This window comes from Pezoporus wallicus, unplaced genomic scaffold (assembly GCF_028554395.1).
Source record: "Pezoporus wallicus isolate ANWC-B61680 ecotype Strahan unplaced genomic scaffold, APGP_CSIRO_Pwel_v1 scaffold_6446, whole genome shotgun sequence".
Taxonomy (NCBI): Eukaryota; Metazoa; Chordata; class Aves; order Psittaciformes; family Psittacidae; genus Pezoporus; species Pezoporus wallicus.
In genome coordinates this window covers 421,953-566,131 of record NW_026636264.1, presented here as the reverse complement: position 1 = coordinate 566,131, position 144,179 = coordinate 421,953, and the positions used below count along the sequence as shown (strand labels likewise).

Sequence of the window (144,179 nt, the reverse complement as noted above, 5' to 3'; positions counted from 1 at the left end):
TCCAGTGCTGCTCCATCTCTCTTGCTTCTGCGAGAGCAGGAACAGAGCACCTCCAGGATGGGTCCAGGTACAACCACTCTCCAGGCAGGACATCAGATGAGATGTCTGGAGGAGCAGGAGGGTGATTGACAGTCTCCCCTGGCTTTTTCTCAAGGCAGAATAACGGAACAGGAGCCATAACTGTATTTTGCAAAAAAAAAAAAAAAAAAATTGGGATTCTAGGCAGGATCCTTCAGACTTCCAAAGGACACTCCCGTGTCCTTTGCAGAGCGTGCTGTTAATCTGTTCAGTTCACCAGATTGCTCTTCAAATGGCTGCCATCGTCCCACAGGAATCTTAGTAGGTCACAAGAAATTTCAGCTTCATCATGTTGGGAACAAATTGGGAAACGAAAGGTCTGGGCCTGCCTTCCCTTTATGGCCAGGAGGACAATGTTGTGAGCAGTTGTTCTCTAGAACTAAAAGCCATCATCACCAAGGCAGCTCCATTTCTAGTATCTGAGCAGTCTACCAGCAACTTTCTCACAAGGTAGGATAACTCTATTCCTCTAGTAAGCACCTGCCTAGGTCAGAGCTCCTTTATGTTAGACACTTCACAAAAGCACAATTGCGTTTAAAAAGAGCTGGTGGTTCCTCTAAGCAAGACAAAGTGACGGAAGTAAAAAGCTCCACATCACAAATGGTATTTCCAGACTTCCTTAGAGGTATTCCAGAACTACTGTAGCCAGTGGTCTGGCTTCCCTTAGCTCCTTGGGGGGCTCCTGGGGCAGATAGCAAGTCCTGCCCCTCCCAGGTTATCTCAGGAACCAGTGATGAAGTGGTCTCAAGTGGTTTGAGTGAATTTCCTTCCTTTCTGGAAGGAAAACCTAGCAACTGTCCCCTCATTAGGCAGTAGAGTCGTATGCAGAAGGACACAGAACATCAGGATTTATTAGTCCCATGGCTCACACAATTCCTTGATTTAGGTGACTAGAAAAATCTTCTTGGCACTCCATGAACTGGCTGGATCCGGTTACAAATCTTTAGCTCATACTGACTTCACATTTGTATTCCATGACCAGCTGAGAAAATCCACATTTCAGCATAATATATCAATTATGATGCCAGTGAATAACAGCTTGGATCAGGTGGTGGGTAACATAATCTTCTGCTTTCTGCCTGTATTTATTTTTGTATTTCTGGGGTCCCTTCTGAAAAAAATAAAGTAGAAAGCAAACCAAACCACTGCAGACTTCATCGTGTTAAGCGCTGTACAAATATCCAATGAAGTGTTGCTCCCTGTGCTAAGGTGTTTGCGGGCAGTGTACATGAGAAATGACAATGCATGGGTGTGTCCAAGGGGGTCACTGAAGAGCCAGGAGGACATGAGCTATGGTTAGGGCTGTTGGGCAGCTGAAGCTGTGCCATGTTTCTCTCAGAAACATGTTGCTTTCCAAGGCACATGGCCAAGATGGAATTTACTGCTCCAGCCCCAGAGAGGACTGGCCCAGAGCTGCAGTGAGGGGTGGCAGAGCCTGCTTTGGTCAGGTAATGCTTTGTCATTTTGCATGCAGAAAGTTGAATCATTTTGATGGAGGAAATCAGGGTAACTGACCCTTTGGTACAGGCAGAGCACCAGCACCATCTCCCTCTGGGAAAGAGGGAGGAGGAGGATGTCCTCAGCAATCACATAGATAAAAGGAAAGTAAAATTCAACATCCATTGCCTTTTGACATTGAACTTCTTATCACATGCAGATTAATTTCCAGTGATGCTTTGAGCCCAAAGAAGTTAATTTGCTTTTCATGAAAATATCTTTAACTCCCAGAGGAAAGTCTTTTCCATCAAAAAACAGGCAAGGGTGACAAATTTCTGCACAGAAATAAAAGGGAATGAGAAGTCAATACCTCCTCACCAAGCTGTAGTGTTCAAATCGAATTCTCCTTCCCAGCTGTGCCCTTGGCCCAGTTAAGGAATGACGGGAGCTGTCAATAGTCTGTCAGCTGGACTGGTGCTCTGGTGACCCTGGCCTTCATCTCATCCCCATGAGGAAACAGCCAGCTCTGCACTTTCTTGAGAGCCATGGGGTGCACAGAGGCTTAAATCCATATACACTGCATCTGCCATTGCCACCCTGGTCCAGATTCTCCTTCGTTGTCATGGTCACACTTCATGACCAGACTTCAGGGCTATTGCTCAGGAAGAACAAAGTGTACCTCCTTCCAGAGTGAAAAAGCTGCTTTGAAAAGGTGTAAAATTTGACAACTGTTTGATTACCTGAAGCTCCCCCTAAAATAAGGAGGAGGATACTGGGAGGAATATTTGGGCTGTTCTCAATAGCCATGGAAAGCTCCATGGAGCTGATCAGAAGAATCTCTTCCAAAGCTCACTCATGATCCAAACCAAACCAAGAGTGAGACACATCCTTTGCAACTGCCAAGCATCCAACCTAGCTAAGCTACTGTCTACTTTAAGAGGAGTAAAATTGTCCTCAAGAGCCAGGGACTGCCTTGATTATAAAGGCAGAGCAGGCACCTTGCTCACGGGTGATCTGAAGACACCATGCAGTGCCTGCGCAAGGCCACTGGAGTCCTTCCAGATGAGCTGAGCTCTGCAGGATAGTTCTCCTTGTCTCCATTCTCCTCATTTCTCATGAGAGAGAGAAAATGAAGCTGTTTGAGGTTTTCACAGGCCCAAACTGTGGCTACGATCTGGACATCATCTTGGTCCCTATCTCCCGTGGACACTGCCAGCTTTTCTTAATGCTGTGTCTTTGGAGAGAGTTATAAAGGTACAAATTGCTCTATGTCCTCAGATAAACACCAAGAGGTGCTGTTTGCTACCTATAATGGTCATGTAGCCCAGTAAATAGGAGCAGGTTGCAGGCTTTTGTAGTAACTGAACATCGGCCATGTCTGGAGGAGCCATAATCTTCCTGGAGTTGATAATTGTTTCTTTAGCTGTAACAGCAGTTTTCTAACAACCAAGTGACCATCACTACCATTGCCTGAGTTTTAGCTTCGTTTTGTGCAAATGTGTGTAACATCAAGTGCTGCCTGACGTGTGATATATTGCCATTGCTAACAGGCAGGAGTACCAAGTTGTTACTCCATGCTGAGTGAACTCCCTATGACCCCATTTTGCCATACAGCTATTTTACTGGTGGTTGTTTCCATTGCAAATGCAACAAGAATTGGTCCCTAAAAGGGAGTTCAGGCCAGTGACAGAAATGTTCTTAATTTAAATGTGCTTGTAAACAAAGACAACTAAGAAGAGTTGTGTTTGGAGTCCATTAATCAGCAGCATTAATCTATAAGATGGCAATAGGTAAGTAGTGTCCAAGTTTTCTCAGCATTTCAGCCTCAGAGCACTATAGTTTTGCTTTGGTTAAGAAAAAGCTCTTTTCCTAAGGTTGCTTTCTTTTAATAAGGCTTCTGCTACTGCACAAAACTGGGTGATCTAATTATGCATGCCTTTTGTTTGAAAGTTTGTGTAACTAGCAAGTCAGAGCTTCTTTTCAAACTGTTTGAATGGTATCTCTTCTAAAGGTCAAGGGAGGAAACTTGAGATAATAGAGCAAAAACCAAATCAGAATCAGTTGCTTTCAAGCTCATCCAGGGGTTACAGTAGCTTTGAGCCTGATTTGGGAACCAAGGAATTTCTCAGTAGCCTGAAACTGATGAAGTAAAAGAGGCAAAGATACAGGAGGGAGCTTATGAATAGAAACAATAGGCGCTGCAGTGGCTGCTGATAATATATTTGCAGAATTGGGACTTTATTCTTCCTGGTGCTCAAATCTGTTTTTTGCTGGAGAAGCTATTCTGTGTGTTTATCAGCTTAAGGTTACAGCTTTGCTGATGGACTGGGCTAGCTGCGACAAGGGTAACATACCATAAAGCACATGTAGCCTCTTTCTTTATCTAGCATAGGGGTAAACAAGTGAGTGCTTTTAAATTGCGGACGTAGTGTTCAAACTAAGAGCTGGGAGGGAATTTCACAGCCATTAGCCAGACAGAAAATGAAGCAATAAAACTTACCCAGGCACTCAGAGCTGTTAATTCCCTGAGTGACATGTTATCCAAGGGAATTTATACATATTTACCAGAGAGGTGTCAGTCAGGATATTTATTGTGTCTTTTAAAACCAAGCATTTCAAAACATGATTATTCCTCTCTATCAGCTGTACAGAGAACCAGGGCACAGTTGGATGGTGTTGCAGGAGATCATCATCGGTGCAGCAGCGTTATACTCCCTTTCTGCCTCCTCTCCACTGTCCTGTCCTCACCAAGGACGGTTGTCCCCATCCTTCTTTTCTGTAGGCTCCAGCACTCCCCTGTGCCCTTCCAGAGCCCATTAACCCCACTGGGTCAGCAGGAAAACATTCCCTGTTTATTTTGCCTGTGAAGACTGACTGTAGAGCCTAGAAAACAGGGAGAGCTGAGGCCTGGATGTCTGACCCACTTCATACTGTCATTTTCAGCCAAAGTGACCTAGAGATTTCACCCTGAGGTGTTAGCCAAACCTGACCCATGTTTATTCAGCTGCGTTAATTCTCCTTAGTGCAGCTTTCTAGCCACAGCCCATTGATATTACTTCGGCTGCTTCACACTATCAGAGGAAAACAAAACCTTCAGAGGCTCTGCTGTGCTGATTGTGACATTTGCTGGAGGGAGAAGGATGGAAATAAGGCAATATTTAAATACGCATCTGAGCTGCAACTATACAGCAAACAATATGAGCTTCACAAATATTTTCTGTGATCAATTACAGGAAAATGTATTACATTATCTTGTCTAGAGACCAGAGGAAAGATGGTCTGTAGGTATTTAAGGTGCTCCTAATTTCCAGTCTGTCTCTTAAATACTCTCCTCAGCATTTGCCTTTTTACCTCTGACTCCAGTACTAAGGCCTATAAACCAATGGAAAGCTGGTTTATAGGCCTTAGATCTCTGCTTCTGAACAGCAGATGATAGTGGGATACCTTGATAGTGGGACTGTGCCTTCAACCCTTTCTTCTTAGAGTGGAGACATGTCCTTGGTAAGATAATCTAAGCAAGCAGACACACTGTGTTGCAGGGCTGAGATTAAAACTGTATTTATGATTTGCTGGCAATTTAGTTTGCAGTCTTCTAACAGAAACCTGACCATATCTCTTGGTGGGTAAATGGAGCTTTGTCTTACCAGCAGTGTCAGTGTTTACTCTTGAGATGGGCTCAGATGAGATTGAGCTGAGGTGCTGATGTGTAGGTATCACAAACACTTAACAAAGAGATGTGAGGGAGCCTTCACCCTGAGATGCAATCAGGTACCTAAGGACTCACAAACTATCTGAAAAAGGCTATTCTTAGCGCTGTTATCTTTTAATGCCAAGTTCTGTTTCAAACCTGTCCTCAGCAAGTGGAAGCAACACCTCTCCTGGCCTTTCTAGGGATAAATAGCTGAAATGTCTCCCACTGTTAATAGCAAACCTGAAGTATCACTCTATCTAATCACATCACGCCATGCTCTTAGTCATGCTCCCACAGGTCAGCAGCCCTGTGAAGCAAGATCTTCTGAAAACTCTCCCCTAAAGATGCAATCTGCATTCACATGGGAGATGGAAGTCACGACTTGCTGGTTACTAGAAGGAGACTGCATGTAGCCAGTCATGCAAAGATGAAAGTAAAGACAGTAATTATTCTGCAACTGGTCTTTAATGTATTGCTCATACAGGTTCTGTGATGCTTTCCAGGGTTCCTTGCTGCTGCGGTGCTCTTTGCTAACTGAGGAAATCTGAGTAAAAGCTAGAATATAAGGGCTGCCAGAACAGACCTTGCTGTCCAAAGATGCCTCATACCTACCCATCTATGTGTGCCACAAATCCCTGAATATGACAGACATCATTTCCTAAAGAAACCAAAGCAAAAGTTCTATTTCAGGATATGGTAGAAGTACAGTAAAGCATATTGTCCTTATGAAAATAATTTGTCAATTTAATAGTAAAAAGTAAAAACAAAATCACACAGAGACCATTTCTCACTTCTATTACATTGCAGTGAGATAGAGCTTGGGTAACCCTTCTACTAGATTTGCTTCTGACCGATTAGACAAAAATTACCAACAGAGGCCACAGAATTCTTTAGCAGGAAATCAGAAAGCAAATCAAGCATTTTCTGCTAGTAGATTTTTTAAAGTGCTCTCACAAAGCACACTCTTGCACCAGTTTCTCCCTTTTGTGCAGCTGAACTTCTCAGCATGGCAGAACAAGATGGCATTTTGGGAAAAAAATTAGCCAAAGAATTGCTCTGAAAAGATGACCTTTTCTCAACCAATCTTTGCATTTTTATTTAAAACTACATATGATGATCTATCCACCAAAGTGTTTGGAGAATTTTATAATACTGGTTAACTGTGAACTATCCTCTAATTATACTACCTCTATATATGTAACATGATTGGGGTCACACTAGCTTTGTAAAACCTTACCAAAATTGTTTCTTGAAAAATAAACCCAAATTCATAAATGCCAGATCAACTTGTCTGCCTTGTCTAAGTTCATTTCACTTAAAAAACTTATCAGATCACTAGCCTTTATTGACCTGCTATTCAATTAAATACAGCTAATGACTGGTACAAAAAAGGTAGCTCATTTGTCCTCCTGTTTCTGATTTACCAACTGAAGCAAAGTTTACTGGAGCCTGTTCCTTTTGGTATATATTTCCTTTTGATATGTATTACCAGAGTTGGAGAAACTTCTATCTGCTGAACAGAAGCCACATTTAAGAGCATGACCAATTAGCTACCATGAAGCAGGCGAGTGATCTAACCTGCACAGTTCCCTCTTTCTCACCATACTAAGGTGAGAAGGAAGACATAGAAAATAAGGCAGTGGAGTTTGGGCAGTGGAGTACTAAGTGGGTTTATCAACCCAGAGGGTAAAATCATATTTTAGGGTAAAACAGAGACTTTTCAATAAAGACGCAGTGTATTTCCACAGCACAAGAAAATTTTGAGGCACTGAATATTATTTCTCTAGAGGAAAGGTGTATCCTGGTTGGGGAAAATAAGCATACTGGAACACAGAAGAGGAACATCTTAACCAATTAAATATAACACTGCAGAGGACATATTGGGTACTGATACAATCCCAAAGTACAGGAATAATCTGGATGCCAAGTACAGTGTCACGAATCCAAAGCGATTAATCCCCTGTGGTCTGTGAGTAACAGCTCTGCAACAGAGCTGAGCAAACCCCTTCCTCAGGAGGCTTGGTGACACTAAGTAATGTTTCTGGAAGGAATCATTGATGGGGAACTGCAACAAGACCAATATCACAAATCAAAATAAACTAAAAAAAAAAAACCAAACAAACCAACCCTTTGGATTTCACAAATTTCATTCCTATGTGGATTTGACCAGTATCAGAAGCAGACCTCAGCCTTTAGCTGAAAGACACAGCAAATCTGTTTGCTTTGAATCCTGCCTGTGTGATCCTGCCTGTGCAGTGATTCTCTGTGCAAACCCCTATCCCTCCTCAGAGGTAAGGGATGATGCATATCTTGCCTGGGAAAGTGGTAAAGTGTAAATTCTCTATCAGAGAAATGGCCTATTGTTGGGCTAGGGTATACTTACCCAGTCCATTCAGTGCTGACACAGATCATATGCTTTTAGCTGAGCCTCAGGCTGCATTCATTTAATCCAAGTCAGCCTCAGTTTTATCAGGAAAAAGATCGTAAGTCTGGAGTGGAAAAGTACATTTTGAAACAGTAAGTTGCAGTCTGTTTTGCTTGCTAAAGCTATTTATAGTGTTACTTGAAAGATGGAATACAACAGGTTTGAGCCACTGCTGAGCAGCTGAATTATAAAATTACTAATCTACCGGCTAATTGCATTGAGGGTTTATTATGTCGAACTGCATTAGACGTGTGGGGTTTATTTGTTGCCTGATACAAACAGGAATGATTTTTCCTGGCACTACCCACTCATACCTTGTACTTCCTGCCACTAGGGACTTAAACAAGTAGCTGCAGTAATAAAATTTTAAATATTCTTACTGCAATCTCCTGCTTGAGGGGCTAATGCTGCTAAACACAAGCAGCTTTGTGAAGCGTTCTGTGTAATGAAGGATGAGCTACAAGAACTGAATTGAAGGAACAATACCATTATCACAGATTGCAAACTTCTTCAGAGTGATGTTTGGCAGTAAATTACAGGCTGTCTGCCACTTCCTTTCTGCAGCTGTGAGACATTTACTATCGGAACATGCAACCTTAAATTAGAAGGCAGAGACATAGTTAATGCAAGGAGAATGCATGCACATTGTAAGGACATGTACACTGTGCGTAGAGGATTGCTCTCCTGTCCCCAGCAACTCTCATTTCCTCACTCAAATTCCTCTTTAATTGACTTCTTCCATGAAGGATTTCGGTGCTCAACTGTCAATGAAAACTTCTTTGTACATATTCATAATTACATGTTTTTTTCAAAAGCAACCTAAAAATCTATAGAGCAGTCAGATTTGGCATCCCCTTCTCCAGGGATGCCACATCTCTCAGAGACTTGCTCTTCTATTTCATTTACCAATATCCTCCCCAGCTTCTCTGTAGCCTGTTGTTTTTTTCCCCTCCCTGACTTTCAGAGCCACTGAATTCCCACTGGAGTTTCTGCTATTGAGTGGAACTTGCAGGCAGCAGCTTTGGAAATTTAGTGGATTATCTCAGTGGTTATAGAAGGAAATGCTGGCATTTCATCTCTTGAATTCATCCATTTCAGTGGAGATCTGGAAATATTTGAGCAAAATGTTGGAAGTGCTGAAAGTAACCAAAGGAAAAGGAACTCCGAGTAATCAGTAGTAGAGGAAGAAGTATCCCGAGGAGTGTGCAACAGTTTCAGCAAGGCTGTACTTCCACCTAGATGCTGAAATCCCTTTGAAACTGCAGGTCACTGGCCTCATTTCTTGGTGACGCTGCACCTGCTTTAAATTGCTCTCCTCAGGCAAAATGACCATAAACAGACCATAGTTAAGAGCTAACTGCCTTTGTGGGCAACAAGCTGGTATAATGGATCCCACATGTCCAGTATCAGCTGGGGCTTACTTCTGCTCTGTGATGCTTGGCTGAAGACTGTTGTAACACAGTGCTAGAGCCCCTTCACCACAATGCCAAAACAAAGATGCTGGGGATCATCCCCCTTTTTTCAGGTCCTCATTCTGTCACACTCAGAAAAGCAGGAGCACGTAAAAACCACACAGCATAGAGCTGCTGGGAGTCGGTGGGAATTATCTGCATGCACTGCAGAGTCATGTGGAAAAGTAAGGTTTCTCATAGGAAATAGAAATGCTTTATACTGGGGTGGCTATGTAGGGCCTCAGTGAAGCTGCTACTCCAGCTCAGTGGCTCTAATGGATGCTCTGTGGCTACTGAGTGTCTCTTTCCCACTCTTACTCACACTGCTCTGGGAGAATGGTGAGAATGTTAGTGCCTTCAGGTGTCTGGTGTGTGTAACTGTTAACAGAGAGAGAAACAGAAATTGCTTCAGTCCCCAAGGCATAGGGGATTTATTGAGTGTGTTAAGCTCAAAACCTTGTCATGGACAAAAAGGAAACATACTTCAGATGTAGAGCTAAGAATCTGCTGTTTGCATAACTGAAATCTAAATTATCTAATCAAAGAATTCTTATTAATACAGATCTAGTTAATATAGGAAAAGTAATAAAAATGCAAAGAATACTACTATAGAAAAAGTTTCAATAATAACAATACAGCTAAAATTGTTATATCCAGTCCTACTGTCTAGTCTTTTTCCCAGTGTTTTGCAACTCCTTCCACTGCCATTCTTGGTGCTCAGATTGACAACTTCAGGCTGGGGGGCTGAGGGTAGCATCAGCATCCCCGAGCCCCTTGTGAATTCAACGGTTTCTTCCCTCTCTCTGTAGAAGCCAATAAGGATCATTTCTGTAAGATTGCTAGTTTGGTTCACACCTTGATTTGCCACTCTGCATTGCAACCAAATCTACATATATGGTATCTTTTACTTAAATACTTCTTCATTGCTCTGTTTGCTACCCCTGAAACATGCTTTGTTCCACTCCCAGATATTAATTTATTTAGGTTCTTCATTTCACTTATAGCCTTGGCCTCTGCCATGTCAGCCTCTGCCCTGTCTCTTATCATCCCATGCCTGTACACCGTGTCCTGTGTCCTCATGTTCAAGGCCTCTGCTATCATGCCCAGCCTGCCTTCCTCTACACCACCTCATTGCGTTAGGCATGAAGGCTTCATTCTGCATGGAAGAGCTATTTGTTGCTACTGTCAATGTAAATATTATGGTTATAGCATGCAAAAATAAGCAAACAAATCATGCATAGGCTCCTGATCATTAGAAAAAAATACAGATAGACCTAACCAGGCTTAAGACAGATAAATAGACGTTCAGACAAAAAATGCCTAAAAAACCTCAGCCCTGATACCTTCCAAACTCAGCACCATGCATAGCAGCCTGTTATGAGCAGTGGCAGTGCTGTAGTTACAGGGCTATGGGTGCTGGTACTTGAAATGTTTAAGCCTCTCAGGGAAAATTAGAGCTTGTGGCTCATTCTTCATCCTCGGCTTCATTGCGCTTTGTGAAAATCAGGCAAGTTTTTAGCTCAACAGCACGTGGACATTCACTTTCTGTCACGATCTGCTGCCTCCAGCCTTACTGGAAAGGTCATTTTTCCCTTGGTAACATCAGGCTCACTTCCCTGGCTGTTCCTCTTTCCACCCAGCTCGGCTCCACAACACTGGCTCACCTGTGTCTCCTTGCTGATGTCAGCCTCTGCTCCCTGTGGTGGCCTCAGACTCCCAGAATGTGTGCTGTGATGACTGAAGATATTTCCTTGTGAACTGCACCCACAGCCATCTCAACCCCAGGCTCTTTGGAGGGGCAATCAAGGAAAAGAGCTCAGATCACATGTGGAGCTCCTATGAAAAGTCAAAAATGAAAATAAAAATGGGTGTTGAGCTACTTTAGCATCATCACTCTCACACCGTGTTGACCTCTCCCCAGCAAACGCTGACCATCAGGACCAGTTAGGTGCACACACAGCTGTATCCCACACAGATCTATCTAATAACAGCCAGCTAATGATAATATATTAATAAAGAATATTCTCATAGTTAGCCACTAAAGAAGCTGGGAAATCTTTTTAGGATAAAAGTGTGTTATTAGCAATAAACTGCAAAGAGGAAGAATGTCCTGGGTTCAGCAGTAGCAGTCATTTTTCTCCTTCTTGGTAGCTGGTGAAGTGCTGTGTTTTGACTTTCGGCTTGGGAACAGAGCTGATAACAAGGATGTTTTGGTTTGACCAAGGACTTTGTGAGCCTCATGCTCTGCCAGGGAGGAGGGGAAGCCAGGAGGAAGCCTCTGCCAGGGAGGAGGGGAAGCCACGAGGAAGCAGAGACAGGACACCTGACCCAAACTGACCAAAGAGGTATTCCATACCAGAGCACGTCATGCCCAGGATGTAACTGGGAGTTACCTGGAAGGGCTGAGACTGCATGGTTGGAGGAGGTATCGGCTGGTGCTTGGTCCGGCTGGGGGGGGGGGGAGGGAGTTATCGGTTGGCTGGTGGTGAGATGTTGTATTCTCTTCCCTTGTTATTCCCTTTATCATTGTTATTATTGGTGGTAGCAGTAGTGATTTGTGTTATACCTTAGTTACTAAACTGTTCTTATCTCAACCCGTGGGAGTTGCATTCGTTTCGATTCTCCTTCCCTCTGGGAGCAGGGGGAGGGCAAGGCGGGGGGGGGGGGGGGGGGAGTGAGTGAAGGAGCTCTGCATGGTTTTAAACCACAACAGTTCTTTTTGGCGCCCAACGTGGGGCAAGAGGACTTGAGATAACAACAGATCTGACTGGATTAATAGTAATTCGTCACAATGCTGATTTATTGGCTCTCAGAGTTGTTCCTCTTGATCTCACAGTTTCAGAATGTTGTAACTTACTTGCAGCAGGTATTTGCTGTGATAGTGTTTATCAAGTGTGGGGCTTGGGCTAAGGTTCTTGTCTCACTGTACTTCATGGCAATGGCTTGTAATACGGGGGGGCTCCAGCAGCAGGGCGGGACGGACGTGGCCGTGGACTTGTACCTGGCCGTCCGGCTGCTCTTCACCGTCCTGGCCCTCGCCCTACTCTCCATCTTCGTGAGGCTGCGGGGAGCCGAGGGGGAGCGGCCCCGGGAGCCGGCGGCTGCTGAAGAGGCCCGGGAGAGCGGCCCCGGGGACCAAGCGGCGGCGGGAGCGGGGCCGGAGGCCACGAGGGGACGGCTGCGGGTGGAGGAGGTCGGGGAGGTCGAGGAGCGGAAGGAGGCGGCTGAGGAGCAGCGGGAGACGGCGGCGGAGGAGCCGAGCCCCGCGGAGGAGCCGAGCCCCGCGGAGGAGCCCAGCCCTGCGACGGCCGAGAGCATTCCCCGGAAGCCGCCCGCCGAGCCCCAGGAGGATGCAGGAGACCACGCAGCATTTCCCAGCAAAGCAGAGGAGGAAGAGCTGGACTCAGGAAAAGAGAAGCTGGCGGTGGGAGAGCCGGCAAGCACAGCAGCTACACCAGCCCCAGTGACAAGTACAGCAGCATCGTTAGAGAGTTCTGAAGGTTTTGAATGGCCTTTGGGTACCCTTTGGACCTGCCTGCTGATTGTGATGGGGATCAGCATATTGGCACACATACAGACTGTGTTTTACCCACAACCATTTTGTCTGATCTCAAAAGTTAAGCAGAATCAGGTTTGGGTCTTGTCTGGGGTTAGACGACAGTGCAGGGGGACCAAGAGATTTTCCCCAAGCCTGGACAGTCATGAGTGGCAGGGCATGTGGGACAGTATGGGCAAGTATCTAGTCCACTGGGCTCCTCCAGTGCTTTGGAAGCATCTGAGATGGAAGGCAGCTGTATGGAGTCCCCAGCAACAAGCTGCAGAAACTGCTGAAGGGGACAGTGAATTATTTTAAGCCTGGTGGGCCCATGGCACTTCAGGCCATCAGAGCAGAGATGCAACATAGAGATGGACTCATGATCGAGGGGTGGACTTAGCAATGGACACTATTGCCCAGGTTATTCACAAGTGTGAACACTGCACACAGTCTCTCCTGCTCTGAAAGACTGTTACAAGAGATGGAGCCTGACATCATGGACCAGATGGACGCAGCAGCTTTATAGGGACTGGTCCATGCACTAAGATAAGAGTGATGGTATATTGAAAATATGGGATCTGAGCATGACGTGAATGGTATGGAATAAGGGGTGGATAATGTCCTGGGTTCAGCAGCAGCTGTCATTTTTCTCCTCCTTGGTAGCTGGTGAAGTGCTGTGTTTTGACTTTCGGCTCAGGAACAGAGCTGATAACAATGATGTTTTGGTTTGGCCAAGGACTTTGTGAGCCTCATGCTCTGCCAGGGAGGAGGGGAAGCCGGGAGGAAGCAGAGACAGGACACCTGACCCAAACTGACCAAAGGGGTATTCCATACCACAGCACGTCATGCCCAGGATGTAACTGGGAGTCACCTGGAAGGGATGGTGGACTGCAGGGTTGGAGGAGGTATCGGTTGGTGCTTGGTCGGGCTGGGGGGGGGGGAGAATTATCGGTCAGCTGGTGCTGAGGTGATGTATTCTCTTCTCTTGTTATTTCCTTTATCATTATTATCATTGGTGGTAGCAGTAGTGATTTGTGTTATACCTTAGTTACTAAACTGTTCTTATCTCAACCCATGGGAGTTGCATTCTTTTCGATTCTCCTTCCCTCTGGGAGTAGGGGGAAGGCAAGAAGGATTGGGGGGGGGGGGGAAGTGAGTGAAGTAGCTCTGCCTGGTTTTAAACCACGACAGAAGGTAGCAGACTGATCATTCAAGTGCTGAAGGTACAGAAAAGACAATGAAAAAAAAAGAAAAGGTTTTTTAACTAACAGAAAAAGTAGTTAAGGGACACAAATGAGGAAAGGTTATTATCTTCTCATCCACTGATTTGCATTTCTGAAGCAGCTAGCTCAAAAACATCTCAGAGCATGGATGCAGGAGTAAGGGCAGCACCACAGGAGATCTTGAAGTGGAGACACAAGTGCCCAGGAGGTCTAGACACCAGAAGAACAGTTAATAAAGAATAAAGGATAGTCTCAGGGAGCTCAGGTCAGACTGGCTCTTCCGCAACATGCACAGAAATGGCACAAAAGGAGGTTAGAAAAATTCTAAGCTAAATACAGTGTTTAAAAATTCATGGGATCTTCAGCACTGGCTGAGGACAGACATTATATAGGTGAAAAAAGGCTTCTTGGAAACTCCTGGAACTTGTGCTATTGCTCAGAGTATGATCTTTTATTGAAGTTACTTGTGGAAACCTGTCTCAGTAAAACTCAACCCTCAGAGGCTGAAACACAAATATTGCCTCTTCTCAGCTGGTCATGTAATTCTTGGTGACAGAAAAGCTTGAGCCTTGTGAGAGCTGTGCTGGCAAAGCAGAAATTGCCAAAGCCTGTGGGATCACTCCAGGTTTCAGGAGTTGGCAGTCAGCTGTGCTGTCCTTGAGGGATGAACTTTCTAACACTTCATGCTGGGAATGTTGGAAATATTTCTGGGCACAGCTGGATAAGTGCAGTTTGTGCTTCTGCCCATGGCGATCTGTGGCACAGCAGGGTGGGAAGGGAAGCTCTATTCAGCCCTTTGTGAAGGATGCTGGCAGGGAGAGGGGACTTGGACAGTGCGGAGGGAGGCACTCAGCTGAAGACAAAAATAAGTATTGAAAGGGAAGGCAATTATGAAGCTAAACTGGTAGGAGTGATCTGGGCCTGTGTTGTGCTGTCCTGGAAAACTTTCAAAGCCTCTTTAAGCAATTGGCATGAAGCTTTCTGCTGGCTGTAGAAATGCCTTTTGAGAATCATCTCCCAGTTGTAGTTTTACAATTTCTGGTTTTAATAGGAATATTATACCCATTGAAAGTGCAGGTTTGCTTGACAGCCTGAAAGAACGGAGCTCAGACCAGGCAACATCAGTAGGTGCCTCAGCATTATTCCTGACTTGCATGTGTCAACACTGCCTCAAAGAGAAGTGCGTTGGGGTGAAGAAGCAGGTCTGTTCATAAGGCTGTTCCTATCCTTTGCCTTGCTGCTGATCAGGTATGAAATGCATCTGTGTTTTCATTGTAGCTCTGATCCTGATATATACTCAGTAGCAGTTACCACTTGCCAATATGTGAATTTCACACTGACACGGTAAGGTTAGGTGAATATTGTTCTTGGCCAGGTTGAAGGCAGCAGCCATGACCACAAGGCAGGAGGCCTTCTCACTATCACTAGAGTGTATGTACACCACATAAGTTTCTGCTCCATCAAAGTGAATGGGAGCTCAGCACGTAAATGAGAGCTTCTCTCAATGAGATGCATTTCAGTGTATAGTTCGGCACTTCCAAAAACTGGCATTCTAGCCATGGAAGACTACAGGCTTCATCCTCTATTTCTTTCTTGATGCTCTGATCCACTTTTAATTTGGAAAGTTGTCTTCATAAGTCACCACTGGAACTATCTACATGTTGGAGCTAAGGAACTGTGTCATGCCCCAGCATGCTCCAGGTTGACACTGAGGCATGAGCACAGGGCTTCCCCACACTGCAGCGGTCCAGGGTGTCAGCCTGACTCCTGAGACAGCTGAAAGTACATCAGAGTAGGCCTCACGATGCTCTGCTCAACATCAGTGATCTTTTCAGGTAGCAGGTTCCTTCTGTATTCAACAGAGAAGGAGTAGGACAGTAAGTTAGACCATCCCCTGGCTCAGTCCCCGAAGGTGCTCGTGTTCTTCCATTCTCAATAGCAGGACTCTAATCAGACACAATAACTAATGGAGTTGCCTAAAATTGTGGTATGAGCATCCCTTGGTGCTCCCAGATGTGCTCTTGATCCAAGCCCAGCTTGAATAATCCAGACCTCTATATCCCATTAGGAGTCCTTTAAGCTCTTCAACCTCCTCTTTTGAAGGCAATGTAGCTTTCATACTGCAAACATGAGTGTGTAATTCAGTGCATATGTTTTGGGAGTGGGGAGTCTATGAGAATGCCAGGCAAATCAATAAAGGTTTAGCACATCATTATTCATTGTTGCAATGCCATGAGGCATTTAGGTATGCCCTTTAGTAGGGAGGAAAAAAAAAAAGAGGAAAAGCTGTTATATATCTGTAGTAAAATTTGATTCAAGAGGAGGAGTTTGCATCTGAATGGCATGAAGTCTATTAAAATTTTGGTCTTCTTTAGACTAATAGGATTATGCCATTTCCAAACTGATTGTTTCCAAGCAACGATGCAGATCCTAGTATGTGTTTGCTTATCTCTTTAGTTTGCTGCTAAGCCAGAGAAGCTTCCAAAGATAGCTGCAAAACTGATGGTATCAGATGTTGCACATCATTTCAAGATGTTGTTCTGAAAAGATGGTCCATTTATCCTCTTTGGAAGCTGATTTAAGCAGTGCAGCAGGGCTTACATAGGGAAACCAGCAAGTGATTTTTATTATTCTTATTTTTTAATAACGGAAATGACCCGCACTGCCACCAGCATGACATCCTCCAATATGTTATTTTCAGTTGGACACCAACATTTTACTGTGGTCAGGGGGAATTGCTCTGTCCGAGGAACAGATCCTAAGTGGTAGATATGAATAGCAGCACAGGTATCCAGAAACTATGGTTCATTGAGGTTTTTCAAGTGTCCTCAAGTGTGGCTGTTTAAAGGGCCAAATCTTCCCTGTTTTACTAACTGAAAGCTCCCTTCATGTATTATAAAGGAACACACAGTGATATATTCCTGTATACTAAATAATAAATAGCCAGTTGCACATGACATTTCTATTTTATATTCAGAACTGTCCAAATTATGCGGAGATTTTAAAAGGTGCATTAAGAGGAGATTAGAGTATTTTCTCTCTTTCCTGTCTGCTTTTGGATTTGATGACATCATGGGATAAACATGATTTAGGAGTCAATGTGTACTGTTTTAGCATTCAAAAAGGCTGCCAAAAGAGCTCTGCTGCTAAACATCATTAGTGTATTTTCTTTAGCGTAAGAAAACTGTTCATGTATGAATAATTTAGTATGAAGAAAGGGCTTTATAGAGTTCTCTGATGGCTACATAAAGAATATAGTGCAGCTCTGTGTACATCTGAATTTCCACAGAAGGCAACTGATTGCCCCAGAAGAGAAATACATCAGCTAAGCAACAAAGCACAAATTTTAGGAGTGGAAGTGAAAAATACTATTATTGGTAGAAATTTTAGAAGGAATTTATTGTGGCAGAATATAATTACCCAACTGGATGGAGTGCTGTGATTTATGTTTGTGACAAAGTAAAATACTTTGAGATGATTAATAACCAGCTCAATCCTTTATACTCATAACAACACTTCCAGCACAATAGCACTGTTATGATCTGTCACTCTGGCTATTGGGTTATTGGATATATAAGATCCTCTGCATTGGGCAAGCATGAAGTCTTGGGGCTCGTGAGCAGGCAGATGCAGCTCCCTCACTATTTGCATTGCAGTATTACCAGAGATTTAATAATGGCTCAGAGCCTTGGCGGGCTAGATGCTGATCACTACTTGAAATGAAAGATGGCTTTCCCTTTCAGAGTTCACAATTTAATTATGTGATGGGAATCAATAGACAGAGCAAAGAGGCAGGGCTGCATCACAGCCGTTGTTGCACTTCATATAATAAACACCAGGCAGAGTCCATCATCTGTCTGTGTCTCTTACAAGACCACTATTTGATGGAAAATTAAAATATCTTTTGTACAAGTTGAAGACAGATAATTTCTTCTCATTTGTATTTCAGCAGCAGCCAAAGACCTTCTAAGATTGTACTGTTCAGAGTCTGACTGCCCAACTAGTTGCAGACAAGATAAGTAAAATATATGAGAGATGCTCCTGAGAACATCAGGTAGAATGTGACAGTATCCACCTTAGTTTGGCTCTCTGGCTTTTTGAGGGAAGTAGGGCATTGAGGAAAGACAGTGAGGCTTGAACATTTTCTGCTTCTTGGCTGTTTTGGGGGTGCACAATGGCTAAACAGAAAAACAAAGTGAGCGAGATGATGCACATAAGTGGGGATAAGGTGGAGGAGGAGGCAGAGATTGATATAAGGGGAGGGAGGCTGGGAAGACTTCGCAGGTGTTTGCAAGAAGCCTATGAGCAGAGATGGAGAGTATCCCCAAGGAAATCAGCAGTGTAATGACACCGAGGGTCCAATTGTCTTTGAAGACTGTTTCTTGCACTTGTTTAAGCCAACTTGTCTGCCTTGGCCCTGAGGTTGGCACTTCCCATGCTGAACAATGGGATTTGACATTTACAAGCAAAATTACACAGTTTCGGAAAGAAGCAATGTCATGTTTGGGATTTCCACCAGGCCAGAGAAAGAAACCACGATTTGTCAGATAAAGGAAACACATGGCAGAAGATGCAGGAAAAAAAAATCCAGTAAAACTTTTTTTTTTCTTTATAAAATCACAAATTTTACCTTTCTTGCACTGAAAAGAGAATCCAATAATATTGAAAAAGGCACCTGGATTTACAACTGTGTCACTAAGAAAAATTTGACTGATGTTCTCCCCATCAGGAAGACTGTAGTTTTAAGTAACTGAGTGGTTAGAATGGTCCAGAACCAGTATTATTTTGTGCATAACTTAGTCGACTGAGTGCACACTGCTCTATTTCTCTTATTTTTGTTCTCCTCTTGTCTTTGGTCTCCTCCCTCCTCCTCCTCTGCAGAAGTGCCAAGATTCAAGATATGCAGCATTAATTAAAAAAAAAAACAAAAACAAAAACAACAGAAAGAGATCTCACAGCCAATTCCACATTGACCTTTCCAAAGGGCATGACGAGTTATGGAAAACAAGCCGAGCCCAGATTTTGAAACGCATGCAGTGCATAACGACGCGTCTCGCCAAGCCTGCTGCCCCTCCCGGCAGGCTGCCCCGCGGGATGGGAGCGAGCGGCCGGGACCGGGGTCCCGCAGAGAGGGGAGCGGAGGTGCGGCAGCCTGCCCCCGGGCTGTTTCCGTGTCCTCCCCCGGCTATACCCTCCCCGGCGGCGGGGGTGGGGCGCGCCCTGTCCATGGTGCTGAGCGGCGGCAGCGCCCCTCACCCCGCTCCGACGCTGGGCCCCGTCGTGAGCAGCGGAAGCATTTCTCTTCAGGTTTCGTGGCTTTTACCTTGAATTACTGCTGTATACGCGGTGCAACAGATGTTTGCCAGCCTGGATTTTCCTCTTTTAGCCACCCTAAGAAGGCAGGGAGATTAATTAAAGGCCGAGTCCCCATAGGTGAATGGCTGTACGCATGTTCAGGGTGTCTCTCTCACTTTTCGCATCTTCATCAGTTGCTTGCACAGGAGAGAGGATTATATCAACACTAAAACCGGTGTCTGATTTGATTTGTTTATGTGCTTACTTTTAATTTTTAGGATAACTGCAAAAATAATGAGAAACAGCAGGGAATGGGAAACTGATCGAGGTTGAGCGTTTCATGCATTCAGCTTGCGATGACCTCTGGGGAAAGTGGGTATTTAATTTTTACTGATGTTGTAAAGGCACAGACAAACTCCTGACCTTCTGATCCAGGGTGACCACTCTGAGCATTCCACTGAGAATTAATTACAATTGCCTGGAGCAGCTCCAAGCAGCATTTATTAGAGTACTATGATTGTGGTAAGAGCTATCACTGCGCTTGGGAGAAGTCATTCCATGTGCCTGCTGTGATATCTAAGAGAAGCTCAGACTTGCTAGCTTATTGTTTTGTTTTGATTTTCATTAACAAGACGGAAATAGGAAAAGCAGCGTTAGAACTCTGGGGCAAGCATTTCCCATCATTCTGCTCTCTACAAAGATACTTTTGTATTAGATTAAGGCACAATCGATAGAACTAGGCAGAACAAAAACCAAATGTCTCCCCAAGAGACAGGACATAGTACAATTCCCTGACTGTATGAAGCACAGTACAAGAGCTTTTTCTAGTAGCCTCCTAGAAATGTCAAGTGGAAGTGAACAGAAAGCTCCACACAAGAACTCCATGAAAGAAAGTATTTAAAATTCAAGGTGTGTTATGATGGCATTGTACTTCAGCATCCACAACAAAACTGGAGCTATTAGTCACAGGGGAGTTTGCATTCTTCTTCCCCAGGGATCAATCTAAAAATGGAATTTCAGTTATGGGTGCAAAGTTTAGTCAGAAATATTTCACATAAGATACGGTGATTTTGTCAGATGCTCTGCCAAAAGGACTGGAATTGAGTGAGAAGGTTTAAATAAATATTGTAAACCCATCTAAATTTGTTTTGGAGAAGGATTTAATTGGGAATGATGATGAAAAAGCCAGAAATGTGGATTAACCTAAAATGGAAAGGGCAGCCAAGCTACAGCAGATGGCTTTTTCTTGTTCTTTAAGTGCCTTATAATGAGGAAAATATGCTGTGTAATGACAGTTGTTTATAAACTGACTTTTATTCTTTTTCTTTTCTTTTTTTTCTTTTTTTTTTTTTTTTTTCCTTTGGAGGGGGTGTCGTTTCTGATGAGGTATTGGTTGAAAAAGGAGAATCAGAAAGACATAGCTGCAGACAGGCTGTATTGAACTGTTTTTGTTCCGGCGTTCCAGCGCTCAGTTTGATGTATGGTAGGAAAGACAGCCATCTCCCATTCCAGCTAAAACTGAGTGAGTAAATAGCATCTATTTCTCCCTTCTGCCTTGCCTCTCTGAGCATCCACATTGCATAAGGGAACTGCCACTTTCTTTCTCCTGCAGAGCCTCCCAACCACCCTTGCTGTGGGTTGACTATGATTTCTTTATTATGCTAGGGTTTTGTTCTGTCTTGCTGTGGTGGATTTTATTTCCGTCCTGTATCAGTTAAAAATTCCTCCTCTAATGCTGTTATACAAACAACAGATTTTCTGACAACTGAAAAGCTGCTGTTACTTCAAATCTCCCCCTCATTCCAGTTTTTGATTCCTTTCTACCCAAAATGCAGTTGAGAGGGGAGAGAGTGAAGGAAAACAGAGGAGACAGCTTATTCCATATGACATATGCTTGACTTCCCAGCAAGGCTTAATTACCACTGGGAGTGTGTACTCCTGTTCCTTTTGACACATGAGCATTCAGAGTGCAGTGCAATGCTTCTTGCCTATTCCAGTTTGCATGCACATGGATAAGATTTGCTTGTGCATTAGGGCACTTGTATATGAATTGTACATGAATGGAGAGTGAAGGCATCTTCCCTTAAGACTGTAGGCATTTATGCAGCTTTCAGGCAAACTTCAGACCCACAGAAAATGATACTTTTCATGCTCTTTTCATATAAGGTTTCATCCTGCAAAGAAATGAGTGTACTGACCCAGAAAGTAGGGGTGGAACTTTGAAACCCCCATGTAGCTCAACCAAAAAGGTCCTACAATAAATCAAGGGTGAGGCAGCTTTGCAGTCAGCAGGACTGAATTCATGACCGATATCTGAAGAGACTCATACTTCATGCTTTGTGGGTACCCAAGCGTAATTTCAGACAACAGGAAGCTGAGGATATAAAGCGTAAGATGAAACCTAACGTGGTGATTGCTCTTCGACTTTGCATAATGAAATGTGTTGCAGAACGGCTCCAAGAGCAAGGCCATGGATCCTTAGAGGCCTTGTGCGAGCAAAGCAAGGTGCAGGCCTCACAGGTAACCGGAAACCGGACGTGGGAGGAGAATGCGAAGGAAGCTGTGTAGAACTAACCAATACTGTTGTGACTAGTAGACGTGGCTAAACTCCACACAGATATAAGTGAAGTGTGCCATAAATAAAGTAGAAGCTTGCTTATCACCCATACTGGGTTGCCATGTCTTGCTTCTCCTCGCTGCTAACAAAAATGTGCATTGTGTTTTGAGGAAGAGCATCATTTCCCTTGCTTTCGAATGTAAAATCTAGCTAAATCATATTAGCTTCATCCGAAAAGAAGAATAAAAGCTAGAGAGTTCTCATGCTGAAACTATGTTGCTAAGGACAATTAAAGATTATACTTCTTGAAAGAAATCCAATAAACACAGCACTTCCAAACTTCATTACAAAGAAAGACTGTTGTTTTCAAGATTAAAAACGACGTTGACCCTCAGTCATGTGAGCAAACATTTAAGTATGAATTACTTACTGATGCTCAAAATCTAAGTACCTTATATGTGTGAAAATCCAAATCTGGCCTGACTGGTGTCCAAAATGCCTGTCTTTCACCGAGAATTCTAAAACGTCATTTTGTGTCTCTAGTGCAACTATAAGTGTTCTATACTCAAAATCAATGGATAAGTAATCAACTTTAATAAAAGCATGATTTTTAAGGAAATGTTTAACTTCATCTCCCTTCAAAATGTTGGTATAGATAGAGTTTTTTTACATTGCTGTGTGACATGTCTGAATGCCATTCTTTTTAGGAGCTGGGGAAGATTGGAAAGCGGTAATCAGAGTATAGTTATCAAAGGTTCACTGTTACAACAGAAAACTGCTGGCTGAAATTCTCCAGAGATGTGTCCTGAGTTTGGTAATGTTTTGCATTCAGTGACCTGGTACACAGAAGTAGAAAGTATGTTTAGCACATTTGCAGATGTCATAAACCTGATGGAGTATCAATCTAAAGAATCCTGACAAATGGGGCAGCTGGTCCAAAAAATCAGGATGAACTTCAAAAAGGAGAATGCAAGGTCTGCACTTAATCTGGAAAAATCAAGCACATTAACACAGGATGGGAAACAGCTGACTAGGCAGAAGTTTTGCTGAAAAAGATTTTGAGGTTACAGTGACTCACAAGTGGAATATGTATCAACAATGTCATACTATTACAGTAAAAGCAAACATGCGGCTTTGCTATTGAGTACTGCGTGTCTAGCTCTGTGCAGTGAACTTCAGCAAATGTGGAGGCAATCCAAAAGAAAGAAAGGAAAATGACCAGAGAATTAACAAACATGTCCTGTGAGGCAAGAATGAAAAAGCTAGGGGTTTATTTTGTTGAATGAATGACTGGAGAGACGTGAGCAGCTTTCAGTTAATCACAGGTTGTCATCTGTTCTCCACATCCACTGTGGATAGCATGAAAATGTGCTAAAATTACATTATGGAAGAGTTACATTAGATATTAGTAAAAACTCTCTGGCAATAAGCACTGTGCAAGAATGCAGGAGGAAATTGTAGAATTCTCTGCTTTAGATTAAACACCTAAAATAATCAACCATAGGTCAGTCCATAACCATATCTCTCTCATTTAATCAGCCTTGGCACAGGAGGGTGCATTAAGATTTTTTATTTCACTTTGGCCCCATTTTCTCTGTCTCTATTACTACTCTCCTTATTTAATTTTAGTGCGAACTTTTCTATTTGCAGTTAATTTACATATATATTTGAAAGGTGGTCTCAATAAAAATCTGTTTCACTTAATCCAAACTATATGAGGTTCATGCATTTAATTTTCTTCTTTTCCTACCTTTACCTCAGTCATTTACTTCTCAGCTTCTTCCACTCTGGGACACTAAATGCCAAGCCCACTGGGTAAGCCTAACTTGTGATCCAGCTGTGTCTAGCAGTTGAGGTCAAGGAGCTGGAGAGGGGAAAACATGCTTCTTGGAAGCAAGAAACAAGGAAAGATGTTCTCACTGGCCTTGTGTCACTCTCCTACCATACAACAGGATATAATAGTGCACTTGTCATAGGACTTCTAAGAAAGTGGTTAAAACCACATGATGGTCAGATATCTCATCTTCATGCTCTGGTTGTGTCTAACTGTCCCCCCTGACTTAAAGTCAAATATGATAGTGGAATACGGCACTGATGCGCTCGCTCTTCTATGTGCTTCTATGGACAAGAAGAGAGATTTCTCTCTTGCTGAAAGCCAGTGGGAAGTGGATGATTTCAGTCTGTGCTGGTAAACTTTGCCCATGCTACCACAAGAGAGAGAGACAAATCAGATGGAGCAAGTCTGCCATTAACTGCTGGACATCAGTCTAGGAGCAATCAAACAGTTACCATGAATCTTTCAATATCCATATCTGTTTATGGGCTCAGTAGAATGAGAAAGCAGCCTGGGACAGAACTCAGCTACATAAATCCTCTGACACTAAGCAGCGTGTTGCTATCCCTTGCCTTTTTATTTTTATCCAGGAGACCCTATTTTTACCTAGTAAAAGCGTCCCGTTCCCCCCCCCCCCCCCCCCATTGTACCTTTGTTACGATTGGTGGTCATAATACAACAAGGCATAGAAGTTTAGGAAAGGACTGCTGGGTCTGTAAAAATCCTACAGCTGTAACAAATTGAGCCAGGAGAAAGAAAATTTAGCTCATCCTTAGCTGATGGGAAAGCATTTGACATAGCACAGGTTGAAACACTTCACAAAGCCCATCTGCAGAAAGCCAGCTACCTTTGTGAGCTCTCCTTTTCTTCTTTTGGATTAGATACTTACCCTATGGTTCTTGTTTATACCTTCATCCCATTAGTCCTAGCAATGCCCTGCATCGTACAGCTGCTAAATCAAGTCTATTACTAGCTACAGCTTTCTGTAGATCATTTTTTAATCTCTCCAGGAACTCCAAATCATGTCTTCCATGTGTTTATTTTCATAAACTGACAATGCTGTAAAACCATTAATACATTATGTCCACTCCTGCTACAGATCACCAGTCCCTCTTTCATAGGATATCCTGCTACCCTACCGAAGTGTCAGAGCCAGCAAAGAAAAATGAGTGCTTTGCATAGCAAATAGTTTTTATAACTTACAGTTAATGGGCCTAACTATTAATTGGCAGAATTACAACTCTTGTTTAGTTGATGAAAGTAGCTGTCTTGAAAAGTTATTAGGCTTCCTTTTGTTCTTGTCTCCCTGCATTTTTTTCTCAAGATTGATTACACAGTGCCTCTTTGAACTTATATTGAATGTTTCCTTTGAGGATCTACTTACATCTTGGTTTCATATACTTTGCCAGTCTTTTCAGTATTCCAGCAATATAGGGATATGAAAAGGAAAACAAATTAAAACCAAAAAAAGAAGCAAAGTATTTAACAGTCTCACGAAAGTATTTCTGAAAAATATTAATAGTATGGAAATACCCATAATATTGAAAATATGAATAGTATTAGAAATACATACACAGCCTTATCAAGGCTAAGTAGTCTTGTGTTAATGGAAAATACACTCCATTAACAGAGATGTAGTAATTCATAAAGCATCTTATGTTGTGCATTGCCTGTATCCGATAGCTATCCTAAATCAATTACCTCAGCCAAGACATGGTTCCCCTTTCTCTGGAGTGCTGCTGTGGCTGGAGGGAAAGCGATTTATTTCAAAAGCTGATTCAGCAAGAAACTCTTCATAGGCCTGTCAATGTCCCACTAATAATCAGAGATGCTGTAATGATTATAAGTGGCGTTGTAAATCATGGGCGTAACATTACTTATTTTAACATTATTCAGCAATTTTGTGTCTCCTGAAAGACAAAAGGATCTCTGTATCATGAAATACACTCTGCAGCAGGAAGCAACAAGCAGTGTAACAGACTTTAAAAATAGCTTCTTCTTATGCTATACTTTTTGTGCTGTGAAATTAAATATTCAAGAAAAGGAGATCCTTTGAAATCTGATCTAAGTCAGTGATATTATAAGCAGATATTAAGAAAAGTCACACTCAATTCCACTTGGAACTCCATCTTGGATTCAGCATCCAATAACCCCTCCCTTTTCATTACACTCTGAAACCTCATGCTGCCTACAAGTGAAACTAATACAAGAAAGATCAATCCTGGACATGTCTTGGTGTGTCAGTCCAACCTGTACCTACTGCCCTCAAACAACTTTCCTGTAGCTTTTCTGAAAAATAATTCTGGTTCAGACAAAAACTGATTTGATTATTCCTTGCAGATAATTCAACCACCTTCTTATTGTCTCTTAATGAAAACTCAGTATGGATTAAACTCAAATTGTTTGGCAAATTTGCCTTACTTGCAAATTCGAAAGCAAGATCAAAACACCAGTAATAAAGATCTGCCTGAGTTCCTTTTTTTTACAAGATGTAGATATTTTTAAAAATAGCATAAAAATGCCAGAAATAAAGAGGAGAAGAAAAAGAGCTCTGAGAACAAATCCACGAACCTGGAAAGCAGCTGGAACAAAATAAATGTTAATTAATACCTTGTATCACTCAGACTGACTTGTACTGATGGAGAAAAAAAAATAAAATTACTGGTAGTGATAGGTCTGTATGAAATTAATATTTTTCAATCTTCAAGATCCCATTTTCAGCATGAAAAAAGTATCACTGAGTAAGCATGAATGCAGCTGCATTTTAACAACGTCAGGTCGTTTTTCCTCCATTTTATCTTACAGTCTCTCAGGAGTTTCCTCTTTCTTACTGCATGCATGTTTTAGGGAAAATACTCTCCTTTTGAATACAGAATGCCTTTTTCTCAAGATACTATTTTCCTCTTACGAATTTTGTCTCAGTGTGCCTTATGCGGAGTAAAAAGGCTGCTGCGTCCTTCTTTTGGGGTTATGTTGTTTAGTGACTTCCCTGTTTTCTTTGCGAGCTATCATAAAACTGTCACCATCTGCACTTCAAAGCTGGCTTGCTGCTTTTTGCTGTGTAACCCAGAGTGAATCCAGCAGTGGCTCTCAGCTGCTGCTTCTTAGCATGAACAATATTGGTAACTTAAATACGATTTTGTTTTCTTATATTAGTAGCAATACTGCATATTACTTGTTGTGGAAAGGAGGAGTCCACGTCTTTGCTGTAAGGCAAAGTGTGGATGACTGGAGGCAGTGGTACAATTGAGTTTGAGTTCAGTAAACTTTCGATTGCCAAAGACGATAGACTCAAGACAGCATTCTGTAACCTGTACTTTCAGTGTGACTATTGAAGCGCCCTGAGCCATTAAAGTTCCTTTGCCGATTGTTCTACCCCGCCTGCCCCCCCTCAACCTCATTCTTGTGATAAAGTCCGACTTATTTTTTCTAAAGGCTTTGCATCGAGCAACAAAAGGTCCCGCTATAGGGATAACCACAAAGGATGAAGTCTCAGGCAGTGCGGGAAAGGGGACATTGTTCGGGCTGGGACAGCAGCTGCGGCCCTCACAATGCACACTCTGCGCAAAGGCTCCGCCGCCGTCCCAGAACCAAGCCCTCAGACCCCGCCGGCATTAGGTTGTGTAAATATACATCTTTATAGGCAGGAATGACCAGCAGCTGGATTCGGTAGGAAGTGGGTCGCAAAGGCAGGCAAAGGGCAGGGGTGGCGGCGGTGGTGGAGGAAGACGCGTGTGGTAGCACGACATGGGGGCAGAGGCGCGGCGCAGGCCTCTCGCGGGCAGAAAAAGGGTCGTGGAGGCGAGGGGTGAGCGCGCGGGCCGCATCGCAAGGCGGGGATCTGCCAGACGGCCGTCGTGGCTGAAATACGAATCATGGGCTCCCCGGGGCCCGCCGCTGGGCCACAACAGCCCGCACTTCGCCTCTGCGTGCGACGGGGGAGCGCGGCCCTGAGGTAAAAGGGGCCCCTCCGCGCTGCCGACCAAGGGGGCCCGGCTGCTGAGCAGCTTTTGGGAGAGCGCAGTGAGGCCAGCCCCGCGGAGCGGCAAGAGGCGGCTGCCCCTGAGAGGCACGTAGATCTTGGGGACGGAGACAGCCCCAAGCCGGCCAGGCACCGGGAGCCGCTAAGGCAACCCCCGCATTCCACGGCTTAGAGCGCTCCCTCCGCCAGAGAGGAGGGAGGCGGAAGCCCGGGACAGCCGGTCAGCGGGAAGAAACTACCCCCCCGCCGCCGGCCGCTCGCGAACCGCAGGTAGGGGCCACTGATTGACTGCTGTCCCCGCCCCCCTCTTCACACCCGCCCCGCCCCTCTTGGCACGGAGGAGAAGGGAGATGAGGGGCGGGGCTAAATGCCGAAGGGGCGGGGCGGCGGTGATGGGCGCGGAGGCTTAGCCCGCGAAGGGGCTCCGTGGCGGCTGCAGCGGGCGGGCAGCGGTGGTGGTGCGGGATGGGACGGAGCGCGGCGTCAGGTGGGTGTGTGGGCCGCGGTGGAGGGGTGGCGGTCCCCGGGGGGTCCGCTTTCCGCCGGGAGGGGCGCTGCGGGGGAGCAGCCGCTCATTAACGGTGTGTCGCTGAGGGGATAATCCCGCCATGGGAGCCCCCTCAGCGCGGCTGTGCCTTTCTCCTCACAGCCGCGGTGAGGGTAGCGGCGGGGCTGCTCCCTGTCCTGCAGCCCGGGCTGAGCTGCCCGTCCTGGGCCCTCTCGCCTAAGCCGGGGGGGAAGCTTTGTTCCTAGCCCTCCTGCCGGCTTCGGCCCCTCGCCAGTCCCCGGAGCAGCGGGGTGCCTTCCCCTTCCCCCGCTCGGTCTCGGGTCGGGGTTGCAGAGCCCCCCATGTTTTGGGTCTGAAACCAGGCTCTCGAACTTGAGGGTCGCGGGTGCCGTGTGCCCCGACTGGGCTACGGGGAAAGCGGTGCTCATCCCCGGGACCCTCAGGTTCGGGGGACCTGTTCCCCACTCGTGTTTCTCGCCCTCCATGAGTGGCTCCTCAGCAGCACCGCGGCGTGACACCGGCATGTCTTCTGGTATCCAGCGGTCTCCAAGTACTCAATAATAATAGTCTTTGGCTTTGAACGATGTAGGGAGCCCTTAACCGCTGGGGAACTTTTAAAGCTTTTTTTTTTTCCTCTCGTTTGTGGATTAATTTTTCTTTTGCCATTTATTTCTTAAGTGAATTTGTTGCTGTGGAGAAGCTTGGAGTCTGAGTGAGTGCAGGCATGTGAAGACAGGGATTTATTGCTACTGCTGAATGTCTAATGCCAGCTGAAAAGCGGCTAAGAAATGCTGTATTTATTGAATACCTTTTCTTCCTGTTTCTGATACACTTCAGTAACCACTGCAGATAACTAACGCAAGAAGGGCTGGTAGTTTTAGGCTGAACAACAATCTGTGAAGTGGGGCCAATGCTTGAGTGATGGGATTATTGGATGCAGTTGTGAGATTCCTTGATAGAAAATACTTCAAAGCACAAATGGTTCAGTTTCTGTGCTGTTAGTGCAGGAATAGGAAAAAGCTGTCTAGCTGCGGTTCTTTGTGCATCTTTTGTAAACTCCTGGGAATGAGGGGAAAGTGTTCCTATTAGAAAAAGATGGGGGCAAATTATGAAAGCAGACAGGAACTTCAAGAGGCTTCAGATCTGAGGATGAAGAGGAGGTGGTTGTTTTGCTTTGCCTATCATGCAAGACTGGCCTTTTTCCTTTGCCTTTTTAAAGCTTTACATAGGGTATCAGAAAGTATTAATGTTTAGAGGAGGAAGGCTGTTGTTTTAACTTTGCCTGATAAGTGTTTTCCATAGTAGCTAGTAGCGTGCGTGCTTAAAGAAGGGAATAAAGTAATGGAATAAGGCTGCAGTTCTTACTCTCCATCACGCTGTACATCACAGTGATCTGTGGCTCAGATGCTGAATTGTGTGGTCTACCATCTGGAGGTTGACATGATATGGAATAATTATGTAGACTAATACTCAAGTTGGAAATCTATTAAAGTTAAAAGCTACAATGCTTGCAAACTTAAAGATTCACGATTAAACCCTGTATTTGAGCTGTAGAGCTGAGCTTTCTGAAGTGTTATGTTCAAGTTACAGCTTACTTTTGTCTTTAAGTTCTCACTAGAAGAAAATATGCTAAGATGGAAGGACAGTTATCTGCCTACACAAAAATAAACACCCTAAGCTGTTCTTACTCAGTGAGAATGCGCTTTCAGTAAGTCCTGTAAGAAGGATGGTTTATCTCTTCGGTTGCCACCAGGACCAGACCATGCTCCCCTTGAGCCATGGGGAAGCTTGATTTACTGCCAGCTGAATTTTGGGTACAAGTTGTGCAAAAGCAAGCTTTTCTTGTTGCCTGCTGGAAGATTAGTTTTGTGTTTGTATTGTTTGTGGCACTGTTAATGTAGTTATTAGCTGGTGGACACAGGGGTTTTGTTGCACATGAAAGAATATATAATTGAACCAGTTCTCTTTCTTCTCCTTTTCTGTGGCTATTTTTTTTCAAATAAAGAAACAACGCATTTTTTAATCAGATGCTATTGTGTATAATCAAGACTATTGTTTCAGTTACTGAAATTGTATGGTCTTTACTAATCCTCCTATTTTCTGTGGAAGTAATAAAAGATGACTTTACATGTCAGAAATAGAATTGTGCTTTAACAAGGGATTTTCATAGCAGGAGTAAGTTATTGAAGCTTCATGTTTGTTTTATATGGTATAACACATAAGGCATTTCATAGTTACTTGCAGCATAAACCTGCTTTCTTTTTCAGTATGTGCCTTGTCTGTGCAACATGTCTCAAAGGATTATGATTTTGGGAATAGCAGTATAAACTTCTTGCAGACCAGCTGCTCTTCGGAGTGACTACTTCAGTTCAGGTTTATTTACTTTATCCTTCAGTGAGAAGTTTCATGCCATATATTTTTCTGAAACAAACAGAGCAGTGCCTGCAGACAATATTCCTGTATGGAGGAAAGAGAAGAAAAGCCATCGTGTGACAGATTATAGGAATATTATTTTGAAGTTTCTTATATACAGCGATCAGCAGGGTGAGATTTCTGAAAACCAAACTAGAGCAGGTACTTTGGTGAAGAATCCCAGAAGAGCTGATGGTAGCCGAGTGTTTCAGTCACTCTGTCAGTGTCATCTGGACAGTGAATTAGCTCTTATGCCTTTGCAAGTCTTTCCGTTTTGATTAAACTTCCTGCATGGACAGTTACATTTTGGTGTACTCTTTGTTCTTTTGAGCCCTCCCATAGCACTGTCTTCCAGAGCTTTCTTAACTGCTTTCAGTGAAGAAGGAGCAAGAAGTGTTGCAGTCTGTTCTTGCAGGCCTGTCTTTAGTTGGTGTGTACTTGACAGTCCTGTGACTGAGCTTGAATCTGATACAGGTTGTATAGTATATAGCACTTCTTGACCTTTTCAATTCAGAGATGTATTAATTTCTTCCTGATTCATGTGTGGGTCCAATTAAAATTTTTGAACGTGTGGTATTACTTCAACTTCTTTTTATTTTATTCATTGCATAGGATACTGAGCTACAGGATCTTTATCAGGTGAATTGCACTACCAGCATGAGTTACTAACCACGCTCTGTGTGTCCAGTGTGTTATGGTAGTAAGTTTTGTTAATTACCTCAGTAGCAGAAAGGTACTAACTTACAGTACAGGTGAGGAGAAGTTGTTTCTGTCAGGTGCATTTTAGTTTTCTAATCTTAAAGCCATTCAGAATATGAAGATCATTAATAGGATCAGATTACAAATACATGTCTCCAGTATTGTACACAACTGTACGTTGACTTCAGCAGCTTCCTGTACAAGGAGTACTACAGATCATAGATTGTATCTGCTTAGTCTCCTAAAAGCACAAATAGAGGCAGAGGGTGAGTATTAAGTTCTCCATGTGAAAGATTCACATACAGAATACTTGTAATATAAGAAAATCAGTGACTCGACTAAGAGTTAAATTGAGGCATCTTGAGCCTTAGCTCTGTAGCAGAACTGCTATAGCACTTATATTCTCTGCTGAGAATTTAGCCTGCCTTTAGAGGTAATAATGAAAATAACCTGAAGCTACACCCAACCTACTTGTTCAACTTTAACCTGCGAGTGGTTTACTTCACACTTGCTGTTATTTAGAACTAACTGTTCAGAAGCCAGCCTGTTAGAAAAGCTGTTGAAGTATGGCACTGGGGTGTTTTTTTTTTAACTGGAAAAGCACAGTTGTATCTCATCCCTGTTTTAAAAACTCTGAAGTATTTTTAGCTGCTGGTAGATGTCATTTCTCTCTCCTCTGCCAAAAGGGAAGCAAAACATTTGGGAAGAAATTAAGAAATTTGTGTGTCGAAACAGCTGGAGATCAAAATGGAAGTGTTTGCCCTGATTTAGGCTGCAGATTAAGAGTTTATCTTGTTTCATTCCTGTATCTTTGGCAGGTGAAATAGCTGGAGAAATTTTTTTTGAAGGCTTCTTAGTAGTGTTAGTATGGTAAACATTTGTTGGATTTCCCTGTTTTGTTTTCTTTTTTTTTTAACCCCAAATTTGTTTGTTTTAGGGATTTATAAGTGTTCTGTATCTCTACACATTATGAATTAGTTTTTCTTTCACATATACTGAAATATTCTGCCCTTAAACTAATTGTGTTTCCTGTGTCTAGAATTGATCACTGTATGTGTTTGGGTTTTTTTTTGGTGAACCTTTCAATTTAGCAGAATTTTTGTTACTCTTTTTCAAGATTGTTGGAGCTTCCTCCTGTTGGTTACAGATATCTCTATTCTTAGAGATTTGGTAGCCAGATGCAGTGATAGGAGACAATATGTATCTCTAAGTGTAGACCATCTTATGCCAAATTTATGTACTTTATTTTTGGATATTCACGATACTTGTGCCATTTGCATGCCTTGTCCCTGAGTTAATAATCTTTTGCATTTTAAAATACATATTTTAGAAGCAGGAAAACTGTTTTACTCAGGGTGAACTTGATTGGTGTTTGTGGTTGTTTGTAATGCTGATGTCAAGCTAAAACAAAAACAAGAGAAAGATATTTCCCCATCATCTGTATACTATGAAGCAGATTATACTTTGTGTAGGCTTTCTTCTTATCATTCATAACTGCAAACCTCCTTGTAACAGGACTTTGATAGTAAGTATTGGAAAGAACTGACACAGACTATAGACTATAGAGTGCTAAGTTAGAGAGTTGGCTAAACTAAATGTCTTGGACGTGGCTGGCATGCAGATATTTTTGCTGTAGTTTTTGTATTAATCTTGCATTCTGTAGATATTCAGGTTTCATAATAGTCTTCAGAATATGATGCAACCTTTAAAATGTTGGTAAGTAACACAGATAAAGTATGCATAGATATCAAGGGTAATCTGAATCTGTTTGGAGTTCATATTTTACAGTCGCCATAATTGATATAAATAGAAGTAGCCTATGTTCAGGCAGTCATAACTTCCATTAATCTTGCAAACCAGAATTTTAGGTTGACTTAAATGTATTCTTTTTCAGGACACAAAAAAATGAGATTTGAAAATGTTGTGCGCAGAATTACAGCCTGGCTTGTTTTCTTTCTTGTTCTATAAATCAGACCTCTATTTTACTGTTTCTTTGGCACAAGCTTTTCATTGCACATCTCTGCTGTGGAAATCTGCCCAGTATGAAACTATAGACTAATTTCTTGTGGTAAAACTCTATCAAGCATTGTTCATTTACACAGCAGTACACACAGATAAATTTATATTGACAAAAAATATTTATCACCATTAAGTTCAAGTAAGACAGACTTTTTGGAGCCTTACCCAGTGGTTATCATAGAATCATAGATTGGTTTGTGTTGGAAGGGACCTTGAAGTTCATCCAGTTCCAAGCCCCCACCATGGGCAGGGACACCTTCCACTAGACCAGGTTGTTCCAGGGTCCTTTCAGCCTGGCTTTGAGCACTGCCAAGGATGGGACAGCCACAGCTTCTCTGGGCAACCTGTGGCAGTGTCTCATCACCATCACAGTGAAGAACTTCTTTCTAATAACTAATCTAAATCTCCCCTCTGTCAGTTTAAAACCATTCCCCCTTGCCTTGTCACTCTGTGCCCTTGTAAAAAGTACTTCAGATTTCTGGTAGCCCCTTTAGGCACTGGAAGCTTCTTTAAGGTCTCCCCAGAGCCGCCTTTTCTCCAGGCTGAACAAGTCGAGTCTCTAAGCCTGTCTCCTTAGGAGAGGTACTCCAGCCCCCTGATCATTTTTGTGGCCCTCTTCTGGATTGGCTCAATCAGGTATGTGTCCCTCTTTTGTTGTTGCTGCCAGAGCTGAGCACAGGTACTCCAGGTGGGGTCTCACAAGGGTAGAGTAGAGGGGAGAATCACCTCTCTCTTGTACTGGTGTCAAAAGCATAAGGTTTGTCATTATGCGTTAGTGTGGTTTTGGGATGGATTGGTTTTTTTGGTATCTGGATATGCACTTGCTTTAGAGTTCTATGTATGTGATGATTCTCAAGTCCTCTGTCAGCCTTGTGTTGGTTGGTGATGAAACTTCAAAACTGGGAGGGAAATTTAAATTATAAATAGTGAAAATGCTGTTTAATGCATGATCTAAATGAAATGGATACATAAAGAAATCTTCAACTTTGTAGCAAGTGCTGCTGGCAATTACAACTTGACATTTTGCATGAGCCTGTTATGATAATTTTCATTAGATAAAGGATATTGCGATACTTCACTGTCATTCAGCTTTTCTTTGAGGTTTTCTTGAAATTGGCTTCTTCAGTCTTTGCAAGGTAATGTCATGCTTTCAGCGCATGTAACTTTTATGTATATTGAAGCTGTTTGCTGAACAGTAAAGTATTAAAACTGGGTGCTGTTGGGGCTCAGGCTGTGCTAGTAGGATATAGAGGCTCCTGCATCTTTTTGAGTTGAAGTGCTCTGTTTGGATGGCCATGCTCAAAGGCTGCTGTGTGTGTTTTCCTGTTGGGTTACCTGAGTGGAACTTCTAAGTTTTATGGGCTTGTCTTTTAATACTGATCACTTACTGTCTCAGCATTAATGTGTTACAGATTCCTCATTCAGGAAACACTTGTGTTGTCTTGTTGGGAATTGGGATGATGGTGTATTTTTCTTGGGATGCTGTAATTTGCTACTTCTGCCCATATTTGTCTATGCTTTTTAGTGTCATCTAGCTTGCTGGGTCATTAGTTGGATTGTAGCATGCAGTAATAGTCTGGATTACTGTGCTTCGTGATTTACAAAGTTTATTTAATATTCTTAACCTATTGCTAGATTGTGAAGGCAGAGAGAATTCATGGAATGAAATATACCAGCAGTTTTGGGTTCTGCAATATAAGGGTAAAAAAATACTAGAGAGTGTTCAAAGGAGGGCAACAAAGATGGTGAAAGGACTAGAGGGCATGATTTATGAGGAGTGGCTGTGGATGCTAGGTTTGGTCATTTTGTAGCAGAGGGTACTGAGGGGTGACTCATTGCTTTCTACAACTTCTTCCTGAGGGGGAGCAAAAAGAGACTTTTTTTTTTTTTTTGCTGATCTTGTCTCTCTGGCGTCCTGTGACGCAAGGGATTGACTTAAAGCTGCATCAAGGAAATTCATATTGGATAATAGGAAAGCATTCTTTGCCAAGAGTGGTGGTCAAGCACTGAAACAAGCTCTGCAGGGAAGTGGTTGAGGCCCCAAGCAAGTCAGGGTTGAAGAAGTGTTTGGACAACACTTGGGTATCTGGTTTAACTTTTAGGCTGCCATGTATGTAGTTAGGAGTTGGACTTGATCCTCCTGGGTCCCTGCCAACTCAGGATATTGTATTATTCTATGATAACATGAATGGCATAATGTATTAGTGGTTTAGAGGCCTTAAAGGACTAGAATTTCACGGACTGTTTAGAAGATAACATGTGCAAAAATACTTCCTTTTATTGTTGATATATTCATAGAAACTAAAGGTGAACAAAGCACCTCATCAGTGAAGACTGAAAAGCATGTATAATCTCAAGAAAGTGTTTTGTTCAAGTCTGGTTGCCAGGGCAGAGAGAACATAATATTAATGCTTTGTGTAAAGGACAGTGAATGTAAATTGGGAATTACTGGAGCTCTGCTGGTTTTTGTAGGTATATAAAATATGACTACTGGGACTTTTTTCCATGGACTGGTTAACCAGTTTTGTCACTTGCTGCAGAGTGAGAAACTGTTGACAGGGTGGTTAGTAGGGACTGGGGTTCAAACTGAATCAGTGAGTGCAGTTTGTTCCAGTACTTATGACTATAATGGCCATCAGAGGTCAAGTATTCCCTTATTTGAGGGTTTATTGTATGCAGTCATAGCTGATGTAGGCAGTTGTTGCCTACTCCTCCAGCAGCTTTTTCTTGGGGCCCAGCATGCTGTTCTTGTTGTAATTACTTCCTTTAAAGGTTAGAAAGGGCTAAGTTGTCTCTTTCTGTTTTGATGTCCTGCAAGGTCAGGGCAGTGGTGTTTGGGTCACTCTTGTGTGCCTGAGTGGAGAGGCCAGTTAGGGCAAATGAACATATATAACCATTGGATCCATAACTCATTTCATTAAAAGGGTTGGTAAAGGTGTAAACAGATTCACGTCTGCATTCCAACGTTAACTATTCTATGATTCCCGTGACTCGGCCAATTAAATGGCATTAAGGCATGTATTTCCTCATAACTAGTGACTGTAGTTCTTCAGCTGATGGATCCCAAGTTTCTTGTACATCTTCATAGTGACAGCCACTTTTCTTGTTGCAAGTAGTAGTTAGCTTGAGTATGTAATAGGTGGTGGGCATAATGTATCACAACATGTTAACAGTATTTTAGCAAATGTTGGAATTGATTTCTTGATGTTTGTTTTGAAATCCCATAGTGGAAAAGGTCAGTATTCTATGATGCTAAGGAAAACCATTGATCTGCTGTGGACTTGGTTTTGCCTTAACAAAGCAACAGGCTGCTTTGGAGACCAGTGTGCCACAATACAAGGCCTGGGAAGCTTGTTTTACTTTGAAACTTCAAACAGCCTTTGGAAACACTTCTTTGAGAAGTTTTTCTGCCTCATTACATGTGAATGAAGAAATTAAGTTTGAACTTCTGGATTAGAGGGCAGGCTTTAGTGAAAATGTGGTTTTTGAGTTCTACAGCAGTTAGAGCTTGCTGCTGAATTTTCTATAGTATGTTAAAATTCTCTGGAACTTGTATCAGCACAGGTTTCTGGTAGAGTTATTTCCTGGCAAAGTACTGTTTTTCTTTTTAAAGCTTGGCTGCTGCTTTGAATGCTTAAACAGCTGCAAACATGGAGGAGATAATGCATCATTTCAAATGAAGCCTACGTTTGAATTTGAAGGTGCTTTCATACATGTATTACTGGGTTATTTTGCACAGCCTGAATATTGAAGTTCCTTATAACCTCTGCATGCCACCTCAGGAGCTGCAGTTAACTCTCATATTTACAAGCTATTTGGTTACAGCTTCAGGTTATCAAACTGTGTAGTAGAAAAAGGCTATATGCCAGGCTATACTAGAGAAACCGATGTGCAAAGCACGTGCTTTATATCCACCCTTCTTTTTGTGGGAAGAACCAGGAAGTTGTATTTGGAGAGCTTAATTTTTTTTTTTTTTTTCCAAGATAGAGGGGATCCTGTGTCCTTCAGCTCCGTTGGCTTACTTCTCTTGAAGCCCTCTGTTTTTCAAATCCTACAGGTGTTGCACGTCTTCATTGTAGCAATCACTTTGTAGCAAGTAAACAGTTGTAGGTTGTGCATGGCAAGTGTTGGAATACTGAATGTTGAAACGATGTGGTTCAAATGCCTTCAAGAGGAGTGTCTGAGAATGCAGGAGGTATGGTCTTCTGGCCCTCAAATGAAATGTAGTTATAACATTTGCCTCTGTCATCAAACACTGCTCATACCCTTGTAGACCATCTTGAAATTTCAAGCATCCTTTGATTCAGGGTTGGTAATTCTATGCAAGCACATAGATAAGATTAGGAACAACACTTAGTCATAGCTCAAGCTAATAATGCTGTGAAGACATTCATGTTTAGTTGCTGAATTTCTGTGCTGGATTTGCATTGCTAATGACAGGAAAAACTTCCATGTTGCTGATCAACATAATAAGCTGTTGGGTTTTTAACCTTAAGGATTTTTATTAGCCTGAAATAGCTGCATCTGAAATACTAATTTGAGGTCATTAGGATTCTGACCTTACTTTCCTAAAATACTTGCTATTGTTCTGCAGAAGGTACATACTTTGCAATAATGTTGTCCTGGTTGCCATACTAGCAATTCAGAAGGCATCTAAGTTTGCATGGACCTGCAGCTTGTTGTCATGTAGATTACGTTCTGCTTGGTCACTTGCCTGACTGAAGTGTTGTCTGCCTAGATGGCTTGATGTTGGAGCAGGTTTAGCAGCCTTCAGGAACTTCTGTACCTTGGAGAGTGATGGCAAGGTTCTGTTCAATAGGGTTTATAACTTATTTGGAAAAAGTGTGAGGAAGCAGCAAGTAAAAATCCGTGATTAGAGAAAATTCCAATTTCCGTTGTCTTAGATGCTTGAAGTCAATGAAATATTTTTGTTACTTAGCAAACTGGTCCAGTTACTATTTCTGTGAGTTATTAATTAATGAAGTACAAGTCAAATATTCAAGCAGATCGAGCCTTTGTCTTAAAAATTGTGGCTTTCTGAAATGTACAGAAATAAGTCTTATGCAGTACATAATCCAATTGGCATGTTTCTGTTACATCTTCTGTCTCTTAATCTGAAACTATTGAGGCAGCAGTGAAGTAACAATATTTGTTGGGCAGGTAGTGTTATTGCTTCCTGTGACAACAGCAGCTAAAACCCCAAGTCCATCTCCTTGCCCTGTCCTATGTTTTAAGATGAAGCCGTTGATGTTCTGTGTGCTACTTCTCCATTTGAATTTTTGTTCCTCTTTCTCCTGCTGCAAACTTTCCTGTGCATTTCTTCTGAAGTCTTATTCTACTTCCCTTTCAAAATCTCTTTTATAACCTAGTGTTCCCCCTAAGAAAGAAATGCATTGTGATAAACTTCTGCTTTGTGTCATTTCTGGTAAAACTCACAGATGCCTTTTTTGTTGAAGATGTAGGAAAAAAAAAACAACAAACAAACCTCAACAAACCACAACAAAAACTCCCCATTGCCATGTTCATCTCCAAAGAAATTTAAAATGGAGGGAAGTAGATGCAAGACATGAAATGTAAATCCTTGCCAAACGTAAACCCTTCTTCCCTCAACTGAGTGAACTGCCTACTATCAGATTTCTTTAAGCCACAGAATGTTATTTTTGGCAGGAACATCAGAAAGAGTATTCTTTCTTTTAAACAGTTGTTGTTTGGAAAACAAGCATATGTCTGGCATCATCATGGATCTCTAAAAGAGGAAAAAGTGATTTTATTTTCAAAACATGTAGTGAAACTGTATTTTCAGCAGAAGCAAATATTAAATGCTTTTGGAAGCTTAAGTTTAATATTGTGTCCTTACAGTTGGTTGTCAAGGTTGAAACAAGAAGCATAGCTAGCCCTTAAGCTGCTAAATGCTTATCATAGCTTGGCAAGAGTTTTCCTCTGCCAAGTTGCTGGGCTCCAGAGAAGTACACAGGCATCCTGTAGTAATTTTTTGGAAGTTTTTCAAAGCTAAACTTTAATTTTGAGGTTCAGATATAAATAAATAAGGCTTCATTTTATGCTTATGGTAACTGTAAGACCCATGGCTATAAATCTGTGGTCAGAGTATCCTTACTCTTGTTCATCTTGGTAGAATTATGGCTGTCAATGCCTTTGAATATGAAACATTATAATACATTGAAGTAAGTTTTGTGAACCTAAGTGGTGACAGCCTAAACAGTGAACAGCTTTGATTTATTGGTCAAAGATAACTTTCTTTATGCCTCATTACTGAGCAATAAATACAGCATAGAACAGTCCCAGTTACCCAGAGAAGTTGGTCGAGGTTCATTCAATTACAGGGATAGGGTAAGAATGGAGAAGAATAATGTGCTTTAGCACTGAGTGGGAAACATGAAGGAGATTTAACTGTGAGGTTAGGGAGTAGGAGTGTTGAATCTAGAGAGGTAAAACCAGTGAATGCAATTAAGGGTTATTGAAAGTTGTTACATTCTCTTTAAGATGACCAACCTGATATTTTAGAACTAAAAATATATGGAGGAAACTGGAACAAAAGCTTGTCTGAAATAGAAAGCTTGAAGGACAAGTGCTCTTTTGTCAGAAGTGTATTTTTGAGTCTTTTAAATCCACTTTGAAGACAATACTAAAATAGAAGTAACTGTAGGAAAGCTAAGGCTGTAGAAATAATTAAATTCCACTGTGGATTAGTTAATTTGCATGATATTAGCAGTGTTCTTTAAAATATGCCTTCCATGCTTATTTTTTTTCTCATTTCTGCAGGTGTGTAATGAAGTGTTGAGCCTCTCTTCTGGTTCAAAGCATGCAGGATTTGCTGATTGAAATCAAATTCTTACTGGGTGTTAAAAAACCCCAAACTTGGCTAAAATGGGAAGTTTGAGCATTGTTTTTTTGTAGGCTTGAAAGAACTCTTAGTGATTCTGAGTAGAAAAGAACGTGACCCATAGAACAGCTGGCTCATAAGAATGCAGAAACTGCAGATACCCTGTCCTTCCCTTCCTCTTCAAACACAGAATGTTTTACAGGAGCACATACTGATACTCTAAAGGCTTTGGAGAAAGTGAAGTTCTCTTCCTTATTAATGAGTAGTCTCTGCCCAGATAGGTTTTTGGTAGCCAAGAAGAGTCTTTGCAAGTCACTCAATGGATCTAATGATACTTTTCACCTATTATTTAGTTTTAGTACCTTTTGTTCCAAACACACAGATACATTACTTTAAAGCTGGTTGTGCTTGGGGATGAAAATATTGTTGATAGTATAATATCACTTCCGGACATTAAATCGGTGTTCTCCTGTTATGCACAAAGAGTTGGCAAAGACTGTGAATTGTAAAGGTTATGAAAGCTGAAAACATGCCTCTTGCATGTTCTCATGCGCTTTTGTTTGAATTCTGGCTAATCCCTCTTATTTTGCTTATTTCTTCAGAAGTGCAGCTGGTACAAGATTTAATATTGAGCTTATTTTCTCATAAGTCTGTTTCCTATTTAATAAGTATTTCTCTACTACATTCATGTTTATCAGCAGTATTGTAACTTTACAAGAACTTGAAGTTTAGTTTAGGCATAGTTAGTTGTATTTTAGTTTACCAGGCTTGGTTTAACCACATTCCGAAATCGTTTTAGGGGGAAAGGAAGGTTGTGTTAGGGAGGAGAGGTCTTTTATTTGTTGGAGTAGGTATTGTGTGTCCCATTGTTGGTGCGGTACCACTCTCTTATATTCTGGGTTTATATTTCCCAAGAACAAATCCTAACTCTCCTTTGGGCAAGTTAATTTTTCAGAGAGCAGGAAGGTGATAGTGGTAGAGAAGAGTTCTGCTGATACCTGACATCCCATTGACCTGTAGTCCAAAATTTTATGCGGTCTTGTGGTACTCTTTGCTATTAATCAGATGATGTCCATGTGAAGGAGTACGTAAGGGTACCTAAACGGGCCTACAAGAAATCTTCTCACAAGTACAAGGGGGAATGGCTTTAAATTGTCAGAGAGTAGATTTAGATTAGACATTAGGAAGAAATTCTTTACTGTGAGGCTGGTGAGACACTGGCACAGGTTGCCCACAGCAGCTGTAGCTGCTCCATCTCTGGCAGTGTTCAAGGCCAGATTGGAGGGAGCTTGGAGCAACCTGCTCTAGTGGAAGATGTCCCTGCCGGTGGCAGGGGAGTTGGAACTGGATGAGCTTTAAAAGCCCTTCCAACACAAACCATTCTATGATTACTAGTTGTTCATTACTTGAACAAAAGCCGAAAAGGAGTTACTGAGCTGAAGTGATCAGATGCTGGGAGTCCAATGGAGAAGGGGTTTTGAGATTAAAATTACACTTAGTTGTATAATCAAGTGATGTGCTTTTTTTTGTGTGTTTTTTGTTTTTTGTTTCTGGTTTGTTTTTTTTTTTTTCCTCCTCCTCACAACCCCAATGATCTATTTGCCTGAAAAATGCAGCAGAGCACTACCAGTGAAGGTAGATGCTAGTGTGTGGCTGGATCTTTTTTATTCTACTTTTCTTTGATTTGCTTTATGTTTAGAGGAGAACACGGCTATCTTTGTAGGAGTAAGGTCTTTTAGCGTAAGGTGTCCCTGCTGGCAGGGGGGTTGGAACTAGATGATCTTAAGGTCCTTTCCAACCCTAACGATTCTATGATTCTATTCTATGAGTAAGATTCTATGTAGAAAGCTGTCTTGATCCAAATTATAAAATCTTAAACTTCAGTCTTTCAGTGGGCTGTGTGAGGGCGAAGATCCCACTGTAGATGCTGGTAATTATTACTGTGACTTTTGGTTAGGAAATGCCCTTTCCCTGTGAGTACCTGCTTGGTCCTGATAGCTTGTAATTTATTTTAATCACTGGAATATGGGCTTGTCTTAATAATACCTGAAGTTGTCCACTTTAAACTTGCAAGATTCCCTTTTAAAGTGGTAGTTCTGGTGGAGAACACTGTTCACTACATGTTAATCTGGTAATAATCTTCTCCAAACCCAGAGCCTTTCTCAAGGTCAGGGCATCTCTGTGCTGTTGCCATGCTTGAAAAAAAAAAGGTAGGTGGAAGGGTTTGCTCCCTTTGGATTTCTTCTGTGTATGTCAGCAGCATGGCTAAATCATGCTTTCTGAATGTCTTTACTTAAAGAAAAACAAACAAACAAAAAAAGACATCAAGGACATCTAAATGCCAATTTTACATTTTAGTTGATGTGAATGTCCCAAATGTGTAAATGTAAGAAAGTAAAAATTTATGAGCATCTGAAATTCTGAGCTTGGATCTTCCCTGTGTGTCAAAAGAAGAGAGAAAACCATTAATGAAACCTGGTTTAGAATGTTTCATTTTTTTCTAAAGTAGAGCTGCGTGGCAAGAGTAAAATTGGTGAGACAGGAGGCATGTTGCAGTAGTTTATGGAAATGCCAGTGTATGCTGCTAGTTAATAGAAAATCCTCCTATTTCTGCAGCCAGTAGGACCTGGAAAGTGTTGGGGGCCATAACCTCTTAATAAAAGTGATTCCCATGGTAATCTGCAGCAAGAGTTGCTAAAAGAAGAAAGCCAGTATGCATCTGTGCTGAAAAAGAAAATACAGTATGTGGGATCAGGTGATACTTCTAGAGTGGTTCCTCATAAAGGAGGCTTTGGAAAAAAACCCAAACCCAACAACAAAACCGCCTTAACCCCTAGCCAAACAAGGTTCTGCCCTCTTGGATGATCTGTTTCACTTCGTTGTACTTGATGCAGGATTTGCCAGGAATTTTTTCTAACCTGTAACATGAGGGGTCAGTTCAGAGGGTTGTGGTGCTTATACCACCTCACCACATGTTGGTCATAGAGGTCACCTATGAAGAGCTACGTGAGCGCTTCAAACCAAAGCTGCTTGTGGTAGAAGAGTAAAGATGAGGCACCAAGTTCAGTCTGGTGTGTCTTTACTTGCTCTTTCCACACATTTGCAATGCATGTGCTTGTGTTCTTTGATCTTGACATGCTGAATGTCATCAGTATTTCTCAGATTTTTAATTAAACCACCCTTTCTGGTAATAGTCCATTCCTCTGTTGCTCATTTGCCAGCACCAAGCAGCTGTCAAATGAAGAGGGAAAGAGGAAGCAGTGTGTCACAGCTGTACGGCTCTTGCTCTGTCCTCTGGGATGTGGAGCTGGAGCCCTGAAGTGTTACGTGGTTTCTGCTTTCCTATATGGAGGTGGGAAGAGATGGATTTGAAGCTGTGCCAGATCCCCTGCTGTCCCTTATCTCTTTTTTTCCATACCAGAGGAGAGTGGTCAGTAATAACCAAAATACCTAGTTGCTTCCATTCTTGAATGTAAGCCACACATTGCTCTGGAGCTGTCAGCTGCTGCCTGGGCATGCATGGTATTGCCCTGGCACATGGCATGCTTTCTTTCCTGTAGTATGTTCTGTGCCTCCTGTCTACATAGTGCTAAAGAGAATAGCTTTTGCTCTGCAAATGAAAATAATAAAATCTGCTTTTATATAGTCAAGATATTTTGCATCTTACATCATGTAAATCTGTATTTAATTCTTGAGAATAATTTACATTATTTGTAGTTTTCAGAATCTGCAGTAGAGGAAGGCAAAGGGAGCAGAACTTGAAAATGTAGTTGAAATGGATATTTTAGGGTTGTTGGGAGACTGAAGGGTCACAGGTAAGAAGGAAAGAGAATAGGAGGGCATACCAGTAATCCCATTATTATGAACTGTTAAGAGGGTTTTGGGATGTTTATCAATACAGTATTGGATGTATTAAAAAATTTAGGGTTTCTTAGAGTTAGCCATCAGATAAGATCTTTTTCATTGTTTCAAAATCTCTTAATGGAAATTACTTTTGTAAGATGCTGCATTTGTGGCAGCTGACTGCTTCCCTCCCCAGTAGAAAATATTAAACATGGCTGTGAAAATGATTATGAAGTAATCTGAAGATTAGGATTTATTGAATTTATGAGAATATATAGTGGGAGCAGGCAAATCTGATCTTTTGAGTTAGTATTAACTACTTGGTGTTGAGTGTAATGGTAAAGTAGTAGATAACCTGGACCAGTTACGTGATTAGGGTAATGAAGTTCCTACTTTTCCTTACCCATATTAAACACTGTTAAGTGGAATTAGTTTTAACATTTCCTTTTATGAAAACAGGTTTTAATTAAAAACATAAAAAAAATCATGGTAACAGCAGGCATGATGGCTTTAAGCCACTTCAACTTTCTTTCTGAAAGAAATGGTGGACTTCATTTTCACATACTTCTGGACGTCTGTTTTGTTTGATCTGCCTAAACGCCTAAGCTCTTCTATATTGAATGAGATTTGAGCTTGCAGATCCATGCAAAACTGATTTAGTTTAAGTGGCTTAAAAGTAAAAATGTTAATAACAAAAAAGACCTAAAAGAAATAAACAAAACTGCCTGTCTCATCTGGCCCTTTAAAAATAGGAGGAAGAGGGTGAAAAAAAACACAAACCTTCAGAAATGGGGATAAACTTGAACCATGTAGTTAATACTGGTCTATGCTAATCTCTTTCAAGAATAGCTACAGTTGGGGTGTAAAATGTGATCATTAAATGTATATTTCACCTGTTAAATGCTTTCATTTTTCTCCCTACCTTCTCACCCTCCTTACTTCTTTATATAGTAATGTCCTTAATTGAACCCTGTAGGTCAATGGTAAGGAGTCACTAACCTTTTAATTCCATTGAGTTTTAATTTTATAAATGGTGGCTCTTTAATGATTAATCTGCATGATACCTACATTTGTCTAAAAAAACAATACAAATGCTTTTTAAGACTTTCGTATTGCAGAAACCCCCATACTTTTGACAAATATCTTCCAGTCTGGGTCCTACTGAACCTGTATAAATGTTTTTGTGTATATAGAGAGCTATGTATCTATTGATACATCTTTAGACATAAAAGGCTTTATAAAAAGTGAGAGCTAAACTGCAGTAGTTATACAGTCTACAGATATATATATGTATATATAAAAATATACATGCATACCTAAGTATGTACGTGTGAGAGAACGAGAGAAGAATAGAGTATTTCAGTTGGATGGGACCTACGATGATCATCCAGTCCAACTGCCTGAACGCTTTGGGGCTGACCAAAAGTTAAAGCATGTTATTAAGGGCATTGTTGAAATGCCTCTTAAACACGGACAGGCTGGAAGTCTGTTCCAGTGTTCGGCCACCTAATGGACCTTCCTAATGTCAAGTCTAAATGTCCCCTGGAGCTCAGGTCTATACTACAAAGCATCCTTCTGTCTGCTAGAGTGAAGGATGTGCCACCTGTTCTCTAAACTCTGAGTCCAAGTGCTCTTCTGTTTTTTCCCATTTCTCTTTCACTTAAAAGCTGTAGAGGAATTAGCCATAGAGTGATGTGAGTGGTTACTTTCTGCTAGATCCAGATGTAAAAATGTCTTGCCCCTGCATGCAGTATTCTAGGGAGAGCAGCTGCTTTCTTGATCCAGCCTGTGACCAACTACATAATTCTGATTCCATGGAATTGAAGCCGGCTGTCGGCTGTGACATTGCCAAGTCACTAAGTGTGACCTTGCTGCTGCTTTCTTCCCTGTTGCACTTTTTTACAGATGTGATTTTTTTTTTTTTTTTCCTTTTTAAAAAGTACCTAATTTCTCTTTAATTTGCTATTTTCTTAGGTATTCTGAAGCCTATTAAATTTCATTTATCAATCTTAGTACTTTGCTGTCTCATCTTCTGGGTATATATGTGAACATATGATATTTTTGACTAACTTTCCAGTGGAGTTGTGGCCTTGTTGTTTCATGCTACCCTTATTCTGCCACTTCTCTCTAATACTGTGAAACAGTAGGGTACAAACTACATGACCCTCTACTACTTCTGAAGAAGTTTGAGCTAAGGAAAATCTGAAGTGTCGCTGAGGACAAGGTGAAGTCCACTATTTGCCTTGAATGCTGTTAGCTATCTGACAATATTGTTGTATTGCTGCTGTCACCATATTCACTTTTCTTAACAAAGCCTTTAACTTGAAAGGCTGTACCTCTGCCTTTTCCATCATCTAGCCTTGGGCTAATCCCACAGGCCCTCTTTCTGTGTGGGGGGATATACTTATACACACCGTATATATAGATGTTCATGCTTTGTGTCAGTGCCTGCTGAACACAAGAAGTGAGGGTGAATGCTCCAGAAAATAGAATTTAAGGGACTTTTTTAAGAAGCATGTTATTAAATTTTATTAACTGATAAACTATGGTATATGATCCCCTCCCCGAGCTAGGTAGGCAACAGCTGAAACTGCAGAGGCTCTGTTGGCTGGGGAAGGCCCATTTTTAGTATTGTTACTCAAGTGGATCTCCACTTCCTTGCAAAGCCAGCAGCATTCCTTTATGTAGAGCATTAGGGAGACATCTCTTGGCACTGGGAGTGGAGCTAGGAGGGAGCTTTTGGCCTTTCTGTAAAGATATATACACCAAACTGCTGGAGAAGTGTGGGGCTGTACTGGGAGAATGAGCAGGCTGGTGGTACAGGTGACTTGTACTGTGAGATGAGGATTGTTACCTGTGAAGAGTAGAGATGGTAAATGCTGTCAGTAAATGTTTTCAAGTGTTTGAAAACATTGTAATATTGACATCTCAGCTGAATTTTTTTCTTTCTCAGAGATACTAGACTTAATTCTTTGCAGTGATGGAAGTCTTTTTGGATTGAAGGCTAAAGTGTGAAAGAGTTCCTGTCTGCAGTTGGTACTAGTCATTTGTGGTATGCCCTTACCTTTACAATTGGCTTCACTTGTAGTAAAGAACTGGTGCTAACCATTATGGAAGAGAGTGTTGTCCTGGACAAGCCTTTTATACCTGAGGTACAAAGAGGTGAGATATGTGAGGGTTGGTCAATGCTAGCATGCTTCTTATCAGCCAAGTATGTCTGACAAACCAGTGCTGTTACTGGCTGGCTGATAGGCTTGACAGGCTGTCTTTTGTAGATTGGTAAACACATCAAGTGTTTAACTTCATATAAATTCCACAGGATGTTGAGGATTTTGCCAGCCTATTGTTTGGGTAAATCTGTTCAATAAGTGAAAGACAGCTATACTTAGGCAAGCAGTGAATATTTCTCCAGTAATCCAGTGAGTGAAAATGAGTGAAAGAGATACCCAACCTGTTGTGCAGTATCTGGTATTTTTACTTGGTTATCTTCCTGTGCTTTAAAGAAATACTCCAAGAGCTTCAACTTGTTTGGAAGGAATCGAACAGAGGATACAGTGGGTGCTGGGACCAAGCCTGACCATCAAAGCAGTTCTCGGAAAGATTGAGAGTAGAAGATTGTCCCTTGAGGGCTTGGCAGAGGCAGATTGCTCTCCACACTCCCAAGGACAGCATGTGTCCTAACCAAGTCTGCTTTTTTTGCATGTCTGGAGGCTCAGCGTTTGGGCTAGACAACAGCAATTGAATCTTAAATTAAAGACCACTTGGAAAACATGTGCTGCTCTGTCTTCCTTTATGTTGCTCCTGTTATGTGCCCAAGTTTCCGACTGTAATCTGCATCAAGCCTGGTTTAAAGACCTGAAACTTCCTAGTTCTCTTCATCAATTTCATGAAAGCTGCTTGGGGTGGGCCACCAAGAGGCCCCTTTGTTCAGGTAATTGATTGTATGGCTCTTTTACAGGAGCAATACCCTTCCACACTGTAGAAATACTTAAGACCAAGGGGGACCTAACCAGTAACTGGTGTGTGGTTCTGCTCTTTGAACACTCCAGAAACTGCCTGGGTTTTCCAGATGTCTGTTGCAGTTACAGGACTTTCCAAGACTGTAGTTTCATGCGTCTAAGATTGTATATACAGAGGAAGTTGACAAGGCAGGTCAGTAATGAAGATTTAAACCACTTCCTTTTTTGTGTGTATGCATTGATAAAACAGTTACTTAGTAATTCAAACTACAGTAGTAAGCTTTGGATCTTCATATATGAAACAACGGTTGAAAAATCCCCCCCCCCCCCTTCTCCAGAAAGCAGACTTTTTAAAATAAAATAAAACCTTTTTCACCATTTTGATGACCTACCATTTGGATACTTTTAATCCTCAATCAGTATAAAAGTTATCTTGCATGAAATCCTTCTTTTTGTCCCCTGTGGATTCCTGAAGTAATCCTCTGTGTGCCATATAGTTTGTTCTTCAAATTGCTTGCATACTAGCTCCTCAGTTATAGGAGTCCTGTTTAGAAAGCTTTAAAACATCAGTTTTAAACAAAATTCAGCTGGATGTATTTTACTAACCAGAAGTCAGTGTTACACATTCTGCATGTCTCAAATCTTACCCTGTTGAAACTATTTGGTATTTTCTGTAATTCGGTCAGTGAATGAGTCAAATGGGGTGCTGGGCAGAGTCGTCAGTGATGTACTTGGTGATGAGTAAGAATCTTTTCATAATGGCTTTTGCTAGGATTTCGTCTTGAAGATTTTATGGGAAAGAAAGAATCCATTGAAAAGGGAGTGTGTATAATCACTTATGCTATTAGGTAGATATTGCTGGACTGTTAATGTACTCAAATATATGTTCTTTTTGGTGTCTGTTGCATGCATTGAAAATAATTGTTTTTCATCATAACTATGTATATTAAATGTAGAGCTTGTAGTGAGAGAGTCCAGCCCTTCTTCTCTGGCTTCTTCTCTGGGTCTTTTTTAATTTTTTACTTAGAAATCAGAAGAACCTCATTTAAAAAAAAAACAAACAAGCTGCTTCACATTGGCCATGTTTTAATGTCTTTATTTCACCATGTAAGGCTTTATAGTAACCCCTGGAATATATGTCAGGAGAGTTGATATCATTTCATTGTAAAAGCTGTTCGTAAGTTTCATTCTTACGGTTCATGTAGTAGTTCTTGGCTTCCTGCCTGTCCCTGTATAGGTGTGTCATACTGGTGATGTGAGTGGAGACTTGTTTCAGTACAGGATGGATTCAGTGATTCCGTTTGTGTAGTGCAGCACTGCAGGTGTTGGGCTGATGTAAATGATGGAAGCAGTGAACTGCAGTGCATGGAGAGGAATGAGTAGCTAATGTGGAAAACTGAGAACCTCATAAGGTGCCTTTGTGTAACTATATCCTCATCCACCTCGATAGTAATAGAGGGTTTGAGTTGTATATGGAGTTCCAGTCACTTGGTAGTATGAGTATGCTAGTGCTGTATGACATTTGTAGTGTTTTTAAATCTAGTGTGAGTTGCTCTAAAGCAGGTTTACTGTTGAACCACAGGTATACTTGAATAAATCACTGTTGGTTCAAATCACTTAGGTTTGTAGGATCGGCTAGGTTGGACAAGACCTTTAAGAGCATCAAGTCCTCCCTTTACCAAAGGACTGCCAAGTCCACCAATAAACCATGTCACTTAGGTTCATAGGATCCTGTCTGGCATAATTTTAAGTCAGGTTAGTGAAGCTGCATTTGGTTTGAGTACACCAGAGCTGCACACAGTACTCCAAGTAGAGTCTCATGAGAGCAGAGCAGAGGAGCAGGATCACCTCCTTCTACCTGCTGGTCACGCTCCTTTTGATGCAGCCCAGGATATGGTTGGCTTTCTGGGCTGCAAGTGCACACTGAAGCCGGCTCATGTTCATTTTCTCATCAGCCAACACCCCCAAGTCCTTCTCCACAAGGCTGCTCTGAATCTCTTCTCTGCCCAACCTGTAGCTGTGCCTGGGATTGTCCTGACCCAGGTGTGTGTAGGACCTTGAAAAAAAGAGGTTAAAGCTCAAATGTTAAAGCTCAGGTATTTTGAGGGAGGATGAAGGAAAGTTAGAGTGGTGATGGTGAAAAAGAGGTGTTGTCTGTGTTTTGTTTTAGAAAAATCTGTGTGGTGACTTTCGGTGTCTTGCTCTTCTAGATGCTTTGACTTTCCTATAAATCCTGTTTTATAAACATGTCCTTGAAATAGAGAAGTTTTTGTTATTTCTCTTGTAAGTTTTTGTTTAAAATGTCTAATGAAGTTCCATCAAGGAATGTATAGGCGTAGCATTTTAAAATGACTGTAATATTAGTCTCTTATGATCAAATGATCTAGTTTAGAAGTTTTCTTTGTATAGTCCTTCCAGAAAGGGCAGCTGTGTCTCAACCACAAAACTTAATTTATAAAAATTTAGACTAAATGTTCATCTATAATCTCTCACTGCTGGCATCTGTAATATTTTCACAGAAACATCTCAGGGTTTGCAAGATCATCTCATTGCTTTTTTTTTTCTGTATGTTTTATTTTAGTGTGTTTACATGTAGTAATACTTGGAGTTTACCATGGATTATCTCAGAGGGACTCAAACCTGATGTTTTATTATGCTTTCCAAAGGCCATTATCTCACATTTTTCCATCACCACAGTCTCTAAGTGGGTTATTGTTACCTTCTCTGCAGTTACTTCCAGTTAAAAAAATAAGGGAATTGATGATAAAATAACATAAGCTATTTTCTTACCTTGAAAAAATGAGCTGTAACGTGAAATAATACTTTAGCTCAAAACTTTAAAAGTATGTCTAGATTCTACTCATGCATATTTTAGTATGGTTTTTTTGACTGGTCACTTGATTCTTTAATGCGTATCTTTTTTGTAGTATTGAAAAGTGAAGTTGAAATTTGTCTTTGTTTGCAGAGGAAGCCACCTGAATGTGCTAGCAAGTTACAGAACAGCTGTCTTCTCAAAGGTGTAAACAGAGGATATTCCCTACTCCCTTTTTTAAATGGTAAGTTGTTCAAGGAGCACTTACTGAACATAACCTTGTCACTTACTTTGCATTTGTGTGCATCTATTGAGTAGCCTTGAAAATAGTGGTAAGTTTTTGAGCTGAAGACCAATGATGGGAATGGTCCAGAAGGTTTTGAGTTAGCATTGAGAAGGAGGTTTATATTTTTGTGGTGATGAAGCTATGCTGTTAGGCCCTGAACCAAATGTCAAAAGCACCACTAGCCTAGGAGAGTAGAATCTGTTATACACTAATCTGATTGTGTAGCAAACAGAAGTAAATTTACTTTATTCGTGGTTGTTCATAGATGCTGGAATTTGTATCTGTTAATTACTTTTACCCATATAATCTGTACTTTGCTGATGTGTCATCTTAGATTTAAACTAAATCTGCTGAGGTTAAATGTTGGACTGTTTGCCTTAAAGTGCACCGGATAATAGAAGACATAAATTTATTGATGTTAAACTAGGTTTGGGGGGAAAAGTCCCCCACCCCCAATCAGTCTCAGCTGTGATACGCACGCCACAGGCATTTAGATGAGGAATATCTGTTGTGTTGGTGGAAGAGTCTGAAAGCAGCTGTGTAGCACTTCCTTTCCTGTGTGACATAAGATGTGGGCCACACTGGGCAGTGCTAATGAAGGACTACTGTTGAAGTGCAGACAATTTTGTTAGAATATGTGAAGCTGATTATTATACCTTTTTTTTTTTTTTAGGGGGCTGTAGCTTGTCTGCAGTGGGAAAGAGAAACCTTTTGAGCAAGGGAAGAAGCTGGAGAGAAGGTTTGTTGGTCTTCCTTCTGAGAAGATGAGGTTAAAAGTAGTATTAGCTACTTACAGGAGAGCCTGCTTTCTTCCTGCATTGCACACCACAGTGCTGCCTTCAGCAGAAAGTGCAGCCAGCCTTGCTTCAAGGTCTCTGAAAAAAGCAAAGTATGCAGCAGTGCTTTAGGATACTGTTAACGTTCCTGATGTCCTGGGGCTGACTCCGGCTATAACCCTATGATCCTTTGGCACACTTTGTTCTTTCAGATGAAATTCACGTCTGCTTATTTTAATTTTGACTTCTGATTATATGCTTGATGATCTTGAAGATACTTAGCAACATGTATGTTCTGAAAGAGATTGCACTTTGTTAGGAAAAACTAAGGGGTTTTAACCTGCTTCTTTATGCAGGTTAAGCACAACTTTCATGTGGAGTTTAATTGAAATGTATCTTGTGTTTAATAGTCTGGTGTTTAAGGTTTGCATGCACAGTAAGGCGTTTTCATTTTAAATCAAGCCATTGATTGATAAATATAACATGTTTAACGTAACTGGGTTATGTTTTGGACTTGACTGCATGGAGTTGAAGGACTTTACATTTTTAAATTGCAGCCTAGCAAAATGGGTTTGATGTTAATACACAAGGAGGAGTAATTTGGTAGAACTGGCATCTGTGCTGTGAGAGCTTTAGCATGTTTTCAAGATAGTGATATGAACGCATTCAGAAATAATCTTCATTATCACTGTCTGAGGCTGTGGGAAATTCAGTGCTACTTCAATACTGCAAATAAATTCATCACTGGCCTCTTCTCTGAACTTTTTCTGGCTGGCATAATAACTTCCGTTCTGAATTACGCAGTTATGCATAGAGATCTGTTTGAAGATGAGGTTTAAATCTTGGTTGCCTGCACTATGATTAACTAAATCAGTTTCTAAATATAACTCATATAGTTAAACTGCTTCTTGTACTGTGTGTAGATTAGTCTCTAATGGCTTGACCTTTTTTCCCATACATGCAGCTAGTAGACCCAGTAAATTACATTGACTATTAAGTGTAGTTAAGAGCAATGTAAGTATTGACAGGTTTGTTATGTAATTTGGTGGGGTGTATGGAGGAAGATCCACATAATTGTAGCTAACTTTAAATGACTCTGAGAATCAGAAAAAGAGAGGAAAGACAGTAGAACATTTATTTGTATGAATTGCAAGAATTTTTGGATCCAAAACACATAGATAATAGATTCCCTTTTTTTATTAAGGGTTGAGAATTTTCCTTGATTCCATCTTACCTTCTTGGAAAAGAAAAAAGGGACTGTCACAATCTACCAGCACCTGAGAGCAACTCCTTTTTTAGATGTGATACTATCTTTAATGAGACTGGTAACTTCTTCCTGAGAAAAAGAAACTAATTCTTTGCACAGCTTCTATCCACCATTCTCTTTCAGAATACTGTATATTTATAATTTAAAAAAATCCTTTCATACTTTATACTTCTAAAAATAATTTAAAATAATTTGATCTTAAATATTTACAGGTGTATTTTTTTCTTTTTGTAAACCACAAAAATCAGTGTATACCATGTTAGCATTCATGAAAACCATTATGAAAAAGATGGATATGAAGCAGACATAAATTTCTTGTGTTGCTAACACAATTTGTAATACGTATGTGGGAGGTCATGTAGTATGGTCCTTTGGACATGACATATGCCTCTGTGAGCCTGAAGAATAAATATGTAAGAAGTGTCTATTTTCTTCAATAAGATTTTCACTGGACTTCTCAGAGTTTTCTGTCACCCCTATGTGATTTGGGGAATGTGGCAGTAGAGGATGAAAGAAAATTTCTTTAGCTCTGATCTCTTTGGTGGCATAGGTGTTTATTCCTGCCGATAAGATGGACTTAAGTCATACGGAATGACTTACGAGGAGCAGCTGAGGATACTAGGTTTAAGCTTGGAGAAGAGGGTACTGAGGGGTAACCTCATAGTTGCTGACAACTTCCTCATGAGGGGAGCAAAAAGGGACGTGGTGATCTTGTCTCTCTGGTGTCCCCAGTGACAGGACACGAAGTATTGACTTAAAGCTGCAATAGGGAAGTTCAGATTGGATAGTAGGAAAATATTCTTTGCCAAGAGTGGTGGTCAAGCACTAGAACAAGCTTTGCAAGCAGGTGGTTGTGGCCCTAAGCCTGTAGGGGTTGAAGAAGTGTTTGGACAACACTCTGAGGTATCTGGTTTAATTTTTAAGCTGCCATGTGTGGCGTCAGGAGTTGGACTTGATCCTCCTGGGTCCCTTCCAACTCAGGGTATTCTATCATTCTATGATAAGACTTAAATGCTCTTTCTATTACAATATTGATGCCATTTCTTGCAGAAAGCAGTTACTAATCTTTCAGGTTTAGTTACCGTGTTTTAGGTAGTTGCTTGTGCTTTAGCTTGCTATTCACCTAGGCAACTAAACATAACCAGTCTTTTGAATGCCTCTGTTCTGTTTCAGTATGAAATGGGAAGTTAGCTTGAATTGTTGGTTACTTTTTTTCCATTGTGCAGATTGACTGTTCTCACCATCACTTGAGTGGCCTCAGCTCTAAGGGCAGCAAGTCCATAAACTATTTTGACTTCTTTCCTCTGGATTTAGTTTCTCCTCACTTCCAGTCTGATTCCAGCCCTGTAAGTAGCCAGGAGCACCAGCTATAATAGGAATGTTGAAACAGGGAATGGGGAAGGGAATCCATTTAATTAAATCAAGGAATGGCTGGCTTACATCTGTCTTTAAAAGCACAACTTTAAGTGGAGTGGATCCTAAGGCAATAACTGAGTTTTGCTTCTGAGAAGGAAGCATAACTCGTCTTGTGGTTGAAGCATTTGTTGCTAAGTGTTGGTATGATCTAGGTCCAGTTTCCAGTCCTTCTATGGGCCTTGTGTGCTGGCCAGCATCATCAGGCAGCTTTGTGCCTCTCAGCTGTGTAACTGAAATGCTGCTTCTTGCCATTCTCAAGTTTGGAGAGTAAATGTAATGTCTAGGTGACATACATGGTAGTAATATGTACTACACAGGTAATATGTAGTAATTATTAATTATTACACAGGTAATATGTAACCTCACTGCAACAGGTTTTCTGAAGCTGCTTTGTAGTTGTAACCTTGCTAGTTTTAGGCAAACTGTTCCTGTCTTGGTGGGGTTTAGTTGCCTGTATTGCAAGGAATTTGGTTATGTGGAGGTGAGATCCTTCCCCAGGTGTTGGATTGCTTTATAGGGAAGGATAGAGTAGGTAAAGCTCTGACTCCTGTGCATAGTGTTCCCTCCTTTCCCATGGAGCCTTCGTTTACAAATATTGGAGTGAGCCATAATTAAAAAACACTGTGTGACAAGTTTTCAGCCTTAAGATGACTGGATTCTTTCAACCAGTATTTACTTCTTTTCTTTCACCTTGTCCTGACAAAATTAAAATACAACAGCTATGTTTCAACCTTTAAGTAATGAATTATTAAAATATGTTAAGACAACAGGCATTTTCAAGTGCATTATACTATGTTTGGTTTGGATCCTGGAGAATATTTATGATACAAATTCCCCAGTTGTGGAGTAGAAGAACTCTTTTCCTTTCCAATGAGTCTAAAACCAAAAGGAGCATATCTGATGGTATTTGTCATCTAATGGCCCATGAGTCCAGGCAAGAGCTAGTTTACAACAAAAAACCCTGTTTCCCTACCAAAAAAAGGAATGTGTCTAAGACAGACGCAAGATCATCAGAGCCAACTATTCGGCTCTGCAGGACTTTGCTCCAGTTGTACCACACAACTTGCTAATGCAGTTCTTAAGCTTAGTTGCTGTTTTCCTAATTCCTTTTGAAGTCCTTGAACATCCCCAGGGGGCCACAAGTAGAAAACCTCCAGTGGATGGTGCTGTTCTCTTTCTCATGGACTCCACATATATTGTTCAGTTCTGCTTTTATTATATTATGTAGTACTCCTGTATTATTTTTCTTCTCAACTCGCCTACAGTTGGCATTGACTAAAAGAGGGAAATGGCTGTAAATCAGTAAGATACTTCCAAATGTTCAGTGTTAAGTTCTGAAATATCATAGACTCTTAAAAAGCTACATTTACATTTTGAGACATATATATACATATGTGTCTTGAAGAAAGACGGAAGGACTTTTCTGCAAAAGGTTTCGCAAAGGATGTTTAAATGCACTGATCTGAAACGCAGGAAGAAAGCAGACTTTGCCAATGGTAATACTAAATAATTTTTAATCTCTGCATCCCCAGTAATCTTACCTATGATCTGATGATTTTAGCTGTGGAAAAAAAAGTCTCTTTGGTGATTGATTATATGTGGTAAGAATGCTGGGTTTTTCCCTTGAAGTTGGTTTCTGGAGCACTTCTACCCTGCTAGCTCCCAAGGAGATCTGTGATACAATGCCAGATTTCATGGAAGATAAGTTTTCAGCATTTAGGTCTTGCAAAAGGGATTTTTAGGTAAGACTTAACTGCTCTATTTGGTCTGATACTCACTGTGGTTTTATAGTAGCTTATTTGTCTTATAATGAGAGTTACTGTATGTGTAATGAGACAATCTCTTCAATGCTGCAAGTAAGGCTTTGCAAGCCAACATTACTGTATCAAAACATGATACTTTTACTAAAGCCTGACATTGATTTTAGGCTTTATATATAACACATACAACACCTCCCTAACCACCCCTCCCCCCCCCCCCAAAAAAAAAAGGAAAAAAACCAAACCAAAACGTGACATAAGGATTATGCACTGAATTACTAAGAAGTTAGTCCTGGGCAGAACATCTGCATTTGGGATGGTAGTTAAAGAAAGGATCTGTCACAAATGAGTCAGAAACATCAAGGGAAGATAATGTTTTGTATTTGTGAAGATGTAGCTGCTTTCAGTCTTGATGTACTTTGTATGTTAATAACAGATACATCAAATCTATTCAGGTTTATTTTTCTACTGAAATTCGATTTCTCCTTGCATTATGTTCTTGCTGAAAATTATAAATGGATATCTGTCCATGTAGCTCAATTTTTAAAGATTTCTTCAGTATTGGTAAGGCCAGCATAAGGAATATGAACCATCTTGATACGTGTTGGACCCAATGTTACTTGCTTGTGATTTGGCCACTGGGACATATGGAGCTCCTGTACTTCTGATTACTGAATGTTCTGCTGTGGTCATCTATTTTACTTTATGAACTATGAAATTACAAATTGCTAATTTCTTGTTCATCAAGCATGAGTGCTTTCTGTGATTAACTTGAGGATGTTAACCATGTGGAAGGGAGGGGAAGATTACCTGGTAGAGAGAAATCTCATCATTATTGCTCAATAGGCAGATAACATGTAGGAAAGATAGAAAAAGCATCCCCACCCTGGGAAAAATCTCTAATCAGAGAGCTCAGCCCTCCTCAGGCACCAGAACAAGATAACCACAACACACAAAACAGCAGGATACCTGGCTGCATTAATCCTGAGCCTTAATAAGGCTGCTTGTGTTTTGTGGTTTTTGTTGGGTGATGTTTTCTTGTCTTGAGTGTTGACTCTTTATCACTCATAGTATCTGTTTTGACTCATGCACTAGTCTTCAGTCACACAGTGCTTTGTGATAATGCTGTAGTATGGTAGCCACCAGAAGATGGACTTCATGGGAACAGATGGCATGCTTGGCTCAGGGTAAAAATAGTTGGGAATTTTTATGTCACTTCACATAGGCTCAGCTGTTGGATCCAAACACAAAATGTTTTGTTCAGTTTTTCCTTAAAATCTACCCAAACTAAATCTGTGTGTGTCCTCCCACCCTCCTGCATAGACAAACTGCCATTTACAGCTTTCTAAGGGGAAGTAAAATGTTGGTAGGAGTGTCATAATCAGGAGAATTGGGGAAATCCTGAGTTTATTGCTTAAATTCTATTGCCTTGGTGGGTGGGAAGCTCCACCTTGAGGAATTTTAGGGATGAGGATTTATTTTGTGTTTCCTGATGCATGCCAGAAAATTTCTGCTGCTGTCTCCAAGAACTTGGTTGTTCAGGTGGACACTGAAGCTGTTCAACTGCATAGTATTTTAAGGATAGCCTGACAAAGCATCACCATTGTGTTTTATTCCCAGTCAGGGAGTTATCTCCTGGCTGGTGAGAACTGGGTGTGCAGGAGGCACATTAGGAGTCAAGGCAGGCAAAGATTAATGCTGAATTGTCCTGGTACAAGGTATTTTTTCTTTCTCTGTTTGACCTGTGTTATTGCTCTCTTCCATCATTGCAGAGTCTCATGTATAATGAATGTGTAAATATCTGTGTGTGTGTATATATCATCTATATACACAAACTGTACTTGTGTATGTATGATTTTTGGAGGATTTTTTGATATGGAAAAGTGTAAGAAAGTACTCCTCTGACATTTTAGGTTCTGGATTAACTGAACTGTGAGAAAACTTAACACTTCCCTTGTGACATTTTAGACCAACTACTGTGGAGAAAAGAGTTGAAGAACAGGGTTTTTTTCTTTCTAAAAAATGCTGTTCTGAAAGGATTTTAATGGTAAATACTGGACAAGGGAAGTAAGTAACACTGTTATTACCACAAAATGGATACTATTGGACATGAAGTGGACCCTTCATCCCTTTTTTGTACTTTTCCGTCAGATTTCAGGTTAATTTGAGTTATGAGAAACAAATGACTAAGTTTGCTACTGGTTTAGTTTAAGTTCATTTGAGGATCTAAACAGCATGTTCTCACTGCAGGCAGGCTCCTGAGGCCTTACCGGGGCCTTTGTCACATGGGCTGTGTCCCAGATGGTTATTTCGAGCACTTTAAATCCGGTAAGGCTCTGTTAAATGGGATCAGGGTAAGTCAGCAAGGCCTAGCTGCAACTTAGGCTTTCTTTAAAATAATCCAGGCATCTGCAGCTGGTAACACCTACGGTTTGTGAAGGAGGAAGGCTGGGACAGATGCACCCTGAATGGTCTCCAGGATCTGTTTGTGCATTATTGTAGTCTAAATATTAAGAAAAGGCTTGTTTATAGTTGCAGACTTCTAATATTTTGTTGCAAGTTGTTCCAGCACCAAATTGTCTAAAGTAGCATAAAATAGCTAGAAAAAAAAGGTACTAAATAGGTGAGAATCACTAGTTTTAGAAGTGCACAGGAAGATGTTTGAAACATGATTTACTCTAAAGCTACATTCATCTTGGCTATGTAATGGAAATACTTCTGGTTGTTAAAAGAATGGCCTGTAGATGTTTTGTCAGCTCTCTAGGCTGCTGAGTTTGGCCATGGAGAGAGAACTGTGTGGCTCTGTCTACACAACCAACTCTGTGCTCATACCTGATTAAGATACAAGCTTGAAGACAACTGGGAACACTTTGACCTTCTAGTAGAGGGCTGTTCCTGGCCTAATTAGCTGGGCATTATAACCAGTGCTCTGCTGCTTTGTGATGTTGTTCCTTTTGACTTCATCCAGTTTGTGCTCCTGACTGAATGTTACTGTTTGGGTCCTAAAGGTTAAAGCAAAATTAGATTTTACAGGATGCCACTTTCCCCATCTGTTTCAGTACTTCTAAATTTTCATATGTGTAATCATTGGTTATTCGGAGTAGAAAGAGCTGAATAATTCAGCAGCCGTATGGTTGGCACATGTCAAGATAATACAAAAGGGAGGGGATGATGGATCTAAGTCTTTTTTTTTTTTTTCCTGTGCTATAGGACAAAGCGCTGCTTCTTCCTTTTTCTTAACTCGGCACCAAGCTCCTTCTCCTTGTTCTGGCTGACTGGTTCTTTTCAAAAGATGATATTTTTAAAGGGTAAATGTTAACTGAGAAGTAGACTGTATACTTTAAGATACTTATCTTCTTATTTCTTTCTTTCAACTCTGCTTAAAAACTACCACTGTTTCTGTATATGCACAATGAAACTATTTTGAGTTGCTGTTCAAAACTGTTCAAATAGGATTTAAACAAGCTGCAACAAATGCATAGTGTGTATCTTTATAGGAAAGACAATAAACCTAAAGAGAAACAAAGGGTAATTTGGTTCTGTTATGTTTGCTTGAACAGGAGAGGGATGATAAATAAATTCTTGGAGTATAATACAGATTTCAAGGAAGGTCATGTGAAACAAGAATTTGTGTTCAGTGCAGCATAAGTACTTCCTTATTGAAACAAGTCCATTCCTAAGACAGCTAAAACTGAACAAATGCTCTTATACCACATGAAAAGATATTTTTGCTTTCTCATGTACACGTGTAACATTTACACTGTACTTGGTGTTAGCCTAGTAGTGTTGGATACAAATAGTAAAATAGAGAGTGGCTGTAAGGTTTCTGTTGTTGTTTTTAATGTATAAACACAGTGGAACAGATGTTCAGAACAGCATGGAATATTCCTCCTTCCCCATCCCGCCATCCCTTTCACACTGAGCCATCTGGAAGGGCCTATGAGCAGTATGAGCAGCCATCACATTAAGAACAAGATTAACGTGTCAGCATCTTTTGTTCATACTTTAAACTAGCCTCTGTTCATTCAGCAGAAAGCAACAATGTGAGTTGTTGTCACTGTGTGCATGGTTACATTATCCGCATGGATATGGGAGGAAGATGAAAATGTGATTTATATAGAACAATTAATACATTTAATGGTGGTCAGTCTGAATTAGGACCCACACAAATCAACAAATCAACTTTTTTCGCCATTCAGCATGCTCTGTCGATGTGACTAGTCACCTTTTACCCTTAAACACAGTTAGGTAATATTGTTCTGTTAAACCAGATTTAAATTTACTTATTTGTGTAAAAGCTTCTGTACACAAGTTTTTCAGTTCATGCTTTTCATGTACTTCTTGTTTTTCTAGAGTGACAAGTATACCACATGTGGATGTCATACAGTTTAATCAGTTGGATTGCTTTAGTACCCTTTAGCCCTATTTCGTTTGAGAGAAAGCGTGACTAGTGTTTTGCCATATTGAACAAAATTTTGGTTAGAGAAAGGACAGAGTATGAGCTGGAAATGAGATAATCTAGTCCTGTGTGAAGGTGTCCTGGATCATCTGTAGATGATCATCTAATCTACTTGAGAATGATCAGAAAAGGGTGGGTGGATCCAGTGCTGGCAGGATGATTGTATTCAGGACAGCAAGTTATTATATTGTACAGTCTGTAAATCTGTGTTAGATTTCAGGTGAGAAATCTGTTCTTAAATATCTCAGGAACATTAAATGCACTAAGGAAGATTAAAATGTGTCAGTCCGGAAGAAATCACATTTTAAAGCTTAACAAATAGCTTCAGTTGACCCACAGTGTTTTCTTCCATTATTTTGTGTTTCTTTCAGTGAAAAGAATTTTAAAGAATGGGAATCTGACATTAGATTCAAGAAGGTTACTTTTGAGAGTGAGATACTTAAAGACTGAAACTATTATGACTGAAGTGCAGTAAGCTAGTAGCCTAATTGAGAAGGTGAGTGAGAAGAAAGTGATACAACCAAAGATCTTGGCTTTCAGAAGAAAGATAAGTATGAGAAAAAGAAGAGAGGTTACAGCTAGCTGAGGGTTATTCACGGGTGTTCTGGGGAAGATTTATCTGGTGATGAAATTCTGTGATGAAATTAAATATTAGTGTGTTAAAAAATACTTCAATTTGACAAGTGTAGTTTGTATATATTTTCCTGTATTTTTCTAAAAATCATAAGGCATCTCTAGGAAATATAAAGATTTAAAAGACAGAGGGGTAAAATAGCTGAACTACTTGACTGGCAAGGTTTTTTGCATATTGGGCAGTGTGACAAAATGCTGTGAATATAAACTGCAAAATCTCTTAAATAGGATGATGAAAAAACTTAATGGAGGGGGGGAAATATATATATGTTCCATAGATATGTTTTAGATAGGCCTGAAAAGAACTGTAGTTGTATCCCTGGAAATGGCGATGAAACAATGCAGTAACCTCAGTTGTGCTACTGATTGGACACTTGCTTCCTTAGCAGAGAACAAGAAATAGCTGTTTTTTTCCTTTGACAGTGGTGAAGTCATTTAGTTGGATGACATGTATATGCTCGTTACTTTGGAGCCAATGAAAATTTATCATGTGTCTCTGCTTCATAATGATAAGTTCTTATTTCCTTAGAAACTGGGAGGGAAAATATTGTGATGAATAGTTACTGTTGGGATTGTAGTTTTAGAATATTTAATTTCTATTGGGAAGAAAAAGATTAAAGCAATAACTTTAAAGTGGTTCCTCAGTCTTGTTCATAGAGGCATGTGTATTAGGTGGTGAACTGTAGACACAAGTACTTCAGTAGAATGAGACATTTAATGCTATTAGAACATGGCACATGCACTGCTTGAACCTCTGTCAAGAGGTATTGCAAAGATGGGGTTGTAGAACAAAGGTCAAAAAAAAGATCATACAGCAGTCTTTAGTGAGAATAAGGTTTCTGACTTGTCTTCATAATTGCTGATAGTATTTTAAAACCTCTTTTATATTACAGTCCATACTTTCATGGAAACAATAGCTACTTAATTTCAGGTTAAATCATTCTCGGGACTTTTCCTTCCTGCATTCATGAATATCGTCTTGCATATGCTTGTTTAGACTTAGTGTGAACTTCTGATGAGAGCTAAATTTAAGGTAACTGCAAATGTTTGATGCTATGGAGATCCATTTTCTTTTTTCTCTCCTAACTTTGTAGAGGAAATTACTGAATTAATATGTTCACCTTTTAAAATTCTGTAAACTTTCTATGTTGAAGGCCCACAGTGTTAGCAGAGGTAACTACCCACTCAAAATTCTTGCTGTGCTTATGCAGCTTTTGAAGATGTGGAGGGTTGGCTGGGGACATGTAGGTCCAGAAAACATATTTAGGTTGTAAATAAAGAAAACCAGCCACCATTCCCTCCCCTGTTGTCCTTTCTCTTGTCATCACTTAATGTCTTGGTTTCCTTCATAATATCATTGGACCATAAAATCTGCCCTGAAGAGCTCTGCATAGACAAAACCACAACCGAATAAAAATAGGAAACAACCTCCAAGTTGGTGAACCTCCAGAAATAGCTCATTGAAAAAGACAATAAAATGAGAGCTCTGTCTAATAAAGAAAGATAATTGCTTTAGGGATTTCAGTGCCAGTTCATTGTTGCTAATACATAAGTTGGTAAGACAGGCAAGGAAAATGGGTTTCCCAGGCAGGTTGTGAATGCTCCATCCCTGGTGGTGTTCAAGGCCAGGTTGGACACAGCCTTGGGTGACATAGTTTGGTGTGAGGTGTCCCTGCCCATGGTAGGGGGATTGGAACTAGTTGATCTTAAGGTCCTTTCCAACCCTAACTATTCTATGATTCTGTGAAATATCAAATAATCCTGGGGCATTGAAGCAGTGTTATGCAATAACTGATGGCTGAATATTTTGTGTACTTTTGCAGTATATAGATCTTTGATTTAGTTTGAATGAAGCCAGTTTAAAAACCCCCAAGCTTTAAAAAGTACACATGAATGACATTAGATGAATCATGAACTTAAAATAATGATTTCCAGGTTATATATGCTAGTTTCAGTTCATGTTTTTAACTTGTCATTACTGATAAAGTAGTAAAATGACATTGACAGATAAGTAAGAAAGGTTCACAGGCATCAGGTCTGTGAATCTTTGTCATTTAGGACAAAGATAAAACAGAAAAGGATATGCATTAAAGGCATGTGTATTCTTTTCCTTCCTTTGAGATAAGGATATCAAGACATTAAGCAATGATGAGAGAAAGGACAACAGGGGATGGGTTGCTCTTTGGTTTTGTTTATTTACAGCCTAAATATATTTTATGGACCTACTTGTCCCCAGCCAACCTTCTACACGTCCAAAAAGAACCAGCCTTTTGAGGCTGTATAATGAATTGGCGTTTGTTTTGTGATATTAGTGAATATATAAATAACTTTAATATTAAAGAACCATGTAGTCTTTTTGTGTGTCTTTTAGTAAAGGATGAGGGTCCTTTGGAGGACAGGGAAATCTGATTGTACTGACTCCCTGGAAAAAAAATGGGGATGGAGAGCATCTCTGAATCAGTGTTTGGGATCTTTCATCTTCCCGCTTTCCCGTCTCTTCCTGTCTAGCACATAACATATATTTTGAAGGTGGGGTGTTTGCAGACTGTCTGTACTTACAATTCTAGAACAGGAAAATGTGTAGTATTGCCTAATTGGGTGCCATTCGGAGATGAAATTTTGAACTGAGTATTAGGACATGAAGTATGGAAAAATGTAACTGTCTGCAGACAGTCAAAATGCCCTAGGCATGGAGAGGGTGTGAGTAGAAAGTAGTGTAACTTGATTGTGGGGCTAGAGGTGAGGAAACTGATAGTGTTTCTCTGGTTTTGAAGAGGTGAATATCAGTTCTGAGTTCAAACACCTACATTTTGATGGGTTGCATAGCAGAGTGTGCCACATATTTGAGCTCATGGTATCATTCTTGTTTCTGTTTGACAATATATACAGTGATTTAGGTGTTTTGTTTCTGCTGAGCTCTCAAGGGGGACACGGGCATGGAGCTCACATATGTAATCATGCAAATTTAGATGCTTAATTTTGGGTGGAATCCCACATGGTGCATTTCTCATGAGAAGCTGCATATTCTGTCTGTCTTGTTTTTAATTCTCCATAGAAATCCATTGGGATTCGTCAATGAAAAGTGATAAAGCTCCCTGAAAATAATGGAGTATGTTCAGGGAGAATTTAGGTTGGATGTATGAAAAGCTCTTTGTCATGGTAAAAATTGTCAGCTTTGTTATATTTTACTGGAGGATATGAGAAGAAGCCTCTTAAGAGTTTCAAGAAAGGATTGAACAATGTCTTTGAGAAAATGTAATGAGGAAATATTCACAACTATAGAGGCATTTGTTTTGTGGTATTAGTGAATATACAGAGAACTTACCCATGAAATTCGGGTTCATAGTTTTAGTGCATTTTGCCCTTTTAGATCTCCCTTTTTTGGGGATGTAAAAGGGCAAAATGCAGGTTTGGGGAACAGCTGGTGCCTTGAGGTTTTGCCAGCTTCTCAAATACTTGAAAACCCAACTTGTCTGTTGTAATAGCCATGCTCTGCTGTTTTTTGGGAAGATCGTACATTGTGTTTGTCTTTTTCATGTTTGTGACTGCACATCTGCTTTCTACTTGACTTTTTTTGTTGCTCTTTCAAACCTGACTTGCCAAGGCAATGTCTAACTTCTTGCATGCAGTTTAACAGCTGTTGTCCAGAGGAGGGTGGTCTGAGCTGACATGGAGAGATACTCTCACAACTTCAGGGGAATTATGGAAAGAAAAGCAGAAATGCATCAGTTATCTGTTTCTGTAACCCTCTTGCCTCTGCGGCAATAACTACTGGAATAAGTGCCTTCTAATTTTAAAACAAAAGGCAGTTACGCAACTTTTTATGATGGGGGAAAAAATGGAAGAAAAAGGGAGATGAGAACACTGGGGGAGCATGCCTAATGTGAATTTTTAATGGTCTAATCCAAGTTAATTCAAACTTCTGATGTCCTGTCCTTTCAGAATGTGTGTGGAAATCGAGTAGGGCTAGCTGTGCTGTTGCTAATTTCTGTAGGGTTTGATCAGTGTCCATTTGTGCGCCGGTCAGAGTTCAGTCCAGCCAGACGTTGTGTCTGATCCATGTCCAAGGAGGCACGCGTGGATTTAGTGAGATGTTAAGTGACGGCATCTTGCCCTCTTAGTGTTCTTCTTTCCCCTTTGACTCCTGCTCCCATTTTGCTGGCCTGATGAAAATGTCTCATACGTGTCACATACAGCCAGTTATATATATGTAGTATAGCATCTTTCTAGATCCTTGTGCCAGATGCAGCTGGCAGGGAGCGGAGCTAGACCTATTTATCCTACAGATGGTTGTGCTGCATGCCTAGCTTTGGTAAAATGTATAAGAAAATAATCAGCTATGATTGGTCCCAATCTTCTGAACCAATACAGTTTTTGAAAATAACTTACTTACCCTATGTTTTCCATTTATTTTGGGGTGGAAGGAAAGTTATTTATCCTCTATGTTATAAAATTTAATATGATTTACCAAATGCCAATATGCTTAATATGTGACAGAATATCACAGTGGATATTTCTTCTAGTAAACAGGGCTGAAGTGTGACTTCAAGTGGAAGATGAATGTGGAAGGCCTTGGAACTGCTTTTGCCAACTCCTTTTTGTACCTGATAACATACTACCCCAAGCCTGTTAAGAGTCTGAAGTGCCTGTAATTCAGAGGCTTGTTACGTCTGTTTAACCTCCTGCTAGGTGAATTTCTTTTTTTCAGAATACATGTTACTTCTCATGAATTTTCTTTAAGAAAGATTAAGTTCATTTAATTGTTGTGTGTAGTGAATAGAAGGGTGGCTGTGCTTTAATGGCAAGAACACATAGTAAAGAGCTTTTTTTACTTACAAATGGGTTAGTAGCTGAATAGGTCTGTTAGTGTTTGATTCAGATAGTTCAAAGTTTTAAATTAGAACAAACTTGAAATTGTAGGCCTATTTTTTGTCTTTTTCTTTTTTTCTTCCTCTGATCAGGAGCAGTTAATGTATTGCTTAATCTGTTGCATATATTTACTCATCAGTGCTCAGTTTACCTTTTGGAATTAAACTTTGTGCTGAAATGAGGCTAATTTAAATAATGCATTCAAAAATGAAAGTTGCTTTTCCCCTGCCCTAAGCACTGTTGTGTTTTAACCTGGTCTTTAAAGAATTGAGATGTCTTGGCCTGTCTCTCCCTTGCTAGCTTTGAAACGCATTGGATCATTTCATAATGAATTGATGAGAAAATGAGAAACTCAAACTGCAGTTCTGTTTTTTCTTCAAATTAGCTTTTATAGGCAAGAAAGAACACGCTGAAGGAAAACTGACTTAAATTAATGTTCCTGCTGAAGTGGTAGGTGTTTTCAAAAGGCAGCAGGCAATTAGCTGGGCAGCGTGCAGCCAGCTTCCGACTAACCCCAGTGCATTGTGTGAGGTGATGGGGAAAAGTTGCGTGCACTGACAAAGGTCATCTTTGCTCTCAAAGCTCCTTTCTGCAGGATAGTGTTTCTGTGCTGTTGTGCCTTTTGTGATGCTTTGAGTTCTCTTTTGGTATTTGTTGTCACCCCATCCTAATTTCTTTTATTTCCCCAAGAAAACCAGTTCTGATAACCTTTGTTTTCTCAGATCAGTGTCTTCCCACATCTGGCATGTTCCCAAAATCTGTTCAATACATGCTTTTACTTTGTTCAGATAGTTTTCCACAGGTGGTGCTGAATAACAGTCTTCTTCCTCACAAGTCAGCTTCTTCCTTATTCTCACCCAGCCTATTTCAGCAGGGCTCTTCTCCTTATTTGTTAGATGAGTTTATCATTTTGACTGAAAACTGTTAGAGCAAGGGTAGGTCAGTGTCTAATGTAGTCAGGGGCTGTATACATGGACAGTCCATCAGTGACCTGATTACCAAGGCAGCAAGCCAGCTTGTTCCAGCCAGTGATCTCTCTTGCCACTCCTGCGGGCACTGCCAGGTTTTTATGAATGCAAATCTGCACTCAAGTCCATTGATTCCAGTACTGAAGCGCAGTCTGTGTATACAGTAAATCTTACACCAAATCTGAGGAGAAAAGTGTTTGTTATCTACATGGCCTGCATCCTCTGCTTATCTGCATTGTTCTTATGTTCTGGTTTGAGTGCATGACTCCAGTGCCTCAGTAGGAATTGTACAGTATCTTACAGCAGGAAGGCTGAAGCAAGAGCTTTAAAAGAAGAAAGGTGAAGTATATTTTGTAGGAAAAAACCCTGAGTGTGTGCTACACAAATTCATAGTTCTTAAGTTCATTTTTGTAAATATAATACATATTTTTCTTTAAATTCTAGGTTGTGAGCCATGCCTTTGGTGAAAAGGAACATTGAACCACGGCATCTCTGCCGAGGAGCTCTGCCAGAGGGAATCACTAGTGAACTGGAATGTGTAACAAATAGCACCCTTGCTGCTATCATACGCCAGCTTAGCAGCTTAAGTAAGTATCTGGAACTTCCTGCAAGTATTTGACTCCTGCTGAAAACCTGAACAAAAGCTTTAAGATGGCTTGTTTTAAATAACAAAATTATGATAGAGGACATTGCCACTTACATAGTACAATATACTGCTAGTATATTGTACTATAGTATATTTCTTTTATGCTCTTCTATTTTATGGCTTTATACAAGAATCTCTAAGATTTATAAGTTTAAAAAAACCCTCAAACACCTCTTTTCCCCACCCCATGACCAACAACAAAAAAGCAAACAACGAAAAGACCATGGCATAGAAAACCAGGAATTTTTCTAATGTGAGAGAAATTGGTACAAGAAATGGGACTGACACTTGAGTTATTTTTGGTTTTCAGTTGTACAGGATGAAATGAGCAAACTCTTCTGCCTCTTGGAATCAAATGACACATTTGATTGAGATTTCAGTTTGTCTTAATGTGCTAGAACTTCTTAAGCCTTTTCTGTATATATGTGTGTGATCACATCATGTAAATTAAATTAAGCACATACATCAAAATGACATTGACTGAACAAACCTATAGGCTACTGTTGAGGCAGACTATGTCAGCTCCATATAGCCTACACAGCGCACTTGGCAGTTGATGCCACAACCAGCAATTCTAGAATGCCTGGAGCGCTTGCAAGAGGAATAATATTTCTTAATGAATGAAAAAGAGATTTCTTCAGAGCCTGTTTAATAATCAGCTGCTGTTGTTTGTGCTGATAATTCTGGTCCTAAAAAAGAAATTATTGCTTCATCAGTTTCCTTCACTTTTTAAACTGAAATGGTTTAAGAATGTAAGAAAGGCTGCATGGAGCTTGGGCTGTGGGTCCCACTAAGTTCAGTCTTCAATTTGTGGTGATAGGAAATAGCCTATGCTTAGAGCACAAAAAACACATCATGTTCCCCATTCCAGCAGACAGTGATGTAGGATTTCTGAGCTGGAGGTCCATCTGAATCATCCTGTGTAATGAGCATTTGTGAACCTATCATCTGTAGAATTACTTAGATGGGTTCAGATTGGTCAAGAAAAAGTGCAATCCTCATGACCCCTGGCAAGAATGTCCCACAACAGCAGTTGATCTGTTTCTTCCTTTTAGTATCTTCTGGTTCTTGAATTATGAAAAATAATGACAGGTGATTTCATCTCATGTATTGCCATCATCATCTGTGATTTTATTAAGTCTTTATCGTGTTCTCTGAGTGATATCCTTTCCAGGTTGGAGTGTCCTCATCTGTTAATACTCTTTTTGAATAGAAACTATTCCGTTTCTGATCATGTTGTTTCTGCTTTGGCTATATAAGTGAGAGTATGTTGGGGGGTTTCTAGCTGGAGTGTTGAGGACTTCGGATCATAATCAAAACGGACTTCTGTTTTGTCATTAGCTCACTAAGAATTTAAGAAGTTTTGGTTGCTCCTAAACATTGAGTTGATATTTTCTGAGAAGTTTCTAAGTGATTCTCTGATCTGTCTTGCACAGTAGCTGCCAATTATGTGTCTAAAGTTAATTTATAGCTAATTTGTATTGTCATTGAGTTTCATTTACAGTTTTATCAGGCAGTTGCTCAATACTTAATCTTCAGAAAATTGAGAAGAACGGCTAATGCCGTAGTTGCGTTCAAGGATGTCTGATAAGACCACATTTTGGTTTTGTACAATGACTGCCAAAGTGTGGATAATTCACTTTTCACTTGTCTGACTTGTGAGGAATGTCTAGCTTTCATTTCTCCACATTTGGTCTTGGGCCTAATCTGCCTGTTACATTGCATATTCAGATCCTCTTAGGCTTGTTGCTAAGGAACTGGGTACTTATGCAATCCATATCCTGAAATTTTCCTTTTTTGGATTTCTCTGGTCATCAGAAGTCTCTGTAGAGAGCCCTGAAGTACTTCACTGGTGTCAAGTTAAAGATCTGTGCAAATAAGTGATGTGTGCTTTGTTTTAACAGATGAATATATGGTATTTAATGAGTGAAGTCTACCACCAGGCTCATCCACAGTCTGAAATGTCATGTTTGCAGAGGGTTTTCTTCTGCAGACACCATTTGTTTTGCCTGTGTTTCAAGCCAACTGGGAGCAAGGAAATGATCATAGAAAAATGCTGTGCTGGAGCTAACATGGTATGTCCTGCTGACAGCATCAGAGCCTGTTGGTGTTCCCACAGCTTGAAGCACAGAGAGCAAGTACAGGTTTGTCTTGCAGTCACACTGGTGTTTAATGTTGTGCTGTTTGTTCAGCGTGGATTATAAAGCTGGCAGGTCTGTGCTGTTGCGTACAGATTTGGCTTGCTTCTGCCTCTGCTCTTTTCAGAAGACATGAACAAGTTCTTATCCAAAGGGAATGTGCTCTCAGTGGTGCTTTTTTCTATTATGTCTTCAGATTCAGATTTGTTTGTAGCCAGCTGGCTTGGAGCACAGGCAGAGTGAGCAGCATTCAGTATGAAACTGTGCACTTTATATAAGGCAAAAGCTTGACTAGGGGATTCACCTCTACTTGGGAGGACATAATCTACTGGGGGGGCGGGGGAGGGGAGGAACAGACCTGGGAGCATTTTCAGCTCATACGTGTGAGTGCCATGATGCTTTACTCAGTAAATACATTCATGGAGTAAAGGTTTTGAAGAAAGCTTCCACAAAATCCTCCCTTCCTTTTGGCAGTGGATTTTGGTCTGATGGCTGCAGGACTCCAGACAGTGTGGGGGAAAAAAAGCTGCTCTCTACAACAGGGATCTGTTGTACTGTGGTTTTCTTCCTGAGTTTGGGAAAGAAATAATAAATTACATCTGATTGTCATCAAAAGCGAAGTATTTAAAAACTCCTTTATTGAACTTTTCTTAATTCGATTTCAGTGTGTACATTAACATACTGTGTTTCAAGTTGTATTACCACTTCTTTCCTTTCTGTGAGTCTTCAATTATTTTGTGTTTTCGTATATATAGCTTTCCCCTTCATTCAGATACCACCTGTCAGGCCGAAATCTTACTTCTGCAGGTATAAACCACCAGTACATGGGTGCAGAGCTACTTTCTTTGTCCCATGTGCAAGTGATAGCAAACATTTTTGCTGCACAATGTAAAACAGAGGAGTTGTGATCTGTGGGGACTTGGGAGACTTTGCTTCACACAAAGCAATGTCCATGAACTGGCCGCCTTTTTTTCTTGGGTGGGTTTCTTGGGTTTTCTTGGGTGGACGGGCCATTGGCTCTGTTTCACTAGTTTGCATGCAGGCTTCAGCTTACTGCATCCAGCTTTGTGTCACTCTGCTCTTTACCCCTGGTAAATCAGACTGAGTTGGGAAGTTAGCTTTTGTGACATTAGGTATGGTGCTGGAGGGAGGTACTATGAGGAGGCAGGTAAGAATCAAGACGCGGTCAGTAGCAACCTACTGCTTTTGCTTATTTAAAAGAAGGGGATGTGGGGGAAGGAGGAAGTGTGATTCTAATGGTAATTAATCCAGCTACAAATGGGTGGGTAGGATCTGTCTTCTGCTCCATGTTGTGATGAAATAGTTATGTTCTGGATGAATTTCAGTTTACAAAACACCAGCTAGTTCTGTGGATGTTTCGGTCCTCACCTAGGACCCTTTGGCGTGGCCCTAGTGTCATCTTTCTTCCAGTGTCCTGTAGAACTGACACCTGAATGCCGTGTGATAACACTGTTCTACCTTTTTTCTTTGGCAACACATCTTCGCGGTGTGAAAAATTGGTACCCTCTTAATGCACTGTAAATCTTTCTATTAACTTGAATGTGTTCTTCCATGTACTTGTGCTGTGGCACAAGGAATGCAAAGGAAAGCTGTACCTTCTAGACTCAACTGTGTGAAAGGAAACTAGCCAAAGTGATCAACACAGTTTGGTTTCTGGTCTTCAGACAAGCCAACACCGTTGTTTGACTTAGCAGTCAAAATGCTCTGCTAGAACAGAAGACTGACAGGAGATACCTTTGGGGTAATGTATTCAACGTGTTAATGCACACTTTTTTATGCAGTATGTGAAAATCAACTAATCCATGTGGTGTCTAGGCTTTGCTAAAGGTGTCATAAACTGTTGTGGCAAGATGATGCTTCATGTAATTACTGTAGAACTTGGGTAGAGGTGTTATTTTAATTATTTGTGAAATGCTGATCTCCAGAAGCATCTCACAGAGCTTGGAAATTTATTTTGTGAGCAGTCTAATATATATGTCATATATATACACACATGTGTATGTATAGACATATATATAGACATATATATAATCTATACAGCCTTATGAAGATGACCTGTGGAAGCGCTAGAAAGCGGCACTTGTATTAATTGACATTAAAACCTATTGAGAGTGGAGATTTGGTGAGGCAGTGTTACGACTGTATTTCCCCTGAACTTTTTCTGTGGTTGGAGGGAGCCTTAGAAGGAAAGACTGCGTAATTCCTTTTAGGGTTTTTTAAATTAGTATTTAGGTTGCCCATATACTGGGGAAACACCTCATGTTTTTAAATGACTGTCTGATAGTACAGTCACTATAGTTGTACAACTCAACTCTTTAAGTTGAAAGGTACATGCTCATATCTACTTGTTTCTGTCTTATTAAAAATCCAATTTAAAAGATGGTAAGATAGGAAACACTAGAGACTTATTACTTTCTTTCTAAAACCTAGTGCATTGTGTTAATCCAAACAGTGTGTCTGATATTGCTTTACCATGTCACTGTTTTTACTGACAGGAGATTGACAACCTGTCTTTTACTTGGTTTAGAGTAGCAAGTGGCTTTGTTGTTTTTTTGAAAGAGAATTCAATACCAGCAGTAGCATGTTCCCACAAATCAACTTTATGACTTATTTTGCTTCCTGAAAGATAACTGACAAGCACCTGTCTGCTTGACTTATCTAGAGGTGATGTGTTTAATCCTAGAATGCAGTAGTCCTCTGTCAGCAGGCTGATTTCAATATGTTAACATGAACTAACATCCATTAAAATGTTGGTGTTTTGAACTCTAAATATTGGTGGCTGTAAAATGTAATACCTGCTTTATTTAGCTGAAGAATTTAAAAGCTTAATTATTCCATAGCTTGTGGTAACCTTTTCATTTGCAGCAACTAAATCAAATGGGGATTATAATTGAATCTCAACCAGCTACTGGGAAGCGCTTAGAGAATGCTTTTAGTGAGAAGGTGGTTGGACACTGGCAGTGATTGCCCAGAGGAGTTGTGGAGCCTCTGTCCTTGGAAGTGCTGAGAACACAGCTGGGCGCAGTCCTGTGCAACCTGCTCTGACCATGCTTTAGGCAGGGAGTTAGATTAGATGATTTTCAACCCTAACTGTTCTGTGGTTTTGAGACTCCTACAGATGAGGAGCAGGTAGGGAGCACAACTTGCCTATCCAATACCTTCCACAGATGTATGAAGCAGAGCTTGGATACACCAAAATATCTAACATTTTGGGTTAGATATTGGCTGATTTTATGTTTAGTGAAGAAATCTATTGCGGTGAAGTCCTCCATTCAAAGCACAGTAATCAAATTAATATATATATATATTTTTTTAATTTGTAATTCACAAACAGTGCTTTCAGATACTGTTTTGGCAGTAGTGTTGGTGTTCTCTTCCCCCCAAGTAAATGATCAAAGAAAGGGGTGGATCCTGTTTACTTCCTACGTGTGGCTATTTTTTACTTTGAATCATGGTCTCCAGATGTTCACAGGATGGGATCTTGGCTGAAATTTTCATTACATCTGTACTTTCATTTGTAGAATATTAAGGTTGGTTATAGGACCTAATTTAAAATGTCCATAATTGCCGTTCTTTTGGAAGTTGCTGTCATTTAGATGGTTAATGCATATGCCATATTGTTCCAACTATTAGACAAGAGTTTTATTTTCCCCTCCATTTCTGCTGTTCAGACTCCTCTTGATATAGGTCATAACAAGATGAATTTAATTCAGAAGTGGTGTTTTAAAATATATTTTCTGTTTAAAAAGCATGGTTAAATGTAGGAGGCAGGATTTTCCTTTTTGCATGGAGAATTAACGGAGTGTGGTTGTCTCCAGGGGGGCTGTGGGCTGTAGAAATCGTGGAAGGGGAGGTCTTAATGGAAGCAGCAGTATCTGGGTAGGAGGGACTGAGACACGTGTGGTGCTGTCAGCTGAATGAGCAGGAGCAATGAATTTGCTTGTAATCTGAAATTTGTAGAAGTTCTGGGGCAGGAGAGGTGTTAAACTGGGGATTCTGAACCAGAGAGGTTTATACTGAGGCAGAAGAAGAGTCATACTACTGATGAGGATGCCTAGTAATCTGGGAGGTGGGACATCTGGGAAGGGATTAGGCAAACACAGGGATCTGTGATCAAGAGGGGGTTAAGTTTATCACGTAGCACTTCTGTCCACCATAGCCCTTTAAGGCCAGGGCCTGAGGCTGCAGTTTTGATCTGGGCTATCTACTCACAGTGATTGAGATAATACAGTGGCTGAAAAGGCTGTAGGCCCTCTTTTTGTGGTATATCAAGTCAGGCTGGCCATGGGTAAATATGGTCAGTGCCCTCTTAGTCTCTTGAATGACTCCAGTGACAGTAACATGTATGCAGTGAGCATTGGTAAAGGTAAGTGGGCTGCCTTGCATGAGGATTTTGGTTTTTATCTGTTCCAGTCTGTCTTAATGCTTGTGCTCATAATTAAATCTTAATCACTATGGATTGAAAGATTTTAGACTTCAAAATTGACTTCAGAAGCTTTCATGGATAGCTGTAACTTTAGGCCTTTATTGTCATCACAGAGGCAGGTTTTAATGATCAGTTGTGTGTCACTTGGCAGTAGTTCAGCTACATAAGGATTAAAATTCGAAAGCTTCCCTGTTTTTATATGGAAGACTAACCAGCACATCCAGAACAGACTTCAGACAGAATTTATGGTATATTTTGAGATTTTTGTACAAGTCTGTGCCCAAAATTTTGCTGAATGACAAACTGTGCTGTCATAATCCTACAGCTACTGTGTTTTATTATAACTTCATGATATTGAAGCCATTTGTCTTGTGTTTTGTAAGCCTTCAGCAAGGGGATTTCCCTGTCTATTTTCTTACACAGGCAAACATGCTGAAGATATATTTGGTGAATTGTTTAATGAAGCCAACAGCTTCTACATCAGAGCAAATTCCCTTCAAGACAGAATTGATCGCCTTGCTGTCAAAGTTACACAGCTGGATTCAACAGTAGAAGAGGGTAGGTAATTGCATGAAGGCATTGAGCCAGAAGTGATGTTGACAAGATCACAGTATTTAATTACACAACGATCTCTGTCTTTTCAAATCCTCAACTGATATTTCTTCTTGCTGTCTCAGTAAGGCAAGCTGAGAAAAATCATGTTAGCAGAGCGGTAAAAAATATTCTGGAGTCATATAACTGTCTTCGTCTTTGACTTAGTGTTATTTCAAGAAGCCCCTGTAGTAATAGAGCCATTAAGATGCCTTTTTTCACAGGGAAAACTTGCAGGTTTTGAGTGTAATAAATCAGAATTGAATAAATCCAGGCTTTACTGGAAATGAGTCAGAATATTGGAAAAAGTTTGTGGTAGTAATTCTATTTCAGGGCAGGGTGGTCACACGCTGTATTAGTAGCATCTGTTCTGCAGTCGTCATATAACATTCTTCACCTAAAAGGGGCACTGTGTGTTTGCTTTAGTTAAGTGAAATTCTGTAGGGGGTTCTAGTCACTAGAAACAGTATTTCCTTTAAAATGCCGTTACATCCTCACTTGCTTACGTGTTTGGTCATTCACTTCATAAACACACAGTAAAAACAAAGGATTTAAGTAACATCATTATACTGTTCAACTACAGTTGAAAAAAACATTTTAAACTAGTTGAGATTGTTTTCAAAAGCATATAAGTAACTTACACTAGAAATGTGTAATTTGTTCAGAAGCACTTATTTGGGTAAGTATAACATGTTTCTCTGCCTGGCTCTAAAAGCCATACCTTACAGGGTCTGTATCAATCTTCATGCCTTTCTGGTTCTGCAGGTCATCAATACATTAATTTTTTGCCCAATACTGTTCAGTTATCATGTGCAATTCTCAGTTTATTCTCAAGACTCTCTGAATTACATAAACGGACAAGAAATATTAGATGAAATGTTAATGGAAGTTAAAAGAAAACAAGCCAGTGCATTTTGTTGGCACTACTCCTACAGCTTACACTGTTGTAAAGTTGGACCAATTCAAGAAATGGTGCCATTGTAGGCAAGGCAGTGAAGTGCTCTATTCAGCTGCAGTCAGAAACGTGTATTTCAGGTTGCCTAAGAATGGAAGATAATGTGGAGAGCTTACTGCAGCTTTCAAGTTGTGATTGGCATTATCTGGATCTTTTTCAGTGTTTGCTGCACGTTAGGAAAACTTAGATTAAGAATGAAAGTCTTGCTAAAAGTGATTAAAAGCTTAATTTAATTAAAGTGACTTGAATCTTTAATTTACAAAGAAAGAACGAAAAGGCTAGTCTTGTTTCCCCTAGAATTGTGTACATGAAAAGACAAAATGGAAGTATGTTACTGGACTGTCTAAAGAAGGTATTTCTATAGAGAGATGAGGAAAGCTAAAGATCAAGTGATGTTCAATTACATGGAAAGATTTTTGGAGTTGAAAGATGGCAAAATATGTAGAACTCACTCTCACAGGAGGTTGTTGGTGCCATAATTGAAATAAACTTAGAAAAGGGTTGAATCGGTATGGATATCATGTGTAATTATAAACCATGTTGTGCCAGAGGAATACCAGATCTTGTGTTCAGGCTTAAAGACAGTCTTGCTGCTATAAGAAGTCTAGGTTAAACCTCAAAAAGGGGAGATAATTGGACATCTGCATGTGACAGGATTCTTGCATCATCTTCCAAGACAGTCCATGGTGCTCTCATTGTTTTAAGTGAGGTTCTGGACCAAGTGGGACTTATATCTGGTTGATTATGGTAATTCTTATATGCCTTTGTGCTTAAAACAGTTATTCCCTGAAGAAAAATCTTTCTGTTTTTTTTCTATATTTATCTGAAAATATTTTAAATAGCTGGTATAAAACAGACTTTGTTTATCCACTTATGTTAGTCATGGACCTCTGATAAATGTATCTTTGTTTCAAACAGTATCATTGCAGGATATCAACATGAAGAAAGCATTCAAGAGCTCAACAATTCAAGATCAGCAGGTAGTTTCAAAGAACAGCATTCCTAACCCAGTGGCTGATATTTATAATCAGAGTGACAAGCCACCACCTCTGAATATTCTTTCACCTTATAGGTATGGAAACATTCATTGTTTGTGTTCTTATTCTTTGTCCTTTATCTCCTAGTTGTATGCAGAGAATAATTCCAGCAGAAGGTAAAAGATATATTGGTTACTGAGATGTTTTTTGGGGGCGTCCCAAAAAACCCCACGTTCATGGAAACAAAAATTGCTATTACCACACGTAAAATCATGAGTTGTACCTGACAAAATCATCTTATTTCAGCATAAGTGTTACATGGCAGTATCTGCTGAGAGATCAAGGACCACTGATTATGTAAAAGATAGAAAAATTTAATAATACACTACACTGCTTTCTTTGGTTTGTTTATCCAGAAAGTTGGATTTGTTGCTTTTGCTTTCCCTCTGTTCTCCCTCTTATCCCAGTGTATACACATATTTGCACACACACAGTCTTTTCCTGGTTACTGGTGAATGAAAGAGCAGCAAGCAGGACTTTGTTTCCTGTTTTCTTTTCCTGTTGCCTTTAAGTCTGTTGTTTTTCATGAAACTATCATAATTTGCGTGTCTGAAAGGTTGTGGGTAACGTTTTTATTGTGTCTTTCAGCTTCTGAGAGCTACTAGATTGTGAGGTATCTGTGTAAAGCAGGCACTCGGTCTGTAGTAAATCATTAGGATTTTTTAGGAATAGCATAGCAGAGCATTTGCAGTGTATTTTACTTCTAAGAGCTTTTACTTGGTACAGTTGCTAGATTTATAGCTGATGAACATGGGTTTTGCCACTGCTACAGACAATGGTGGTGTTTGTTTATGGACAAACAGTTAGCAAGAGTTGTTATCGATCAGCTGTATTGCACAGCTATGTCCTAATATGCATCTGGATGACAGTGTCAGTGACCTTTATTGTTATTCTTGTTTTATTAGGGATATGTTAATGGAATGGACTAAAATGATATTTCTTGCTAAGTCTTTTACATCTGCTGAATCTAATTGTATTTGCCTTGGACAAAGCTTAAATGAACTACAAACTGTAGTCTGGAGGGGGTGTAAGAGTGTCCCCAGTACCCCCTTCAGTAGGTTAGATGTTACTAGCAAGGAGATCTAGCACACAAAAAGTAAGGGGTTTATGGCTATATGACAGACATTTTACAACCTCTGTTGTCTGTACTCTACTCCAGTGGTTGTAACGTTTCTGTGTGCTGAATTTCCATCACTGTTGATCTTGCTGGTAGAAATCGTAACTTGGCTACAATCAAAATCTGCCCAGGAAGAAATTAGGACCCACAGCCAAAAGGGACTCTGAAGGACACCAGTTTAGCAAGCTAGACTGGCATTGCCAACATAAGCTGTTTGGACCACACTAGGTGCCCTGCCATGCTGATTCCCTTTTCACCCGTTGTTTTTTAGGAGTTTAGGATATTAGATGATTTCCAGGCCATGGGGTCAAATTAAGATTTGATAGCATACCTTTTATGGTGGTAGCTTATTCTGGGTGTCTGCAGCTCTTGCTGCTGGCAAGCCTAGGTCAACTCTGTTTTAAATCCTCCTAGAATAGTCCGGTAGGATTCAAGCTCTCAGTTGCCACTCTATTGCTAGTCCTTCCCCTAGTCAGAAGAGTTGCACTGAGAACAGCAACTGTCTGTTGCTTCCTGTCATACAGGCAAAGGTACTCAGACCTACCTTGTGCCTAAATTCAAATTGTAAGACCTGTCCGGATTGCGCCAAATATTCCTTTCCAGTTCTTTTGAGACAGGCAAGTTCCATTCTTATGCACCTCTGTCCCCTCCACATCCTGTCTTGGCATTGATTCTCCTCCAGCACTAGTGAATTTCACTTTTGTGAGCTGGCTGATGCAGGAGCTCCTGCTGAGCTCTGATGAGCATGCTGCCCAAAAGGCTGTGTGTTCCTCTGCTTTCCTCTGAAATTCTTGGCATGAATCACGTCAATTGTAAGCTGTAACTACCAAGAGTGGCATTAAATGCACTTGGCATCCAGTCATGAAAAAAAGATGGAGCGTGGATGACTGCCAAAGGTGAGTTTTGTTGGTTTGAAAATTACTAATTCGTATTTTCTTAGTTTTTCTTGTCCTGTATTTCCAGGGATGATAAGAAAGATGGATTGAAGTTCTATACTGATCCTTCCTATTTTTTTGATCTTTGGAAAGAAAAAATGTTACAAGATACTGAAGATAAGCGAAAAGAAAAGAGGAGACAAAAGGTAAAAGCAGACACCTAATAGCAAATGTATGTATTACAGTTTTGTGTATGGTTGTCCAGGCATAAAAATTGCTAGGTCATACTTAGTTTGTGTGCATGGAAAGACTATTCCTCCTTAGATGTGACTGTAGGTTTAGTTGTTTGTTTGTTTGTTTGTTTGTTTGTTTGTTTTTATAACTTCTCCTGTCTATTTCAGGAAGTTGCAAATTGAATTTTAAGAGTACTGTAGTTATTTTCCAGCATATTTCTTTAAACATTTGCCAGCATCTGCTTATTAGTACTCAGCAAAATGGCCCTGTTGTGCTTTGGAAAAAGATACTGTGATTTGGGGAAGGGGGGGGGGGAGGAAGGAATTGGAGTTATGGTTTCCTTTATTTTCATAGTTCTTTATCTAGCAACATCAACTCCTGTAGCAAAACATGAGCTTATTTTGTTCAGGTTTTTTTTTATTCCTTGATCATACCTTTTCACTTTTCTGTACCTGTTACAAGTAAGTAAGATGAGATGATAATACACCTCAAAATAACTCTGTGGTTCAGCAAGAAGAGAAGATGAATTTTAGGAGCAATGTGCTTTGTTTCCTCCAAGTTTAAGACCAACAAAAAAGGGCGTAGTCATAGAAAAGCCTCGTAAATCCTTCTGGAGTATCTTCAGCAGTTTGATCCAAAATGTGTATTCTGATACAGTAGAGATTTTCTGAATGGCTTTTAGTTTTGAATGAAGAAATCGGTTGCTGCTTCCACAGCCTTTTTGAAGATAATTTTTTTAATCAAATCTGAGGGCTTTAGGATTGTTCAAGATAATTCTAACAAGTGAAGGAGCAAAGTTTGAAGCAATGGTTGCTATTTTATCTGACAGCAAGTGCCCTTTTCGATAGGTTCAGTGAGAGGTAAGGCATCTTAAATAAAAGTCTGGATAAGATGCACAGGATTGCTCAGGAGAAATAGAAGAAAGCTGCTTAGTTTTCAGTACTCATACATGTGTATATACACATACATGTGTATATGTACACATATATATTGGCATACCTATAAATGCATATATATAAGCAGTTATCAGAATATATCATATATATACATGTGTATATACATTATCCAATATGTGAATATATGTGCTAATGTATATTTGTGTATAGACATCATATGTATAATACGTGTGTGTATGTATATATATGCGAATATATATGATACCTGCTTGGAAATCAAATTGTAGAGTGTGGTTGGGAAGTTTTACTATTCTGTTTTTATAAAAGTATATTAATTCCTTGTTCCTGTTGCCAGACAAAACTTTTGACTACAACATTGTTAAACAAAACATGAAGACGTGCTTTAACTAAAATGTTGCGATTTAATGATTATGAAAGCTCTGCAAGAAATAAATCAGGTCATCCTGTTAGGAGTATGAGTCAGAAATGTCTGTTTTGACAGGTATCTCAGTATTGGCATATTAAATAGGGCTGAAAAAGCTAAGTAAATACTTTCAGTAGAAGTTACTGTCTAAAGCACAGTATTGGAAAATAGTCACTTCGTTATTTTGCATAATTTAATAAAACATATAGGAAAGGTTATAATCCTACTATATTCTCAGTATGATAAGTCACTGATCCAATTAAAAGACTTGAAATAAAGCAGTTTTCATTCTCTAGTTTATGTGGGGTTTCTTAGATTTCAGTCAGTATTTCTGTATGAAAAATATACAGGGATAATTGCACCCTTTGGGTTTTTCCTCCCACCTTTTTCCTTTCAAACTTAGATCTTTTCGTTACAGAGGGATAAAAAGAAATTACCAGCTGCTGCTTTTTTTTTATTTTATTCTGTTTTAATACTAAAAAAGAAAAAAAAACCAAAATAAAAGTACTGAGAGTTGGGGTTTTTTATACCATTAGAGAGATTTTTAGAAAACTTTTTTGTATAAAAACTTTCATTTAGACTATATTTTAGGCAACACTTAACACAGTCTGTACTCCACAGAAGCACAACATATGAAAGTTCTTGAGAGGCTGTGCAGGTGAAGTAGAAGTGTCTTGTGTAGCAAATTGCAAACTAAACATCCAAATGCAGACCTACCCAGCTGACCAAATACAGATAGGTGGTCAGTGAAGCCTAAGAGTACTCTTGCACCAGAACATCAGTTTTCCAGTATTATTTTGGTAACTTGCCTTAAATGCTGGAGTTGTTGCAGCAGAAGGTTTATGAGCTTCCTTTTCTTGCCTTCAAATAGTGTACTTATTGTTTGTTTTCAACTGAAGAAATCTGGTACAGGCTTCCTCCAGTTTGGCTCTTTTAGGTGAACATTTTGTCTGAAGAAAACTGCAATTTTATTTAAGTTCAAATCTGTGGTGTAGTCTCGGTTGGTTGCTTTGTCTTTAGTGTCAAACTCTCAGTAGATTAGTGCCTCAGAGTTCAATGAAGTTAGTTTGGACTTTCATATACTCTGGTAATATCCTGAACTGAATGACCACAGTAGACCAGTTGTTAATCACTGGTCAGCCAAAGGAAAGTTGTTCTACTTGGTGTGTTATTGTTCCCCATATTTTCTGAGGAACAATTGCTTATTTAAATAAGTAGAAATCTTTTAAATTTGGAGGACTTGTACCTTAAAAGTATTTCTTGATGACTTGGGATTGATAGGGTTTTGTAAATTTGTGAAGTCAGGAACGTACTCTGGGCTCACGCTTCCAGTTTTTTGCAAGTATTGCAAATAGTTGCTGAAGCTCCTTTCTGTTACTGCTTCTAATTCCTTATTAAGATACTTGAAATATCATTTGCTAACTCTTGATGCAAATATCAAATTTCAAATTAACTTAACCCTGTTTGAAGGCTCTGATATGCTGCTTGTATTTCCTGAAATTGCTTCCTGCCAGCAGCTCAATGATGTACCTGCTTTCTGGCTTTACCTGCAGCATCCGCTTGTCTGCCACAGCTCCTATTACACTCAGTTAAAGGAAGTAACTCTTCTTAATACTGCTTAACCTTCCTAAGAAGTATTTCTAACTGTAGCTAATTTGAAAGTCTTCAGCTTTTGGCATTGCCCTAGGTACTAAAGCTACAGTTGTCAGTTGTTTGTCAAGGTAATGAAAGTGTTACTGAAACAACTTAAAGCTACTCAAATAGACTATGTGTAGTTAGAGGTATATGTAGTTTTGTCAGCTGCTAGTAATTGGCCTGCCCCACTGTTTTGGAAGGGATTAAATGTTTTGGAGATATGATTATGGAATGTTTAGTATAAAATAAATATAAGTAGGGTTTAATTCTGCTTTCAGTTAAAAATGTTCCAGGGTATTTGTTATTATATTAGCACACTTACACATGCTAGTCTGGAACAACCAAAATCTGATCCAAATAAACCAAGCTTTGTGGTTATTTTATGTTGTTTGTTTATACATGGGTATGTATTTACCTTTTTCATTAAAACCATACTAATCTCTTTAAAAACTTTTAAATAGGTGATTATATATAAGCAGTCATGTTAGCACTCTTGATTGTACAGGAATTGTATCAAAATGATTTTCTTCCAAGCAGTATCATACATTGGTCAAAAGATAGCTATTTACTTAATCTAGAGACTGGCAAGAAATACGTAGTTGTGACCCTGGAAGGATGGAGTTACTGTACTGTGAGAAACCTGAAGTTTATTTGCAGTTAACCAAAAGGGTTATTTGTACTTTCATCTCAAATCTAGCATGATCTAGTAACAAAATCTTAATAAATGAAACAGGACAAAAGTCATAAACAAATTTTTCAGCAATCAATTCAAAAACACAGATGTCGAGCCTTTAACAAGCATATACTCAGCCATCGTGATTACCAAAACTTGGTGTATTTAAAATGAAGCATGACTGAATCTGTCTCCCTTCTGCTCCAATTCTTCCTGTATTAGGAAATTTTAGTGTGAAGAACCAGTATTAAAGGGTGAGGTCAAACTTTGCATAACCTGGATAAAAAAGGCTGTAATTCTAAAAAGTTTGGGGAGGAAAACGATTTTTCTCAGAAGTAATTAAGAACCGAGGTGATGATCTTTACTGAACATGAATCACATCAAAAACCTGCTCACTGCAGGGGCCAGAATGAACAAGTGCTGTCAGAGCATTTGGCTGGTGAACTTCAAAAAGACTTTTCTCTGTCGTTCTTAATGCTAGCAGATGTGGATCATCAGGTCCCTCAGATGGACATGACACGAAAAAGCAAGAGATCCAAAACAAGGTCAAGCAAGCAGTTTGATAGATTTTTGTGATACGTGATGCCACATTATTTCAGCATTATTTACTCAGTGCTGTTTGACAGTTGGAGTAAAATGCCTATATTCATCTATTATCCTTATGTAATAGATTCAGCTATTATCCTTACTTTGAAGGTAGAGATACCGCAATAAAATGCTTCTGTATCCGCATCTTGCCAAACTCTTCTCTAAATAGAATTGGATATGACTGTTCTCAGAATATCAATATAATTCTTTGCTGAGAAACTATTTTTCTAGCAGCCAAAAGCCTAATACTGACTTCTTAATAGCTAAAACATGATTAACCTATTTATGAGTTAGTATTCTAAGATGCAGGGTGATTAAAAAAAAATTCAACACCCTCATAAATATTGAGAAAAGAGTAGCTCATAAATACTCTTCTCAGCTTGGGTTGAGCAGACTTTTTTATTTTTCTACTGAAGCACCAATATGGCTTTTCTATTCATACTGACTAGCCAGAAGTAGGGGAGGACAACATTTCAGAGGTGTGAAAGTGTTGAGTCCCACTATTAGGAAATCTTACTGGTAGATAAACGCTGACATTCATTGAGCCTGAAATTATATAGAAAGATAAAAAAAACTAAACAGACTGATCAGGCACAAAGCTATCAGGCTATAATAGATCACTGGCCTGAATGGTACTGACACATTGCAGAGAGGATTTTTGTCATTCATTTTTGAACAAGCTAATGTGAGACAATAAGGAAAAAGTAGAAGGAATTTCGGTAGTCGGATCTAAGAAAGGAGAGGAATTTAAACAAAAATAGTTTCACATAGAGTATGAAATCGGCAAATTTCTAATTTTTCCACACATCCCAAAGGCCTTGGGTGATTGCAGCACTAGCAAATATCCAAAATAACCCTAGCCGTGTTTGACATGTTGTCATAAGATTGGTTTGCAGGAGAAAGAAATTACAAGGGCTTCAAGACAGTCTAAATCAATGGCATATGATGTCAGAAGTTAGACTTGTTGGCTTTTAAAATCAGTCACATTTCTGTATTGGGAAAAAGAGTAGGTCGGTATCACACATGCGCTTCTGTAGCATGTGCATCCTACAGAAGGGCAAAGCAGAAGTCTTACTACTAATGAGGTTCACAGTATAAGGAGATACTCATTTTCAGTGCAGAGAAATTTTGTGAAGACTTGGCTTCATCTGTAAATCTGGTCTTATTTTCATGCACTCTAATTGCATTTTAACCAGCTTTTTTCCTTTCCTTTTTTCTCTCTTTGCATGCTTTATTTCTTTTGTTTGAACATTAGGAGCAAAAACGTATAGATGGCACCACCCGTGAGGTGAAAAAGGTTAGAAAAGCCAGGAACAGACGCCAGGAGTGGAATATGATGGCATATGACAAAGAGCTTAGACCTGACAACAGGTTGTCTCAAAGTGTGTACCATGGAGCATCTTCCGAGGGATCACTGTCCCCAGATACTAGGTCTGTTTACAGCAAAGCTGTTTGTTATACCACAGTTGTATGTTCGGAAATGCTGAGTAGAATTAGGTGTTTTTACAGGCTGGGAGTGGTTAGAATAAACAAAACAAACGCATGTTTTAAAGTTCCTCTCAAAATTATTTTAATGCATAAGTAACATAAATTCTGTAACAAATTTTTTCCTCCTCAGCTTTAGATGAGTATTTTGTCATTGTAATGTTATGCACTGTAGTGAAAGAAGTGTTTGCTACATGCTTTGTATTTGATGAGTAGTTGTAGGGGTTTTCTGTAGTTACAAAAGCATTTAAGTCTGCTTCTACCAGATAATGTCAGTACCTCTTCCTTTGTGTCTGGTTTGTTGTTTGTTATGCTGCGTATAGCTTAAGTATTTTTCTGTGATCTACTCAGTTGAGCATATTTTTGCCTCTAACAATGCTTTAATGGGGGAATAGTTCAGCTCTATCAATGTTACATTTGTCTAAAAAGCAAGCTACAAAGCCAGATGCAACATTATTGCTTGAGATAGTAGAAGTCTCTGCTTAGAGACACGCAGCAAGCAGAATTCATCTTTGTTGACTGAGATTCCCTTTGAGCTCAGTGGGAGTTACTTTCTCCTGGTGTGCATGGAAGTCTGAGGTTTTTCACTAAGCTGGTTTCACTAGAGGATATTCCCACCTATTTCATTTCCTCTGTGTGGAAATATAGGAAATACATATAGGGAAAAATGTGTGGTAATTTAGCGTTCAAATTGTTGAAGAGGTAGGTTGAGGGAGCAGGCACCACAGCAGCAAAAGTGTGGACTGAAACCTTTAGTCCACAGTCCCCTGGAGATCAATTAACAACAACAAAATCTGCTCAGAACTTTGTATATGTAATGTTTGGTCTTTGTGAAGAGCAATCATCTTGTAATTGCAAGAAAAAAGAAGAAAATTGCTGCTGCTGTTTCAATGATATTCTCAGACCCCTCCATCTAAAATCCTTTAATCACCAATTAGGTTTTTTACAGTTTCTAATGCAAAATGTTGTCTCTTGTTAGTCTTAATGAAACATTGCAGGTTGGCAGTGCTTTCCATATAGGCTGATCTGGTAAGATGACATTGATGTTCAGCTGTCAAGTGCAAGATGGAGATTTTTTCATTGGGTTCTGCATTTTCTAGCCTTCACACCCTGCTTCCAGGATTCTTGCATTTAAATGAGCATATTGAAATGATTTCTGTCTATCTCCCTGCCGAGTCAACTTGTATTTGACCATTTTCAGATATCCATAATGTTTGCAATCTGTAGAATGTTTTTAAGCAAAATTGTTGGATGCATAATTGTCTGATATAGATGTCGTGATGTGGCAGATACCTTGTTCCTTTCAAATTTTATGATGTATGGCGAGCGGTAAATTTCAGTGAATTGACTGAATCCTGAAATCTGTTTTATATTCGTGAAGGGTTGATTTTGTAAATGGTAGTGAGGTGGAGAGAATGCTTTCCATTTTTTATCTTTGGGGTACTCTTAGCTGTAGGAATTAAGCTATTGAAGCCCCATACAGATAGAAGTAAGTACCATTTTAGGAGATGTTTTTATGCCGTACAAGATGTTTTTATACGTGCAAGTACTACATGAGCAGTGCTTTATAAATAAGGTTCTGAAGAAGTGTGTGTGCTATATTGTGAGTCTTTTTTTAATGCTAAAGTAAGAAAGCTCATGTTTCTTCTCATTTGCTAATTTGAAGACTTGTGCATAAAACATTGACATCCAAGTGTCCAGACTCTGGTGATTTACAATGTATTTGTTATACTTACTGTGCTTTAGAGAGAGAAACACAAGCTGAACCCAAACAGAAACCAGCAAATTAATGTGAGAAAAGTAAGAACAAGAAAAGAAGAGTGGGAGAGAAGGAAAATGGGCATTGAGTTCATGAGTGACGCAAAGAAAACGGAGCAGGCAGGAAGCATGAAAGAGGACAAAATGCCGAAAGGGTTTGTCATTTTGTTTTACTCAAAGCCCTGGCTTTTTGTTGCTTACCTTGCTTCCAGTCTTACAGATAAGCGCATCAGTTTACTGTGTACACTAAAAGCCAGGCTGCACGATTGCTCATTACTAAAACAACTATTTGCAGTAATGGGATGAAGAGATCGTTTGCTCCCTCTCTTGGGCTTATTTGACAGAACATCCTAGACTTTGTATCTTTATGAACTCTCTGCTCAACTAATATTTACTTTTTTCAGTTTCTCTAAGCCTTTCCAGTAAAATTGTGCAAACAACTTAAAAAGCATTTTCTAACTTTTGAAATTGTTTTTCTTTGCTTTGGTAATATGTATTCTTCTGCATAATTGTGAGTGCTTGCAGTATTGCTTTCCTTTTCTATTGCCATTGTTAACTTCAGGCAGGCCTGGTAAGTATTAGCATGTTAAACCAATGGACTGTCACAATCATTGACAAACACAGTATGCCTCCTTATGGCTGCTAAAGAATTCTAAAATCTGGAGAAAGCTCTAAATTTTTATTGCCTTTTTTAAAGTCTGCATTAGAAGAGAACATGCTGCAGGCAGCAGTATGCTGAATCCATTGTTTCAGTCCTCTTGTACTGACTTGTCAGACTAATTTATTTCCAAGTCGTGTTAAGATAAACATGGGGATTTTTTTGTTGCATTTGTTCTTGTGCTTTCTGTGTTCTTACAAGGGAATGGTGCTTGATAACCAGGGAGTCCTGGTGCAAGAAAAATAGTTCTGATTGCATTCTTTTTAGCCTCTCTTGTGAGCTATTTTAGATAATACTCTGTTACACTCACATAATCTGTTCTTCTGCATCCATTTACTTCAATTTTAGGTCCCATGCATCTGATGTTACAGATTATTCTTATCCTGCTACTCCGAATCATTCCCTCCATCAGCAGATAGCAATGCCTTCATATGGAACGGGAGATGGTCCACAGTACATGGCAGCATCCCAAAGCCATGAGCATGAATACAGACCACCTTCCACCACTGTACGACATGCTACTTTAAACAGACCTCAGCAACCACCTCCACCTCCACCCCAGCCTTCTGATGGCCAGCATAGCTCAGTACCTGTGGTACCAGCAGAATATGGGTAAAATTCCTGTTTTATTCCAGTGGATTCTTGACAAAACTAGAGGGATGCATGTTTTTCATGACCACCATAATATATAATGCATACACACAGCATACATTAGTTTACTTCCCTGAAGAGGACAGGAAAAAAAACAGTGTAATTTCTGTGTAAGAACTTGAGGAATAGTGAAAGCAGAAGTAATGAACTGTGTATTGAATGTGGTGAAATCAATATGCTTATGAAATATTAAGGGTTTCTAACATAACATTGAGAAGTGGTTAATTTTCCTTTAAGCTGGAAAATAATTACAGCATAATCTGAATATTATTCTAAACTTCAGGAAATGTTACATTCAGCAATGCTTTTTCTGCACGTCAGTCTGTGTTGCATCCCTGAAATAGCTTTTTAAAGGAGCTTATGACAGAGGTGGAAGGCATCTTCTCAGACACAGAATCAAGCTCCCTACTGCCACAGACACCTCCATAATTCAGGAGATGAATTTATCTAACTCTTGTGTAGCTGTTTTGTCTGCTACATAGACAAAATATGGAACATTTTGAAGGAAGGCTTGTGCCAGAGTACCGGCTCTCTGATAGCAAGCAAACATCTGCTTTTGAACCACTCTGTGCCTGTGTCTTCTTGTGCTTCAACAGCTTAAACTGAAGAATTGTAACCCCAGGAAAGCTGTAATTATTCCTGCCTGTAGTGCAAGGCTAAGCGAGCCAAGGTTTTTTCAGCCTCACTTGATGCTCCCTGGGATAGCATTTGCTTGCTTCATGATAGTATCATGCTGTAGATGAATCAGTTATGCCATGATTGACTGCTCCAACCTGCATTTTCTCTGTTATTTCCAGTTTATAGCAGAAATACTTGTGCTTAGTCCCCAGGTACATGACCACTGTCAGTGTATCACAGATGTCATACATTGACATGTATCACTAAATGTCACTTCCTTTCAAATCCTGTCTCCTATATCTGGTTTTTTACCTGCTTCATAACTTTTACATTAATCACCATTTTTTCTGCTTAAGAATTCTTTTAATGACATTTTAACAAAGAAATCAGCTCTTCCCTGTTCCTCCTTTTTGAAGTATCAATCAAACGTATCAATTTAATTACATAATATTTAAATTGATGAACTTGACTAAAGCGCACATGAGATGCATGATATACCTTTGGGTAAATCATTCCATTCATACTTTCCATTGTCCTCCATGCCTGTGTCTTTTACTATCTGTTCTAATGCTTAGTTCTATGGAAGTGATATGTATAGTCCACAGTTGCCTTGGTCCCTTCTTCATCATGAGTATTGTACTTAACATTCTCAGAGGGTAGATGTATAAATTAAGTATTTAGCTTTATACTTAATTAGCAGGAGTATCAATATAAAAATCTTACCTTGTGGAGTGCTGAAAGCATATTGCCTTTAACTTTGTTTGCCTTAAATCTCAATACGTTACCAAGATTTGTCAATTTATATGTTTATAATAACTTGCATATTTAACTCACCAGTTTAAATTCCTTTTGATTTTTGTTTTAGCTGAGGTTGGATGAGAGCAGTTTAAGGGGTGATCATTCTGTAAGTCCCAACTTTTAATTCATTAAATGTTTTTGTTTTGTTTTACATAGGATGCTTCCAGCTCAGATGGTGGATTATTACAATCCTACAGGTCCTCCCCCTCCTCCTCCTCCTCCTCCTATGATTCCTTCCGCACAAACTGCATTTGTTAGTCCCCTTCAACTTCCTGTGCCGCCTTCCCATTCTGGACCGGTGACTGGCTCTGCATATGCAGCTACTCATCCTCCTCCTTCTAGTGGGCTTATTGTCACTGCTCCTCCTCCTCCTGGCCCACCTCCTCCCCCTCCAGGCCCTCCTGTTACAGGTTCATCCCTCTCTTCCTCCCCAATGCATGCTCCTCTAGCTATGGAGGCAAAACGTCATGAACCCACACAGGCACCAATAAGTGATGCACGGAGTGACCTCCTTGCTGCCATTCGAATGGGTAAGTGGACACTGACTTCTAGTTCTTTATTTCAGTGAAAGCACTGTTTTCCAGTGAACTGAGTTCATGGCTTCTGTTCCCAGCTGGGCAGAATGTCACTGAGAGACTAGGTAACCTCGGGTACCACACACTAATATTTGTCAGCCCTGACTTTGGATCTCTTCCTAATGCCTAAAGATGTACAGCTTTATCAGATATGTTCTGCGGCTTCTGTGGGCATAATCAAATGAAACCTGCGTTCATTATGTAAAATAGCCATTAGATCTTCATGGATTTTTCAGAAGAACAGAGTTATCCAACACCAGCCCAGTGATTTTTAACCAGTGACTAGTGGCTGCTCCTGATTTGGTTTATAGTATGCAGCTGTAGATATAATGGTATTTCCAGATACAGTTATTCATAACTTCAGATCAAAAGAACCTGTAAAGTCTTGAATATTTAGTTTTAACATAGGAGTTTTAGAAGTCTACAAGTATTCAGTCTCTGAGAATGGATTCCAATCTCCCCTTTTTGTCTCTTTTCCTGGCTCAGGGAGGCTCTAAGTAAATGGCTTCTCTTTTTCCCCTTCTTCCTGACTGTATTGTTAGAATACAAAAGCCTCACCAATAACAATAGGAAATTTAAAATCTCTTGTGGAGAAAACTTTGAGAATAATTGTCTCTACAGGAATTCAGCTGAAAAAGGTGCAGGAGCAACGTGAGCAAGAAGCAAAGCGCGAGCCTGTTGGAAATGATGTGGCAACCATCCTTTCGAGACGCATTGCTGTAGAATACAGTGATTCTGATGACGATTCAGAGTTTGATGAGAACGACTGGTCAGATTGAACTTGGTCCAAGCCACGTAGCGAGTTCATTAAATACTTGGCTTCAGTGATTGCTTTCTTAGCAAGATGTAAAGCAGGACGTTGACATCTATTAAGGCTAGTGATCAAAGTGCTGAAATTGAGTTGGTATTATTGAGTTGGTATTATTCAGAATGCTGTAGCTTAGCAACTCTGGTAATAATGATGTGATTATGCTTATGCAGATCAGAAACTTGTCTTACTTCCAGTATTTACTGCGTAATACTCAAGTGCCACTAAATGTAGCAAATGATGTGCTGCGTGCAAAATACACTGCAGTTGTTGCACTGTTACAGAACCAGCATTTTATTTCCTGATCTTGAAGGAATAAAATCTATTTTTTTGACTTCACATCTTATTCTTTTAATTATGTAAGCAACTGTAGGTACTTGTGAATTGGTCTGGTTGTTAGGCTTTGAGGGCAGTTAACTATATGACTAAATGTTGAGTTCCATAAATATGACTCTTAGCTTTTTTTATTAGTTACTGATTATGCCCACCTTAGTCTATTTTTAATCATACTGGGCTTAGGTTTTTTTGCATACAGAATTTTATATAGTGTTTCTTTTTATCATGAAAAATGTAGCAGATGATGAAATGTATGCTTTGAAGAACAAATCAGCTTGATCCAAAATCAATACTTTGTGAGCAGACTGGCTAAGCTGGTAACAGTGCCAGCTCTAGGTTGCTGGCTGCTTGTTGGGTAGTGCGCTGGGGGGTCTCAGGTAGCAGCTGTATTGCCCTGTTACAAATGGAAGTTTTCAGTTTTATGCTACAGATCAACCGAGATGCAAAGACTTGAGGATAGACCTGACTGAAGCCATATGGTTATTGCAGTGTAAAATATTACTCAGTTATTCCTAAAGATTGGAACAGTCCAGATCTAGCAATCAGATACATTTCACAAGTACTAAACTCAGTCTTTATGTCTGTAGGTATAAGTGGTTGTAAATAAGTTTTATTGCAGATGATTTGTACATGTATAGTCATGACAGATCCTTTTCTGTTTCCTGTAGCATGTACTCAAAAATGTTTCTTTTGAATGTATTTCTTTCCCAGTACCTCTCATTGATAAAACATTGGCAGTTAAAGCAGTTTTAATGAGTGTTTAGGTACTATGCCATATATATACACACCCTTTTCCCCTTCCCTAGGAGCAGTTGCTGCCATACAGTCTGCTTTGGATGTCTCTGTATTCTTTAAGAATTCCTTTTCTTGTTTTCTGCAGTACAGTATTAAAATGTTGTTTTGGTTTTCCTCTCTTCCGGACTGAGACTCAGGCTGCTGCTTTGCCTAATGAGGTTTTTAAAAATTCATAGCAGGGGAAGAGTTCTTTCCTTACCAGATTAGTTTTAATCTTTGTAACTGAAGTCTATGTCATTCCAGGTCTACCATTTGGTAAAGCTCCTTTCTTCTGTGAGGCCCTATCTGTTGTTAACAAAAAGGATGTAAAATAAAAAGAGAAACAGAAGATCATTATCAAACCTCTGTTTACATAATTAACAGTTTTAGTCCTGAGATTGTAACAGTCCAGCACAATGTTTGCATGCAAACTATTGGCTACTGCATTGCTGTTTAATCTGCGTATGATTTTTCAATCAGTGGTGGCTGTCTTTGTGGTAGGGTGGTAACATGCTGCCGCTATGTTGGTGTTAAAACCTATCATGGAAAGTATGACCAATCTCTGCATAATGGTGAGTAACTACAGCTCTTGGTAATTTGTGGCAGCTCAAGGTACTCATCTCCCTTTTAGTTGGAGGTGGGTTTGTCTTTGCCTTAAAATACAGAGCTGAAAGCTGCTTTATTTTGTGTCCTGGAGTCTGAGGTCTGTATGTGCACCACAGAGGATAGAAGTGAAGCTGTATCCTCATGATGGTTCTCACCACTGTGTGAGAGATGATTTGTTCTTCTCATGGTGTGCTTGCACAGTAACTTGTGAGATAATTTCTTGGCCAGGAAGGCTCAAAGTGCACCTGGGACTGCAGTGCTACATGATTGTGTATGGGGGGAGAATACTCAAGGTATTCTTTTAATACAGGTTGAAATGAAATAGCTCAGCAGGAGATTCTTTCCAGTTGACTGGAATTTGATATGACAGAAGGTATATTTTATGAGCACAGAAGTTGGGTGTGACTGAAATTTTGTAACTTGTGTTAATTTTAAATAATAAGCACTAAACAAGCAACCATTTGTGACCAGTAAAAATAGTATAGGGTTTTCAGTCATGGTAGCCAACCTGTCTTTCTGAACCTGCAATGTTGTCATTTTCTTTTCAGTATTTTATTAATAAAGTGTGAATTGAATTTAGTGATGTAAACTAACATTATTCTAGGCTGGTTTTATAGGTTTTATCATACTTTGAGTTGTGAATAAGTAACAAATATGAATAAAATCTCACTTTTGAGTCTGTTTGTCCTTCCTTGGATTAGTAAGATTTTGCTATCAATCTTTATCCCTAATCAATAAATAACAGAAATGAAAATGTAAGGCTTCCAAAAGCTATCTGTGATTCCAGGAACATGGTTTTCTTGGTCTGGAGTCTACAAAACCACACCCCTTAAGGTACTGCTGCTCCTAACATAAATACTACTTTGTTCGTTTGCAACCTCGATTGAAGCTCTGAGTTGAAGTTCTTGGCTGCTATAAACAGGTGTCGTGATTTAAACCCAGTCAGGCAATTGGTTCACTCACTTCCCCCGCTTCTTTCCCTCCCCCTACTCCCGGAGGGACGGAGAGGAGAATCAAAAGAATTCAACTCCCATGGGTTGAGATAAGAACAGTTTAGTAACTAAGGTATAACACAGATCACTGCTGCTACCACCAATGATAATAATGATAAAGGAAATAACAAGGGAAGAGAATACAACACCTCACCACCAGCCGACCGATAACTTGCCCCCCCCCCAGCCCAACCACGCATCGAGCGATACCTCCTCCAACCCCACAGTCTCCCAGCCCTTCCAGGTCACTCCCAGTTACCTCTTGGGCATGACGTGCTGTGGTATGGAATACCTCTTTGGTCAGTTTGGGTCAGGTGTCCTGTCTCTGCTTCCTCCTGGCTTCCCCTCCTCCCTGGCAGAGCATGAGGCTCACAAAGTCCTTGGCCAAACCAAAACATCATTGTTATCAGCTCTGTTCCCAGGCCGAAAGTCAAAACACAGCACTGCACCAGCTACCAAGAAGGAGAAAAATGACTGCTACTGCTGAACCCAGGACAACAGGTGTTAATTTCCCTGCAGGTAGCTTTATTTTTTTATCATTTTTCAGTAAAATGCATTAAGCAGCAGCTTTGCTTCCAGAAGAAACAGCGCAGAATGCATGAGTTGCATTAGCAAGTCCCCTTCCACGCTTCTTTGAATAAGGAAGAGTCTTTTTAGGTCAATGACACCAAATGCAATGTTGTAAAGTGCAAACCCATATCTGCCTACGAGAAAAATGTCTTTAATCTTTTTAGCTGTAGTCAGGTTAAAAGCTGGTATGGAACAGGAGAGGTTTTTCATTATACTGGGAAGAACTTATATAAACCAATTATATGCTATAGTAACCTAATTGTGAATTAAACAATTTGTTGATGCATCTTAGACTTTGTTTCCTGGGAAAATAAATTCATCTTTATTCTGTTCAGCTGAAAATTCCAGTCCCTGTGCTGAAATTTTCCATCTTGGATTTGAACTTGCTGCAGATAATTTAGAGCAAAGATCCCAGTTCCAGATAGAAACTGAATATATGAGTTCGTGATTTTGATTCGAAGGCTACCTTAGTAAAGCCTTTATAACTGCCCATTTATCAGTTGGGGTTGGAGTTAGGACTGTCGATTGCTCAGTGTAATGCCTCTGCAGCTTTTATGATTGTCTTTTTGTGTGCTAAAAAATCATTCCCTGTAGCTGAACGGCCATCAGTTGGGTTTTTGGATATTTCAGTTTCCTCTGCACTAAGATGAACTGCGCTGGGCATTGTTTTGATAATGAAGAGGCGTTCCCTTCCACTTGAAACAACATTCCTGAGGATACAGCAGATGTGTAAGATCTAAACGTTTAAAATCTCACTGTAAAACTGCACTGGGTATAAACCTGATGGTAATGAAAATCTCATTAGAATCTTGTGGCTGGAAGCTGAAGTTGCATGAGTTCTATCTTGAGCTGAGGTGCTATTTGGTAGCAGCAGGGTAAAATAAATATTGGAACAGCTTATCCAGAGATGGCTTTGGCAGAGATGTTTTTTTTTTTTTAAGGTGCCTTTCCAATTCTGTTCTTCCTGAAAAGCCAAATAGAAATCCAACCTGCTACAGTCTGCTTTGGGAAAGCTTCTTGTCCTGTGCGGGGAGCCAGTCTGAATGGTTAATTCTGATTTTAAGGCATTCCTAATATGAATGTGTACGTACATGCACTTGTACGTACCCCAAGGATTGTCATCATCTTGAGGCAGCTCCATATTCAGATACTTACACATTGTCAGTGTGCTTGGCGTTACGTAAGGGAATGAAAATAAGTTGTGGTCCCTTCTAGTATCCCTCAGGCCCCGGTGTCTGACAAGGAATAGTCAGGAGTGACTTGAGCTTGTCACTGAACACTCTTCCCGGTTCCCTTGCACGTAAAGGAAGTGTGGGAACTGAAGGGATTGTGGATGTCCAGTTGACAGTCATCTTTAATTAAAGAGATGCAGAGAAAGAATGAGAACACTGAGAAGATGTCCTTTAACTACAAAACAGCGAGAAGGAATTTCATGTTTTGCTTTCTCTGCTGATAAGTAGAAGTGAAGAATGTTTTTTTCATGTGCTGTTAAATACCTGTAGCTTTCGCTGGAGAAATGTGTTCTCATCTGTGGGTGACGCAGGTGTGCGCTGCTACATGTGTGCTGGACTGGGCTTTTCTTTGGCTACATAAGAAAAAGAGCAGGCCCTAAGAAATCTTAGCTAAATATAGTAGTCTCTTCAGAGCTTAATTCTTACTGCTGCAGACAGACGTTCTTATCTGATTAGCCAGAGCAGGGAGTACTTCATTTTCTTATCGTGAGGGGTCATACGCAGAGAGCTTTGGAGATCAGGGCTGAGGGCACCTGTTTCTGAGGTGTCTCAGCAGCTTGCCTTAGATGTGTTGCCTTTGCAAGTCACTCACATGCTGTCGTACTACATGAAAACTGCCATTCCAAGTCATTCACACGCTGTCCTATCACATGAAAGCTATCTACCCTGTTCAGTAATCACGTTGCCAGTGCAGTGTAGGTCAAAGGAGGAGAGGGCTGGGAATCTGGCAGTTACCATAATGCCAGTTAATACTGGGCTGTCTGTCCCATCTGTCTTTGACAGCAGCTCTAAACCAGGAGTCCTACCAACTGTGCTGGAGGGGTTGGCGGAGCTCGCCTAACTTCTGTTTAATCTGTTCTTGAAAATCAGGCTCTCCTGATATCTGCCAGGGCTGATGAGTTCCCTGTTCAGGTTTCTGAGTAATCCTGCTGTTAGTGTTTTACTTCTCTAGCGAGCTTAACTTTCCAGTCCTTAATCGGGTGCCTTTCTCTGACTTGCTGAATGGCCTTGTGACCACTGCTTGTCACCCTTCACAACTGGATGTTTTCCCCAGCCATTGCAGAAATGCCTTTGCTGTCCTGGAGGCAGTTGGCCCAGTGTTGATTATCACGTGCAGCCTGTCCCTGTGCATCCTGCTCTCTCAAATCTGTTCCTTCTGGTTATTGATAGGTAGAGTTTGTGTTGCCAGCCAAGGACCTCCCCATTCCCTGCTGCAGCAGGACTTGATTCTATCTCACATTTCTTTTATTGTCCATCAGACACAAACCATTGACCAAGTCTGAGACTAAGGCTAGATTCAGCTGCACCTAGGCTCTGTCAGGGGTTCAGAAAGCAAGGGGGTCTGTTCTGAACCTTGTGACTCAACGGGAGGGTTTCCCTCACCCTTTGTACCTTTGGTCTCTGTGTCAACCATTTTTACCTCAATTTTCTTTTGTATGCTTCATCCATGTAATAAGTAATAGAGTGAACTTTGCCTTTGAATTCTGTTAATTCATACCTGTCTAAAATCATGTTAAACCTACTCTTGCTAATAATACCTTTGTAATTCTTTGAGTGACCCTAAACAACTCATTTTGTGACGTCTGGTTTTGTGATGTTCTCAGCTCCACCTGGATTGGTTTCTTTTCCTGTTCTGTTTGGTTTCCTTCCAAATTTAGTGTACTTCTAAAACTCTTTTGCTTAGGGTGTCTTCACGCAGCTGGCTAAGCTGCTTCTGATTGCCGTTATGTTAAGGAAGAAGGTTTTTCTTTGTGTGTGTTTCATATTCTCCATGGTGACCCAAGTAACGCTTTCTAGACTTCTAAAGTTTCCCCATAAGTTTATTTCTGCTTGATTTGTGTTTATGGCCCATTTTGCTCTAACAAAGGGTTACAAGTCTTGCTTACAGCAGTTGGTGAACTTCTGGGATTGCTGTGAAGAAATCTGTAGGTTCATCGAAATGTTTAATCCACCTGTGACAAGAGAACATCAAGGTATGTAGTGTGCAGCCCTGTGTTGTGATGTGTGTATGGAGATACTGACACACACCTGGATCTTGATTATTCAAATGGCAGTGGTTACTAGGTACATTTGGAGTTCATAGGTTCTGCTGGCTCATTGCTCCTCAGTAACCAGTCACTGATTTGCTGTAACTACTGAAAAACACCATTGTGATGCATCATTGATGCTTTAAGATGAGAAAAACGGGTGTTGTGTACCCAGCTGACTTCCATCAGACAGATCATTATCTGAAACTCACTAATCCTCTACATTATGTTCCTCCTTTGTGTTCTCTTCAACCCCCAGTGACTGTCAAACCACCCTTTGCTTTTTGAATTATGTAAGAGCATCTTCAACTCCTAAGTTGACTCAGTCTGTCTAGGAAGCAGAATTTAGGCCTACAACATGCTTGAAATGAAGGATGCTCCATCCCTCTCCTGTGGTGCTCCTCCTGACCTATATTCCTTGCTGTGTTTCTAGAATGTATATGAATTATTTATATGGTGTGATGGATTGACTTCCTACTTTGCCAAAAGACATCATAAATCCTCACTTTAGGGATTTTCAAACCTAGTTAAAATACACCAAATAGTGAGGCAGTGGCTAACAACTAGGATTTACTTGAGATAAGAGACACAGGGGTTGTCTCACTGTAATGTTGCTTCTTTTGTACTGTATTACCAGAGAAAAAGCGTTTAAGTACCGGATGCCTCACTTATGTGGGGATAACAACACCACAGGTCTGTGGCGTTCTTCTGTCTCTTAAATGGGAGGCAGGGAAACTGGGATTTTTAGGACAGAGATGGGGAAGAAGAGAAAGACCTGTGCTAAACAATGGGAGACGTTTTGGTGAGTAATTGATGTTACTTTTTATCTCCATACACTCTGAATGTTGAGGCTAAATTTAAACCTTCTCCCTGTAGATCACCTTCCCTATCTCTTCACCTTACCAGCTGCAGTATGTAATGACCTTTCTCTTTGATTCAGCCATCTGCCTGCTCCAGCATTGATTTCCTTTGCTGATTAGTTGAGACATGAGAGTACAAGCAACACTGGCAGTGCTGGCCTCGATACCTGATCAGGATAGATAGACTTAAGTTGACATTTAAATAGTAAATAGGTCTCCTTTAAAATTCATGAGTACAGGAATTATTAAAGGTGTCTGGTGAGCTGGGAATGTTTTCTGCTCAGAAAGCCAAACATGAATATTCAGGGTGGGTTATTTAAGGAGTATGGGGGTAAAGCATCCTTCTAAACTGCAGCTCTATTTTAAGCCCTCCAGGTGTGAGCTTTGCACAATTGCCGTGATTACCAGCCTGCTGCACCGTATTGCTTCTCGCTGGGTTTTGGGCAACAACCATTTATCCTCACCCATCTGTTTGAATGGCAACAGGGCTCTTACTGCTGTAGAAAAGATGTGGGAAAATTTGTTGGCACAGGAGGCATATGTGGGATGAAATGGAGAGGTAGTGGGATGGAAGGAGCAAAGTTTCCTTTGAAGAGCATCAGTGGTATTGGCAGGATGGACCTCGAAGATACCGTGAATTTATTAGCTCAGAAGGTAAATAAAATAACATAGAACTTGAAAGTTTCAGGTCTTGAGATACAAGTGTCGTGTTTTAAACCCAGTCAGCCATAAATCACGCAGTCGCTCTCTCACTCCCCTGCTTCTTGCCCTCTCCCTACTCCTGGAGGGGTGGAGAGGAGAATCGAATGTAACTCCCACAGGCTGAGATAAGAACAGTTTAGTAACTAGGGTATAACACAAATCACTGCTGCTACCACCAATAATAACAATGATAAAGGGAATAACAAGGGAAGAGAATACAACCGCTCACCACCAGCCAACTGATAACTTGCCCCACCCTGTCTGACCAAGCACTGACCAATGCCTCCTCCAACCCTGCAGTCTCCCAGCCCTTCCAGGTCACTCCCAGTTACATCCTGGGCATGACGTGCTCTGGTATGGAATACCTCTTTGGTCAGTTTGGGTCAGGTGTCCTGTCTCTGCTTCCTCCTGGCTTCTCCTCCCTGACAGAGCATATGAGGCTCACAAAGTCCTTGGTCAGACCAAACATTTGAGCAGTAACTAAAAACATCGGTGTTATCAGTGCTGTTCCCAGGCTGAAAGTCAAAAACACAGCGCTGCACCAGCTACCAAGAAGGAGAAAAATGACTGCTACTGCTGAACCCAGGACAGCATGGTATGGGACTCATCAGACTTAATACCTCATGTTTTCCATTTGGTGCCTAAACTAGAGAGATGAAGGCAAGGAGCATGCCTGGCAGTGTTCCTTTCTTTCCACCAGAATTGCCTTGACTTTCACGGATGACAGGTGCTCTACTGCACCCTAAACAGCCACAATGTCAACTGGTTGTTCAGACCATGTCCATGTTACTCAGAAGTGGACCTCAAAGGGAGCAACTCTGTAGTGGGTGCTGGTCAGCACTGAGCTGTGCTTTGTGTGAGCTTAACTTGCCTGCTGCTGCAGGGGTATCAGGGCTGGCACTTGGCTGTGTGTGGAAGGAATCAGATCCATTCACTGATCTGTGATGGGAGCTAAAGCATGGTGGGAGGGAATGAGCAGATCTACTTCAAAAGTGCCGATCAGAGATCCAAACTGAGATACTGGTGCAGGCAGTGCCTGAACTGAGCGATGTGTGACTGCCCCACAGCTCCATTTCCCGACTGTTTGCCTTCCCCACCACACTCCTGTCCACTACTGTTGTCATCCTACAACATCATGTACAGCTCGGCCTGGGGGAGGCAAACACCCGTGTCTGATGTGCTGAGCATCTGGCATGGTGGTGGCTGTTGCTGCAGGAGCATCGCTAATGAGGGAGTGCCTGGAAGCAGTGTGGTGCAGCACATCTCCTACGCAGCCTGTGCAGCAGCACAAACAGGCACCTTCCTTGGAGCTCGGCCTGCAAACGAGCCAAGTAGGAGTAACCAGATAGTACAAATCCATGGGCTGGCAGCTACACTGTAGTGCTTGATGGGAATACAAGGCCAGATGGTGCAGGAATCATGAGGATGCTTGAGCACGTTCATTCCCTGCCCATGTAGATGCTCCTACAGTGCTGCAGCAGTAGCAGGGGAGCTGCAGGAGGGGCCCAGTGGCTTTTGCCCTGGTCAAGTCTGCTTAACAGCTGGGGAAACAATGAATTTGTGGTTACTTCATTTTTCTGTGTCACCTTATTAAAACGTTAGCTTGATTTTGAAGGCACATGTGAGGAGAGGGCTTCCTCTGGCAGCAATGGACCCTACCAGGCTTCTGCCTTTACCTTCTACCCGAAGCTGGGGACAAGGCTGACGGGAAAATGAGGTGTTGCTGTGAGAGTTCTGATTCTGCAAACGTGCCAGGTTAAGAGGGACTGTGTTTCTGTAGAAGACACTGACCTCCAGTGGACAAATAGGGCACTCATAAGAATTTATTCTAATTAAAACAGCTGTATGAGAACCCAGACGAGAGATGAAGTGTTCAAGATACAGAGATTCATGCACTTTGCTATTCCCCAAACTCTCAATGCCTTTATTTTACTATACAGCCACAGAGCAGATATTCCTATGTACCTCGGCGTCTTTAAAACTGCTGATCATCTCTTCAACTTCCCTCCCCCGAGGAACTCATTTTCCATGGAGTGCCCTGCACAGATTTTATTCCGCAATAAGAGAAACCCAGCTATTATTAGATGAAAATAAGGCATCATTTAATGTGAGCTCTGCTCTACTGATTTGGTAGCTCCAAGAGGACAAAGGCCCTGGGAAGTTTTCTCTGCAGCTCTGTCAGCTGTTTGTTCCTCTCAATGAGTGGTGCTGCAGTAAAGCCGGCATACAGCAGAACCTCAGTGCATGTACAGCTGTGGTGGCTGCTGGAGGCTGATGGTCCCCTTGTCCCTGATTGAAGTGGGAACAAGGCAGAGATGCTCTGAAATGGAAACCTGCTACGAAGCTAAAAGCACTGAATGGATACGATCTGACACTGAGGAAGCTGCTGCACCTCTGCTGAGCTTCTGCCTGTGAGTGTCCTCACACGTCCTCTGAGCCTGCCCTAGTTGGGAGGTGATGTGACTTTGCACAGATGAAGTAGAGGCCTCTGGGGAGGTGGGGAGAGGGGGCTGGACTGCAGCAGCTCAGTGTTGGATGGTTGGGGTGGGAAGTTCTGGAAGCCAACTGGTCCAGCCCCCTGCAGGGCCACCTAGAGCTGGGTGCCTGAGCCAGTGCTCAGTCACCATCACAGGTTTCCTCATGTTTAGGGGGAACCTGCTGCTGATTCACCTTCCTTTTCCCTCCTTCTGTCTCCTGGAACTTCTCCCAGGATTTGAAGGATGTGAATGGTTGGTAGATGGAAGATGTTGGCATTTTCCTCTGTGCTCCTCTGGTGAAATGAAAGGGGACAGTCCTTCCCTTGGGACAATGACAGTGAGCGATGCTTTATACCACTCCTCTCATAAGAAATCCATCCCAAATTTTCCTTGGGGTGTTTGATGGTGTGCCTGTCGATGCAGGTGTCACTGTGTAGAGGCCTCACCAGATTTCATTAGGTGTGTAAATACCTGGAACTAGCCAGTAAGTCAGTCTGTTGGTATGAGACAAATCGATGCTTGAATGACAACTAATCTATATTGTGAAATATGTTACAGAATCTTTAATTTACATAGAGATGAAGCCTGCTTACAGGGAGTGGAAATCAATAGTGGCTTTTATATCATCCTCTGGATGGAATATTAGATCTGAAACTCTGTAATGTCTAAACTGCACCAAGAGATTACAAGCCAATAGTACTAATAGCATAAAAAGGATCGTTTTATCCTGTGTTAATGAAGTTGATAGAGCTGCAGTTTCCTTGTGGGTTTTTGGTTCTTCTGAAATGAGAAGTATGTTATTGGTGTTTGAGGCTATGGCCAGAAGCTTGCAATGCAGGTGGGGTGTAAACACAGAAAGAAAAGGGGATCCCTGCAGCTTACCCAGAATCCAAGGGGTTAGTGGGCAGCTACGTTGCCTGAACAGGAGCTGTGGGTCCTTCTTAATTCAAAGCCCACCCATGAGCAGAGAGATTTGACATTGACCAAACTGTTCTCAATGTAATGCTGTGATGACACCAAGTAGAGAGTGGATCCAGATTAAACCCCCAGCATCTCAACAAAGACCACGCTGCCAGAGTGTTCCTACAGCCCATGGTGTGATCCTCAGTCCAGCCTGCTTCTGGTCTGGGTCTGCCCATGGGATAACCACAACGTCATCTGCACTGTCTCGGGAAGGCATTGCTGCCAATTGATTGTGTTGTTTGTTCCTCTGAGCTGACAGCAGCAGTAACAATCTGCTTCAGCCATTCTGTTCTACAGGCTCTGTTTTTCCACAACTTGCTTTGATCTTGAATAAATGGGAAAGGTGATGATGAAAGAAAACATTTCCATCAGCACAATGCCTCTTTCCAAAGGCTTGTCACAACAGGAAATACAACTGAAATTGAGTGCCCACGGTTGATACATAAAACCTTACGCTGTGCAGTTTATGGTGATTCACAGTAGCAGAGCACAGTGAACGTGATGCGCCGGAGTACTGATGCTTCCCAGCTGGATCTCTACAGCTTCTGCAAGTCCAAGCTGTGGTGCTGTTTCTCCTCCTGCTCCCTGACGCTCTCACTTCTGTGTAATGAACACAGCCGTTAGTCCATGATTAACTTTATTCAGACTCTACATCACATTTTCCTCCTCTGGTTTTAATCAGCTTTGCAGAACCCAGTTAGGTCTGTTTGAACCTGCTATACTTTAACTTGCAAAGATGCAGGAGGAGCCAGCAGGTGTGAGAGGACTGAAGTAGGAGGAGGTGGATGACAAAATGTGGGAGTCGAAGGAAAAGAGGTGCATGATACGACAGGAGTAGGGTTAGCTGCCCGAGAAGGGATGGGGAACAGCTAGGTAAGGAGGCTCCATGGGGAGTGGAGGGGCCTGGGGAGTTTGAAAGGATGGAGCTGGGATCCCTGGTACCAAAACCAGAGAAATGTGGTATGGACAGTGAACTGAAGGGCAACTCACACAAGCAAGTGGGGCAAGCGTGGGTTGGAGAAGGCAGGTGAAGTGTGAGCGAAATGGGCAGGGGTGTCTGCGCCTCCCAGACAAACCATTTCCATGCCTTGAAATGGAGCGCCAGAGCCCTGCTACTGCTGAGTCAGCTTGGTTAATGACCGTCTGTAATGCAGCCTCTGTGTGTGCAGCAGGTACATGTTCAGACAGGCTACTTCCGTAAAACTGTGTCTGCTGCAGCATTTAAAGCCTTTATCTACTGTGCATTCCTTATTTCTCATGCTGTCGTGGGGCTGTCACTTGATCTCTTTGGTTGTGCCCTAGGTAGGCAAATAAAACATGGAAGAAATCTTTAGATACTGCAAATCCCATTAAACAGGCTGATGTCTTATACGAAAGAGAGCAGATTCTGATACTACTTTTCTTTTAAGACTCAGCCCATTTAATTAGTTATTTCAATGGGTTATTTCTTTCAAGGCAATTGACTTCATTTTACCCAGAGAGAATTCCATTGAAGCACCGAGAGTCTGCACGCTGTACAATCACTGTATCTTCCCATCGCGGGAGATCTCCAGCCAAAACAAACTCCAGGACTGACATTTTAATGCGTATTTGCATTTCAGCTGCCAGATGACTGCAGTTTCTTGAAGTGAACTCCCCTAAAAACCCCCATGTGAGCAGGTGGCACCAAAACGCAGCAGACAGCCTTGTTTTCATCATTCTGTCCCTAGATTGCATTCTCTGTTAGAAGTCTCTTTTAGGATCTGATGTCTCTGTATGTGCTGTGCTTCGTTTTCATTCATTCCTAGTGAACACCCAGTTTCTCTGACCAGAAACCAGGTGACTACACGTGCACGCCTGCCGCAAAGGGTGTGTTTGACACATCCATGGGGATGCGCTGATTCTTCCTGGCCACTGGTAGTTCTAATGCTTCGGGATCAGTTTAAGAGTGGACTTGAAGAATAGCTTGTGTACATCAGAAGCTGGAAATGTCACTTGGAACCACGGATGGTTAGAGGTTTCAGCCATGGAAGCATGGCTTAAGAATAAGTGTGGATAGAAGTGAATTCAAGAGCAGTCTGAAATGGTACAACATAATCCTTACCATTATAGTGGAGATCTGAAAAGCTCTTAGCATTCAGCATCCACTGAGAACATAACTGTTCCTGAAAAACCTGATTTATTCCACACAGTATGTAAGTGCTTGTGATCATCTGAGCACCTAACAGCTGCTGTGTTATTAACTCACTGTTAAGGGGCATGGCACTGCAAAGCTATCTGGGCTCTGAAAGCAGATGATGTGTTATGATATTGGCGATGCAGATATGCAACAAAGCCAAACCAGTGACCGAGCACAGGATCCAGTGTGTTATGGCTCTGGGCAGCAGCACTGTCAAAGCTCGGGGAGGAAGGAGTGTGGAAGCTGAAGCGCTGCCTCACCACTGCCCGTTCAAAAGGGGGATTCAAGAACCACGTTCTCCATCATGAGGTATTTCAAGCCTATGCATAACTAGAAGCAAAGGGTTTAGATGGTGTGAGTGGCGCTTCTTGTCACTCTATGTTGGAGAAGGGTTCAGGGCTTTGGTTTGTTCTGTGCATCACCTTGTCACGATGCTCGCTGTGTCTGCATTGACTTGGATAGCCCAGGCCCTGCACATGCTCAGCATTTTCCCTTTTTCACTGACTTTCAGTTATCCCGTAGACCTCCCAGCTCCGTCCTTCCTTCTGCTGGCTCTGGCTGTGCCTCAGCTGCTGCTGCCAAGCTGGTCAGCCCGACTCCCCGTGCTGCTCATGACACAGATGTTGTTCAACAAGACCTGAGGATCACCTGTGAAATGCAAATGACTCTGCCAGGCAGGAGAGCAAAAGGAAAGCAGATGAGGATGTACTCTAATTAAATGTAATGACAACGAGGTCAAAACCCATCCCCTGCCGATTCCTGAACTACTTTAGCAGGAGGCAGAGAGGACACAGATACAAGGGTGAAGAAGACACCTGCCAGAATGGGGAGGAGAAGAGAAAACCAGGACAAGAAGGGAGGTGGAACCGCAGTTTGTCCAGCAAAGCCCCCTAGGCTTTGGTCAGGGCACCTCTGCCAGGAGCTGCTTGCAGCAGCTTTGTGGCCCTTCAGCCCCTGGTGCTTGGCTTCTCCTCAAGAGAGTTCCACATGCAGCATCTGTCTCCCATCAGCAGGCAAGTCTTTCAGCTGAGATAGCGCTGTTCCTCGCTGCTCTGGTTTTAATATATTCCTAATTCTTTCAAGAATATGCATGCACCTAAGATAATTTTAGTCATACAGTTTCTGTAATTCCTTTTCATTGCTGCTGTAGAGCTGAGGAAAAGCCCTGCTGTCCTGGGAGCTGTACTCATAAGACAAATCTTCTTCCTTCAGTTCATTTCAGTTTCTTTGTCTTTCAAGTGAGAACATGCTCTGGTGCATCCTAAAATCGGTTTCTTGGCAGGGTGGATCAGCTCATGCAAGACTTCATGCTACACAAAGGCAGGTAGGCTACACCCTGCTGGTGTGTATGCAGCTCTGCCGGGCATGTGTAAGCTGTACTTCATGTTATTGCATAGACACCACCTGTGGGAACACCAGTACTAAGCTTCCTTGTTACGAGTTTCTGCTCTGCCAAGGTCTAAGCCTTTGGCACCATAGCATGGGTCTCTGACTCGAGATTACTAGGACACTGTGGGACAACTTGGATCAAACTCTGGAAAAACAACCAAACAACTGACCCCCAACCAAAACCAAACTCCCTCTTGTTTTTACACCTCAATCTGCCTTTCATGGTCTGATGGGTAAGATGTTTGACACCCACAGGTGTGTCTCATTCTCCATGAGGACCACGGGCTAATGCAGGTTGGAAGGAGGTCTCTAGTCCAACCTCTGGCTCGAAGCAGGGTCTGACCAGGCTGCTCAGGGCTTTATCCAGTGGAGTCTTTAATCCTCCAAGAAAGACTGCACAACCTTTCCAGGCAACCTGTGCCACTTCCTGACAACTCTGACGGGGAAATAGTTTCTCCTTATACCCAGCTTCAACCTCACTTGTTTCACTTATGCCTGCTGTCTCATCATGCACCACCAGGGAGATGCTGGACCCATTACCTTGATAACCTCCCTGCAGGCACTGTTAGGTCCCCACGAAGCCATCTCATCACCAGGCTGAATGAGGCGAGATTCCCACTGTCTCCTCACAGGCTGTGGTGGAACCACCTCTGATTTACCTATACTGTTACCTTCCCACACGGGGGGGGTTTAACAAAACTAAGCCCACCATCAAAGTGCAGCACAAGGTAATGCTGATTTGTTGAGCAGTTTGGTCATATTCATCACAATTTGGGTATTATAAAGCCTTTGTAGGATAAAGCACAGATGGCTGTACATTTTATACAAATGTCAAAGCTTCCCATCAGTTCCTCTCTATTCATCTCATCTGCTAAATCTAATTCCATACACTGGTAAGATGTTGTCTTGGGCTACTGGTACCTCCAGGACCGTGCTCTCCTCTTACTGCCTCCCTCCAGCTCAATCCTCAGGCATAAGATTCAAACCTTTTCCTGCAGGCTGCCCTGCTGGCTTCCCAGTTTCTTGTCTTGCAGTCATCTCCAATGTTCTCTCCACACCTTACCAGCCCCTCAGACCTCTTTCTCCTAATTGGAGCCAGAAGGAAAGCAGAGGTACGCAGAGGTTTTTGCTTTGCTTCCTGGATTCTTTCACAATGTTCACTGGAAGGAGGACAAGCTCTCACATAATAATGCACAGGCTCATTGCCCATTTATTTCTGAAACACCATATTCTAGCCATGGTCTGCACGCACAAAGGACAGTCCTGCTCCTCTACTTACACATTCGCTCTGGTTTTACCATCAGCAACGAACCCGCAAACTCTCCTGGGCAGGATTTTGTTTCTAGTTTTGGTCCTCACACAGTGCCTCACACAGCTGCTGGGTGGCTTTAGCTGGAGTTGTAAGGATTGGTTTTGACTTAAAAAGCTGCAAATGGCTTGTGACCTTTCTGCAGGAAATAAACAGTACTTTTGCTGCAGTTGAACCAATGGATGCTGGCTGCAAGAACCTCCTGGGCTCTGTCTTCCCCGGTTAAAAAATGAAGCCATTCTTCACCTGCATTAGCAAGCATCTGGTAAAACTCTCTTGGAGATGAGGTTTTTTGTAACCTTTAATGGGTCAAGTAAACCTTCAGCTTCTTATATACCTTCAACCTGATCCAGTAACCAGGAACTCCCAGTTGCTGTCTCCTCTTGCATTTTCACTGATTCAGACTGGAGCCATGTCTGCACAGCAGCAGGAGGTGGTGCACAGTGCCCAAAGCTGCACAGGATCCATGAAGTGTCCATACCTTCCTTCTGTTACTGGAAGCCTTTCAAGTTACTGGCGCTGTTTTAAACTGCTGTTTGCTTCTGCATCACTAGAAGGCTTAGCCAGCTGTTTTACTTTGTAAGCTTGACAACATGGTAATTTTATGTAAAGCTTTACAACTGCTATGTGGTGGTGTGCTCTTCCAGATGATATAAGCTACTGAGAGGAAGAGATTGGCCAAGAAGGCCAATGGCATCCTAGGGTGCATTAGAAAGGGTGTGGTTAGTAGGTCAAGAGAGGTTCTTCTCCCCCTCTACTCTGCCTTGGTGAGGCCGCATCTGGAATATTGTGTCCAGTTCTGGGCCCCTCAGTTCAAGAAAGACAGGGACCTGCTGGAGAGAGTCCAGCGCAGGGCAACTAAGATGATTAAGGGAGTGGAGCATCTCCCTTATGAGGAGAGGCTGAGGGAGCTGGGTCTCTTTAGCTTGGGGAGGAGGAGACTGAGGGGTGACCTCATCAATGTCTACAAATATGTAAAGGGTGAGTGTCAGGATGATGGAGCCAGGTTGTTTTCAGTGATGTCCAGTGACAGGACAAGGGGCAATGGGTGTAAACCGGAGCACAGGAGGTTCCATGTGAACATCAGGAAAAATTTCTTTACTGTGAGAGTGACAGAGCACTGGAACAGGTTGCCCAGGGGGGTTGTGGAGTCTCCTATGTTGGAGATACTCAAGGCCTGCCTGGACAAGTTCCTGTGTGATGTACTCTAGGTTGCCCTGCTCTTGCAGGGGGGTTGGACTAGATGATCTTTTGAGGTCCCTTCCAACCATTGGGATTCTGTGATTCTGTAATGCGATGGAACTTAAATGGGGGTTTACTGCAGGAGTAGAAATTGTTCAAAGCTTAAAGGTAGATGTTAAAATCACTGTAATAATTTATTTTAGGAATTACCCCCACAAATGCATAGTGACAGAGAGCACCAGTCTTATCCATCTATGTATCGATCTTCTGCATCCTTACAGCAAGCACTTGGGGAAAAGCAAGAAGAACAGCACATATTTGTATGCGCTGCATGCTTGGTATGACCTCTTATGTTGCCATCTGCTGTGAAGCACTTCACATGTGCTTGCCAAAGCTTCTGTAGCTTTGAAAACAACACTACATTATCATAAATGGTTTGAATTATTCTATATATGGCCCTACCTTTCCCCATATACTGGCATCTTTACAGGTACTTAGCTGCTGTTCAGGATTATTGCTGCTGTGTGACAGCCCTGCTGGCTTTTGTCTCAGAACAGCTTCCCAAATGGAAGTGCTCTGTACAGTGATACAGCATCACGGAAGCTATTCACAGGGGAAACTTCACCGACGGCTGCAACGCAGCTGTGTCTGATGTTTAATATGGAATCTACTGATATTTTGACACATGGGAAAGACCTGTGCCTGGGGAAGTCCTTTATCATATGATTAAGCTGTCATTTAAATGGTGTAAAAAAATAACTTCTAAGCAGAGGAAAAAGCAACAGTATTTTTGCAAATGACTGCTGAGGGCGAGATGATTGAAAAGGACAGAGAGCAGCATTTTGTTCTCTTTTCAACTTGACTGAAACAAAGCACTGCATCATTTTGTGAAGCAGTGGAAATGATGGAAATTCCACTGCTTAGATCTCTGGAGAGAGATGTGTGCATTTAATGAGTGCTCATTAAAACAGCCTCTAATAGAATCAAGTAGAAGCAGAAAAACACTAAAGAGAATAAGGGAAACTACCAGGCTTTGATGAATGCTTTATCTCATCACTGAAGGAGAATACACCATTTCCTGGTAAGACAAATAAAGTGTAAATGCAAAGAACACACTGAAATGATATGCATGGAATCCAGAAAGCAGCTACGGGTCTGCTGTGTACAAACTCCTACCAACACAGCCTAGCTGCACATCCATGGGACAAGTCTGGCTTATGACACACACCCAGCTAAGCCTGGTGACTGTTAACCTCTAGGAGGTGCAGCAAGGATGTCTGAGCAGCAACCACATCCTGGACAGGTAAATGTCTATTCCTGCACCTCCTCACAACCTGGTATCACAAAAAAATCAGCCTCCTTGACCAGTGCCTGTTGCTGTGTGCCACTCACACACAACTCAAGGCCCCAGGGATGTGGTGACCCCGGCAGCAGCAACCAGCACCCCAGGAACGCTCTCTTGTTCTCCCCTCTGACAGCAGAAATGGCCAAGTCTAGCAAATGCTCTGCAGGGTTCTGTTGCTATCTGAGGAGGGTTCCTGCTGCTCCTGGGGAAGTGGGCAGCTTGTGAGAGCCGTCCCAGAGCTGACATGCAGCTGCTGACACTGAGCCAGCCTGTGCTACCCTGTGATGGCAGACACAAGGGTTTGCAGATCTAAGACCAGATGCAGCTATTGGCAAGGCTGACCATGTTTGTGTAAAGGCTGTGCACAAGGTGTGGCTGGATAGAAGGCAAACAAACACTGTCCAGAAAGAGCACATGACGTTTTCCTGTGACTTCTTCCCAGAAAGAGGGAAAAAAAAAACAAATCAAAACCAATCTCAGCACAGAGAAATCTAGGGACCCTGAAATAGGATGTTTAATTAAAAACCACTGACAAAACCCAGATCCGCTTTATTCGTTCTCACAGAATGCTGTCTGAAGGGACTGGGAAGCCAGCACTGACAGTAAATCCTGGAGTCCATTTCAACACGAAACTAGGCTGCAGAACGAGCCAAAGCTTCAAGGGATTGATGAGCTGCTGCTGCACAGCACACGCTGCCTTGCCAGCCAGTGAACTTGACCATATCTAGAGAGTTAAGAGAGGCAAGGGTGAGTGCGCAGGCTGTGCAGGGACCAGCCTCTCACTCCAATAGTCCCTGCCTCTTGGTCAGTGGGAGCAAAGTGGAAGCTTGCCCTTGCTTCTCTCAAGAGCGCTGGGTCTATCTGATCTGCTGGGACATCAGGAAGGAAGTCTTTTTCTGTTGGGTTAAATTGGCAAGTAGCAAGTGCTTCTTTCTCCTGCCTGATGCCTTTGGAGATGCACGGTTGGGCTAACAGTAATTTCCATGGATGCCTTTGCACTGTAATGCCAGTGGAAAAAGCTACACAGGAGCTGGAGGCTACAGCAATGGATGGCATGTAAGTGAAGGGGGATACAGGGAGGCTTCCTGAACACCAGCCCCTTTTTTGTCACCCCTCTTGCAAAGAGTAAGATTATCCAGGGGAGTGAGGGGAATCCTGAGGTTAGTTTGAGATTTTGTAATCCTCTGGCTCCCCATTAGACCTAACACCTGAAACTGGGGTTATATAGGCTCTCTCCCACCTTAGCTTGCCACATCCTCTGCATTTCGCTTGCAAGCTGAATGATTTGGAGTGTGATGATCCTTGTTCTGGAAATCGTATGGGGATCCTTTGGAGTTTGACAGCTCAAAATGATGATGATGGCAAACTCAATGCATCTTAAAACCAAATTTATATAGGTTCCCTGTCAAGCACCATTTAAACCCCATCCATCATGATAAAAAGTGAAAATGAAACCAGCTCTGCTAAGCCCCTGGTAGGAGAACAGCATATGGTACATTAAAATACCTTTTGTTGTCAATTAAAGACTGCGCTGCATTGAAAGGGCACCACTTTTACAGTCAGCACAAAATAAGGGCATGAACCATTTTGACAAGTATGAAAGAACAAAATCCAATAAAACCCACAAGTGGGAGATACTCAGGTAAGAGCTGATTTGCTGCAATAAGCAAGTGCTGGTTGTAACATGCTGTACAGCACTGGGTTTGCTCAGCTCACATCCAAGTCAGAGGAATGCAAAGATTAACAACCCCAGGGAGCATTCCTGTTATGAGGATGGCATTTCAATTAAAATCCCCCAAACCAACCAACCAAATTAGATTTGAGCTGCTAGAAAACATATGTAGGTCCATATGATCTTATGTTCAAAATAACTTTAAAGGGTATACAAGAATTTGTGGGGTTTCTTTTTCGAAGCCTGCATACCTCCAAATGGAACTTTCTCACTCAGGCAGGATTGATTTCCTATACTGTTTTCAGTGATGTATGTAAAATTATAAACTGCACAGGTCTCACACTTTGCACAGATGTCAGATTCATGCTGTAAGACATAAGGTTGCAGACACTTTTTGATACCCTGCTATAAATGATTTGTACGAACTTAGTAAGAAAGTAAGATAAACTGCTGCACTGTGTCCAAATGTCACCTAACCCATCTCAGCTCATCTCCGATGTGACCTACAGAGCCTCCAGAGAAGAACATAAGAGCAGGCATGTGCACCTGGAACACTGTGGCCAAGTCTTTCCTACCCTAACCATTCTATGATTCTATGATTTTAATAGGAATTCCTTTACAGTTCTGAGTACCATTAAGTTTTTGCAGGTTTTTATTATTCTACTTATTGATCTGGTCAACCATTTTGCCCTCTTAATGATATTTCCATGAGACTTATCAGAAGACATTAGGCTGGTGCTGACGTTGTCAGATGTGGAAGGGGCACCAACACAGCAACACCAAGATGCTTGAACCATCCATGCCTGCTGTTCCCAGCTCATTCCTGGTCTTCCTTACTGCAGAAGTGGGTTAACATGCATCATACAGCCAGAACAGGTTCAGTTAATTGTCCTAATTTAGGCTTCAGCAATTAAATCCAAAGAGATTCCCAAACAGCCCTGGCTATATGATTTCAATATTGGCTTCTCCATCAGGCAAAACATTAATTTTCCCCTCTCTCTCTACTATTTTACCCCATTCAAGTTTTATTCATTTTCCAGTTTGGTAGATTGCATGACTGATAGCTCCTAAGGGTCTATACTGTGTAACTGTAGTTCATGTTTAGTTAAGCAAAAGTCACTTAAATACATCCCGATCACCATTATGCTGTAGTCCTTTTGGCTGTAGTTTAACTGCAGAGGGGCAAACTGGGAAATTGCAGACACAAACCTTCTTCTCCAGATAAAGTAGCTGGTGACTGAGGGTCTGATGTGAGAGGTGGGAAGGACCTCTGCTGGGTCTGGCAGAAGTAACCATTGCTAAGGTTTCCTCCAGGATACACCTGAGCTGTGGGACTTCACTCTTCACTCTCCCTTACTTACCTGGGTATCTGTCAGGCATTGGTCAACTTTCTTCAGAACTCGTATTTCAGTGGCTTGGTATATAATAGTCAGGTTTACAGTTTGAGATGTAGCTCATTCCATCAATTCATATGCCTGGAAAATAAGTTGGGTATTCAAGAAAACCATTCAGAAGAATTAAAATAAAAATGTGGAAAATTATACAGTCCAGCATTTTTTTTTTTTTTTTTGCCTGTCTGTGACAGTCAACTGGAAGAACAGAACTCTGATAATGCATCTGTCATTGAGTTACTTAACTGGAGGATCAGGAGCAAACTTCTAATAAAAAATAAAACCAGGTTAACATAGTTTCTTTCAAATCTGACCTTCCCCAGTTAATGATCACTAACTGAAATATTAGTGTTACATCCATTTAGCAAGACCCAATGCAGACTATCCTGTACATCTGTAGTAAATTTATTCCACAAATCTGAGCATATACAATGATAACAAAGGGCAGCGGGTCAGAAGAGAAGTGTCACTGAACTAAAAGGTGGCCAAGAAAGGATAAGAACAATAGCCTTGGGAGGGCACCCCGGCTTTTGTTTACAACTCTACATTCTAGAACCCCTGTTAACTCTTCTTTCAGACTCTTCTTTCAGACTTCATGTACAACTGTAGTGCCTGGTATTTCCTCCTGCAGTGTTAATGGATGCAGGGGATCTACAGAAGTTCAACTGAAGTTTGCACATCTGAATTTAATCCCCCAGGTTTAGTTAGTGTTATCTGCCATCTCTTTGCACTGGAAGATATTTAACTTCACATTTTTAGAAAGAATATTGTTTGGGTATTTGAAATATGATGTGAAATTCAATAAAATGAAACAGACCACCATTTATTTTTTTTTAGAAAGGAAGATTTATTTATGGTTACATATACCACATATAAAATTAACATTTAACTGAAACATGTAGTTGTTTCAATCATTTATGACTAAACACTTACAATGTTGACTACAAAACTGTACAGTTTCTATTTAGTAACTGATCCTTACAGCATAGTGCAATTGTAATATTTTATAAACAAAATAATTTGTGCCTTTTTTTAAATAAAGTGCATTAAATGACTATCTTGTATACAACAAGAAGCTCTGTAGTTGCAATTCAAAGGTTTAAGCTTAAGGGAAACTGAGGCAAATATGTTTCACTTCCTTTTAAAATCACTTCATATACTGTCAAGCTATGGTTCAAACTTCAACCACAGTTAAATGAAAAAGATAAAACAAAACGACCCTAAATTAGTATAAGAAATAACCACAGGCCTTTATATACTAAACCAGTAACTGGTTCTCATCTGAAAAGCACAACATGCAGAATTTAAATGACTGGTTTAAAGCCACTGGGCTCCTACCGAGGTGTGTAGCGTGAGAACTAGCTCCCATGCAGCTGCTTTCGCTAAAGCTGTTAGAATCCAGCATGGAACCACACTGCAGTCAGTAGTATCAGTTCACATGAATCCTACAATGCTTCCTAGGAAAAGTTCTCCGAGAAGTTCATGAGATGAGTGTGGTAAACCACAGGTTATGTTTAATTGCATTTGGCAATAAAAAATATAGGGGTCTAGGTAGTAAGTTACAAGCGGTTCTATTAGCCCAGCGTATTTAAAATTTTATGGCCTAAAGTTAAATACTGTTTTACAGCTTTATTTCAGAGGCACAGTTATAACATTTTATCCTATGAAATTTCTTTTTATTTGTAAACACATTTACAATCAACTTTTGTAAGTTTTGGCTGTAATGGTAAAGCTGAGACCAAACAAAAAATGACATGACTGCAGATTTTAGCCCCAGTGAGTAAAAAGATGTTGACATACAAGACGGTTAGAGATCTACTGTGGCCCTTTATAGAAAGAATGACAAAAATAAGAACGGCCACTTCCTTTGGTGGGCTCTGGCTGTGGCTCAGCAGAAAAGCCCATATTCTTTTCCTCCTCCATACATACATGGGTCTGCTATTGGCTCCAACAGAAAATATATTTGAGCACAGGTAAGTAACCCTAGAGATCGCCTGAGTATTTTGCTGTATATATAATCTAGGCAAATCACCTGCTTCCTCAGCTGCAATATCTATTCTACACTTCTGGCAAATCACACATACTGCTTCCACATTCTGGAAAACTGCATTTTCCTCCTAAGCATTTTAACCTATGGGACCAGCCTGAGTTCAGGAGCAGACTACTGTACATTCAGCCACTCTGCTCTGGGATAGCTGTTGCATAAAATGCTGCATGGTGGAGTGTGCTAGCTCCGAGCAATGAGCTATTCTCCTCCTCCTAGACTAAGGCAAGTCTCTGCTTCCATTGACAGGGGAAAACAAAAGAAAGGAGCCCAAATTTAGGTGGAATGTGACTGAAGAAGGCTATTTTCTATCATGCCTTCAGAAAGCTCTCTCTTGAGAGCAGAGCTTGCTTCCAAACCAAGTATGCTTTGATCCTGCTATCAACACTGTAGAAAAGCTCTTTTATTAAGAACCCTCTGGGGCAGGGGCACCGCAAGGTAGGCTGAGTGTTGCTCATATACTGAGGGGGTACACCATCAGAGATCACCCAAACAGCAGCAAAAAACAAACCCATGGATGGGGCAAAACTCCCCAAGCTCTGTGAGGACACAACAGTACATCCCTTTCAGGATGTGGGTATCTCAATTTTCGAAGGGCCAGGCTATGCTGCTTTCATTTGCATTCTATAAACCATCTCTTCCCAGAAAGCAGCAGAAGCTGAGTTCCTGTTTATTTTGATGGGTTTAATCTTAGCAAACACTGAAGTAAGAGGAAAATTCTATGGGGACCATAATTAATCAATGTATTAAGAGCTCCACACCTTGGTCCTAAACCTTACATGTCCTAGTCCCTTTTTCCTAGAATGCTCCTGAAGCATATGTGCCCTTCAAAACTAAATGTATAATTTTTTAGGTACTGTAATATTCCCTAGCTTAGCAAGAGCCAGTGCAAAATGTGCACTGTCATATGACTGCATGGACTGCTGATCAGACCCATGATCTGTGCAGTACTGTTACCAAAGCACCTATCAAAAGAGAGACTGACAGAACAGGCAACTGCATGTGCAGGAACATATGACTGCCTCTATAGAGGCTCATGTTAGCAATCAATATCCTTCTTGTATTCTGTCCCATACATGGCCATTTAACACATTCCTGTAATCCCAACGCTGGCAGTGGGAGCTGTCCAAATTGAAGACGTAAGAACTCACTTCCCTTCCAACACCTCTGGATTGTCTTTGTTGAAATACCAATACTTATCACCGAATCTTTCAGTGTTTGCAACATTCATACAAGTTTGGCAATGTTTTTCCTTATTCGTATGAAACTGCCTCCATGAAGAGGTTACACTTTGACCACGACAACACTGAAGTATCTATCTAGTATGTCATACATATAAAAAGTAAATTAAACAATTATGTGTATATATATATATATATTTACATATGTAGCTAAGCTATTTAAGTATAAAAGCTCATAATACTTAACTAATAGCATACCAAAATACTCTAATTCTTTAAGGTACATAGGTATTTCCTTTTAAGAATTAGTTTATACTTCTTAAAAACAAACAAACAAACCCAATCTATTTTGTTGGCATCTATTTCTTAAAAGTGGAAGGCCCCTCCATTTTCTAAGGTAAATCCTTGCAGGATGCAGTCTTCAGCACATGCTGTCAGCATCGATATCCTTTTTCTTTGGGAAACTGGGACTAAGCGTGTACTCAGACATCATGGTAGATCATGTGGTTAGGACCAAATGGCTCGAGAGTGAAAAACACAAGGTTTGGGAGGTGAGGACAATTTCCTCAAAGACAATTCAAAGAGTTTGGGATGGCAACTTTAACTGACCTTTGTTTTAAAATAAATTTTACTCTCTCAACCCATTCACAAAGAACCTCCACTGGAAAATCTCCCCTTATCCTTTCAATGGCACTGAATTAGTCTGTATCACAGCAGTGACGTAGTAGTTAATTGCAATGATTTCATCGAACCTACATTCAGGTTTGGTATTTTCCCTTCTCTTCCACAAATTTGTATAAGTCAGTGAAATACACAACTGTTTCTTCTTCTTGTCTAGTATATAAGATCACAAGAATTTTGTGAATAAACAGCAGCATGGACTTATAAAATGTTTCCTTTTAGTGCAAAGGCATATTGTTTTCAAAGAAACTGTTACTGCAAAGTTACAGACTCATCTGCTCCTCAAAAGAAACAGAAATACATGACTTAATGTAATCTACTGTTGGTTCTACTTTTATATTTCCAACATTTTTCCACAAAACCGTACTACTATTTCAGGTGGAGCCAGGTAAGACTGTGCTAACAAGACAAATAGGGTATACTATTAAAAGCCCTTATTAATCTGAATAAAACATATGAGATCACGTTTTCATCTCACTTCTGATCATATTTCCTCCCCTCTATTCTCCGGACACCATTCACCAGGAACAGCAACACTGCCAGCCTCAAGGACATGGGGCTGCTGCACTACACCCCAGGACAATGGCAGCCCCAGGGCCCCTCTCAGATGCTCTGTGTACATCGGATAAGGTTCAAAATGGACAGTTCAAAATAACCTTTCCACAGAGGATGAATTATTCAAGCATCCTCCCCATCCAAGCTCAAGCACAGAGTACCTGGCTGAGTCACCAAGCTATAAAGACTTCCATCCTCTTGTCTTTCAGCACCCACCTAATATGAAAGTAGATAGACTTCCAGTTCATCCATTAAAAGAAATTTCAAATTCTTGGCCTGAAGAAGCCAGTAGCACCCAGTTTTATGGGGTAATTTCCTTTTGTACCGAAAAAGTACTTCAAGAGATGAGACCTTTCAAGTTTACTGGGAGTCTCATCATTCTTTTACTGACAGATGGGGGAGATAGGCCTGCCTAATTTATCTTATCTGTACTATTGTTTATTCATAACATATAAATCATGCCCCTTCCTTTTAGTCCCCTCTCTATAAACAGAGATGAGGAGATTTGGTTTTCCTCCACTGTACATCTCTGGACTACCACTCAGCCAAAGCAGATGTGGCACTGAAAGGTAGGATAAACCCCTACTTTATATAATGCCATAAAAAAAAAAATTCCCATTAAAAAAAAAAACAACAGAAAATTTAAATATAATTTTAAATTGTGCTTCTCAATTACAGCAATGCATTGTTACCTACCCTGGCCTTTTATTTAGTTAAGCACCAAATTTCACATGCTTTCCACTAACCCTGCTGCCTAATACCAATCACTTTACAGGGTTTCTTGCTAATGTGCAGTAGGCTAAGCGTGCAACACACTAAGCACATGGAAATCTGGTTTTCTAAGCTTGCCACTAAACTTATCAAACTCTTTTCACAAAGTGGTTTCCTGTGGTATTATTCAAAGATGTTGTCTAGCTGCAAACAACAAACATGACTGCACTATTTGTTCCTTTTGATAAATACATAAGGAAGCATAGATTATTTACTGCATTTAGTGTATGCACTGGAGCAACCTCTTGCTCTAGAATCAGCTGCTCCAAGAAGGCAGCCAAATAAAACCTCAAAATGATCCTCAAGCTTTCTGCCAAAGAGATAGATGTGATGAGTCTACATGCAGATACTTAACATCATCCTTAATTACTTCTTTCACAGATCAAGCTGCACTCTTGACACCCCTCAAGAAGTACACCACCACAATGCCTTTTCTTGAAGCTGGCCAGTAGCACTTTAAAATATTCTTGACTTCTTACAACACTGGATCCATATCCATTGAGAGTCTATCTGATACTGTTTTCCTGAAGAGTACAATGGAAAGAAATGCTGTTCACCCATTTCTGGTGCTATTCCTATACAGCTAGGACTTGATCTGTCTACAGCTACTGTGCAGGTATACTGCTCTTACTTCCACTCACAACAGAGCTGTTACATCTACTTGTTTTGCACTAGCAATCACACTAGGCCTCCTATTTTTGCGATAGAGCTTTTACACCGACTTGCAGGTATCCAGGATTTTCTGAAAAGCTGCCAGAGCTGCTTTCTGTTTCAAGGTCTAAGAACCATTCAGTATCTCAGACAAACTGACAGAACAGCTGCTGGGTTCTTTTAATACGGGCCACTCTGTCCAATTCTTATTTTTCTTTCTTTATTGTGTGCACAAACCCCAGACCATACACACTTTCTCTCTATGAAAGTCAGGGCAAACATCTTAAAACTGGGATTCTGAATGTTATAGAAGCCCATTTTTTAAAAAAGTAATGAATGTGTATGTATGTTTCAAGAGGCTTGATTTGTAGCAATGCTGTTTTATCCCACCTTCCGGTCACACACCAGATTGCTTATCTCTTTTGAGAAATTAATCCACAAGTATCTTATTTTTAAAAGCTAAACAATCCCTAAGAAAATGAGGTAACAGAAAAATAACTCTCTGAGGACAGAACGGCTGCTGGTCTAAGCCAAAGTTCACTCCTGTCTGTGGAGGGGGTTTAGTGACTCCAAGATGCCTTAAGGCTGGCCCCTGTAAACAAAGAATGGATGCAGCTGCTTATGTCACTGAGCACCCATGGTAGAACATAAGCATGACAGCAGGCCTTTCAGCTTGCTTCCAAATACCCTGGGTATTAGTAGGGGTTTTCTTCAATGATACCATAATCTCATTCTTTTAAAAGCCAAGCTTCCCTAAGAATGGGCTAGCACCATTTATCATAACTATCTTGATAGGCATGATAAATTCAGGTATTCTAGGTTTCTGTTTGGTGAAGAGTATTTTCAGTGTTAAATTACAACTGGAAATCCTGAACACAATGAATTTATGCATAGAATTATGTGCAACTAAATGCCAAACCATGCAAAGAAGAAAAACCCCTACTGCAGGACAGAATTCCCTCCTGCAAACAGCACAAATTTGGGAAATTTGTGGAAAAAAGGTAAAAGGTTATTGCTGAGTAATTCTACTCAGGAACTCAATAACTCTAACACAAACCAACCAGAAATAATGTCCCACATCAGTCTGATCGCAACTGCTTAACAAAGGGAGATTTCTGCTTACTTAAAAGTCTTTACGGAAGTTACTGGTTTTTGTCTAAATAACATATTGCTTCCTCTCTATTGCTCAGTTTACTCAGCAGTTTATGCAACATGGAGGATTTTATTGCTCTTGTGCTAAAAACATATTTCCCCTTATTGCTGAAGTCTTGCTGTTAGGAGAAATGGTTAAGGAAAGAAAAAAATAAAATCTTCCCCCCAGCTTTGAGAGTGAATACATGAATACAGTAAATTTTGCCCATCAAGATACAACCTGTTAGTAACTTTGGGTCAAGCATGTTAATAAATAAAAAATAACTTCAGTTCTTGAAGTAACACTAAGAAGTCTTTTGCCATTGATACGAAAGATACTTCACTGTACATAGAATGGTGTTTCTAACACCCCTGATCTTAAGCACAGGTGTTGATCGATAGGACAACAGAGTGACGGATTCCTGTAAGCTGGATTTCTCCGAGTTTCATAGGGATCTTGGATGGATACTGGCACCTCATTATACAGAGCCAGCGCCTACACTGTAATTCTGAAGTTATAGCAGAGAATTGCTTAATTCTGCAGGGTCTGAAAAGCAGCTGTCTGTCAGGCATTTATTTTGCGCAAGTGAGGTAGGCAGCATTGTACTCCCAAGAGCTCATTCACAGGTGTGTTATGCAACCTCTGTGTAGCACTGCAAGCCAGGTTAAAGTTTGGTCTGACACAGGCAAACCTATGTCACTGACTTCCAGAGGGCTTTTCTGGCCTGTGCTGCACAGTCTCAATTTAAGAATGTATTTCTGGAAGAAACAACATCCTTGCTGGTGTTCTCAGCAGTAGGCTGGGAGGCATACGGGATGCATAATCATATGGTGAAAGGTAACCATGTGCTACTCCTTAAATGAGGGCAAATCACTTCCCTTTGAGTTAGCTTTGTGGGACTTCTATAATTAATCCTTCTTTCCTCCATTTGACTCATGCTGCTCCTCAGGGGAGGAGCTTCCAATTACAAATATCTCTGCTCTGGCACAAGGAAAAGGTCTGCTCCCTCAGCGCTCTGGAAAGCCTCTACAGATTTGAGCAGCCTGTGGAGCGAGAAAGATGACAAGGACACTAGGTGAACCAGCATGAGAAAAGTGGATGACATTATCTCCCTCTGTGCTGTTTTGTTTTTTTTTTCCTGGCTTTCCTACCACCCATATATTGTGGAAAGAAAAACACTGGTGCCTGTGAGCTTATACAAAGGATGAGAACAGGTCTGCATAAGCAAAACAACAGTTGCCCTCAGGACTGAATTTTGGCCCCAGTTGTAGCTGCTCATCTTCATTGCACTTCTTAGTGATTTGATACAGAAGAACAACCGGGGGGAAAAAGAATGAGGGGGGCTAAACTGTGCATGACTAACTTATTTTTTTGCCTTTAAAAGCACCACTCTACATCATTCAGCTTCTCTATATTATTCAGCTCATGACTTTTTTACTGCCACTTGTTTCCAACACTTTGCATACTTGCAAAACTGCTTGCATACATAGCATGGGTATTTATGAAGTGGCTGTTTCTTATACAAAAAATTGTGCCAAAAAGCAATTACTAGAATTTCATTAGCAGTCAGAAGTAGATAAAGAACATCAATATCCTACACTGAACAGGGGTCACAGCCGAACTCTGCTGAGCATCTGTAAATCACAGTGAAGACAAGGGAGCTGCAAGTTCACAGCTCTACTGGATCATGCCATGCAATTATTAAACTAATCAGATTACAAAGTAAGAACTAAATATCATGAAGGTTGAACCAAGTAAATAATGGAATTTGAGCATTGCAACTAAAATTAATTATTGCTCATAAAAACCTCTACAGAGCCTTGTTTACAGACAATTCATTCACATTTGAGATTCAGCTTTGTGTATAGCATATGGTTCTTAATGTCAAAGAAACTTTGCCACAAAAAGCTACAGTCATCCAAATGCCCATGTGAAAAGGATAGATTTCATTTAGAAAAATCCAGACCAGCAACACAGTTGTTTCTACTATCTATACTATACAGGTATATTTTTTCATCGAACTGTAAATATTGCTATTTTTACACTTGAGTTTGTTGGTTTTATCTAAACTGTAATGGAAGATACTGAAGCAACAATACAGTATGCTGACTTTGACATTTGAAAGAATATAACCTCCTGCTGATGGCAGGGTATTAACACACTGAGCTCCCATCAACACTAGTGGAAATGGTACTATGAACTCCCATGCACCGACTGACACTATGGTACTCTTGGAGTTTCACAAAAACATCTGTCAGGAAGATTTTCTCTCTGACAATTAAGTTTTCAAATCAGAAAATAAAATATTATTTCTGGTGCATTCTAATGTGAGTTCAGTAAAAAGGTTAGAAGTGGTTTGAAATTTAACCATTCATGAGAGGAAGTTCTGCTTTTTAAACCAGAACTATCATCCTACAATGAAATGAACTGACATACATACACTGCGAAGAATTACAATCTGTAATGGATGAAACTGACAGAAAAGGAGAAAATAGTTTCGCATTGCAGTTCTGGTTGCACACAGTTATGAACCAGATATGCGCTGAGAATTTATAAATACCAGTATTTTAAATTACACAGAACAATGAAAACAAGTAGCAATAGTTTTGACTTGATAACAAACTTAACAGGAACCATTTAGGGCAGACACTAAATACGCATTGCAATAATTTGTGGGTTGTTTTATTAGATATTTTCTTATTTGCGTCTAAAAATACAAACTTGTCTGAGGAGAGACCCTATTGTTTCATAAATTTAGAAGATCCCCCCCCTAAATTCCTTTTAAAATTAATAGTATGAGCTCTAATGTCCCCTACCTAAGTGAAAATTTAAGACTGACTTTTGAAAGGGAAAGCAAAGCATAGCTTCTGTTTTAACAGCCAGCAGAACTCAGGAGATAACAGGTAACCCTTTAAAACAATTACCAAACTAATTCATGCAAAGATGTAAAAGAAAAAGCTATACAGTTAGTTCCTCAGAGCAAATTTGTTGCACTGAGATTATGACAATAAATACCAGATGAATCAGTACAATTGGCCATTATTTTGAAGAATATTCTGATGATACATAAATGTGGTAACAGGACTTGGGGTTTCTTTTTCTCCTTCTGTTTTAAAAAGAATTAGAGGGGAAAAAAATACCATGACAATAGGCTGTAACATGTAGTATGACTAAACCCAACCACACAAAAATTTCAAAGGAGGTATGCTGTTTCAATCTACCTTTAATTAACAAACTGAACATAAAATCATGGCAAACATGACAAAGTCTGGGTAAGATAACAAAAAGACCCTGAGCAACATTATAAATCTGTGAGAACACTGATGATTTTGATTTTGGAAATCATCCTTAAATCATTCTATTCATTTTGGTCACTGGGGTTTTCTGTTTATAAAAAGGTCAGTGCATCCTGTGGTTTTGATATGAACCCATCACACACCATTTAATGAATACAACTAAACCAACAACAGCATCGCGAGAACGCCTGGAAAGTAACACATTAAGGAGCGTCCTCCCAGCTGCCAATCAGACATCACTGGGTGATCTTGCTCTCTGAGACAGGTTAGAAGGAATACAGCCACAACAGATGAGCCAAAGTGCTTTCTGTATCTCCTGGTTTCTAAAAGCATATATTACAGGATTGATGATGGAATTGTAGGTAGCTGGCAGGAGGGTGGCATAGGTGTATATAGAAGGGTAGGTGTAATCTGCTATTAAAGAATAAAGCGTAAAAGGCATCCAGCAAGCAGCAAAAGTCCCCAAAATAATGGCCAAAGTAGACACTCCTTTTCGGGTGGTCACATAGTGGGAAGTGGCCAGGAAATGGTGTTGCAAGGCAATCTGATGGGCATGGCGCATCACGATTTTACAGATCTGAATGTAGAGCTGCAGCATGAGGGCAAACATAAGCAAGAAAGAGACCGAAAGAACAGCTGCATTATTTTTAGTGAGTGGTCTGATAACACTGCAGGTGGATTCATCTCTGAGGCAGTTCCAGCCCATTACAGGCAGCAGTCCAACACAGATAGACGCTCCCCAGAGCAATATAAGCATGACATAGGTAAAAGTGACAGTCCTCTCTGAATTGTAAGTCAAAGCGTAATACAGTGAGAGATAACGGTCAACAGTAATAGCCAGCAAGCTGCCGACAGATGCTGAGAAAGAGGCAACAATCAGTCCAATCGTAACCAGTTTCGTAGCTTCTGATTGCAGAAGGTATGCAAAAACGAAATTGATGATCAGTCCAATGCCTGCTAAGAGATCTGCCAGCGCCAGGCTGCCTATCAGGAGGAACATGGGGGCACGAAGACTGGGGTTATGGAAAATTATAAGAACCACAACGGCATTTTCGCAGGAGATAAGGGTCCCTGAAGTACACAAGACAATGTCCCAGGGGTTTACCAAAAGCTCTGGCTCTGGGTCTACGACAGGAACCAGGGAGGAGCCTGTGGCTGAGGTATTCTCGGTAGAGCTGGCTTCTACATGATCCTGAGGCAGCCAGCTCAAATTAACCTTCAGATCTTCATTCATTTTAACCCCTGTCTTCTCCAACAGAAAGACATGGTTTTTAATGTTCAGACACAGCACTGGACACAGCACCCCCAGAGCATGCAATGCCCTAGACAACACCACCAGCCTAAATGTGCAGGCAGGCACTTGTTACATAAACGTGACAATAAAAACCAAACAAACAAAACAGAGAGGGGTATTTTAAACTGCCCGAGATTATCCGCTAAAAGAACTCACACACGGAGGCTGAGTGCTCCTAACGGCAATTCCCTTCACCTGCATAGACAGAAGGCACAGGCATGGGAAGGAGCCCATAGAACAGCAAACCCCCGCCCAAGTGCTGCAATTTGGGGTGGGGACCGGCTGCGGGGCGCTGTAAACCCCGTTATTCAGCAGCCACCATTTCAAAGTGGGGTTATTTCAGTCACGGAGGGAGCGGTCGGGGGGGGGGGGGGGGGGTATATCCTTCACCGACCCCCTGTGAGGAAACCCCGCCCGGGCTGACGAGGGGGGAGAACTTATAAACTCTACGCGAAAACCACACACACACCACACACACCACACACCCCACCACATACCCCCCGGCGGCGGTCACCTGGGCTTTCCCCCGGCGGGTCGGAGGAAGGAATGAAGGAGGAGGAAGAGGAGGAGGAGGAGGAGGAGGAAGAAGAAGAAGAAGAAGGAGGAGGAGGAAAAACAACAACAACAGAGGGTTGCCGCGATCCCTTCGAAGCGGCAGCCCGCCGCCCTCACGGCGCGAGGCCGAGGGCGCAGCGCAGGTGCGCGCCCCCCGCCCCTGCGCGCGCGCCTGCGCAGGTGCTTCCCGCCGCGCCGCGCGCTCGAGGTTTGGGGGGGGGGGAAGGGGAGAGAGAGGGGCGGGGAAGAGCGGGAGGAGCACCCCCCCCCCCCCCGCTCTTCCCCGCCCCTCTCCCCCTCCCACCCCTGACCCCTGAGGTACCGCCGCGACCGCCCTGAGGCGAAGGAGGGTTTGGATCGCCCGTGTTGCCCACAGAAGTTATAATCATGGCATCATTTAGCTTGGAAAGGACCTTTAAGAGCATCGACTCCCAGCAGTGCCAAGACCACCACTAAAGCATGTCACTGAGGGATTCATCTACACGGGTTTTGAACGCTTCCAGGGACGGTGATTCCTCCACTGCCCTGGGCAGCCTGTTCCATACCTGATCACCCGTTCAATTAATACATTTTTCCTAATACCCTATCTAAAGCTCCCCTGGTGCAGCTCGAAGCAATTACCTCCTATCCTATCTCTTGTTACTTGGGAGAGGAGTCAGGCCACCTTCTCACTCCATCCTAAGTACAGGCAGTTGTAGGGAGCAATAAGGTCCCCCCTGAGCCTCTTTTTCTCATAAGTCGCTTGTTCAGTGTTCAGAGTATATGGAGGTGAAGTCAAGTGGCACTGAACACTCACTGTAAGACTATTGTCATCTTTGCACTCTTAGTAGGCGCATGAAAGAAAAACAACCCCATGCAATGCTACAGACCTGGGGAAGAGTGGCTGGAAAGCTGCTCAGTGGAAAAGGACCTAAGGGTGCTGATTGTCAGCTGCTGAACATGAGCCAGCTTGTGTCCAGGCAGCCAAGAAGGCCAATGGCACCTGGCCTGTATCAGACACAGTGTGTCCAGCAGGGCCAGGGCAGTGATCATCCCTCTGTACTCAGCACTTGTAAAGCCGCACCTCAAATCCTGTGTTCAGTTCTGAGCTCCTCACTACAAGACAGACACTGAGGTGCTGGAGCAGGTCCATAAAAGGGCAACAAAGCTGGTGAAGGGTCTGGAGCACAGGTGCTATGAGGAGCAGCTGAGGGAACTGGGGGTGTTTAGTCATCCCTGGAGATACTCAAAACCTGATGGCATGCTCCTGACTGACCATGCTTTGAGAACCAGAATGGACCAGACCGTCTCCAGAGGCGCCTGAAAGACTCAACTGTTCTGTGATGCTGTGATTCATATGAAAATGACAATATAAGAGATTTAAAGCAGGGATGCACAGTATAAGGTCTAGAGCAGGTAGCACCTAACAGCATGCAGAGAGCCTGCTGAGGAAGCCTGGGCATGGGGATGCCTGCTTTCTTCAGAAGGTGATATTAGGGACACATGGCCAGATTTGCAGAGCTGTTACATACTGGGTAGTGCAGGCAACCCAGTGGGGCTTGAGTGTGTTAGAGGCTGAACTTGCAAAGAAGCAACTGGGTCAGAGGAGCACCGAACAGCTTCAGACACCAGATATACATGTTTGCATGCACAGGATAGTCTCCCAGGGTCCACTGTTTGTCAGTGGAGACAAGCATGTCCTCCAGGATATATCAAAATAGCGGGATGAGTTGGTCTTTAGAGGAGCCTAGGCCATTTTAAGAAAACATGCTTTGTCCTCGTTTACACCACCATGTATCTAAAGCACTTTGGAGAATCTGGCCCTGGTGAGTGACTGGAATCTGAAGAGAAGTTTTCCTTCTCCCTTGCTGGGTAACAGCATCAGCATGTGTACATCCTCCATTCAGGTCTACCCCAGCTGTTGTGAAACCTTGCTGACTCCCGATGATTCATTCATCTTTCTGGTGACCCATCTGCTTTATAACATGGATTAAAAATGGATATTACCTTGCTGCTGATTGCTGTCTTCCTGTTTTATCCACTGATTTCTTATGTGTGATAGTGTAACAAAAGCTTTCTTGTGATCTATAGTGAGTATATTTGGTGTGTTTCAGCACTGGCACTCTTACATTTAGAATGGTGGCATTAAAAAATGCAAAAGCTTTTCTTCATCCTGTTTTAACATTTGTTTCACAAATGGAGAAGACCAGCATTTCAATTAAATATTTTAATTTATAACTTTGGAGAGCTGTGTTTATTCACTTAGTTAATTTGCGGATGATTTCCATTCCAATTACAACACGTTATAAACAAGCGAATGCTTGTATACTGTATTGCCACTTTGTCACTTTTTAGTGAGATGGGGGACTGTCGTCATTAGGGCAGATGGCACAGGCATGGATTTCACCCTGTAGCACTACAGAATAGTTGTAATTTTGAAGAAAATCTCTTTTTAGGCACTGTAAATATTAACAGATGCAAAAATTAGTGATGGTTGTCATTAAAGACCTCTTGCACCACTGCCTTGCTACTGATTCTTGTCTGTCTCTCAGGGGCATGCTGATTACAGATGATGTTTGCTGACCCAGCTAGCACAGAATAGCTTGGTGCTGGAACAAGAAGCAGAGGTCAGGCTGTGCTGGAGTTTGGGCTTGAGCTAGGATCCCTGCCTGATACTGCGACTGCCATGGTGATGCACAGCGGCACTCCTGCCTATCTTGGGTAACACAATACGACTTTGCATAATACTGCAATATCCTGAGGCATCAGCCATGAGGTGTAGTGATGTTATCTATCTAAGGGCATACTTTGGAGGTTACTCTTCAGGCAGTCTGTGGTCTGTCATGTCCAGGAGATCTGGATGAGTTCAGGCACATGCACTTCTTCCCTTTGGGTAGCTGTGACTGTCAGTATATGGAAACTGCTCCTGCAGGGCCGTGCCCCAGCCATGTCCTCCTGAGAGGCAAGTCTGTTTCCAGGATCCTGTGTACCATGGATGGAACCTCACCTGGTCCAGTGGCTTCCTGGTCTGAACAGTATGAGCATCAGGCTTTGGGATGCAGTAAGTATAGAGCTGTCCATAGAAACCAAACAGCACAGTTCAAAGATGAAAATATTATCCCAAAGTAACGTTGGTATGTTCTTCACCAGGAGCCTTACCAGCTATCAGGCCTTCCTTCAGCAAATCCAGCAGACCTCTCTTATTCCTTCCTAAACCCCACCATTCTTAATCCCTTTTTATAGGCTCCTAGATTTTAATCCATATAGTAACCAAAACCACCCTCAGGGAGCACCTGGTCAAGTTGCAGTCCTCAGTACACTCTTATCTGGAGTTATTTTTCCTTTGGATTTTTCCCCATACACAGTCTCACAGTATTTAAAAAAAGAAAAAATTAATAAAGTTCATATTCTAGTAACAACTCTTCTAGGTAGTAATGGTGAGCTGTATAAAGGAAGCGTGAAGAACCCAAATATATGACAGCAGCCTGTGTGCATTTTAGAAATTGTTTTAGTTAGAATTTTCTTTCAGGAAATTTAAAATCTTTAAGTATCCCCAGTGGTATGAAATAGGAATTTTAAATATCAGAAAAACATTAAAGCTTTGAATGATGAACTTATTAAGCACAAAATTTGTTGAAAAACAAGCATCCAGTAAAGTGGCAAGGTAGCATATAGATAGAATTCCATAGGCGTATGTATAAAGAGTTGTTATAATGTTTCTTTTCTGTCACACTGAGGCAGTATTAAAGTACTTACAGCTCAGTTACTGTGTTCCTGAGCTTTTCTCTGCAATTCCTCTTTCGCTGAGCATTAAACATTTTAGATAGCAATATAAATATGGGCAAGTTTTGCTTTCAAATGCACACCCATCTTCTCTATGAACGCTCTCTCCCTAGCTTGGGCCTGCCTTTAATTACCTTAAGGATATCCTCCTGCAAAGTGAGAAGTGACTTGAGGTTCTGTAACTGCGCTTGTCACTTCTTTTTAATTCCTTCCTCTTTGCCATTTCTTGTTATTTTGACAGGGAGCTAGCTTCACTTTGATTTAATCTTCAGTGTTACATGAGTGTCATTTAGACACTCAGACCATGTAATGAGCCAAACTCTGCCCATGCACAAAATTGTGCAGTTATTACTGACTTTTCAGAATCTTTGAAATGGAACACCCTGAGCACTCCATAGCACATTTTACCTACCATTGGTGAACCAAATGTTGAAGCCTTCACTCATATTTTCTGAACTGCTAGGCAAGCTGAAAATAGTTCTGAGTATAATTAAAGGCAGGGTTATGTAGAGAATGCTTTGGGTTTATTCCTTTATCTTAAATCAGTCCTTTGTCCGTTTTGGAAGGAAAGAAAGAAAATGGAAAATAAAAGAACACTTGCCAATCTATATCAGTATAATAGAAAATAAGTCTTGTCACACAGACATGATGTTATTACAATGGGAAGATATATTTTGTTCCTCCACAGATGCAACAGATTTTTGAAAGGCACTTGTCTTATCACATGTCATTATAACACAAGTACCAATTTTCATTATAATACTTGTGCAGGGGGTTAATACCTGTTTTGCTACAACCTCTTGCAACACTAGTTTCCAGCAGAGCCTGTGCCAGCCTCACAATTACTCAATAACCTACAGGACCGCTGGAAAAGAATGGACATGTTACAAAGATGGATATAGTGGGATGTGAAGAGAAAGCCAGCACACTGAAAGGGAGGCTTTGGGGCACACAGCTTGGTCAGAAAACTTGCTTTTTAATACTTTTAGCTAAATGCATAACTATTTCTAAGAGGAGGTGATGTAATTGTACCTACTTCATGGGGTTTCAAGCACTGGAAAGCATTGCACAGGAGGTAGTTGGTTGTGTACAAGTTCCCTGTGCAGAGTTGTGACACAGAGGGCTGCTGTGGTATAAGAAGAATCATTAACAGACACAGGGAGGTAATATTGCTTCTGGATAGGGAACTAATGAGATCAGTGTTTGAAAGCTGGGTGCAGTTCAGGTCAACATGTTTTAAAAAGCTACTGAGAAGTGAGAGACAAAGTGGAAAAATTCACAGAAATTATACTGAATACCTTAGAAAATGTCTCTTGGTGAAGGATTTATAGAAGTTACTCTCTTCAGTGAGTTTAAAAGAAGATCAAGAGATGACTGGATTACAGCGTATTTTTACCAGAGTTTTGCATGGTTCTTGAATTTAACAGAAAAGAGTGTCTGGGAACCTTTTTCCCTTGAGTGCCAAATGATCTCAGCATCCAAGGCTGCTCTGGGTTGTCTTCTGCTTTCTTTCCTGTCTGATAAAGAGCTCAATATTCAGTGTTTTCACAATAATCTGTTTCCTTGCATGTACATCTCATGCTTTTTTTGGTAGCTACTGTGACTGTTTCCTGCTTCCTTTAACACAACCTACTGATTTGCTTCTTCTGCATATTTACTTCGAATAACCTTTTTCTCTTCCATTTTTGGATGACCTATCATGGCTGGATTTTTCTGGAACTGAGGACAATGCACTTTGTTTTTACTTCTGTGTGCAACTTTTGGCTATTACATCTACAAAAAGTGCTTTCCTGACAGTCTTCATTTGCTTATTGGGAACAAAACAAAAGATGAATGCAAGAGACACTGAGCTCCTTTACGCCACCACAAAGTACTTGAAGTTCTTCAAAAGACCACAGAGGACATGAGCAGTGCACTCATTTCACAGGGTTCTTAGCACACAAGAAAAGCATAACAAAAATACTAAAAGGTGTGTGTTATCCTGGGAAAAGTTTGTACTATAGACCATTATCCTGACTGTGTTGAAGTGGAGAGGATGGCTTCCAGCTATATTGGCTTGCTCTGCTTGCTGCCAGAGTAATATCCCACAGTTGAAAATGATTCGAGGTATGTTGGTAATTCTAGTTATTTTAAATGAGTTAATGGGCATCATGGCTCTTAAGAATGTGGGGAATATTTATGAGAACATTTCTGAAAAGCGTGTTCAGTTATAATAGATGAGACAATCAACTTCTCTGACAGAAGGGCAGGGGACTACATTGCCATGACATACGGAGGGTGATTTAAATGTTTATGCTTGTACCTTGGTGGAAACTGTGGTAGCAATGCTTAAAGGTAATGTTACCATGTTTGAATGCAGGAACTAGCAACTGTTGCAGGCAACGCTGCTACGGTGTCTTAACAAACCCCTGTGCTGATCAAGCCGCAAAAGAAAGCATGGCACCCCTGAAACTGTTTGTAAAATCACAAATGTCATCTAAAAAATTATCCAGGTGAAATGTACTTCAGTGCATGCCATGGAAAATGTTAGCTATGTGCAGAGGTTGGGTGAGGGTTGTCCAACATGATGCACTCCTCATGCAGAAGCTTTGTTAACAGTGATCATAGTTAATGATGCAGAGAGTTAGAATAATCTTTGTTAGCTTTTACGTGAAAGGAATGTTCTTTTAGATAGAATAAACTTCTTAGCCAGACCTCTCAAATCTTAAATGTTAATAATTTTACTACCATACCAGCGCTGGGTGCCATATATGACCATGTTTATAGAGGAGCAGTAGCAGAACTGCTTTTCAGTTTTCTGTCAAGACATGATGACAAAGACAAGTTAAAATTTGTGCTTTAAGACAGATATATACACATATACACACATATGTATATATTTATGAGGGGCTGTGTGAGTGAAGGAACAAATTCTGGACAGGAGCAGAAGATTTTCAGTCCACTTTATTGAAAGGGAGCACATTTAGTAATGATATAAAACCGCCCTAGATTGACAAGGCTAGTCTCCACTCCTTTCTTGACTTTCCCAGTTACTTCCTGACTTGGACACTGATCACCATCCCACCTGTTTTTCAGATATTACTCTCCAACTCAGATCTGTTTGTCTCCTCACATTCAGACTTAATCTATGCCCTTTAGATTATGATACTGCCTTTCTTGACCATCTGCATGATGATAGGTCTTGCCTAGTCTCTCATTATTGCAGCATAATTCTATTCAAGCTCAACAAATGCAGCCTTCTCCAGCTGCTTGCAGAGGTCACTTTCCTGGAGCAGTGCTTTCAACACTTTAATCCTCTCTTAACAAACCTCCACTGATCCTTGCCTTGCAAGCTTTAAATTCAAGAAGCTCATTTTCTCCGCAAAAACCCTTCAGGAAATGTTACATTTAGTACTGAGAAGTGCTGTAGACCAAACCCTAGCAGGAAGCAGGTCCTGTGATACAGCTGGTTACCCAGGGCCGTGTCCAGTTTGAGTATTTCCAGAGATGGCAATTCCAATAGCTCTCTAGGCAACAAATGTATAAACTGTATAAATTTCACCAAAGTTAAATATTGAAAGCAACATAATAAAAATCAGTAAGACTTTGTAATGGGCAATATTGCATTGCTTTTTTAGCATGGTAAAGAAGTAAATGTTGTTAGGTTTCTTTTGGTGCTTAAAAATATTTTTTGCTATTGTTCCAAGTGATAAAAATATAAAGCATTGATAATAACTTTCTGGGGTTGAGAAGGAAATAATTTGGGGCTTGTTCAAAATCATGGAGAAGTCTTCACATAATACCTTTAACACAGGCCAAGAAATGCTGTGATTAGAGATGTATTCATAATGAAGTTTGCTTAATGTGTGTCCTGTACATTAGAAGTAAAGACAGTAAAATTTTATCTCCCTTGTTAACATATTTTTATGTGTTAAACATCAGTGAAATTTTAATTTATATGAGGAAATTATTGCATATACTATTTGGCATTCATTTGTTTTTTCATGCCTCTGGGAGCAAGCCAGTTATGAGCACATTTTTTAATAGTCATATGATTTGATTTTGGTTTATATGCTAATTTCTGCCCTTCTCTTTTACACATTAACTTTAGCCTTCCTGCACTATCAAAGCATCTACTGAGGTCTGCTGAAGAACTGCTGGGCTCAAGCATTTCAGAATAATTGTACTGTAAATCATACTGATAATGATTAACTTCTGAATTTCCATGTGATTGCAGCAATACTGAAGTTTCAAGAGCTAGGTTTGGAGATGAGTTTTGTTTTGGGATGCCCATCTCAAATACTAATAAACAATTTACTAATACATTTTCTATTTTACAGACAAGTATTAATCAAATTATTGGACTCTGCATTCAAGCTTCATGAGCCACAGAAGTCTCAAGAGCAATTTCTGTTTCAGGAAGAGACAGAAAATTATTTTTAATGTCTGTAGGACTAACTATAGGCTATGATGAATAATAAACTAGATCACAGGCTTCCAACATTTTACTATCTGGGGAGTGACCCAGAACAACCTCTTTCTGTGGCCTTAAAAGTGATTAATTTTCATGGCTTATTCATCCATAAGAATATTTTTAGCTAAGATGGCCAGTCTCTGTAATGAGAGTGATTTTGAGTCACAGATTTCTGAAGTTCACAGAGAACATATGTAGCCACAAATCAATTATTTGTAACCAGTGTCAGTTCTTACTATGTCATTTATATGCACACATGCTAATTAGATGCTCACTCATATTTTTGTTTCAGTGATCATGCTTATAATTTGATATTTTTATACTAGCAACAGTTCACATTTAAATTTAAAATGCTTTAAATTGATAATTTTAAATTATATATATTAGGGTTGAAATTAAGGCTTGAAAATTATGGGCTTATTAGCATGTGTTGTCTGAAAATTAGTTCATGGTCATAACTTGGGGGAGTTGTTATAATGCTGGCATATCCCTAAATGTCAAATGCTTTATACATCTGACATTTAGAAACTGTGAAGGAAAGAGGAATGGTAAAATATGCATCCATAGAGCTGATAATTGAAAGCTAGCCTTAAAAAGTCAGGTCTGTAAGGGTGCTACCCTGGTCATGGATGCAGGAGATGTGTGATTAAGTATCTGGACCTGTGAAGATTTATAAGAGAAATCATTACTCACAGCAGTCATGTGAATAAAAAATAGCACTAGGAAGAAGGATTCAGGTTCAGGAAGAAAAGGGTGATGAGCGGAGCTGGTAGTCCATCATGATTTCATTTACACGACTGTAAATCTGTAACTGCTCAATGTTACTTCTACATTTTTGGGTTCAGTGTCTGACTGATATTTAATTATCCCACAGTTCTGTTAGGGAACTCAGGGCTGATGCAGCAATTGTGTAAACAGCACAACTGTACAGCTGCTGTACACATGTCACTGAGAATACTGGAAGGCCTTGGCTTACCCTGATGGAACAGTAAATACGTGCCCAATAAGTACATACAGTGTTTTTCATCACAATAAGCATAGACAGAGTTCTTGCATACAGTGTGAATGTAGATGCCTTCAGCATTCTCTGTCCCTTGCTTTAAGAGTGAATATTCAAGATGAATATTCAGAGATGAAACGGTTGTGAGAATGATGCTTGATTATGATGAAGGTTCTATCCTTCAGTTTGATGGCTTGCAGTGTAATTTTATCGGCCTATTCTGTTAAAAATTGCTCACTGGGAAAATTACAACCACTAAAAGCATTTGGGGATTTCAAGCTCAGTAGAATGATTTTTCTCTCATTTTTCTCTCTCTGGCAGGGGTGGAAATACAGCACTCCTTCCCTGGTTTGAGAGGGAAGGGGGTGGGACAAAAGCCATCGGAAATGGCTCTCCTGAGAGCTTTCCCAGGGGAAAGCACCACTTCTGAATCTAGAGTAATGCTGTTCTAGTGCTTTTGTGTAAAATTAGCCCATACTGATAGCTTAACACATTGTAACGAACTCGTTCACAGCACTGCAGAATCTAGCCTTGCTTTTTGTATCTTTGTCACTTCCACTAGCTCTGCTTTTAGCAGTCTTGCTACAAAGGCTGCTGTAACCTGTTGGGTTTCAGCTGATCCCAGGAAAGCTGCTATATGTGCCAATAACCACTCTAAAGATGGCCTGAACAGAAGCTAAAATAATCCTCCATCCTCATTTATGAATGCAATGACTGATACATTTCTTCTTTCCATCTTTCTCTTTCAAAACCTCTGTGGCACAGCAATGGTTTATAGCCCATGAAACAGGACAGAAGAGAGCTAAGTGGTCAGACGGAGTACAATGCTGACCTACTGCAACATGAGAAGTTTCTGAATTCCCATATGGAGTCTATTGTATGAGAAAAAGTAAATGTACCTTTGCTTATGTCCTTGCAACTGTAACATTCCTGTAGCAGAAATGCTCAAAGCCATGAACTGTAGCCATTCCAGCTTAAGTCCTTCTTCCTCCTAGATGTTTTTGAGCAATTCTGTGGATATTTATTGTCACCTTGAGACCAGCCTGTTTTTGTATTCTTCCCTTGTGTGCTAAGCAGGACAAGTTGTGAGCAGAAGTGAGTTAGAGAATGCATGGTCATCCCTGATAGTAGGTGGCTGACAGAGAATAGGTATGTAAAAAAATGAAGATGATGTAAAGAAGCCATAAATAAATATACAACAGGAGGTAGAATGTGCAGTCGTTGTACTCAGGATGGTTCCACCTCTCTGTCTGCATTTTGATTCCTAACTTGCCATGTTTTTTTGAGTGTTCTTCTTCAAGTGATGAACTTGGTCTTAAGTTTAGTCCTTGTTTCAGGATGAATTTGGATCTGTGGCTAGTGAAAGAAGAAAATTGTGCACCACTAAGTAACCAGACAAGTGTGGATAAGAATCCTGCTTATGAGAGATCTAACAACCAGTAACTGACGCAGGATATTATCATTTATGCCTAGAATGTGTTCCCTTAATTTTTATTTTTCCAGTGTTTTTGTTTGTTTGTTTTGCTAAGTGCATCCTTCTGGATATATAGATAAAATAACAGAAGCATGATACAAATCATTAGTATTCTTGTGTTATGGTTTAATCCCAGTGGCAACTAAGCACAACACAGCCACTTGCTCGCTCCCCCAGCAGGATGAGAGGAAAAGAATTGGAAGGGTAAAAGTGATCAAACTTGTGGGTTGAGATAAGAACAGTTTAATAATTGAAACAATACTAATACTGCTAATAATAACAACAACAATAATAATTATTATAATCAAAAGGAAAATAACGAAGAAGGGAGAGAGAAATAAAACCCAAGAAAGACAAGGGATGCAGATGGAAAACAGCTACTCACCACCAATCAACAGATGCCCACCCAGTCCCCAAGTGGTGCCCCACCGGCCAACTTTCCCTCTAGCTTACATGCTGAGCATAATGTCAAAAAGCATTGGAATACCCCTTTGGTCAGCTGTGATCAGCTGTCCTGGCTGTGTCCCCTCTCAACTCCTTTTGTACCTGCAGCCCACTCACTGGAGGGGAGGTGTGAGGAGCAGAAAAGGCCTTGGCTCTGTGTGCGCTGCTCAGCAACAACTAAAACATCCCTGAATTATCAGCACTGTTTCCAGCACAAATCCAAAACACATCCCCATACCAGCTACTATGAAGAAAATCAATTTTACACCATCCAAAACCAGCACATCTTGATATAAATGGCTAAAACACACTTGTATCTATATTCAGGATACAAATGTTGTCCATTAAAGAGAAACCTCCAAGGACACACCCACTGACTTGTACTATTTATGACATATATATTATTTATTTGACCTAAATATCCTTGCATGGCTTCCCATCTTGTAAAAACAAGTGCAAGAGATTGTATGGACAGTGTATTGAGAAGCTGCCTGGAACTACTCTAAACCATAGGAACACTCTGCTATTTTTTGCTCTGTAGCTGCTGTGGTGTAGTTGTGTATCAGTTCCACAGAATGGTTTCTTAGGTCTGTTTTTTAGTGCTTTGACATTTCACTGCCTGTACAGTGTATAAACTATGGTTGCCAGAGTTAAACAATATTTGGAATACATTTATTTTAAAGCATTTCAGTTTCTCTTTGAGTTAGTAGATATATATGAGCCTGCTAATTAGAAGTGAGTCAATCTGAATTTACAAATGTTGAAAACCAGCCAGGTTTGGAAAAGAAAAGAATCTTCCTCATGGATTTCTCAGCTACACCACAGCATGCAAAAACAAGCTCTTCAGAAATCAGATCTATCTGAAATTCATGATTGATTGCCTTGGATGTTGTCAAACTGTTGCAAAAGTAAAATACAGAAACCTGCTCACTATGTTAAACCCAAACCACTTTGGCTGCAACTTGCTTTCCAAAATGTGGAATACATTTAATACTAGTTTGAATAGACCTATGGTTTGGCCATCCCATTTCTGTCTGTTCTAAACACCTGTTTTCAGTTAGAAATACTGCACTAGCTTTGCCCTCCAAATGACTCCACTAAAATCAGCGATAGCAGTTGGTTTTGAACGCAGCTCATGGTATCACACTTCATTTCTTCTGGAAAAAAATGTTATGGAAAAACTACAGTATAACTAGCCAAACTGACAGGAATTTTCTTAGATGACTCTAATACACTTAAAACCCAACTGTGCGCTTGTAGCTTCATTCTCTCCTTTCTGTTGGGGTGCAAGCTCACTTTCTTCTGCCTTTGTGTTACTTAAAAGCTGCCATATTTCATGTGGGAGCTCCAGGAAACATTTGTGACAGGAATATTTTAAGGAAATAGAAGCAAAGTAAAGGAAAATAAGAAAAAATATGTTTCACAAACAAACCAGATGATTCCTTAAATCCACATTATGAGTTGACTGGTACATTTTTGTCCAAAAATCCAGGCTTTTTGACCTTACTTTTTCATTTTCTATTCTGGTGGATTCAAGAGCTGCATGACCTGTCTGTTTGATGACTTACTGCATGCATGTTTGAAAAGCTGTTTCTAGTATTCAACTTTGTCACTAGTTTTACCATTTTTAGATGCAATAATTTTCTCACATGTCATTGTACCTGTAAAGCACTTTCAAAGAAGCCACTTTAGTCCGCATCTCTAACAGCTGTATTATAGAATTAGTGATAAACTAAATTTGTAATTTCCTTATTTCATCAAATCCATTGAAGAAGATTTTTAGCAAACATTTATTTTAGTGTCTTTGCCACTATTTTATGTTACTCACTAGTTAAAATGTGGGCTTGCCAATTGAGAAATATAAGATAATTCTCTCCCTCTACTCTACTCTCATGAGACCCAACCTGGGAACAAAGTTAGTGCCTTGTATTCTCCAGCCATCCAGTTTTTCTCTTTATCTAGTTTAGGGTTAGATAATCCCTGAGAATAATTTCAATTTACTTGTTTTAGGAAGGACCAGTCACCTTTTGGATGTGCTTGCTTCTCTTTCTCTTCATGGTGAATGGAGCCCAGGATATTCTTTTAGACAAAGCGATTTAAAGTCTAATGAGGTGAACCTTAGCCTTTCAGTGTTTCAGCTCCTCCTCTCTAAAGTGCACAAAACAACATCACCATGCCTCAGGAAGGTGCCACAAGGTTGTTAATTATAATTATGAGATATTAATGAATCATAATAGAAGGTATATGAATATAAATATTTATCTTATGGAAAAAAGGAGTGCTTCTATCTCTGTCCAATTGAGACTTCCTTTTACTTGTGCATTTACCAAAGATATGTTTTCTACAATCTGATTTTAGAAAGGTTTTTGCATACAGAATATGGGAAGTATCCCATATATATTGGAAAGATTTTTACAGGCTTATTTAAAAACCAAAATGTAATGTTATGTATTTTACTGAGACTTCTAAATAAAGGACAGGCCCTTAAACTGTGTTACTGCACCTAAAAAAAATTCAGCAATCCATTTTACAACCATTCCTATGAAAACTCCCAGTATAATGGGCCACAGCAAAGAGGAACTTGAGACTTGCTAAATATGTTACGGAGGTTTTCTTCTTGACTGTGGACTTCAAAGGGAATCTGCGTTCTGGAGTGCCATTTCCAGCAGGGAATGTTGTAAAACACAACCAGCTTGAATGGATCATGGTGACCCCATAGCACCTTGCAACAAAGATAGGAAGATACATAATCAAAAAGTGTGTTAAACTGGAGGGAGGTACGCCAGAAAACTTTCCTAAGTTTATATATCTCTTTTTTTTTTTTTTTTCGGTGTAGAGACTGTAAGGAAGATGACTCAATGAAGTGTCTCAGTATGAATCATCATAGCCAAGGAATATCTTGTGCCAAGTGGCAAAACTGATGTTAACCTCATAACTCTCTCTAATGGGCTGTTCCACTTAACTTTCTTTTTGTGTGCATGTGGGAGTGGATCTGTGCTAAAGTGGGGCTGTCTGAAGCTAGTTCTTCCTCAGCGGGAATAGTACAGGCTGTGTGTTGGGGTGAATATTGGTGAGTGCACTCCTGCATAGGGTATGGCATTCCCAGTGCTACGTCACTCAGCATTATGTCACTCCTTGCTCTTTTTGTCCTATTGCACCTCAATGACTGGTAAGTTTAGGATTAATGTGCAACAGTAGCTCCCTATGGAACAGATATTTAAGGTCAATATTTTAGTATCAGACTCCCATAAGCATAAATTAAAATCAATCTCTCCTTGCTCTCTGATTTACAGCTCTCTTTCTGATTAGCGAGAGCCAGACATTGTTTTCTGGAATGTCAGTATTGCTGCAGCTTGGTAATGGAAGTGACACTAATTAAAGAAAGCAGAGGAGACAAAAGCATTCCTATTGTAACTTTATCAAAGCTGCAGGCAAATATGGATTTGACCCTAGTGTTGCATTTTGAATACCTGCACAGAGTGATACTTGTGTCTGTGCCAGTAGAGCAGTAGAGCAGGCTACTTCTCTTTTGTGTACTCTCATTTGTATTAGGCACCTATTAGCAATGTCAGAAGCATTTGGTTACTTTTCTCATGGAACAAGCTGTGTGACTCGGGGAAAAAGCATTTTATTTCATGTGCATTTTCTTACAGAGCAATCGGCTCTTTTGTATTTACAATGAAGATGAAAGGAACTCTGAAAACCTTAAGTTAGAGCCATGGTTTGTAAGAAAAATAGCAGAAATCTGTGTTACAAACAGGATGGAGTGAATGGGAAAGAAAAGTATTAAGAGGCTGTATGTCCTCAGTAACTAAAAAGAAATGGTCTGTACTGCAACATTTCATGAATGGAGAATTCCATTTCTTTGTAACTAACTAAAAAAGCCTGTTTAAAACAACCAGGACTTTGGGAGAGGGCCCTGGCCCACCTTGCTTCTCTTGTTCTGCAGCACTGACCTGAAGCTGTCCAGATGTAAACTGAACTTCAAAAAGTGCCAATATATCTGTATGAAAAATGTTACTTGTATCACAACATTGCTGTAAGGGAAAATTCACCCAGTGCTGGGAGTCTTGGAGCACTTTGTCTCATCCCCTCTCTTTACTCTGTTTTGAGTAGGTCCCCCCTCTTTGCTCTGTTTTGAGCAGGTCCCCCCTCTTTGCTCTGTTTTGAGCAGGTCCCCTGTGAAGTCCTGCCCTAGAAATCAAACCCATCAAACCAATAAGTACTTTTTATTTTCTAAGGTTGTTGGGTTTCAGTACCTTGGTTAGGCATGTACATGATGGGGAGATTAAAGGTAGCAGTCATGGTTATTTTCCTGATTATGCACCTTTTGTAGGACACATTCTTGAGCCAGTAAGGGAGTTAGTAATTGGGATTTACTTGGCCAATGCTGAGTGAAAAGTTTGAATGGTCCTAGGAAGCTGCTGTGTTTTCCTCACTAGCCTTTTTCAACCCTGACCAAACAGTCAGATTGCTTTATAATTGAGGTCAAAGTTATGAGAAATGGTTATTTCCTCCATAAATCAAAGACTTCCAGACACTTTTAAGGAGAAATTCCTTCCTGCAAATGTAACACAGAAGTATAAAAGAAAAAAATACTAGTAGCTTAAGCTTTGTTAGATGAGAGGGTAACAAATACTCTGCTGCTTACTTGGCGCCTTCACAGAATCACAGAATCCCAGTGGTTGGAAGAGACCTCAAAAGATCATCTAGTCCAACCCCCCTGCAAGAGCAGGGCAACCTAGAGTACATCACACAGGAACTTGTCCAGGCCTTGGCCATATGACGCATACTTGACTCGGAAATATGGAGAAAAGGCAGCTGGTTCCCCAGTTATGTTATGCTGAGGTAATTACCTCTGTGGACATACATAAATATATATCTGTATAGACATACCATTGTGTGTAGCATACAAGGGACACTCTTCCACTTGCTAGAGAAGGAATCAAAACCTCCAGCCTTCACACAGTTCCCTTCCAGCCTTATTCTGGCCACCCAAAGCAGGCAGTGTCCCAGTATAGCTCTGTGCAGCTGCATGCTGTCCTGCCTGCAGAGAGAGGCTGGATGTGGGTTCAGTGCTGTGTTTTCTGTAGAGAGATTACAGAGTTAAATATATAATTCACTTCAACATTACTGTAGTGTTTTTCAGATTATCTTCTGGCTGGTGTCATTACTGGTTATCACAGCATGCTTATTACAGCGTTGCAGGGAGCTGTCACTGCCACAGAGCAAAAGCAAGCTCGTCTGTTGTTACCTACAAAGAGGTCACTGCTTTGCTGATTAATGCAGGACAGATGTACTGATGTGCAAATAAAATCTGTAATGTAATGTAGAAATGGTTAATTGCGCCATGAATAAAACCCCTGAATAATTAAAAGGCTGGAGTAGCAGCCTTTGTTTCCTTTAGGTAAGCAAATTCAGCTGATTCAGGTGGTAACAGTACTGGACCAAGGTCCTGATATTATCACCCTACTGCTAACTTAATACCTCAGTGCTGGCAGGTGTCATTTTGTGCTAGTTACTGTAAAAGGATGTAGCACAGAGCTTACCAGGGAAGACAGTGGAAGGCAAAGCAGACGAATGGGGTAAAAAAAACCCTAAACAGGTGATCCAGCAAAGAGGCGGTGTATGAGAGGAGGGACAAGATCACAGTGCGGCAGGTTTTTGTAAATCTGTTCATTAGCTGTGCCCATGTAGCAGTATGCTGTGTATGCTGAGCTGGACTACGTAACAGAGCTCAGTCTTGAGGAATTCAGTGGCTTGGTGAGGAAGGACTTATGTCACATATGAAAGGCAGAATCATAGGAAGTCCTGACAGAAGGGAGAATTAAGCTGTCAGTCAGATTTTACCCTGAATTCTTGAGATGTATTAGGTAGCAAGGAGGCAGTGAAGGTAACTTCTGGTTTAGGTGATCACTATAGAGGACTCCCTATTGTCCTCTTGCACCTTTTGTTACTGGATGACCCAGCTGGCAGCTTTGAGTCCTCTCTTTTAATGTTTAATTAATTGCATAGATATTTCACACAGAGCTTCACACAGCTTGGCTCTAGAGTTGGAGTTTCTTTTTTTCAGTCCTTTTTTCCCCATGGTTAGTGCTTATGTGTCTTTTCCTAGTGGTGGTGTGTTCTGGAGCAAAGTGCACTCATCTCCTCCTTACTAAATGGCAGTGCATGAGATGACAGTGTTATGTAGCAAAGGTAAAAAGGGAAAAGTGAGGAGAAAAAAAGGGATTATGAAAAAAAATACATTAGGATCCTTTTTCTATATCCAAGTCTTAAAATGAAGAAACCTTTCGTTCAGCAGCCAACCAAGTGGAAGTTCCTGAGGGGTAAGAAGCAAACAATTCCCATCATAAAGGAACTGTTAATTGTATTTGCAAATGACATTTTTAATTATGCTTGACATATCTGATCCTCCTGCTGATGGGACCTCAATGCAACCTCTTATAAACCAGAAATCAGCCAGTTCAATGTTCGCTGAGTGTTTATTGCCCATCATTTGAGGTTGCATTGGTAATTTCTTTAAACATTCTCTAACAGTAAAAGGTAAGATTTTTGCTGATTAATCCTTTTAAAAGTACAGATTTTAATGATGCAGTTCTTGATGCATTGCATAGTAACTTAAAGAAGGCTGTCAGTGATGAGACTGCTGCCCCACTCAGAGGCAGCTGTAGCAAATGCAGGGGCAAAGTCTGCAGCTCCTGAAACTATGACTTGCACATCTAAAACTCATGAGAATAACCTGCATGATACAAGGTGGGGCTTGTTTGTTTTATTTATGTAATAACTTGGGGTTGTCTGACTTGCCCTCTGTCTTTGAGCGTTAGGATTCACAGGAATAGGCAGCCCATGTTTGTAACTTACTTGCTGGGGCTTCCACATAAAGCAATGAAGCTGAAAGTGCTGAAATTACATCTCTGGTGAAGTCTCTAAAAATCTCAGCTATCTAAGTGTGTAACTATCACTATTTTCCATGGATACAGACCAGGAATCCTGAGCCCAAATGCCAGTATTTTGAAGGTGATGAATTGAGGCAGAGAGACCCTCCTCCCTTTCCTTTTTGTTATTAGCTATAGTTATGACTGTAGGCTGTATCATGCAGAGAGGACTGTCTTCATCTATATTGTACAATGCCACTGGGATGTAAATAATAAACAATGATGATATATAAATTCAGATAACTAAGTAGTTGCTTCTGCCTTTGTTGCTTTGAGAGTCTGAGCTCTTCAGCAGGGGAATAAGACATACATAAAAACTGAAGTTTTCTTTTTGAAAAGAAGCTTTGTACCTTATGTTTGAAGAATATTGTGATTATTAAGACCCCAAGATAAATTAAACTGCATATGGCTCAATTTGAAAAATTGCTTCTTCAGGCATCCAGAGTGTCAGTGCCAATTCCAGACATTTTGTTGGTATTAGGAGAAGGAAGGCAAACAAACAGAAAACTCCAACTTATATTGTGAGACACCCAGGAGACAAAAAAATCCCCCAACCTAAATCTCAGAAATACGAAAGATCCATGAGCTGCTACAAGAACAGCTTATTTAAAGTGATCACATCTTATAAATAATCCAGTGAATTCTGGAATGTGTGCCTTTTCCCATCTATTATCCCCATGGGGCTTTGCTTGGTTTGATCTCTGCTGTTGTATGCAGTCACTGCAGGTTTCTGGTGGAATCTGTGTGACCTGCCAGCCAGCACCTTCCAGCATTTTTAAGAGAGCAGGAGAGTTTAATTTGTGAGAGGCATGTCCCAGTCACTTAAAACATTACAGGCAAAAAATCCAACACTTTCATCCAAACAGATAAATAACAATGCAAAATGCTCAATCTTGAGTTGGATGTTGTTCAGTGCAGATTTGTTGAACTCTTGTGCTGGTTACTGTGATAAATAAAAATGTAATCCAGGTTTCTGTGTACGTCTCTGGTTTTACTTCAGTCTATTCTGCCCACACACACATCTTGAGGGAGTTCTTCTCTGACCCAAACACTTTTGTAATGCAAGCAAATACCTGCAATAGTTATTTTCCCGCTGAAACAATTTATTTCTTTATTATTGAAAGTGTTAACTAGATATATAAGGTGGGCAGGTTCTGAATATATGGGAAATGCAACTAGGTAATACTGTAAGCTTTGAAACGTGCTGATTTGAAACACTGAGTAGTGGTAGAATATCTTTGGTACAGAAAGAGGTGCAGCAGTAATTTTGAACTTTAGTCTTCAAGTGAATTCAGTTTGTTCTCAGACAAGATACTTCACT

At 40.9% G+C, this 144,179-nt stretch overlaps 2 protein-coding genes across 7 annotated transcripts; one reads left to right on the top strand and one right to left on the bottom strand.

Annotated features, from left to right (window-relative positions):
- Positions 1-27,967: 27,967 nt before the first annotated feature.
- On the top strand, positions 27,968-93,034 carry WASF3 (WASP family member 3). 4 transcript variants are annotated; one of them, XM_057399573.1, is made up of 10 exons: positions 27,968-27,995; positions 50,755-50,845; positions 67,480-67,622; positions 74,690-74,824; positions 76,731-76,884; positions 78,930-79,047; positions 86,523-86,689; positions 87,541-87,804; positions 89,416-89,789; positions 90,456-93,034. In XM_057399573.1, exons 3-10 carry the CDS (start codon positions 67,490-67,492, stop codon positions 90,611-90,613), a joined length of 1,503 nt encoding a protein of 500 aa, XP_057255556.1. In that variant the 5' UTR covers positions 27,968-27,995; positions 50,755-50,845; positions 67,480-67,489; the 3' UTR covers positions 90,614-93,034. The 4 variants fall into 4 exon arrangements, with proteins under 4 accessions (XP_057255556.1, XP_057255553.1, XP_057255555.1 ...); XM_057399570.1 differs by lacking the exon at positions 86,523-86,689 and adding an exon at positions 84,547-84,722 and having other exon boundaries at positions 27,969-27,995; XM_057399572.1 differs by lacking the exons at positions 50,755-50,845; positions 86,523-86,689 and adding an exon at positions 84,547-84,722 and having other exon boundaries at positions 27,972-27,995.
- A 29,813-nt stretch (positions 93,035-122,847) lies between these two features.
- Positions 122,848-124,885, bottom strand: GPR12 (G protein-coupled receptor 12). 3 transcript variants are annotated; one of them, XM_057399582.1, is made up of 2 exons: positions 124,747-124,885; positions 122,848-124,184 (listed from the first exon to the last, which is right to left on the bottom strand). In XM_057399582.1, exon 2 carries the CDS (start codon positions 124,170-124,172, stop codon positions 123,168-123,170), a length of 1,005 nt encoding a protein of 334 aa, XP_057255565.1. In that variant the 5' UTR covers positions 124,173-124,184; positions 124,747-124,885; the 3' UTR covers positions 122,848-123,167. The 3 variants fall into 3 exon arrangements, with proteins under 3 accessions (XP_057255565.1, XP_057255567.1, XP_057255566.1); XM_057399584.1 differs by having other exon boundaries at positions 122,848-124,180; positions 124,747-124,873; XM_057399583.1 differs by having other exon boundaries at positions 122,848-124,427; positions 124,747-124,821.
- Between the last annotated feature and the right edge of the window lie 19,294 nt (positions 124,886-144,179).

Bases quoted from the DNA above. Each gene is read 5' to 3' on its own strand.
- WASF3 (XM_057399570.1), top strand. From the start codon at position 67,490: ATGCCTTTGGTGAAAAGGAACATTGAACCACGGCATCTCTGCCGAGGA. The intron at 76,885-78,929 runs GTATGGAAACAT...CTGTATTTCCAG, and splicing joins AATATTCTTTCACCTTATAG to GGATGATAAGAAAGATGGAT. The intron at 79,048-84,546 runs GTAAAAGCAGAC...TTTGAACATTAG, and splicing joins AAGAAAAGAGGAGACAAAAG to GAGCAAAAACGTATAGATGG.
- GPR12 (XM_057399582.1), bottom strand. From the start codon at position 124,172: ATGAATGAAGATCTGAAGGTTAATTTGAGCTGGCTGCCTCAGGATCAT.